At 33.4% G+C, this 115042-nt stretch overlaps 6 protein-coding genes and 3 long non-coding RNA genes across 17 annotated transcripts; 4 read left to right on the plus strand and 5 right to left on the minus strand.

Moving 5' to 3' along the window:
• Window positions 1-713: 713 nt before the first annotated feature.
• On the minus strand, window positions 714-5523 carry LOC148613251 (uncharacterized). Of its 2 annotated transcripts, none has more exons than XM_088586537.1 (4): window positions 5474-5523; window positions 4955-5027; window positions 2358-2535; window positions 714-796 (listed from the first exon to the last, which is right to left on the minus strand). In XM_088586537.1, the coding sequence occupies exons 2-4, from the start codon at window positions 5001-5003 to the stop codon at window positions 772-774; spliced, it is 252 nt and encodes an 83-aa protein (XP_088442663.1). In that variant the 5' UTR covers window positions 5004-5027; window positions 5474-5523; the 3' UTR covers window positions 714-771. The 2 variants fall into 2 exon arrangements, with proteins under 2 accessions (XP_088442663.1, XP_088442662.1); XM_088586536.1 differs by having other exon boundaries at window positions 5439-5483.
• Window positions 5524-5617: 94 nt separating this feature from the next.
• On the plus strand, window positions 5618-7981 carry LOC148613252 (uncharacterized). Its single transcript, XM_088586532.1, has 4 exons — window positions 5618-5771; window positions 6226-6290; window positions 7101-7290; window positions 7871-7981. Exons 2-4 carry the CDS (start codon window positions 6242-6244, stop codon window positions 7899-7901), a joined length of 270 nt encoding a protein of 89 aa, XP_088442658.1. The 5' UTR covers window positions 5618-5771; window positions 6226-6241; the 3' UTR covers window positions 7902-7981.
• A 6048-nt stretch (window positions 7982-14029) lies between these two features.
• LOC148613253 (uncharacterized) lies at window positions 14030-23273 on the minus strand. 3 transcript variants are annotated; one of them, XR_015923302.1, is made up of 5 exons: window positions 21332-23273; window positions 16318-16422; window positions 14952-15029; window positions 14589-14769; window positions 14030-14269 (listed from the first exon to the last, which is right to left on the minus strand). It is a non-coding gene; the product is annotated as an uncharacterized LOC148613253 (long non-coding RNA). The 3 variants fall into 3 exon arrangements; XR_015923303.1 differs by lacking the exon at window positions 16318-16422; XR_015923304.1 differs by lacking the exon at window positions 21332-23273 and having other exon boundaries at window positions 14952-16008; window positions 16318-18478.
• A 152-nt stretch (window positions 23274-23425) lies between these two features.
• Window positions 23426-35711, minus strand: LOC148613254 (uncharacterized). 2 transcript variants are annotated; one of them, XM_088586539.1, is made up of 4 exons: window positions 35627-35711; window positions 27181-27253; window positions 25126-25303; window positions 23426-23808 (listed from the first exon to the last, which is right to left on the minus strand). In XM_088586539.1, the coding sequence occupies exons 2-4, from the start codon at window positions 27227-27229 to the stop codon at window positions 23778-23780; spliced, it is 258 nt and encodes an 85-aa protein (XP_088442665.1). In that variant the 5' UTR covers window positions 27230-27253; window positions 35627-35711; the 3' UTR covers window positions 23426-23777. The 2 variants fall into 2 exon arrangements, with proteins under 2 accessions (XP_088442665.1, XP_088442666.1); XM_088586540.1 differs by lacking the exon at window positions 35627-35711 and adding an exon at window positions 34879-34928.
• Window positions 35712-35789: 78 nt separating this feature from the next.
• Window positions 35790-38088, plus strand: LOC148613255 (uncharacterized). Its single transcript, XM_088586538.1, has 4 exons — window positions 35790-35878; window positions 36254-36318; window positions 36728-36917; window positions 37985-38088. Exons 2-4 carry the CDS (start codon window positions 36270-36272, stop codon window positions 38013-38015), a joined length of 270 nt encoding a protein of 89 aa, XP_088442664.1. The 5' UTR covers window positions 35790-35878; window positions 36254-36269; the 3' UTR covers window positions 38016-38088.
• Window positions 38089-52206: 14118 nt separating this feature from the next.
• Window positions 52207-53410, minus strand: LOC148613256 (uncharacterized). The gene is made up of 3 exons (XM_088586542.1): window positions 53252-53410; window positions 52569-52755; window positions 52207-52294 (listed from the first exon to the last, which is right to left on the minus strand). Exons 1-3 carry the CDS (start codon window positions 53301-53303, stop codon window positions 52264-52266), a joined length of 270 nt encoding a protein of 89 aa, XP_088442668.1. The 5' UTR covers window positions 53304-53410; the 3' UTR covers window positions 52207-52263.
• A 139-nt stretch (window positions 53411-53549) lies between these two features.
• LOC148613257 (uncharacterized) lies at window positions 53550-62493 on the plus strand. 2 transcript variants are annotated; one of them, XR_015923305.1, is made up of 3 exons: window positions 53550-55161; window positions 60671-62003; window positions 62402-62493. It is a non-coding gene; the product is annotated as an uncharacterized LOC148613257 (long non-coding RNA). The 2 variants fall into 2 exon arrangements; XR_015923306.1 differs by having other exon boundaries at window positions 53550-53931; window positions 54330-55161; window positions 60671-62493.
• Window positions 62494-73655: 11162 nt separating this feature from the next.
• Window positions 73656-98679, minus strand: LOC148613258 (uncharacterized). Of its 3 annotated transcripts, none has more exons than XM_088586561.1 (9): window positions 90795-96295; window positions 89016-89069; window positions 88227-88294; window positions 84156-84568; window positions 83267-83435; window positions 82551-82735; window positions 81013-81061; window positions 80146-80181; window positions 73657-78374 (listed from the first exon to the last, which is right to left on the minus strand). In XM_088586561.1, exons 2-9 carry the CDS (start codon window positions 89024-89026, stop codon window positions 76561-76563), a joined length of 2745 nt encoding a protein of 914 aa, XP_088442687.1. In that variant the 5' UTR covers window positions 89027-89069; window positions 90795-96295; the 3' UTR covers window positions 73657-76560. The 3 variants fall into 3 exon arrangements, with proteins under 3 accessions (XP_088442688.1, XP_088442687.1, XP_088442686.1); XM_088586560.1 differs by lacking the exon at window positions 90795-96295 and adding an exon at window positions 98596-98679 and having other exon boundaries at window positions 73658-78374; XM_088586562.1 differs by lacking the exons at window positions 80146-80181; window positions 90795-96295 and adding an exon at window positions 98596-98679 and having other exon boundaries at window positions 73656-78374.
• On the plus strand, window positions 96959-108184 carry LOC148613259 (uncharacterized). 2 transcript variants are annotated; one of them, XR_015923308.1, is made up of 3 exons: window positions 96959-97052; window positions 98795-98900; window positions 107021-108184. It is a non-coding gene; the product is annotated as an uncharacterized LOC148613259 (long non-coding RNA). The 2 variants fall into 2 exon arrangements; XR_015923309.1 differs by lacking the exon at window positions 96959-97052 and adding an exon at window positions 98062-98121.
• The last annotated feature ends 6858 nt before the right edge of the window (window positions 108185-115042 follow it).

Raw genomic sequence — 115042 nt, forward strand, 5'->3', positions numbered from 1 at the left:
TCAATGTTGAGATTTTTGATTCGTGAAAAAAAACATGGTCGTCGTTACTAAAAATAGAACATAGGGATCAGAAGGCAGTTTTTGCAAATAACTCAAACACCGTTGAGTTTAGCAAATATCTGGCGTGGATAAATTTGTTCAGCATCATGAAACGGATTCAAAACCATTCATTGACTGATATAGGAGTTACGGCCCCTGAAACAGTTTCTGTGTGTGTGTGTTGTGATTTTTAATCCGTGAATAGATACGGCTGCCTATACGAAAACTGGAACTTTGGGGTCGGAAGAAAGTGTTTGAAAATAATTTAAAAAATGTTGCCTTTAGCAAAATTCTTGTTCAGGTCATAAAAATGCTATCAAAAGCATTTCTGAATTTGATTTTTGATTCAGTTAATTTTTACTTAGTTCGTCTCATTCCTCATATTTTTCAAATAAGCAAATGGTTAACCAGGTGAGCGATTCGGGCTCCCTTGAGCCTCTAGTTTATGTATGCCTAATTATCATATTGGTTTCTTCCGGTTTCAAAATCTTAGTTGGTAATCAACTCCATTCAAAGTCTTTGGCCACAAACATTTCAAGAATTGTTTGAATTAATTTTTACGTCGTTGAAAAACGAGGTATTACAGTATTATAATTGTGATTCTGAATAACAGGCATACTTTCGGGTTTGGAGTGGGTGGTTGGGCGGTAATAGAAAAACGCAAAACACAAAAGTATCATATTATCATTTAATTTTGAATTTGTTCAAAACACATCTGTTCTTCCTTACAGTCTAGTTGTTTTCAATGCTTGGAATTCTGGAACAAAATAAAAAAAGGTAACCTTAAATACTTCCGGGTTACAGGTTTCAGAAGACCTAACACAACGATTCAAGTGTCAATGTCAGTAGGTCAAGTTAATAGAGTCGGACCCTTCTGTGTTAACTGCGGAGCATTCGATGAAGATATTTTATATGTACTTCCACCAGATGGGGCTTGGACTAGAACAATTTTTCCCCGCGGAAGTGTGCAATGAGCATACTCATCGACATCCCCAAATTAATAGGAAAGAGTTTATACCTATGCATGATTAATACATGAAACTAAAAAACAATGAGCCATGCATGTTCCTGAAAAAAGTGTGTATATACTGTATAAATGAAGAAATGTCTTATATTGCTGTCATGGATATTTTGCAAATTCGAAAGTATATTTGCTTCTTTCATATGAGCACAAGCTGCAAAACTATACATGTAATTCATTCCCTGAATATCAGAATCTAGTCAAAGTGCTTAAATTCAAAGTACACTATACATATTGAAAGACATTGATAAAGACATATGTCATTAGTATACCAATCTCAATGTAGACGTTTTTTTTTTCGTGTGCACCGCGAAGACATGATCGTACTTGTTTACCATGAGAATTTATCTACAGCTAGGAAAGTAGTTTTGTAGTATATTAATATACATGTATCTATATGCATTTTCAGTGACATGAAGTCCACAACTATATATTTCAGTGGCGGCTCCAAGCATAAGGACCCCCCCCATTTTGTTCTGGAAAATTTTGTTAATTGTGTGCAAAATTTTGTACACAAAAATGCAAACAATAGCCTGGACCTTCAGAAATCTCTGGATTTTCCCTTGTGTACACCTGATTCCATTTTAAAACCTGACACTCATATAAAAAATTCGGAGATTCCGATAAACTGACGGGTAAAGGGTTTGGGACTTATTCGAGATCATTGGTAATCAGACAGCAATCTCAATATTGAATTGGTATAGAATTCGAGAAACGTTTCTTTAATTCAAGTCGAATACCTACAGTATGTAGACTTTGAGTTATAAAAACAGGGTCAAATTAAGGACTGAACGATACTAGTGACAATAATTTGATATTTTTATTAGAGGATCTTGAGAGAGTATTCTGGGTATTGGGATCCTTTGTGGGAATTCTTTTATTGACTTTTTGTAAACTATAGGCGAAATATACCATGAAACCCGGCCCCTCTTGTGTAAAGTTCTGGATCGAAATTTCTTGATTCGCACCTAATTTATTTGGTCCTAATACAAAAATCTTTCAGTGAAGTCAAAACATACCTGTAAAAACAATGAAAATTCTAAATGTGAGATCTAGTGCTCCCTCCCCTTAGATATCAACTAGCTGCCCTTTAACCTTATAGGCTAGTAGAATATACAATTCGTAGACGTATACGAAGTGTCAGTGGCGGACGCAGTGCACGGGTACCGGTGGATCAATAATCTTGAGTGTCAATCCAACTTTTGTACCGGACCGCTCCTTTTCATATACATGTATTTCCGGAACCGCCACTAGATGTTAAACTTTCTGAAATGGATTGGTTTTTACTGATACTCACTCTCGCATTTCTTCAACGGATGGTCTAGAAACCCGTCCTATGTTGAAATAGGAGTCTGCGGCACACTTGAAGCAGCAACAGTAATAGGAAGGGAAACGGTGGACACACAAGTAGTAGCCACATCCTTTAATAGTACAGTAGGCTTTACACCGATCACAGGCGGTCTGAGCATCGCTCACTACAATGAAAGGAAACTAAGGTTTTTCAGTACGTATACAGTAAGAGTCACACCACACGGGCACAGGCGGTCAGGGCTTCGCTCACTACAATGAAAGGCAATTGAGGTTTTCAGTACAGTAAGAGTCACACCACACGGGCACAGGAGGTCAGGGCATTGCTCACTTCAATGAAAGGCAACTAAGGTTTTCGGTACAGTAAGAGTCACACCGCGCGGTCACAGGCGGTCTGGGCATCGCTCACTACAATGAAAGGCAACTAAGGTTTTTCAGTACAGTAAGAGTCACACCGCGCTGTCACATGCGGTCTGGGTATCGCTCACTACAATGAAAGGCAACTAAGGTTTTTCAGTACAGTAAGAGTCACACCGCACGGTCACATGCGGTCTGGGCATCGCTCACTACAATGAAAGGAAACTAAGGTTTTTCAGTACGTATACAGTAAGAGTCACACCACACGGGCACAGGCGGTCAGGGCATCGCTCACTTCAATGAAAGGCAACTAAGGTTTTCGGTACAGTAAGAGTCACACCGCGCGGTCACAGGCGGTCTGGGCATCGCTCACTACAATGAAAGGCAACTAAGGTTTTTCAGTACAGTAAGAGTCACACCGCACGGTCACATGCGGTCTGGGCATCGCTCACTACAATGAAAGGAAACTAAGGTTTTTCAGTACGTATACAGTAAGAGTCACACCGCGGTCACAGGCGGTCAGGGAATCACTTAGTGTACCGTAAGATTAACACCGCATGGCAGGAAGTAGGACGACATTAAATAGAGTTAATTAAGATTATGTTTAAACTTCGAGCTTTACTTATGACATTTATAAAAAAAATCAGGATGTGGAGTCCCATTTTTGATTAAGTTACAAGTACAACCAAACTTCAGCATCAATTGGTTCGTCATACAATATTAGGTGTGATTTTAGCAAATAATAATAATAAAGTACACATTTTCGCGAAGTAGCTACTTCCTCTCATCATATTTAGCAAACTTTAACTACTATAATAATTATACTGTCTCGTGATGAACTTACAGATCCTTCAATATCTGCTCTGGGACGATTACAAGATTTCTCCACTCAAATGGAGAAATCTTTTAATCCTCGTGAGCATTGGAGAACTTTTATCTCCCATGAATTCAATCAAACTATCTTTTGTCCCATTCTACAACGACAACTAAAACTGCGTATGACTTTTTAAGCACTGTGCGGTGATTAAATTTCTGCAAGAGTTTTCCCGCCATTTTTACACTTCCGATTTTTCTATAGATTTCATTAAAGAAACATACTCTCCTCCAATCCTCTGGAGGATAACAATATTTCTCTTTAGATTTAACAATCTCGAGTAGAGAAATTTTTAAGAAGCTGTCTTTGTAAGAATCATGCAAAATCTGAAAAAAAGTTATACACCCCAAAAAAGGCTACATATTTTTATTTTTGTAATTAAGTTGTTTTATGGGTCTATACTATGGAATGTGTAATTATTCATTCAAATCTGCCTGCTCTAAGGAGATAATCCACATTAAAAATCCAGTAGATTCTATTGTATTTGAGTGACATTTACAGAGTTATCTCCCTTAATTTTGAAATCTACAGTGTATTCTATATAATTTTTATCTCCTAAGAGCACGGGTTATATGAAAAACCGCATGTTAATTTCTGTTTACAATGATCTTTCAAACAAAATATCAAAAATAAAAATATGTAGGCTTTTTACCCATGAATCACATTTTGCATGATCCTTAGCTGGAGTCCTAGTTAAATCTCTTTGAGACTGAAGGAGAATCTATATAGCTGTATTCTTGTACATTGAAGAAAAATAATAGATATAGTTATAGACAAAGGGAAAGCATGACCAATTTGACCAAACAATGAAACAAGGGAACCTGACGGACAGAACAGCCAAGTAAGAAAAAAATATATGCTTCTTTTGACGCGAGTGATTTAAATTTGAAAATAAAAAGATGGTTTTATCACTAGTGGCCATTAATGTCGTTATCTAACCCATCACTTTAGCTCGGAGTAAAACAATGCGACATAAATGGCCACCCCGTGGTAAAACAATGATAAAATGGAGTTTCCGTGATTTATTTCGATTCTAATAGGACTAGTTTATTGAATAGACCAGACTATGTGTTGTACGAAATGTTAGTTATGCGTTTATCACTTTTATACCATGGATGTGCTCTAAAGAGCTTTGAAACATGTCATATCGGAATAGGTTAGGTTTAATCAGATATATTCAGTCTTTCTCGTTACACAAAAGCGTAAGTGCACGAGTGATTCCAATGGCGAGTAGGTTGTGTCATATAACAATCAAAATTTGATGAGGTAAACCGTCCGCATAAGACTCGAAAGGGTAGCCAACTATGTTAAAACTCTCTTACTCAGAATTAGATTTAAAAAATTGCGAAACTAACCTGCGAAAAAAGCAACCAAAACAGCGAGTAAGAGGACTGAAGTCTTCATCTTGATTATTCGAATTCTCCAAAACTGCAAAAACAATAAAAAAAATTTCACACAAAACATAGGAAAAATTGCAACATTTGTTATTACGCACGAAATTATGTATTTTCCCCATACACTTTTCATATCTGAAGCCCTATTGAAAACATATAAACACCATATGATTTTAATTTATTTTTTTCCATGAACAAATTCACTAGTCAGAAACATGTTTTTTTTTCATGTTTTCATGGTGGTTCTAAGCATATGAAAAACAAATGATAAACATAATTATGCTTTTTCAGGTGTTTCAAAACATATGAAAAAGCATATGTTACCTTTTTTTTCCCATGTACAGCATACATCGTTTGACTGATGAACTAGACTTTCGAGGTTGACGATATAAAAGTATACAAAATAAATGCAAAAAAAAAACAAACAAAAAAAAACAAAACATACCAAACGTTTGAAAGTTGATGTTAAGTTACACTCACCTTGAATATTCAGGATACATTTGCAACGACGAAATTATGTTATATACACAGAGCTTAGGAAACCGGATACCCGTACAGAAGTTTACAGGGTCAGTTGTCGTATTTCGAACTTATTTTTTCCTCTCTTTTTGGATCACCAGGGTTCATAAACTTTCTATTTTACTACGCATCACTTATTCGTATTACGATTTCAATGCCAACTTGTGGTCATGTAGTTTATTTCCTGGTATCCTGACATCCAGTATAAATGTTGCTGAATTCATAACTTAGATGTTCGGTGGCTTCCGTCGATAACAAGGTATGCATGTTTTGTTTCGCTTTTGTGTCATTTTAAAGATTAAGTATATATTATTTCAAGACAACTGGTTGTTTTACACATAAATTACATTTTTCAAATGTCCCCGTTGTTCAATTATGCTGCGATTCTGCTTTTGCTTTTTTTAACTTGAGTTAACAATTGAAAAGTAAGTGGATACAACAGAAACAAAAAAAACCTTCCAAATAGTGGAAAAAAAAACAACGAAAAAGTCGAATTAAGGCGGTATATTGAATTTAAATGCACGATGAGCGATTGTCGGAGGCTGCTTTAATTTGCAACTGAAACGGTACATATACCGGTTCACTAAAATGACTACACTTGTATTTTTTTCTTTTTCACTTTACTCTCATTTTACCAACTACTATAAAAAGCAACTTCCCGAAGAAAGAAAGTATCATACGAATTAAATGGCGGAAAAACTCTCTACTTTCAGAAATCTACAAACCACAATGAAAGCTGTTTTTTCTCTTGTCGTCGTCGTCGTCGTTATTCTTGGAGGTAAGTTCTTGAAATAAAACATTTGTTCTGTGGCAACATCCCTTCAGCACCTCCGTATGGAGTCTTCATATCACAACTTGTACGTTATGCCAGAGCTTGACGAAGCTTCGCAGACTTTTTGTATCTCTAACAAATAGGCTTCTGGAACAGGGTTATGTTGCTACAAGATTGAAGCTATCACTACAGAAGTTTTATGGTCGTCATCATGAACTTGTGGATTGTTATGGTGTATCTATCTGCACCATGAAAACTGATTTATTCAACGGGTCATAGTTTTCCTCTCCTCGTTTGTCTACCCCGGACTTGACTTTTTTTGAGCAACTCGGCGAGTGTTTCTAGAAAAGCATAGGACGCTTACCTTACCGGTGCACCTGATCCATGCTCTCAGTTTTTAGTGGAGTCCAAGTTGCTCATTTGCTTTTGTTACTTTGTATGTATGATTTTAGTTACTTTATGTTCTTTGTTGTGTATGTCTCTTTTCCATGTCTGGTCTTTGTCCCTGGATTACATTCTTTTGATTACCGCTATAATCTTGGTTCCCTTGATTACTCTTTCAACGAATCTCATTCATTAAAACCTATTTGACATGCACAATTTCTTCATACAAAGTCTTTTGTGTGTTTGTTTTAGCGGATATTCACTATTCGGTCTGTTATCAAATGAGAATTCTCCCCGTATCTCTATTATACTCAAATTGCAAATTTCATGAAATTATATATCTTTAGATAATTCCTTTTACCATGCATTTTTTATTATTTTCTGAGTTTGATTTTAGCTAATTAATTATATAATTCTTGTACACTTTTTCAGTGGCTGAGGTCAATGCTAGCTGTGCAACCTCGTGCTCCACTAGATGTTATAACAAAGGCTGCAAATACTATGCAGCTGCCATTAGAAGTGGAACCTGCTATTGCTGTTGTTTCAAGTGCGGATCTGACAGCTTCTTCAACATCGGTCATGTCAATGAGATGACCCCAAGGGAGGATTTCAATGAAGATACGTAAGTTCTATTAAAAATGTATTCGTTCCGTTATAAAGTTATCTTTTAAAACTAAAGAGTAACACTGCATTTGCTTTAAACGTTTTGCAATTTTAATCCACGTAAATAAAATGGTTGAATACATTCAAACATTTATTTTTAAAAGCTGCCTTACCTCAGATGTGGGCATTGTCAGAATTACTCTTTACTACAAACTACTGCATTTGAATAATGTCACAAAGTCATACCGTTTTTTTTTCCGTCACTTCACAAGAATAATGCAGTACGTCCAATCGTTCTATTCATAGAATGCGAAATAGTAGTCTTTCGTCCTATTTGAGTGTTTTAACGAGAAAGGATATAATGAATATATCAAAGAGATAACCCCACCGGTATGGAAAAATGTCATCTCAAGACCACTCATGGGGCTTAATTAACAACAAAGAAACCTTCACACCACTGGACAGGCTGCAGCTTGACCAAAAACATTATACACATGTTCAGCGAAATAGTTGTCAACCAAAAAATCTGATTGACATAAAGAAATGATATCATTCAATTTAAACAGAAAAATATCAACTTATTTCTATTTTATTTTCAGGTTGATGGAAATCCAAAATCACAAAAACTAAGAAATAAGACCGAGAGTGAGATGAACCCTTAAAAGATATTTCATTTTTTTAAAATAAAAACATTGAAAACAAAACGAAAAGCTAACATCATTATAGCTGAATAACATTTTTTTCTCCAGGAAAGATAGATGAAGATAAATGATCATATCTATGGTACATAAAAGTTCAAGAACTATGTATTGGTGCTTGTAATCAGGCTGGGTTAGAAAAAAAAAATCGAATGTCATTGACGACATTAATTCATTGTTTATTCCATTAGAATTTTAAAAGACTGAATGAAGTCCAACCTTGCCATAATACTTTTAGAATAAGCTTCAACTATAATCAAATTCACTGTAAATAGGAAATAAAATACATGCAGGGGTTAAGTCATTTTACCAAAAGCCAAATGTGTTTAAAAAATCTATTGAAAAATGTCCACATTTCAAAATTAGATAGAAACAGAAAAAAAAAACAATCATTGTTACCATTGGTCCTGGGAATCATTAAAGTTAAAAATCCGGTAATAAAAATTTTTCTTTTCTGGTTCTTATAAAGACTGTATTTTAGTACAATATATCTTAACTGTGTGGATTTTCGATTTTGCGGTGTACCTGAGAGTGTGATTTTCCGATTTTGTTGTTTACCTTTGTGATTCTTCGATCTACTGTTTACCTGTGTTGATCTTGGATTCAATTAAAACAGTGCATAGTTAAGCTTGAAACAAAATAAGTATTTAAAATGGGAAGATGGGAAATAGGGGACACTGTAAACGGGTCAAATTTCGCGATAATTACTACTAATATTTGCTGATTCTGCTATGTAAACATATTCCTTGGGTATCGGTCCTTGCAAATTTAAACATGATGATGATCAGTTTTGCGGGTACTGTTTTTCCGCGCTTTTTTTGTCGACCACGAAAGTAGTGTTAATTAGTACACTACGAAAATTCCAAAATGGACAGTATGTCTAATCTCTAAAAGAGGGATTAAACCGGTAAAATATCACGGAAAAAATTATAAAAAGAAAAATTTTCTTTTGAAAAATCATTAAACAGAACCTATATAACCAAAAAAGGTAAAGCATCAGAAACTGGTAAGAGAGCGTGTCACGTGATAAAAACAGGATGCAACATATGAAAACGCAAAGGAAAACACGAAAGCAAAAAAAAACCTGTTGCTTACTTTTGAAACAAGTCTTGATGACAGAAAAAGGACATTATAACACTACCAAGTACATAGAAAAATAAATATGCATACAGATTTATATAAAGTTTCATATTACAAAAATAAGAAAATTCATCGCTAAAACACAATAGATATCTCCAGCTGGAATGGAATTACGACTCTAAGCAACACAACTTTGATGGCTATTCGATGAAACACTGGAAAATTTGATTGTAGTTGTATCTGTGGATCAATCTCCTGCATAATGGTATTTTTGGGGTATTCCAAATGCAGCACCCTGTTTAACAGAGCATATCAGCTAAAGATGCATAGTAAATCAGGCTGCTGAGAAGATTGATTGATTTAATGAGTAGTTCTTAACTTAGCGCCATCGACAACAGAGCTAATTTGCTAGCGTATTATCTACACTCACTTAAGCATATCATGACAACACCACCCCAATATCAAAACAATCAAGATATACATGTAAGTGCCTCTTACGCTCTCAAAATAACAATGTCTATGTTATTGTATGAATAAGGGATTAGTTTATATCACATCAATTATTGGACAAAAAGCTACAGTTAGGAAAATAGTCACACCGTTACCATCAAATTCTTTAATCATGCTACTAAATAATTTTATAAGAACCAGACTAGTGTTTCGTAATCGAGATTGCATATTCACAACTCAAATACAAAAGTACAAACAAAAAAACGAAAAGGTTTATTTATACATGACAATGTACCTCTTTCCGAAGTGAAATATACTTTTTTTAAAAATACGATCGAAGCAGATAGTTTGGCTGAAATAGATAGTTCATTTAGTAAGAGATACATTTGATGAAAATCTTCTGTCAAAAATTTGAAAAATGAAGAAAACTTTTGGAAAAGACGAGTCCACATACCTTTCATTTTTGGTGACCTTTTTTTTGCACTTTAAGTCCATAACTTTTTTCTTTGTGGTAATACTTTTTCACTGTGTGGTTATATTTTATTGTAATGTGGATATTCACTTTGTAATTCAAAAAGTATCACCGTAAAGTTAAAAGTATGATCAGTTATAATAACAAAGCTACGTACAGCGATCCATATATTGTAATAGGCATTTCCTCGACTTGGTCATGACTTTAAAAAGACAAAATTAAAATCTGATATGAGGTTGCAAGTAACAGGTACCAACTCACCAAACTATAACATACCATTCACCGAAGGAATTGCAATTCTAATAGTGGAAAGTTAAGACTTTACCATCGCTCTGTATTTAAGTTTCACTCCATTTGAAAACATGTCGTATCCCCTTTTATTAAGTTTTTACAGCTATAATGTAAGATTTAAACAAAAAAATACCGTTAAAATCACCCTTAAGCATGTTTATTCTTACCTACAAGATAAATTTGTAAATAACCCACTGGAAAAAGGAAAACAAAAACAAAAATAAAAATAAAAACCGGTAAGAAAATAAAACACTTTGAAGAAATGCCGAACATTAAATTTACGAACATCTTTAATACATCCAAATATTTATATATATTACATGTGGTGTAGCAGTCTTCTTTGTTCATTGGTTATCATAATCATGTAATGCGAAGAATGTTCCACGTGCATGAAGGCTTGTTTCTATTTTTAAGTAGCAGTCTTTCTAAAAATCATATAGGAGGTGATTCATGCATAGTCAAAAACCCACCAAATTCTGTTTTATAGGCGGTGTCTGAACTTCATACGGACTTGTACTTAAATATATTGACGCTATGTTTCTATTTATATGTGTATTGATGCTACACTTCTAAATTTAGATCCGGATACTAACCGTTCCGTGCCGTAGTTACTCTCGGTCAATCATGGCGGAAGCGCCGAAGACAAAGCAGACAAAAAGAAAACACATTATCGACATATGTAATATATAGGTTAAGGACTTTCACTCAGTCAATACTTCATATATGGACCTGTTCGATTATATTGACCGAGTCCATAATTGATAAATATTAAGCATCTAAACTAAAATTAGTGAACATAGTTAGTCTTAAATGTACCCAACAATTTGTTTAACAATGACAGCACACAAATAATCATTTGTAAAACGCAAAAAAATTAATTGTTTCAGTTTATAGCTAATATCTGCAATCAAATTATTTACATATATGACGAACTTCAATATTAATGTTGCGTAGATGTTCATAGTCATACGTTTAAGTTATGATATAGTTATTTATACTTTGTTTGCTGTAAACTTTTGCACATAAAGTATTTTTAAGTTAATATGATACCAGATCTGTTTTTGTAGATGGCTCATCTGTAAATCCAAATGCATTCAAAGAATTTCATGTTGCTCTATTGTTTCCGTTGAACTTTAAAAGCGGTCACGTGAATTATTTGTTTCCCATGATTTTGTTCTAAGTTATAACAGTGAGCATCATATTTGATCAGATTATGGCAATAAGATCATATTTCTATTTTATATATAATTTTTTAATTTATTTTTCTTTTATATCACTCAAAATATGCACATTTTTGTATATATTACTTGAGTGAATAAAGTAATGAAAGGAACTTGGATTCTAACCTAAATTAAAAGAACGTAATCCAGACACAAAGACAAACCAGGAATACAGACACAGAACAAACAACATAAAATAACCAATATAATACGTACAAAGAAACAAAAGCAGATGAGCTACTCGGACTCCACTAAAAACTGGGAGCATGGAAAAGGTGCAGTAAACGTAGCGTTTTATGCGCGATATGAAAATGAATACATGCATAGATATTAAATCGGACAGATCTCTTTGTTTGCGCATTCTGCATTCAGGTTCCCCCGTTGAACGATACGTAAAAAAAGAATATACATGTTATGAGTTGAAGTCAACATTTTCTTCGTTTTTGAAAAATATTAAAACATTTATTTTAAAATGCAAGTCTTTGTTAATACACAATATTATACTTTAAAGATCTGCTGGTCCATATAGTATTATATGAACCGGTAGGAAATTAATTGGACCTACTTGCTTTCAAATTAGCTACGCTTCAGTCCATATATTTTTAGGGCAACCAACCGGTTCATATTTTGTTGTATGACTGTCAGATCATGAACTCAAAATTACTAAATATACGCTGATAGAATTCGCCCGCATGTCCAGTCTTTATGCCGAATTGTCTTACGCCATTTTCCCCATAGCTCGCAAATTTGGAGCATTTTCAAAGAAAAAAGATTGTTTTGTATAATTTAAATTGATCTTGAATTGAAGACTGATGTAAGCTTGCTGTTTTTGCATTGCACTGTATGAGTTAAAGTTTGTTTTTGATAAGACATTTAGATATTTTGGATTGCCATTTTAAATGTAACTCGCCATCATGAACTCGTGGATCGTTACGGTGTATCCATCTGCACCATGGAAACTGATTTATTCAACGGGTCATAGTTTTCCTCTCCTCGTTTGTCTACCCTGGACTTGACTTTTTATGAGCAACTCGGCGGGTGTTTCCAGAAAAGCAGAGGACGCTTACTCTACCGGTGCACCTGGTCCATGCTCCCAGTTTTTAGTGGAGTCCGAGTTGCTCATGTGCTTTTGTTACTTTGTATGTATGATTTTAGTTACTTTATGTTCTTTGTTGTATATGTCTGTTTTCCATGTCTGGTCTTTGTCCCTGGATTACATTCTTTTGATTACCGCTATAATCTTGGTTCCCTTGATTACTCACGAATTCATGATGACGACATAAAACTTCTGTAGTGATGTAGTAAAGAAAACTCGACCGAACTAATGATAGTTTACCGGTCTACATAAGCTATATTTTATGAAACGACAGTCCTTTCTGTAAATAGAGCTGTATGTTTGAGAAAATTCATCTCCCACTAAAATCAACCGAATTAAACCAAATCAAGAACAACAACTCTTGCAAAGTAAGGTATCACTAACCACTTCCAGTCTAATGGCCACCCCCCCCTTTTGTAGTACAAAAACACACTGAACCTAGAAATATGCATTGTAAGTGCTTTATTCGTGTGTATTCTGATCAAAAGTAGTCAAAATAAAGCTGAGAATGTGTACTTAAAAATTGTAATTTACTACAAAAGTGTATGAATATTTTTTGCATGTATGAGTAATTTGTCTCCATGCTGTCATTTAGCAGAACAGGTGAAAACGTTGATTTTCAGTATTTTTTATTCAAGTAAATTTTTACGAAGAATTTCTATGGTCATTGTACCATTAGAATAATGATTTTGAAAGTCTTATTTTCCAAGCTTTGCAATGGCATGCAACTTTAAGGAGTCATTTGTCCTGGGAATCCACAGTGAAACATTTAAAGTTACTTGTTTAACATGTAAAGTAATGGAAACGTTTGAAGTGGTTAGTGGGACCTAAGCAACATTTTCGTACACGATCAAAATATCTGAAATGCTTCGTAGTAAATGTATCATTTAAAAGTCCATGGCTCTAATTCAATAAAGTTTTTGTCCCATTGGCTTTTGCAATGTCATTTGACCTAACGCCTGTTGACACCAGTTGACCTTGATATAATTGACGAACCTTTCCGGAAAGAAATGAATGTGAAAGCCGTCTCTGTCGTTATCGTTTAAAAAAACTTATAAAACGTTAAATAAGAGAAGCTGAGAAATCCGTTACGAAAAATTCCAAAACGTACCACCTTAAAAAGTCAATCGGTATATAGGAAGTGAATGAGCATGGAATCTGAAAAGGGGAGACACGATACAAGTCATCTGCAAAAGCAATATACTTAATGTCTAAGCATTCTCTCCAACAGGAGCTGTAACGAAAAAGTGTCTTACGGAATGACTAAATGTCGATATGACGGACACAGGAAACCGTATAAAAATTGCAGAGGAAATGTGCAATATAACCATAGGTATGATCTAAAAGCTAGTTTTCGGAACTTCAGCACAATTTAAGGTCCACCCACGATCCGAACTATAACAAAATTGAAGTCAGTCAGTTCTGTAATTGAAGCCATTTGATGACGCCTGTAAAACTCCATATTTATTCGAAAATAAAGTGACAAAGCAATGTAAAATGATTTGCAGGCACAACAAAGACAAATACAATAGTTTTATAAAATTAGGATTTCAGAAAACTATCAAATTTTTGGAGTGTAAAACTGAATAGAACAATAAGAATATCTAAATACTTTGATTATTTCTTGATTAAGTCTTATAACAAGCTATTCTTCCTTAGATTTGTTCTAATAGTTGTCAATCCTGGTCACTCTGAAAGGAAACGGAAAATAGTTATATGATTAGTCTAAAACCGGGTTCAAATTTTGAACCTAAAAAAACAGTCTAAATCGAACCTGCCTTAAGTCAAAGGGGTTTGTATAAGACAGGTTACATTGCACGTTAACATTTGCAATAGTGTCGAGAATCTTTGTCATTTGAAATTGAACAGACCAATAATTTTTAACTTATTGTCAGCGTTGTTTGAATTTTCCAGGTTAGTCATTTCTTTTACAACTTTGTTCAAGATTCTTGCAAAGACTTCCAAACGAAAGATGATTGACCTTGTATTTTTATCATTCATTATACTCACTCTCGCATTTCTTCAACTTGTGGTCTAGAAACTCGTGCAATATTGAAGTAGGAATATCCAGCACAGTTGAAGCAGCAACAGTAGTCCTTGGTCTTATAAGTGACGCACATGTACTGACTACAATTCTTAGTATACCCACAGTAGTATTTACATATTTGACAGTTGGTAATGGCATCACTCACTACAAAGATAAAACAAGTATATTTCTAAACCTAGATTTGGTCCCAATTAGGCAGGATTGTAATAGTAATAGTAAATTGCTTTTTAATTTATCAAAGAAATTATAACATATGTTTTAAGTTTCCACTTCATAACATTTCATACTGTTAAAACATATCACATTATGTAATGAAATTTACTGACCTGCGAAAAATGCGACGAGGACAAGAAGAAAGAAGTCTGCAGTCTTCACAATAATTTATCGAACTATCCACACCTGTACTGTAAAATATTATGTTAAATGAAACAGAAATAAACAATTTATAATGTGTTTGATATTAACAATAATTAACTTGTGATGGATGTGAAGTATGCAATACTATTTGGAAAAAAAAAGAAATAATGAGAGAGCGTATCTTTAAAATGATTGCAAGAAATGCCATTGTAAAAATAAGTTTTGCAGTTAAATTTCAACACGCTATACAAGTTACAGAACCCATGCTCTGACAGACAGGGTTGTAAGTCTTCCTAACAATAATGATTAAGATAGTATAGCATTATTTATACTTTTGAAAAAAAATATGAGATCAGCACACGCATGTATTTAATTGAACGTCTCAAATTTAGAATCAAGACAAAATGAAGTTATTTTTTTCTATAACGGTAAAAATTATTATGTTTTTGCAATAGCAACAATGAAATTTTAAATCGTATAAGACGTGTTTATAAACTTGCCTTTATTATTCAGAATGATTCCCGGAATAACGAAGTTTCTATAATTATATAATCTTTGTAGAGGAAATCGGATGAACTAACAAGTTTAAAGTCCTAAATAGACGCCTTGATATTGGCGTATCAACAGTTTACACTTTACGATAGAAATTTATAACGCACAAAAATGAGTTTAATTCTGTCTCAATGCCGCTTTGTTGTTTTGTTTCATATCCATTACTATAAATTTTGCTGGATCTATAGCATAGATGTTCATTGGCTGCTATCGACAACATGGTCTGTCTTAACTTAGATTTTTTATTTTGTTTTCTTTTGTTTTAAATTGTCAAGTAAATTGTTGAAAAATTATGCGGATTTTGTGCAAAATTTGGGCAAAAAAAAAGAGTAAATATCAGTTTGAAACCCAACGTTTCAACATTTCCGGATCCGTCTTTGCCGAGTTATCTCCATGGCCATTTCCCATGCTTTTCTTTCACAGGTAAACTAACTATTTTACTCATTAACTGTTGGGAAAAATCAACCAATATATCTGCAATATTCAAAATCCAAATAAATTACATTACATTTATAAATACATGTACCAACGCTAAAAACACTATATATTATAATGATCGCTTGTTAAGTCACAGAAACCCTGGTCAAAACAAATTTACTTTAAATGTAACTAATCACTGTTACGTTTAGAATTGTACAAAGCAAGATGAAGATTGCTTTTCTCTCAGCAATGCTCGTTATAGTGATATTTGCAGGTGGGTACTTCACTTGTTTGTCCTAATATGTAAATATAAGGTACATTTGTATAAGTCAATTTATCCAGAGCTTTACTCAGGTAACTTACAGCTCTTCCTCAGTGTGCTAACCTTTCCCATGAACAAAAGAATCAAAATGATATATCAATAACTACATTTGGGTACCTGTGCCTGAATATTTAAATCGTAATAATCTGAGAAAAAACAAAAATAGATGGTTGTTACACTTCCAAGATACACATTATGTTTATTCTGTATGATATTGGCACTTTCCATGAGTTATCGTTCTTGATTTCGTTGTTTTAAGTGGGATATGAATATAAATACAGATCTGAATACAGAAAGGACTATGTACGGTAAAAATGTACAATATGTAGAACAAAAAAAAACATCATGAATCACTACAATAGGCAGTGTCCGCATTTTATATGGACTGTTACAAAAATAACATGAACATAGAATTTTTTCTAAACCAGAACGCTTTCGGTGATTTCGTGCTTGTATGCCGCAAGATAATGCAATCGTTCGAAAAAAGTAGGTGTAAAACCTAATACTTCTTTGTACTATTGTTAAATGCATACAACTCTCAAGGATTTTAACAAATTCTTATTCAATACTATTTGCTTATGATATTGTTTTATAAAGTAAATTTTGAGCTGATATATTTCCGTGCCGTAAAAGTGCTACAAAAATCAAGTAATGTGACAAATCAAATTTTAAAGTGGAAACACACATAAAAAAAACAACACGACAATTTATTCTACAGGTCATCCAAAAACGTATATACTATTCGTTAAATAAGCTTTAACTTTTAGTTGCAGAAAGTAACACTGACTGCGATAAATACTGCAACCGCACGTGTTACTATAGAGGATGTAAAGCTTATGCAACTACTGTCAACAATGGAACTTGCCTTTGTTGTGTCGATTGTGGTTCTGACAGCTTCTTCATTATCGGCCACGTTAATAGGAATACTCACAGACATTTAACTGATGAAATGTAAGAAACAAAAACGGACCGTTTTACGTGCAGATTTAGAAACATGCTCGCATAAGTAATAGGCAAATAAAAGGAATTTATGATAAGTTGCAAAATCTTTTTAACTTTCTAAACAATTTTAAAACTTTTAGAAAGTAAAACAATATTAAAAATACCAATTAGTCTTGTGCTTAAGGTTAGGAAAGTAATTTTTTGTTCCACTCAACATCGGTATATAACTTTTCCATCATTCTTCATAACTTTTTGGATCTTAAATCACTAGTGGGACGTAATGGATATACTTTTTAACGATTATGATAATTGATGAAAAATACAGACTTATCACCTTCTGCCTGATTCTGAGGTAAGTCTTTTCTCAGTGTTAGATGGAAAGATTCCTAATATTGACATTATGTAAAAGTACAATAAAACTTGTCTATATAGAAAACTTGATAATCAATTAATCTAGACATATTTTAAGTCACTAAATATGAATTCAAATGTTTTCTTTAACCTTGGTTAACCAAAAACGCTCTAAAGTCTTGAAGGAATTTGACTTATAAACTTAAATATCGCTATTTGACATTAAATAACATCGCTTAAAATCACTTTTCCCAACAAATTCATATTTTGAAGATCAATCATTTTTTTTGTGTAAGCAAAACAAAATAATGGTTTTTTTTTCTTTCTTAATTCTCCGTTTATACCGATTTTTATAACTTAATCGAACTTTTGAAAAATTGATTATACCATTTTTGTTAACTTTTTAGAATAAATAAATCTGTGCGTTTGATTTTTTGTTTGCAATTTATAAAGGAACACAAATATGTATCAAATATTAACATTCTTTAATTAAATTTTATATTTTTAAATTTTTTAATATTTTGACTGTTTTTAAAAGTAAATGTAATATATTTCTTCATATCAATTACTCACCAACCCAGTAGTCAGACTTGTCTGACCCCGAATTATATCATATTTTATCTACCTTATTTATGAAATATTGCAGTATTCCAAATTTAAAAATATGTTGAACAATGAGGTTTCATTCCTTGCATTGCATATAGTAGAACCTCTCGGTGATGGATTTGGCTTCCTCTTTCGATAGATTTGGTTATGAGTACTTCTTGTATACAACTAATATTTTGATGATGATCTTCCCACATATTTGATTATAATGCTGCTGATGAGAGGGTACTCCTTGAAACGCGTGTACAGGATATCGAAATTTACAATGTATTTAACTGGTATTTTTTGTATTTTAGAACTAATATCCCCATCCACCCCATTCAAAATCCCCATCCCCCATACACCATCATCATCATTGATCCCCTATTCCTCATTCCCCACCCCCCATATACCATCGAAGGAGAAAATTTCCCCATACAAGTACTGTACATTTTCTGTCTGTATCATGGCAGGAATGGACAAAATTCAACTTCCATTTTCATAAAGTTGCGCCTCGGCGGCATACTTGTAAAATACATCTTGCCTAGTAAGGGGCGACATGAAGAATAGCAATTCAAGAATTTCATACAACTCTTCTGAATCGGTCCATTCAATTTTGACAAAAAGTGATCCTATTATTCACTTCATTTTCAGGTTGATGGAAATAAAGAACTACAGAAAATGATGACGTGTAAAATGAGTCTTACAATCGTATTATAATATCTGAATCCAATATATAAGAATGATAAATACATATTTGACAACCGGATAACGGCACGTAATATCATTCACTTTTTTCCGGTTTTGCAAGATCCTTGCAATTTCGCAGAGAAATATCTGCAGGGTCTAGAGTTCAGATAGAACGTCAGAAGCTATTTCACAGTTAGATAGTATATTATTCCATATGGTAACAAGGACAAATTTTAAAAAATTGTATCTTAAATAGGTGTTGTCATGTCTAAAATTTATCGCCCGGAATGTGTGTGCTTATATCCACCGTAAACGTTTCAGTCGTAATGTCTATCCATCTCCACCATGAAGGTGTCAGTGATTATGTTGGTCCATTTCCAGTATGAAAATGTCAGTCATTATGTCTATCCATCTCCATTATGAGCGGATCAGTCATTATATCTGCCCATCTCAACCATGAGCGTGTCAATCGTTATGTCTTCCAATTTCCAATATGAACATGTCAATCATAATATCTATCCAATCCGCTATGAGCGTGTCAGTTGTCTTTATATTTGTCCATCTCCACCATATGTCTTCCAATTTCGACCATGAGCGTATCAATCGTTATGTCTGTCCATCTTTAAAAAATACCTTTATCGCCGATTTCTCTTAAACATGAGGACCAGATTGTTCGATTCGTCACAGTGATTACATTGAAATGTGTCTGTCGTGTTTAAAACAAAAACATCTAATTGCATAAATCAAAAGATATGACAATGAACACGCTTAAGATGACCTGTTTTTCTTATTCAATATATCGGCAAACAGTTACAATTGTCCCCACCGTTGAATCTTCAAATACGTCCTTTCTTATATTTAGGCATATCACATGACATTTGGTCTGAACATATCATCTAAAGCTGCTTAATATATTCTTTGTATCTTGATCTCGTGTAAATTAAACGGGTTGTTTACTATATATTATCTTCTGGTAAATTTACATAATTTATATATAAGGACAATGGATATGGTGAATATGTCAAAGAGACAACTCGACCGGGATGAAAAATATCAGCCACCCACAGGTCTTCGATAAACGATGAGGAAATCCCCAAAGCAATGGGCAGACTGTAGCTGCCCCCCTCCCCCCCAAAAAATATACACAGATACAGCGAAATAGTTTCTATTATATAGTCCAGCAATATACAGTAAATTGAAAGTGAAACAAACAAGACATACAGAGGCCAGTTATTCCCGACATGAGAAGGTGCAAACAATGCGGAAGGTTACAGTACTTAGTCTAGATCACAGATCACAGTACTCCCCATTTGTGAATTTAGCCACTGTGGATAACATATTACACAATTAAATTGAAAATTGTCTCTTAATCCTAATCATAATGTAAGATAGTATATTGACTAAATTACTAAGAAAAGTGATATTTTAAATGAGAAACCCAAAGTAATATGTACTTTTGTCAAAAATAATGTAATAACACGGTTTATTTTCGTTTGAATAAATAAAATGAAAAAGAAAATGACTCATAGTTTATGTAATATAATTTACATGGCCATTTCACGTAACATATTGTCTAGTATTTATGCAAATCAACCACCATTTTAATACTGGTAAACCTTGCTTACAATGAATATAATAGCTTTCTGTATGAGGTGTGCTATACTTTTAGTTTCTGTTATCCATACTGCATTACCATGTTAAGTACCATTCTGTGTAAGAATCAGACAACGGGTGGCACATCATATTTCTCAATTTGGTCTTTTTTTGCCTCGAAAACATTTAACACATCTAGAAATCAGCGGAACAGCTATTTACGTTTTTCCTGAAGCATTGGTGATGTAGATATTTTTTGACTGCTTATATAATGAAAAAGTTCGGGAAAATTTTCCCGCCATTTTTTCATGTGCCACACTTTATACACATTTTGCCTGATTCTTAGACGGAGGAGTACTTAAATGCTATTGATCATTTTCCACATTATACATGCAAACCAACATTACATTAAGGACAAAACCAAATCATTTTGACAAACACGCCAGAGTTACATTTGTATGAATGGAATGCAATTAATATCATAATAATGTATCTTTATACACATAAAATACTATTATGGAAACAATGGCTGGATATTCTCTGGTGTCAGCTTACTGCAAATGTATATTCTAATGTATACATATCTTCTTCATTTCACTATTCATAATGTGGAAAATTCTTAAAATCCATTTTATACACCCACAGCAGAGAACTTGACAAATCACCAATACATGTTTTACATGTTTAGATATTTTTAAAAGTATTTATTTGCTTGGTTTTTGAGGTATATCTACCGGTCCATAAATTGTATGGACCAACTGGCCTTCAAATTAAAAATTTGACTACATTTACAAGTTACATATAACGAATAATTTAAGAAGAATTGGGTCAAATTGTAATATATGAAACTGTTGGTCGCCCTAAATAGTCAATATACCTTAGATACGCACATACCTTTGGGATACCAATCCGTCTGTATATAATTAGACGACCCTCAAAATCATAAATTTTTAGGTTATGTTCACTGCATTGCATCCATGATTGACATTCTACAATAAAATAAATATACTCGGTTTTTGCAAGTATATTTTAAATTCAGAAATTTTTCCTAAGTTTATTTTTTAGAAAAAAAAATTACCGACTTAAAAATTATGATTGCTGTCAGGTCAGTATAATTGGCAACAATTTGAAAAAAAAACTTCTGTAAAATATGCAATCTGAGTTCAAACATCATTACAAAAATCCGTTATTCAAGGACTTCCATTTTCAAATGACCACTCACTGATCTTCTAATTGCATAATTTATAGGGACATTGTTTTTATTCATTGCAAACAAAATCACCCACTTCTTGCCAAGCGATAGTTGAGTGTAATAGGGTGTGTAAGTCTCGTCATGTGACCCCGTGATTTCGTCTACCATTCAAAAGCATAGTGATTTTTCATTAGAGAGCGTTGAGTTCAGCTTTAAGGGCAAAAAACTTTCTATATAAAATTACCAATAAAAATGACAAATAACTATTTCTACATGATAAATGAAGTAAGATAATACATAAACTAGAAAATTTTGCATTGTTATACAGCGTCTCGAGTACCCGGAAGTAAACAATAAAATACAGATCGGTCTCCGGTTTTCAATACGTTCTACATCGGAAATTCCGGTAAAGAAAATGAAACTAGAACGAGACTTACATACCCTATACTGCATAAGAAAAAAAAGTTTGACGAAATGAAAAGGTAAGATGTTCTATTAAATTCGGATTAATAAAAAAAAACACTTTCTAGAGAGAAAAGCGAAACGTCATAACTTCCCGGTTAGAGTTAGTATTAACATTTTTTTCATTTTTAACCTTCTATTTTTTTGCTTCTACAACCAGTTAGCTGATTTCATTTTTAAAAGAAATACATCTCTCGTTTTCATATGAGACGAAATCAATTTTACGTGAACTAACAAAAATGAAACACATTATAGGCGATTATCAAACAAATAACTTGGTATTTGAACCCTTCTTTTCGATATTCCACCCTAATTACATACCTACGAAAAACTCTACGTAATGTTTGGGTACTAAACAACAAAATATCTCGCCTATGTAGCTTGACGTTGCTACTCCAAACTCAGTCCACCGAAGTTGTGGTAACCGATTATTTCAAATACTTGTAGTTATGATAGTATTGTCATTCAGTAATATGGTCAGATCTAGATTGCAGTAAATACGGGCGTTCTATAAGTTGATATCTCATTTTGTTTATATGGTGTATAAAGCGGTATTCCATGGAGAGGAGTTGATGTGTTATTGGGTGAATGTCATGGTGTGTTTCTTGATTGTTTCAGTTTTTGACCTTATATCAAAATTGATGGTTAGGGTTTTACAAGGACGTATAAAGCCCTAACACGGACGCCGTGTGCCTCTTACTAGTCGAAATATATAGGTCATAGGTACGCCTTTTTTGTGTCGTTGTTTTGTTCTGTTTTGAAGAACAGTTAACTGTTTTGTTTACGTGGAGATTGTTACTTTTGTTGTCGAGGCCTTTCGGAGCTTTATAAACGTCGTTTTTAGACTTGTTGAAGACCTTTTGTTGTTGCCGTGGAGTTTGTTACCTTTATTGTCAAGGCCTTTCAGAGCTTTATAAATGTTGTTTTTACATTGTTGAAGACCTTTTAGTGATCTCTGAAAACATTACTATTTTGTATCTTGGTTTTATGCTGGGGCAAATGTTGAGTTTCAACCTATCTTCTCCATTTTATATTACATAAAAATCAACATGTATTGACAATCACATGGACAATTAAATGCAAAGGTAGGTCGAATTGTCTTTGGTTTGCAAGTGTTTGATTTTTGTTTCATTTGAATAGTCCCAAATGATGTTTACTAATGACGACTGTTTGCTTTCGTGTTTATAGTATTTGTTGCTTTTTATATCTGTTTGTTTGTCATTGCTTGGTTTTTAGAGGCAATGTTATGTTGACATCTTAATTGAGCATGGCTGCAACATTACTCAAGAACGTGGGGCACAACACACCAGCTGTACATATTTATAAGATACCCATTAGAAACACTTGCCCTTGCTTTATTGTACAATTAGATAATTAATTATTACGAGATAAACATCTGTTTGTGGGGATTTAATTTGTTTACACTGAAGAATGTACTGTATTTTCTACATTGTTTACAAATCTGCATCAAGCCATTTTTGCTTACAATTCAAGTGCACCGCTTTCGTAACGCTGTTGCCTAGCAATATTGAGAAATACAAACACTAACAGAAAAAATTAAGATATCAGAAAATTACAAGTTTTTGTAGTGCAGGATATACAAGAACATAAAGAACATTTATTTTTTTTTATCGATTCATCATATCAATCATGATTAAGTCCGAGAACAAACTATTCGTCCTTAGATTAGTTCTCAAAGTTGTAAATGCTAGGTATTCTGAAATATAACAAAAATAGTTTGTTAGCATTAAAATCCGTCTGGGTTAAAATATTTTTGAAAAACGAGGTTGAGTTTATTTTAATTGATTTATTGTAATTAAATCTACTTTCTTTTAAAAATACTTTATATAACTTGTTCCAGGTCAATGTTTACTTTTATTTTAGTTTTTTGTTTACATGTCAAGTGCTCATTTATCATTTTTACAATATTTTTTATATATGATATATAAAATCTAAATGTTCCGGACTATCATGGGGGAATTCATGTCGAAATGATTAGTTAGTTCTAAATTGAAAATTTCAGAAGTCAAATGTGCTTAAAAACAAAAATATCACCAGATAATAGACGTGGAGCATGCTCAATATACAGTTCCGGGAGGAAAATATTTTCGTCCTACACAAGCTCTACCTCACAAAAGTATGTCACTCAAGCTTATTGATGTAACACGAAAAAGTCTATTTGCATCATACATGGAGAATAAAGATTTTCCTGTATTGTGGTTCTTGATGATTATTGAGTTTTGTTGCACTATATTTTTACCAATACACACTAAATCTGTTGAAAACCTAACTACTTTTGGTTAAGACAGATAGTCGAATTAACATGTCGAGGTTCAACATGCATTTACATTTATAAAACTTTAAAAAGATGTCTGGTATAGACAGAATTTCAGATTGTTCTGGGTCTACAAAGGTTTAACAGTATTTACGATATTTTCGTAAGATGCTATTAAGTACCGTTCTGTGTAATAATCAGGCAATGGGTGGCACTTAATATTTCTCAATTTGGTCTTTTTTGCCTCAAATATATTCAATACACCTAGAAAACAACTGGAAAGCTATTAAAATTTATCCTCAAGCATCTGTGACGTAGATATTTTTTGACTGCTTATAGAAGTAGTGAGATAAAATTTTCCCGCCATTTTTCCTAAGTGAATTTCAACTAAATTTGACCTATTAATATCTTAAAATGGCAAATTTTACTAACACTTTGATGGTTTTTTTCTGGAGGTAATCAAGTATTAATACTTGATTAATCCAATAAAATATCTGCGTTTTTTTCTTCATGTGCCACACCTAATGAAAATTTTGCGTATTCAAGAGTAGTACCTCACCTTAAGGAATATGTGCAATATTGTTGAGTTCATATCTTCGTCATTTAAAATATAAACTACCATTTAAGTTTTAATACATTGCCAGCTCTGCATGAATTTCCAAAAGATGCAAAATATTTTACGAATTTTGTCAAGATTCTTTCAAAGGCTTACAAACGTAAGACGATTGGCTATGTATTTTTATCATTCATTATACTCACTCTCTCATTTCTTCAACTTGTGGTCTAGAAACTCGTGCAATATTGAAGTAGGAATATCCAGCACAGTTGAAGCAGCAACAGTAGTCGTTGGCATTATGCCGAACGCACATGTACTGACTACAATTCTTATAACTACAGTAGTATTTGCATTTTTCACAGTTGGTTAGGGCCTGGCTCACTACAATAAAACAAATCAAATTCTACACATATATTTGTTTTTTTCAAATGGGCCGTAAATTTTGTGAAATTGCTCTCTCCTTTCCTCTAAAACAATAAAGTAAGATGCTTAAAATATATTATCAATAAAGAAGAAAAAATGGATTTATTAAAGATATCCACCTGCATGTTTTAGTTATCCACGTCAAAACTTTGCATATCGTAAATATATGAATGGCACAGGGTGAACATCAATTTGTCTTTTTTCCAGTGTCACGTTTCTATCAAGTGTATGTCAAATAGTACAAAGATTTTTAAAATAAACAATGCTTATAAAGTTTAACACTTTTTCCAATGAATTTCCATGCATCCTGTTTCTCCTAAATCGTGATTGTTCATAAGAAAACAACATTCAACTTTGAGAGAAAAAGTACATTTGAGATGTAAAATAGAGAAAAGGATAAACTTTTTTTTGAAAAGTGGATGCTTTCAACATGATTTTTTTAATATAATTTTAATAAGTTTAATATATGTATTTGTGGATAAGAAGGTATTTTGTACCATACATTTACTAATTGAAAAAAACTCACTTGTTTTCATATGAAATACTTAATTCTACTCAATAACAAGGTCATATATAAGGCCTTTTCCATACTAAGATAAAATGCATTTCTTGAGCGCAGCAAGACAAAAACAGTTCGGCAGCGGGTTGGGGCCTTTAAAGACCTCAGAAGCTATCGGAAAAGTTGTGCAAAATCAGTGGTGCATGCAAGCCATTTCCTTGTAAGGTTCAATTTTGAAAGGCTGGTATTTTTTTTTTTTTTTTTTTGCATGATTTTGTTTTTAATGAAAACTTATTTCCTTATTTCATTGACTTGGTAATACAATGAAATAATAGTTCCCTTTTACATTGTGGTCCGCTGTCTTAAGTCAAATCAGCAGCGAACGAAGGACTACATGTGATTAGTTGTAACTTGAACTGAATGCCTAGGGTAGCAGGGCAAGAAATAGTTTCTTTTTGGGTGAATTTGTTTGAACAATCAAGATTTCATGCAAAAATGTTTTCCCAAATCAACGGGGATATGTACACCGGGCCCGACCCCTGAGCGCAAAGAACTATAAGAAAGAATAAGAAAAAATCCAAAATATTAAAAAGTATATTGTCTAGGTTTGTACTAATTTGTTGATGAGTTAGTTGCATTTTTAATGCCTACATTATTTTTCATTCATATCTTAATCATCTTTTTTTCCGTGTACATTTTTTTAAGCAAGGGGGGTGGGGGCGAATGTGGTGGAAATCCATTTGGTTAAACATCTATTGCATTGTTCCAATTACGTCTTTAAAACAGATTAAAACTCAAAAAGTATAGTTCTATTCTTTGTACTGAATCAATATTATTCTTATGAAAAATGAAAACATTTATTTGCCTATATGGGTGCTTAGCCCCTGTAATTACCATAGATTTCAGTTCCACAATTATCAACGCACACGTATTAAGCAGTCATTTTGTGAAATTTCAGACACTTCATGATGGAGGGCTAATTTATCAGGTAACTGCGTAATGTATCCACCCATGACTGTATTACTCACTTCCGGTAGATTATTATCGGTATATATCAGTACTATAGAAAACGAAACATTAATATTATAGATGCCTGATTTGAAATGTAAAATGAAACTGCACAAAAATGTAGCATTTAAAAAAGGAGGCATTTAAATTAAATATTGAAAAAAAAATTGAATTCTCAATTCAATAAAGGGAAAAAGGACTGCTTCAAAAAAGCAAGGACAATAAGGGCCAGTTGAAAGTCAACAAAATGTGACGCCAACTGCCTGGATTTTAGATGGACACCCTTTTAATTCTATTATTTATAATAGTATCCATGGAATTAACTTACCTACGAAAAGGGTAACCAGGACAGCAAGGATGATGACTACAGCCTTCATGTTGGTTTATCGAAATATCCACACCTGTAAAATGTAATCGAATAGTAATTATCATAAATAACAAATTCACATTTTTTTTGTTAGTGCCGTTAATATAAGAGTAATCGATGGAACCAAAGTTCTAGCGGTAATCCAAAAGAATGCAATCCAGGGACAAAGACCAGACATGAAAAACAGACACACACAACAAAGAATGTAAAATAACCAACGTAATATTTACAAAGCAACAAACGTAAATGAGCAATCGGACTCCACTAAAAACTGGGAGCATGGACCAGGTGCACTGGTAGGGTAAGTATTGAATGCTTAGTTATGAGACAAAAAGAGAAACAATGAGAATCGTATTTTTATAAAGGTATCAATAATGCCATTGAAAAAGTGAATTGTTAACACGGAATAATTTTAAATGCCTTTGTAAGGATACGTTTTGCAGTTAAAATTTCAATATGGAATATATGTTAAACAAAAAAAAATGCATATATGCTCTTACAGACAGGGTTGTAAGTCTTCCAAACAATAAATGCTTTACAACATACATTTATACTTTTGAATAAAATCACTAAAGTACATAGATGTTTTTAATTGAAACACTCATATTTTGAATCAGTATACAGGAACCTTTTTTGTTCTTGTAATGGTAAGAATCATAATTTTTCAATTGCAATTATAACAATAAAAGCTCAAATTTTCAAAGTAAATGACATACATAAATACTTGCCTTGAATATTCAGGATGAAATAAAGAATAACGAAGTTTCTATATTTATATGATATTGGCAGTCTTTAATGTCGGTCTTGATATTGTCAAATCAGCAGTTTTTTTATGTGTTTAAGGATTATATTGCGCAAATAAATTGCAATTCGGTCTCAATGCCGCTTCGTGGTTTTGTTTCCTGAACATTGCTATATATTCAGGTGGATTTCCTGCCTACTTAATCATTGACTGCCTTCAACGACAAGGTCTGTTTTAATTAAGATGTTTTTTCTCTTGATTCTATTTTTGTAATATTTGTTAACGGTAAATTAAGTTACTCATTAAATGCGGAGCTTCTCTATTGAAATTTTCATTATAATTAAATGAAACTAAACGATATATTCTTTCAGAATTGTGTAAAGCAAGATGAAGACTGTTTCACTTTCAATAATTCTCGTTGTAGCGATTTTCGCAGGTAGGTTCTAAACTTGTTATTTATATTCTTTATAGAGATTCATAGCTATTTAAGGCCCTGGTTCAAGAAAAGTACACTGTAACAGTATACGTATTAATATTCGATGTACTATACTCGATTTTTTGTTGTTGTTGTTGTTTTGCGGTGAAAAGAAAGGTGTAGAACACTTGATTAAAAGATGTTCGCTGGTCATGTTCTGCCATTTGGTCACATTATCGGATTCCTCAGGTTTTATCTTTTTCATAGCATTAATATGTTTTCGTCCAGTGACCCCAACTTTTTCCTTTCACAATCATTAAGCACACGTTAATATGTTATTTGTGAAGTTTTTTTCATGAAATCCTTGTTATTTCTTCGGTGGTTTTAATAGATTAAATCTACAACGACAAAACCTAGTGTAAATCTAGAGTAATCCTTTTCCCGCAAAAATGTCAAAGGCATATATCTCAAAAACGAGCGCACTATATTTTATCTTCTTATATTGTTAGAACATTTCACAACCCTTTGAAATTTACATTCTTCATTTTCATTATGTCTATTAAAATAATCTTTGAGAGCTAAATACTTGTTATTTAAAAAATAGATCAGCAAAAATACAGAACAGTTTAACACAACCTTTAATAGTCTTTTAAATATGATATTTCAAACAACCGTTTGGTAAAAATAGCGAGGTAAAAAAATCTTACAAACGCAAAGTATTATGTTGTTTCTGACGATACAATATAAAATCTGATTGTGAATACAAAAATCACACCTAAAATTGGAAAAAAAATACGAATAGACCTGATGTATGTATGCCATCTCCAAACGTTTGTATAAATAATTTTCGTAAGACAAGACTCTTTATTTTAGTTGCAGAAATCAACGCTGACTGCAAAAGTAACTGCAACATTTATTGCTACTATCGGTCATGCAAAGCTTATGCATCAGCTGTCAAAGATGGAAAATGCTATTGTTGTTGTATCGACTGTCAACATGACAGCTTCTTCACAATCGGCCATGTTAATCAGAATACTCGTAAACAGCATTTAACTGATGAAATGTAAATAACAAAAGCGGACTCTGAATAGTGCAGATTTGAATAGAGTCTCGTATAAGAATAATGCAAATAAAAGGAAATGATAATATGTCGAAAAACTGAGGTGAGCCCGTTATCAGTGTTAAGATGTACAGATGTTAAGAATGTCTCCCAGCAGTGGTATTTTGTACAAGTACAGTACAACCTGTCTCAAGAAAATATCAAACATTTCTATATCAGACACTTTTCTACCCCTTTTTCTACCCTTGGTATACGAACATCTGTCTAAACCAAACATTTATATAAAGTTCAAAGGAGTTCACATTAGACAGCATTTACTATAAAAGATAATAGCCTTGTTTCAGTATTGTAATTATGCGTTTAGACGGATCTTTCGATTGTTTCAAATGCTGTTTTTGAGGTTCATTTGTAGTACACTGTTTCAACTTAATATAACACAAATGTATTAAAATATGAATAGGCTTATTTTGCGCACGCTCTAAAAGCAAAATGGTTGAGACAGTGATGTGTAACCAAAAATTTGTCGAAATAAAAGAGGGAGAAACTGGATTAAGCAATTTTCATTATGTCTGTTAAAATTATCTTTGAGAGCTAAATATCAAACGTCTTTAATTTGACAATCGAATAACGCCGCTTAAAATCGTTACTTTTACCCCAACATTGCAAACTTCCTGCTTTTTCTGCTACGACAGAGTTTAGAATGAACTTGGAACATCACGAACTGTTTATTATGGTCGAAGAACTCTTCCAATCCACTTTAAGGCCATGGTTTGAACAATCTTCATATTATTCATGAATTAACAAAAAAACAAATACAAAAACAAAACAAAAACAAAAACAAAAAAAGAACAAAATAAAATAAATAAAAACAAAAATAAGAACAAAAAAAACAACAAATTAAGTAATTTTTTCCACATATATTTCGATTTTATATACATTGAAAACGACATTTTCTCACTTGATTATACTTATATTGATTGTAAAAATTTCCAATTATTCAATCTGCATGTTTTATTTTCCGTTGTTTCCTATTTATATGGTACTTAAATACATATTATCTGTCTGAATTAAGGCTTGATTTCTGAATTTTCGAATGATGATCCTACTATTCTTTTCATTTACAGGTTGATGGAAATAAAAAACTACAGGAACTGATGACTTGTAAAATGAGCATTGCAATGGTATTATAAAATCTAAATCTAATATGTAGGAACAATAAATACATTTAACCATTGAATTTTTTAAAATGACATAATTTTCTCCGATTTTGTTTTACTGTTCGGTGAATAGGCAAGCTACAGTGGACTGCCTGCCGCGTCTAGTGTGAAACAAGAACGTCAGACGATATTTCAGAGCTTGAAAGTATAATATTCAATAAGGTAACAAACAAACGTTTAAAGGTATTGTACCCTAATAAGGAGTTGTCATGCCTGAAATTACATAAATGACATAATTTGTCAGGAATGTGTGGTCATCTCCACAATGAGCGCTTCAGTCGTTATGTCTGACCGTTTCAACTATGAACGTATCAGTTACTGTCTTTTTTTCAAAATAAGCTTGTGCGTGTCAGTCATTATGTCTTCCAACCTCCACCCATGGACGTATCAGTCAATATATTTGTCCATCTTCATAATACGCGTATCCGTGTCAGTGTCTGACGATCTCGACTATGAATGTGTCAGTCGTAATGTCTGCTCATCTCCACTCTGAACGTGCCAACCGTTATGTCTGTCCATCTCCACAATGACCTCTATCGCCTGTCTATCTTAACATGAAGATCATAATGCTTGATTCGTCACATTGTTCACATTGAAAGGTGTCTCTCGCATTTAAAACAAAAACACCACATTACATTTAATAAAATATAATACTTAAGATGATTATTTCTCTTATATAATGCATCGGTGATCAGTTGCAATTGCTTCCACCCCATTGATGTATCTTCAAATGCAGTGTATGCCCTTTCTTATGTCAAGTATATCACATTATATTTGTTTAGAAAATATCATCTAAAGCTGCATAATACATTCTTTGTATCTCGATCTCCATGTAAATTCAACAGGTTGTTTACTTCATTTTCTATTGGTAACTCTACATACTTTATATATAAAGAGAATGGATATGGTGAATATGTTAGAGACAACAACCCCACTGGGAAGAAAAATGTCAACTAAAGACCACCAATGGGTTTTCAGTGAACGATGAGGAGACCCTCAAAATCCTAGACAGGCTGCAATTGGCCCAAAACAAAATTATACCCAAGTACAGCTAAATAGTTGCCAAAGGATACTACAGACACTGTGAAGTCAGTCTCATATCTTGACCTACACTTAGAAATCGATGGTAAAGGAAAACTATTGACCAAACTTTATGACAAACGTGATGACTTTTCATTCAAAATTGTCAACTTTCCTTTCATCTGTGGCAGCATCCCTTCAGCACCTGCGTATGGAGTGTTTATATCACAACTCATAGGTTATGCCAGAGCTTGCCGAGACTACGCAGACTTTTTGTATCGCGCTAGAATTCTAACAAATAGGCTTCTGCAGCAGGGTAATGATGCTACAAGATTGAAGTAATCACTACAAAAGTTTTATGGCCGTCATCATGAACTCGTGGATCATTACGGTGTATCCATCTGCGCCATGAAAACTGATTTATTCAAAGTGTCGTAGTTTTCCTTTCCTCTTTCGAGGACGCTTACCCCACCGGTACACCTGTTCCATGCTCCCAGTTTTTAGTGGAGTCCGAGTTGCTCATTTGCTTTTGTTACCTTGTATGTATGATTTTAGTTATTCTATGTTCTTTGTTGTGTGTGTCTGTTTTCCATGTCTGGTCTTATATTCTTTTGATTACCGCTATAACTTTGGTTCCCTTGATTACTCTTTGCTATCATATACTAAAGCAACATAACATAAACAGAAATTGAAAAGAAACAAGACGTACAGATGCCAGAAATTCCTGACATGGGGCAGGCGCAAAAAAATCAGGAGAATAGAATTCTTTGACTTGATTTCAAATCACAGCCCTTTCATTTTCACTATAGAAAACAAATTATGCAATCGAACTAAGAAAATTACATTTTTATCCTCATTATACTGTAAGGTAGTATGTTTGCCTAATTACTCAGAAAAGTGATATATGAAATAAGGAACAGAAAGTAATGAGTTTCTTTGTCAAAAATAATTCAATAACACGGTTTATTTTCATTTGATTGAATACAATGAAAAAAATGTCACATAATTTATTACATGACCATGTCAATAATCCACGCTACATATTGTCTAGTATTCATACAAATTAACAATTTTCATACTAGCAAACATTTCTTACCATGAAAAGAATTACTTTCTGTATTAGGTTTGCTATACTTTCTATTGTCAACACTTCTTGACCATATTAAATGCCTTTTAACCATTTACAACAGCATGCTTACAAAACTAATCAATACCAAATCATAAAATGTTGACAAACTGATTTGTTCAACATGTCATAGTTTTCCTTTCCTCTTTCGTCTACTCCGGACTTGACTTTTTATGAATAACTCGGCGGGTGTTTCTAGACAAGCAGAAGACGCTTACCCTTCCGGTGCATCGGTCTATGCCCCCAGTTTTTAGTGGAGTCCGAGTTGCTCATTTGCTTTTGTTACTTTGTATGTATGATTTTAGTTACTTTATGTTCTTTGTTGTATATGTCTGTTTTCCATGTCTAGTCTTTGTCCCTGGGTTACATTCTTTTGATTACCGCTATAACCTTGGTTCTCTTAAATACTCTTTGATATGCCAGAGCTAGCTTACAACAACTACAGGCATTCTATAAGTTGATATCTCATTTTGTTTATATTGTGTATGTTGTGGTTTTCCTTGGAGAGAAGTTGATGTGTTATTGTGTGAATTTTATTGTGTGCTTGTTTATATTGTGTATGTTGTGGTTTTCCTTGGAGAGAAGTTGATGTGTTATTGGGTGAATTTTATTGTGTGCTTGTTTATATTGTGTATGTTGTGGTTTTCCTTGGGGAGAAGTTGATGTGTTATTGGGTGAATTTTATTGTGTGCTTGTTTATATTGTGTATGTTGTGGTTTTCCTTGGGGAGAAGTTGGTGTGTTATTGGGTGAATTTTATTGTGTGCTTGTTTATATTGTGTATGTTGTGGTTTTCCTTGGAGAGAAGTTGATGTGTTATTGGGTGAATTTTATTGTGTGCTTGTTTATATTGTGTATGTTGTGGTTTTCCTTGGAGAGAAGTTGATGTGTTATTGGGTGAATTTTATTGTTTATTTTTTCAGTTCATATTTGATCGAGGTCATTGACTTTTTTGTCGTCGTTTAGTTTTGAAGAAGTGCTGTCGTTTTGCTGCCATTTAATTTGTCTGCTTTGTTGTCGAGGACTTTCAGACCTTTACAAAATTTGTTTTTACATTTTTTAAAACCTTTTTGGATCTATGAAAATTTAACTATTCTGTTTTTAGGTGTTACTTTGGTTAAATTGTTGAGTTTCACCATATATATTCCCCCTTTTTGCATATAAATGTATGCGCATTGGCAATCATATGGTCAAAATATTGAAATGTTAAGGAAGGTCGTAATGTCTTTTGTTTACAAGTGTTTAATTTCAGTTTCATTTTGAATAGACCCAAATGCTGTTTATTAATGACATGATTACAGTATTTGTTTTTGTTTTTGTTTTTTTGTTTGTTTGTTTTCATGTTTGTTTTTTTTTCATGTTTTTTTTTCATGTTTGTTTGTTTTTCATTGCTTGTGTTTTAAAGGCAATGTTATGTTGACATTTTCATTTAACATAGCTGAAACTTTAATCAAGAATGTTGGGTAAAATATACAGTTGTACCAGCATTCATTTTGAGTGAGATACACATAGTATTTTCGGTGTATATATTTGTCTATATTCGTCTACGTTGAAGGTTATACGGTATTTGCTATATTTGTTGTCAAATGTGCCTCTCGACCATTCTGATTTACTTTTTGAGACACAAGTTTATTGTTTGCATAGCGCTCTCGCTAGATACTTAAGAATCATGAAATATCTAGATAATAGACCTTTTCGGTCGTGTTTATTGTGGCATAATTAATCAACATGCGTAGTAAAAATTGTTTTGTTGTGCACAAGCCCGAAAGTACATGTCACGCATGCTCATCGACTTAACACGAAACTGTCAATTTGCATCATACATGAATAATAAAAAAAAATATAATGTGGTTCATGATAATCATGAAGTTTTCTTATACTATTATTTTTAACCAATATACCGTAGAGATTTTTGTAAACGTATAACAATAAACAATAAAGTTAGATGCCTTAAATATATATTATCAATAAAGAAAGAATGGTTGATTTATCAAAGAAATTAGATCGTTTGTTACACAATTACAATTACAATTGCAGCACAATTGAAGCAGCAACACTAGTTCATGGTATTATGACGGACCTACATGTACTGCTGAATTGTTCACTCCTTACCTACATGTACTGCTGAATTGTTCACTCCTTACCTACTAAACATATTTCATGATTTATAGCAGATCTATGGAAATGAACATTTAAGAGTTGTTTTAGGACATAAATGTATTTGAAAATTTCACTGATACGATGAATCACGTCCTGTCTGGTTTTTAGACATAACCATGCTTAACTATTAACTTAAAACATTGCATAATAATAAAATTTAACAGAATTAACTAACGTGCAAAAAATGCAAACAGTACAACAAGGACGATGATTAAATACTGTTAAATATCCACACCTGTAAAAAGTTTTTTTATTTTATTTTATTTTTTTTTAAGTAACTTTAATCTTACTATTGTTTGGATGTTTAGTTTTTAATACTACTCTGAAAAAGCAGACACAATGAGAAAGGGTATCTTTATATTGATATCAAGAAATGCCAGTAAGAACAAGTTTCACCGTTGAATTTCAAGGAATACATGTGTACAAGAAACATGCCTATATGCCGTGACAGATACGTAAGATAGTCTTTCTAACAAAAATGCTTAGGACAATATTCAGCATAAATTTTACTATTAAATGAATACAATTCAGTTCATGTATATAATTAATTGAACGTCTAACATTTTAATCTAGACACGAGAAAGTTGTTTTTTTTCTGCAATGGAAAGAATAGCAATTATAAATATTTAAATTTAAAGAGTAAGACATATTAAAGTATATGCACTTGCCTTGAATATCCAGGGAAGTACTAGTAAAAACGAGTTTTTTATATTTATATAATGTTTGCAAAGGAACCCGGATGATGGTGAAGTTATTAAGTTAAGTTAAGCAATATTGTCACAGTTATAAACATTTATATCGCGCAAATATATTTTGTAATTCGGTCTCAATGCCACTTTGTGGTTTTTGTTTCCTGGCCATTGCTATAAATTTAGAAGAATCATTTGCGTAGTTGATCATAGGCCGCCATCGACAACAAGGTCTGTTTATTTTTTTCTTGTTTTAAGAGTTACCCATTATGCACGGGGCTTTCTCTACTTTAATTTTCCTTTTTTGTTTTCTTCTCCGTAAAGTGCAGGACTTGGTAACAACCATGCAAATTTGAGTTAAAATGATACAAGAAGGTTTGAAATTCTCCAGGTTGAAATTTTTTTTTTTTTTTCATTTTTGTGAGTCAACTATCAGAAAAAAAAATAATGTGTCTGAAATATTAAAGGAATATGCAATAAATATGTTTTAGATTTCATATGTACCAACGCTTATTATGATAACACAAGCGACTATGGAGCCAGCTGACGACTTTAATTTTGCTTAATTTCATAATTTAAATGAGGTTAAACTTAATATACTTCCAGAATTGTACAAAGCAAAATGAAGACTGCTTCCCTTTCAGTAATTCTCGTTGTAGTAATTTTTGCAGGTAGGTAGTAAACTTGTTATTCATTTTCTGTTATAGAGGTTCAAAAGTCCTTGGTGCAAGAAAGGTACACTGATACAGTACACGTATTAATATTCAAAATATGCTATTATTTTTGTTGTGAACAGAAAAGCGCACAATTAGTGTTTATAGACACAACTTTATAAAGTCTTTTTTAGCTGATATTTTAATCAACCGTATAGTAAAATTAACGAGGTAAAATGCTTTTGCAATGAGGGCAAAGTACTGTGTCGTTTATTACGAGAAAATATCAAATCTGAATGTGAAAACAAGCAGGTTATTTAACACCCAAAACTGAAAATTAAATTGTTCTACGAATGGATCTGATTAATCATCGCCTTCTCCAAACATTTGTTATGAGTATTTTTCGTAAAATAAGCCCACCCTTTAGTTGCAGAAATTTACGCTGACTGCGATAGCAACTGCAACCACAGGTGTTACTATAGAGGATGTAAAGCTTATGCCTCTGCACTCAACAATGGAACTTGCTATTGTTGTTGTGTCGATTGTGGTTCTGACAGCTTCTTCAAAATTGGTCACGTAAATGAGAATACTCACAGACAGCAATTTACTGATGAATTGTAAGTATAAAAATGCGGTGTCATTTATATTTTAAGAACAATTTATCTAACCTATAAAATATTGGAAAGTAAAATACTGATTAAAATAATGGTACCAACAAGTGGTGTATTGTAGATTGGAAAGTAACTTACATTTGTTTCTCCCAATTTTGTTCTTTTTTCAGCTTTCTTTAGTTTTTAATTGGGTTCTAACGAAATGAACATATCGGATAAACGATTAAGTTATTTGCTAACATATACAGACATATTCTACTTTGAAATGATCTATACTAAATGTTAAGATCCATTTTTGTAATTAAGCTATGTAGGTCTGAACTCTGCGCAATGTAAAATGTTAATTTCCATTCTTACTAACCCCTGCAGACATGTCTGTCGAAATTTTTGGAGAATAGACGCTTACCCTACCGTGCACATGGTCGATGCACCAAGTTTTTTAGTAGTGTAAGAGTTGCTAATTTACTTTTGTTATATGTATGTATTATTTTAGTTATTTTATGTTCTTTGTTTTGTTTTTCTGTATTCCAAGTCTGGTTTTCGTTCCTGGATTACATACTTTTGATTTCCGCTAGAATCTTGGTGCCCTGGATTACTCTTCCAAATAAATGAATTTTGACAACCGGAAAAAGTCGCGTAAGATCATTCACTCTCAAATTGTAAGGTTCTTGCATTTTCGTCTAGGGCTCTAGGATCGTCTATATAAAGAATGAACTTCGAACGTTAAAAACTGTTCGGAATTTATACAATTACATATATATCAAGTCCCTTTAATTTGCTTCAGGACAAGCAAATTATCAATGAAATCCTTCATTTTTCATACTATATCAGTTTATAGAGGACAAAGAAAAATACAGCAACTCTAGAATAGTGTTTATTTATATTTAAATGATATTGTTAAAATTTCATATTAATTCTAAAATTGTTATGCTTTTGTTTGTTAATATTTCAAATATTTCATTTGCCGTTTTATGTTTTTTTTTTATAAGGGACACATCAAGTTCCTGTGCCTGAAATTAGGGATGGTGTTTTATTTTATCTTATGTTAATGCTATCATTCTCTTCATTCTCAGGTTGATGGAAATAAAGAATTACAGACGCTAGTCGAAAAAGCCAGCAACGGTTTCATAAATCTATATCATATCTTGTTGAATGATAAATGAATTTAACTTTTAAATTGTTTTTCTTATCTTTTCGAAAAATAACACGCCTTGATCTGACTTTGTGTCAGTGCTCGGATGTTCACCAGTCGAATGGTAACAAGAAAACAATTAACTATATTTTACTTTTATTGTGGTGGCGTCACTTCTGGTATTCTATTGCTTCTATTGGATAACGTCAGTCCATTTCCACTATGAGCATGTCGATCGCAATGTCTGTTAATCACCACCATGAACTTGTCGACCTCTAATGTTCATTTCCATCATAAGCATGTTGGCCGACCTACCGGTAAATTTCCACCATTAGTTTTGAGTTACTAGCAAGTCGGGCAATAATGTCTCTATTTCCACCAGAACTTTGTCTTCCGATGATGTCTGTCCACCTTCACAAAGAGGTTGTGGGCCGATTACGTGTGCTAATATTTACAATAGGGACTGTTTGTTCAATATGTCATTATCTCCATTCATAGGTTTCTGGTCATAAAATGGAGTCATGATGCGAGTTTTTAGAAAAGCAGTTGGTGCTCATGAACATAGTCCATTCTGCCAGTTTTCGCTGAATTCTGGTGCTCATATACTTTTAATTTTCCACACGATTACCTCCTTTGCCCTTTAAAATATATCATATCTTATATTTCTAGTGGATAAATGTTCCTAGTTTTTCTCAAAGATTGCCTTGAATGAACTTTAATATAATGAACATGGGTCACCGAACTTGATTTTGATATAATTGAGCCTTATCAAAACCAATATGGTATTACATTTTTATGGATTCTGTAGGGAATTTTAAATATTTTGCAAACTTCTTATAGACTGCCAGATCATAATGTAAATAAAATATTTTCAGGAAATTTTGAAAATCATCCGAAATAGACAAATGAGAATGAAGAAGGAGGTATGGTTCATGGGAATTTTGTAGGAGGGATGGGGATCAAATTCGTTAATATAAAGAAAATTATTTCGAATTTAACAAATCATGTTATATATTTCTTAAATGATGCTCATTTACTTTTGTTACTTTGTATGTATGATTTTAGTTACTTTATGTTCTTTGTTGTGAATGTCTATTTTCCATGTCTGGTCTTTGTCCCTGGATTACATTCTTTTGATTACCGCTATAACCTCGGTTCCCTTGATTACTCTTTAAATGTAAAAAAGTTTCTCTGTTAGAGGTGTTATTCATATATCAGGTGTGATTGAAAACAAAACTCTTTTAATATTCTCGCCATTTTATCTTTTTCAAGATATGTATATATAGTACAACTACATACATGAAAAAGAAAATATATTTAACAGAGCTTTACATACATACATATACCACATAAAAGCACAATGGTAGCATACCACACATTTAAAATTAAAACTAAAAAATATATATCAATGTGAAGATATACTGAACAATGACAAACAAAAAATATAAGTATTTGACAATAAGAAGGTTATTCACAGGCAATATAATGTAAGACAATTAAAAGTTACATAGATGATAAATAACAATGATTGAATAGCAAAATCTATGTCACATGCTGTTTCATCCCAAAATGGAAGTTGATACGGCACGTGTGACAGATTATACCGGTAATATTTGCAGGTTATTTTATATTTAAAGATGTGACTATTACAATGTAATGTTTGTCTGAGAGACCTAGCAACAAGAGTTTAGAGAATTCCAATAAGGTTGTGATAAAAAAAAGTTCAGCAATGTGATACAGAGATGGGGTAAATGGTGTAACGACACAATGGTTAATATTTGTCAAACATTTTAGATTTCTGATTTTCAGCACTGCTGTATTTACTAATAAATACTTTATGAACAATCAAACAAAAACAAAAAACAGTTTTATTTACATATAATGACACCTAACCAATAACGTTTGCAAGGTCTTCCGTAAATAAGTGTATGTAATTGTAAGAATCAGGCAAAATGGAAAAATAATGCATGTCAAAACCTCACCGATCTGACAATGTAATATCACTCAAGGATATTCTCATTACTTGAAAAGATCATTATTTAGTCTCTGTTTCACTGGCTTTTCCCAGTACTTTTTCTGTAGAATGTGAGAAAAAATGCGGTTTTTGACAGAGTTGTCTGCCCTTGAAATTTTCATTTTCGGTGCATTTCAATGAACTTATAACCATATGCACCAACATGATATGGAAAATATTTTCCTTGATTCTGATGGTGCAAATTAAACTACACTATCAAAATAATAGGTTTTTCTACACCATGTATCACCCACTGCCTGATTCTTACAGTCACTGACACTTAAAGTCTAGTTCGCATTTTTTTTTTACAAATCTTGATTTCTTGCCAGAAATGATTTTGTGTTGCACAGTAAATGGCCGTTTCACGTTTACAATGTCAATGTTAGTTCTGAATCTGATAATATAACAACTTTATATCTCGTCTGTAAAAAGTGTAATATAAAACCATAATGTTTTGTAATGATTGCAATTTCCGTATCGATATATTTAGTAAAATGCGCTTTAATTTGATTTGTAAGGGGTGAAAAAAAAACAGTAAATTAATATGTATGTTGTTTGAAATTCAAAATAATAATACCAAATGAGGTTTGACTGATGGCCTCATTCTTACCTATAGACAAAAAAGGTTGGTAAAAAAATCTGTCAAAAGACTTTCCGAAGATGTATGATCAATTTAGAAATAGCAAACGCTGATTTCTTAATATTTTCGATCTTGAGGTAAATGAAATTCAACCGACTAAAGGTTAGATCTTCCACAAAACATAGTCAGAAGTTGATTACGACAAGCAAACAATTAACAGATTTGCTAAAAGCTAGCAATCTCTTCGCTTAATCTAATTTTTATGCAATTTATTTTTGATCACGAAAACATATTTATATGGCAAATTTATCAGGACCATTGTAGTATATATAAATTTACATTTTTGGTAGTTAGTCAAACATTGTTCTCAAAAGACCTCAGATAATGGTTCCCAATTATTTTAGATTGTAATGCAGCAATTGATCAATAACGTTAAAAATAAGGGAAAGTTTGTTATAACCTTTAGATATTGTGATCATTTGCATACAATGGTAAATATTCGTACATAAAAGACAAGAAACTAGGAAATAACGAGTCTTGAAAATCCCATCGATGTTAGAACTGTTCAATTTGCGAAGCAAATCTTTGGTGGTTGCCTCGGCGGGACTCGAACTCGTACCGCTGTGATATCTATGGCAACACCACATGCACAAAGTGCAGCGCCCTACACCACTCGGTTAGCTAAGCTACATAAAAATATAGCTTTCGCTGGACGGGTCATTCCTCCTCGTAGGATTAATCTTAAGCTGTAATTTAGTACACGACGTATGGTAGTACTGGACAGCTCGTCTGGGTGTTGTTATGTAGGATAGAAGATCAAATTAAATATACATTTCAAAACATATCAATATTATACAAACGTCTCAGAATGTGACGACTCTATTCGCTACACTGACAAGTCGGATCAAATTGATACACTTGATTTCATCATCTATCTTTCATAACAACACTTAGACCAGCTGTCCTGTATTACCATACAATATGTACTAAGTTACAGCCCTAGATTAATCCTACGAGGGGGGAATGACAAGGCCAGCGATAGCTATATTTTTATTTAACCTTGCTGGCGGAGTGCTCTGGGGCGTTGTTGTTTTTTAGACGGTATTGCCATAGATGTCAGTGGTACGAGTCCGAGTCCCGCAGAGGGAAGGACCAAACATTGACAGTTCTAACATCATTGGGATTTTTCTGACCCTTATATGCTTACTTTATCTTCCTTGTATCAATTTGATCCGATGGAGCAGTGTAGTAAACATTCTGAGACATTTATATATATATTTCATAAAGTTTACGGCCAATTGTTAATTCTGACAGTCATACACAGAATGTTTGGTTTTCTGATTAAAATCAGCAGCTTGTAATAAGGAACTGTATTGGTATATCGGGATGACAGCATTAGCCTTCCCCTTACCCGTTATCTATGTAACTATTTGCTTGTGACATTTGTAAAAATGGACGTTTGTCCTTGTCGTGCACCTGTCCATACTATTTTAAGTTTATGTGTTTATTGTTTTCTCTATTTTTTTGTATTTAAAGTGATGTTCTGTCAGCAATTAGCCATATTTGTTTTATGTATTGGTATTTTTTCCACAATATGAATGTTCATGATCTTTATAGGCATATGGTTAAAAAAAACTCTCGTGGCTTTGCCATAATCATATTTTTTTCTGTTATTCAACTCGGGAAGTGGAAAGGAAATTTTATTTTTTTTTTTGTTAGCTTTGGTTGACCTTTTGACGGCAGCTAGTTCAATTAGCATGCGTTTATATCGTATACTAGGATTCCCATGGCATTAAGTACTATGCTTAATGGTCAAGTTACTGTTAAATCGGTCTAAACCTAAACCCTCTTTTACTTCAAAACTAATTCAGTTTAGACAGGTGTCCTGTTTTAAAAAGGTTCAATATACATTTATACTGATATGAAAAAAACTTACAAAGTGTCTGTGTAGACAAGTCTTACTGTATACACCTCCAAGTGCATCACAGCATATCTTTCATTTAAGAATTGCACACGAATAGAAGCGATTCAAAATAATATTAGACCATTTTGATATACATTACTGAAACATAATGTCAACTCTGATTGATACATTTTGGCTCAGATATGTTACAGCTACGGGGCGCCGAATGGGACTGTTGTCGTTTTGTACTCAAAATATTCAATTTTGTACAGACAAAAGTGAATTTTGTTCAAGAAAAAATGAATTCAGATTAACAAAATTTATAGCATACTACAAATTTTCAATTTTCTGTCACAAAAGTCAATTCTGTGTCACAAAATTCAATTTAGTGGGACAAAAGTCTATTGTGTGAGACAAGAGTCAATTTTGTCTCACAAAAGTCAATTTTGTCTCACAAAAGTCAATTTTGTCTCACAGAAGTCAACTTTGTGAGACAGAATTGAATTTTGTAACACAGAATTGACTTTTGTGACACAAAATTAAAAATTTGTAGTATGCTACAAAATTATGCAAATCAGTTTAAAGAATCTTTTGGATTTGCAAATGAATTCTCTCGTCACGAAGGTTTCTCTTTGGATATAGTGACCGCAGGTCTCGCAGATGCAGGTTTCCGATTATTTCGAGCATCCCAGGACGGTTACGGTCATTTTAAGTGAAATTTAAAAAAAAGTCTTTTAAGTTGCATTCTACAGTAAAACTGTTTTGAAATAACTAAAATTGCTATTATACGTTTTTTACGAGATTTGTTTGATAAAACATGTTTTAAAATACGCAATATTTCTACTTTCGATTTATTGGGATTTTCCCTGGTGAATCACGTGATCATTTCCTGACATCTTTCGACTCAACAATAAAATGCTTTTGCCCGACCTGTTAATCGCAACCAAATTTGTTTAAATTTGACAAGATAATTTGTATTAATATATTTGTCCCAAACTTTGCTGGAAAAAGAAATGAATCGTCAGATTAGCCAAGAAAATCATATTAGAAATATGTGCGGTGAAATTTGTTAATCTATCAAAGTCGGCGAAATATTATTTTGTTCCACTATCCCTCACGATTTTTTGCCAGATACGAATTGATTCCTTATTTCAATCCGATTCTATTGATGTATGACACAAGAAATTCAGTTAAGTGGAACAGGTCGGGCGAGATGAAAAACCGACTTAGTTTTATCATATAGTACAGTAGTGTGTATACCGTTTTCATGATTGTACCTCATCTACTTTTTGTTCACTGAATACTTAGAAAGCAGGCGATACATCTTCCCTTGAAGACTTCATCTAGTTATGTATATATGTACATATGTGTTTCCTACAGATAATTAACGCTTAAATACTTAATTTTGTAGTTTTAAATTCCTCAAATAAAAGGATAATTAATTATAATGCAATATATTTAACAAGAATACAATAAATATAAAAATAAAGGATATGAAGAAATGTAGCAAAAGCGACAAAATCGCAGAAACTACAACGAAAATTCAATTAATGGTTTACACTAGGTGAAGATGTGAAACAACCTCTGTTACAAACAAATGACAATTTCACAGTCACTTCTTTCTAATTGCTATATACATAGGTATCCTTTGTAGGCTGGCCTACATTGTCCCAAAATTGAAATCACAAGACCTATTTCGCGAAGTGAAATGGTTTTTAAGTTACATGTATGTAAAATGTAATGCTATAGGAGCAATATAACACGTGACTAGATTTCTTAGATAATAGGTGCGCTGCCATCGTCTGGAATAACTATCAAACGAAAAAGTACATTTGACCTACATATCAAGCATTATTTACCATTGATAAAAACATCCAATATGCAATCCTGCAGATATGTGGTTGCAGTTAAAAAAAAAGAATGTTTTACACTTGTTACTCATATATTACAGGTTCTTTTTACTGTTAAGTATATGTGCGATCACTTCAAACCTCTCTTCGATTCTGTCAGGGTTCGCTGTCATAGAACAGTTCTAAACTGTCATAAACTGTTCTGATCCACGACTCACCTAGTCAGGATCTGTCTGGGCGTTAGACAAGCTGTGTTGTAATCGGTCTTGTGTATTGACACTCTCCTGTCAGGAACTGTTCTTGTAGGTGGACGTGGATTTTAAACATTTTACACAAAACATTTAGACCTTACTGAACTTAAAAGTATTCATACTCATACATTTAGCAAGAATATAACACTTTTAAAGAATTTTGACTCAAATTTAGGTGTGACAGCTATGTGATAGTTATATTGAAAAATGTAGCATTTTAGTCATTAGTTTTAGACCCTTATGGAAAATAAAAGTTCTCACACCCGTACATTTGCAGAAATGTGTCTTTTTAGAATTTGAATGAAATATAGGCGTCATATTCACTAATGTAAAACTAGTGCTTACACTTAACATTTTGTGGTAAAAATGGCATTTTAAGGAATTTTGATTGAAATATATAGATAGCAGTCACATAATTGATGCTAAAAATGTCAATTATATCATTTTATAGACCCTTATGTAAATTAAAAGTATTTTCACTCATAAAATACTTTATCAATCTTGAACTTTGTAAACGTTATCAAACATCTGAAAGTTATTGGTTACCGTTTTTACATTTAGAACAGAATTTATCAAAGTCCTGTGATTAAATATATAAAATTTAATTCTTGGTCTGTGACAGAATGTATAAAAATTATACATGTACATGTAAACAATTATAATTTTCTAACAATGAGTGACTGGAATGTTGAAAAATGAACCACGATCGAGTGATTGTTGGATGATGATTACGATGAGCTCTATTCCCTCCATGAAAATTTTGAAATCAAGATTTTTTTTTCTAATCGGATTTGTTATTTTACATTACATTGTACATCACATAATTTTCTTTATAATTCGCGGACTTCCAGTTCTAAATTACGTCACGCAGAAAGAAAAAAAGTCAAGTCCAGTGTAGACGAAAGAGGAAAGGAAAAGTATGACACGTTAAACTGATCAGTTTTCATGGTGCAGATGGATCCACGAGTAACGATACACGAGTTCAAGATGACGACCATAAAACTTCCGTTGTGGTGACTTTAATCTTGCAGCAACATAACCCTGTTCCAGAAGACTAATTGTAAGAAGTCTAGCGCGATACAAAAAGTCTGCGTAGTAACGGGAAGTTCTGACATAACGTATGAGTTGTGGTATGAAAACTCCATAGGCAGGTGCTGAAGAGATGTATAGTTTGGTCAATAGTTTTCTTTTACCATCAATCTCTAGGTTAAAATACCAATTATCAAAGAATATTCTCGCATTCATTTTTCAGTATATTAAGCCTATATATGTACCCGACTGGATCAAGACGCCAAGATTTTTGTGACTCAATTGTTCGAGCGTCTAAATCTTCCTGGGACAGCATGTGTAAAGGAACTAAATACATGCATAGAAATAATCATGTAGCCCAATGTACCAGCCTTACAATTATATATTGTACCAAGAAAATTGCAGTAATACTTAGGGTCATGAGGTAAAATGAAAAAATATAACCCTACCCCGCCGAAAAATCGTTTAAATTGACATATTTTTCAATGTCAAAACCCCTAGAGTATTTTAGCTTCAGTAAAAAATGGATTATTTGGAATTTTCTGTTTTGTATTATTCTTCTGGGGTTCCTTTGATGACTTGTAGAAATCATGTAGAGGGTACCAAAGATTTTCGTAAACATGATTGATCAAAAATGCGAAAAACAGATTTTCGATTTTTCCGAAGCCTTTGAAGTCTTTCAATAAGGAACCATTCAATTTCATTCAATGCTGGACTGGTACAATTTTTCGTCTCTTTTCCAAATGATATTTGCAAGTTGGAGAAAAATCTCATTGTGATTCATAAGTCAGTGGCAATAATAAAAACATGGCAATAATTTCTTAATTTACGTGACTGTAAATTGCACAATCCTTGTTAGTGTTCTCCGTACACAAAACTGTGAGAAATCATGTAGAGGGTACCAAACATGTCACTATTACTTTCATATTTCCCGATTAATGCGTTGGAACTTTTTAATTCCTTGTTGACATTTCTCACTTTCAACTTAGAACTGAGAAATGTCAACTTAGAAGTATGACTGAAATATGTCGCATATAGATCGGGAAATGTGAAAGAAATCATGACACTACTGGTCTTCCATAAGAGGTTGCCCATGTTGGAACTGTGACCCTTTATATACATGTACTTAGTAAATAACTCACCACAGTGTTCGTTTTCCTGGGAATGTTTAAATATGACGAGATAACTTTTTACTGTTCGTTGTGCAAAGATATATCCAAAGAATAGCCGGAAACCACATTTACCTGTATATATTAAGTAGCACTCCAGCTAAGGATCATGCAAAATGTGATTCATGGGTAAAAAGCCTACATATTTTAATTTTTGATATTTTGTTTGAAATTTCATGGTAAACAGAAAATAACATGTGGTTTTTCATACTACCCGTGCTCTGAGGAGATAAAAATTATATAGAATGCACTGTAGATTTGAAAATTAAGGGAGATAACTCTGTAAATAACGCTCAAATACAATAGAATCTACTGGATTTTCAATGTTGATTAGATCCTAAGAGCAGGCAGATTTGAATGAATAATTACTAATTTCATAGTATAGACCCATAAAACAACTTAATTAAAAAAAATAAAAATATGTAGCCTTTTTTTGGGGTGTATCACATTTTTCAGATTTTACATGATTCTTACAAAGACAGCTACTTAAAAGCTACTTAAGTTTTAAAGAACGCTGAAAATGTTCAGAAGAGTATAGTTTCCAATGACTTACTAGTTACTATGATATTCACATTTTTTTTCTTATACGCGGAACAGAACTTTTAAAAGAATGCGTAGTAATTGTCATTTAATTGTCCGACCGTCTGTATTTCAGATTTGCAAATAAATGACGACTTCCGTATACAAATGGCTACATGGTTGATATATAAGATGCTCCCCGTTACAATTTTCTTACCGACCCTTTCATTTTGAATCATATGCCCTTTCTTGAACGGAGTACCATGGAGTAAAATAAACGGTTGATCTTTTGAATGGAATGCACCCCTAATGTCCTTGTTGTCTATGCCGACTTAGTCGTACAAAGCAAATATTTTGCACTACCTACGACCCTGGCCTTGAACTTGCGCACTCTAAATACATATATTATTGGATTTATTAATGCAGATAATCCAGATAACAGGGCTGTCGTCCTACCAATAATTGCATCAGGCCAACCATGTGTGGACCCATACAGTAGAAAAATTGCATACGGCAACCCAGCAATCGTTGTTACAATAGCAATGATGCACACCAAAATAATTGTGCGAACGTTAATTTTGTTTCTCTGAGTCACTCTAATGTCTTTCATGCTTAATTGGTGCTTCTTAAGATATATAATAAGCACTAAAATGTTCGTAGAAATACCGAACTGTAGAACAACTAGCATTGTGCCAAATGCAGGAAAGCCGATTGGGAGAATCCGCTTTAGATTACAGTTTTTTTCTTCGCTGTCTTCTCCTCTCAGTAATTGCAGACACCCCACTAAAATTGCAGAAATGGCCCATGCAATGAAAATCAGAAGTCCCGATATCTTCTTCCTATGTGTTGTAAAGACGACCATTTTAAGACAAATACAGCATATTCTATCTAATGATATGCTAAACACATGTGCCAATGACGCAAGCATTGTGACGCTCAGCATAATATACCCCGTCAGGCACTCAGTATAACTAATGTTGTGTTTGTTCAACACTAAATTTCCCATGATAACCAAAGATAATCCCCATAATGTATCCGAAAAGCTAAAACTCAGTAACACGACTGAATTTTGTGACTTATTCTTTTTGCAAAATGAAACTAGGACAACCAAAGCTGCTGGTAAATTCATTAAAATTGTCAATATGCCTGTACTGTATAACACTCCCATTATGAAGATATTGTCGTTATTTTCTTGTAGTGTATAATTTGTCGAGTTTTCCATGACTCAAGAGGTAGCTGTTATACATATTTTTCTTTCCAAAGTCGGCTTTTATTGTTCTTGAGACATTTAATAGGTTTATTGTCTATAAAGAAACACAACACAGATTAATATCAATAGAAGAAATTAAGACACATGAAATTGTCAACAACCAAGAAATAAGAGATAACGTCAAATCATCGTTAATTAGATAAACCGGAAGTCGGACTGTACATATGATATTCCTTTGTGTAACTTAATCAGGTTTGATTAGAATAAATACAACAATATAATATTCAAATGAAAAGTCTAAAGGACTATTTGGTTACATAGACAGATAATTTAGATCTTCAGTTTGTCTACATTTTTTGATCCTACAATATTCAATTAGAGGTCATATTGAAAGTTAAAAAATAATGACAAATTAACGAATGAAAAAAAAAAGAAAAAGAAAGAAAGAAAGAAAGAAAAAAGAACAGAAGTTAACCATATTAAGAAAAGAAAAGTGAATGAACACAAAGAATTGGCCATGTATAGCAGTGACATAATCTCCTACTTTTCATGATGAACCCACTGATTCGCCTATGTGTTCTTTGTTGCATTGCCGTTCCTGGTGTTCCGGTGATGTAATATTTATTTTGTCAGGTTTATTTTGGACGATGACTTGATAATGGGTCGGATCAGTGTTCCGTAATTTTGTTGTTACTCTTACTTATATTCTGTAGTATATGAACTGTCCCCCTTGTGGGACTGAGATGGACGCGGGATCGTGATTAGTGTGACTGAGATGAACACACCATCGTGATCCAAAGACGCACGATGGTGGTTGTCATATTATACTCTTGACTACGGAAGCCCATAAGTGTCATTTGAAAAAAAAAACAAAATATGTCGAAATTACGACATATTATGTCAAAATAACAACATCGCTATGTCGAAATTACGACACTTGACATTAAAAAAAGATAGCCGATGCGGCAAAATTTTATTCTTTCTACTTCTAATTATAATGCTCATTCATGTTTTTGTTATACTTGTATGTATGATTTTAGTTACTTTATGTTCTTTGTTGTGTATGTCTGTTCCACGTGTGGTCTTTGTCCCTGGATAACATTCTCTTGATTACCGCTATAACCTTAGTTCCCTTGATTATTCTTTCTGCACTTCATTAAGGAAACAACGCATGACGCGCACTTTTTTTCGAACGCCACAATGTTATCAGTATTTGGCCAATCGGGAAACAGAATTGCGATCAGGTGTCTTGCGTTTCCATGGAAGAGCGTCTTTAAGGTCAAAGGGTAAAAAGCGAAACTATAACGACTGTGTCGGAAAAAGCTCTAATGAAATACCTTGTAGACTAGTGGGACAAAATCAGGGGAAGTGACCTACCCCTTTAAAAGGCTATTTGTTTAGCGTCAGACAGTGGTTGAACAATATGAACGTAGAATACTACATTGTATTAATTTTTATCAGCATTTTACTCTCGAATTCGAATTCAAATTTACAAATCAAAAGCGCGAGACGAGGGGCGCATTTATATTTTGAAATATAACTATTGACAGAGTAAAGATGTATTTGATACGAAGTGTGTAAATATTCTTTTTTTACTAATAGCATTACACATACACCTTCATATACAGTTCATACTTGACAACTTCCATAAAACAGGGAATTTTGAATAAGAAAAATTCAGTTTTAACAGTATTTAATTTTAACTATATACTTAATAGGTCTTAAAAAAATTAATATGTTGAAAGTTTGATAAAATACAAAAAAATGGTCTTCAAATTGCTGGTGTCATATGGCCAAATATTGTAAATTTAACAAATGTTATAGTCTTGATGATTTCGAAAATTTTGATGTTTTCAAAAAGAGAAATATTTTGTCATGAGTTTATTAGTTTATGCGTTGGTTTTTTTCTTTAATTTCAACAATTTTCCCCCAAAATAAACCCCTGTGGCCAAGGCATGGTACCGCCTTTTCATATCCCCGTTGGTTAAGATATCATTCGTAGCAACTTGGGAGAGCATCATAACCTTACCGTGACAGTACTGCAAATGTACATGACTGAGTAGCATATCTAACAAAACACCTGGCGGATTCAGGAATGGGACTCCGGGTTTGGAAACGATATTCTGATGGAAAACTTTGTAAATTTCCAGCAAAGTTTGCACAAAAAGATGATCTAATGATATGCTGGAACTCCCTTTCAATAAATTCTTGTTTGGAACCCAAGCGTTTTTTTTTTTTTTTTTTTTTTTTTTTGTTTTGCACAAATGTCTGGATCGGCGACTGTAAATGAGATGTGTCACTTTTATTCATCATGAATGCTTTGAGCCCTTCCAATTAAAGTACATGTATTTGAACATCTATATACATGTACACGTATTTCCACTGAGGACGCCCGCTTTTCAATGTGTGAACCTCTCACTGCTTATATTTTTTTGTATGGGTGTAATTAAGACCGGTTTCACTGCATAAATAGATATAGACATGTCCAATATAAAAATAGGCAAATATGAAAAAGTGGCTCAAGACGGCAACTTGCACTATGTGAACAGTACATGTAGTTAATGCACTTAGTACGATGTTTGTTAATTTGTGACGCACGTCTTGTAAACAAGTATAAAATCCCTTCAATTTCACATATTTTGTTCCAACAAAATATATTAGAGGCGAACCATCCGCATGTATTATATTTTGTAGGGACAAAAGTATGTTGGGAGTAGTCACCAGCCGAATCAATTTACTCAGCAGACATTTAAAACGCTTCCCTGATTGACCATGATCGCTTCTCTAGATTATAAGCTCTGCTATACAAGATGTACAAAGAAATCGGAGGGAATGAGCACACAGGAAATCCGCGAAGGGTTTCCCGATGTATTGTACTAATTTGCATAAAAGGATGGGTATAGTACTGAGAGTAGCAGAGGTTTAAAGCTTTGAAATAAGGAATATGCATGTACCCACATGAAATTGCAGCCGATTATCTCATGTGTCTTAATTTTTTTTTATTTCATTTTCAGACTTGTTTTATTATGTTTTCGAACAATTCGAATAAGGCTTTTAACGGCTCTATTGTGCCTTGGTCATTCTTGATTTAAAAAAAGCAGGACAAATACGACAAAGTACGTTCCATAACCCTATATTATTGACAAATTGAAAAACACCCCATACATTTTAAAAATATGGCGTATTTATATCTGTTCGGTGGTGTTTGTTTGTTTTGTATTGTTTTGTGTGTGTTTTTTTATGTCAGATTATGTTGGACGACCACAGGTTTGTTCGTATCGTTTAACATTTATTTAAAATTTAGACAGAAGGTACATTTGTAAGAGAAACAACTCTCACATGTCATTGGAATGTTTGTATTCAGTATTTTACATCAATCTCGTGTAAGCATCATAGTGACTTGGCTTTATTTTATTCTGTTTCCAATGAAAGCTTGAAAGGCATTGGTGAAATTGGATATGATACAAACATATCACTGATTTCAAGAATTTACACATGTATGTCCCTTAACCTAGGTTTAACTTCTCAAGAGACACTAAATAAAAACAGGGTGGTCATGCGCCTTCAGCCAAATTGTTTCACAAACATGTCGAAGTGAAATTCTATTCTGGACAGAAATAATAACGCAGATAACTAAACACTTTTCGAAGTACTTTACTTAAAGTTTGAATTCAAACTTTTTTTTTCATTTCAATCTAGTTGTTCGTGGTTTCTTCCATCGGAAACCTGTAAGTGAAAAGAAAAGGTGTATTAAAGTCACATGACCTACATTTTTTTATTATTATTTTAGTTAGTTTTACATTACAATTTAATTGTAACTGGATAAGGATAGCATATTTGCGTGATTGATGTTTTAAAAAAAATGCAAAATTCTAAGGAAGGGGTCAAATTAAATGAGATATTTTTTACAACAATTTCCGAAATTCCAAAATAATTTTGTTTAGCAGGTCCGAAAAGAGGTTGACATCAATTTAAACAAAAACTTTATATAGGTACTTACTCCATCATATCCTCTCTTGATTGGTCAGTTATTCCAGTTTCGCCAGTCTTGGAGTAGGTGTCGCTGCCACATCTATAACAGCCACAGTAGACTCTGTAATACCTGATGACACAGAGGTAATAACGACACCCACGTGCAGCGCAGCGACGTTTACACGTGTAACAACTGGCTGCTTCGGTATCTTGCACTGTAAAATTAAGAAATAAATAATATGATGAAACCTGTCTAAACTGAACCCCTTCTGGTCTTTATTATGTGTTCGGTTTAGACAGGTGTATGTTTTTCCAAGGTTCAAATACACTGAAATTGATACAAAGGGTCTTTCAAAAAGCCTCCGGTTTAGACAGGCTTTCGAATAATTGAGGTTTGGTTTAGACAGGATTTCGGGATAACTGAGAGCTTGGTTTAGACAGAATTTTGGGATCAGGCAGAGTTTGGTTCAGACAGGATTTTTTGATGACTCAGGGTTTGGTATACGTAGGTTTCACTGTAAATTAACTTTGCATCCATGCTTTCGAAAAAGATTCAGGCTTGTGGTTTAAGTCTACGACTGTAACAGTTGATGGAATTTGGATTTCTGTTTAAGTCGAATATAACGAAACTTGCTAAATGTTTGTTGTAAACCTGTAGATTAATGTATTGTGGTCTGGCTTGACATTAATTTCGTTTTATGCCGAACTTACCCATGAAACTGGCAACCAATACAAGGAGACAGAGAAGTACAGCAGTCTTCATGATGGTTTTTCCAACGGTTTTCAAATGAACCTGTTAAATATTGAAATGTTATTATGTTACATTGTCGAGTGAGTGAGGGTTTTTTTTTAACGTTCTGGACTTCCCTGTCAGGTTTCGACGGTCACTACACTGTCGGCTTAGAATTGACTATTTATCATACTTTGTTAAAGAGATGCTCCTCTTTCAAAACAGTTCTAGAAGAAATATTATTGTCTAATTCAACAAGTGAATTGAACTAAAGACTAGTGAATGTCACCGTATAGATTGTAAAGGGGGGATGTATTTGATATAGTTATTATGTAGATCGTATGCATATATGATCCGTACTTGAATTTGATAGATTATTAGTTGTTTATAATCTAGAAGGGGGATGTTTTGTTTATATGTTATCAATCACTCATCATATCATTCGTCATTCATTCATATTCATCATGACGTACATGTATTTGTAATCATCATGACGTACATTTAATCAATACGACATGAACTATATTTTGACTTTATACAGTATCGACATTCCCGCGCCACGGGCACTGCATGTCTTACTAACAAAATATTATAAAATCAATAACAATTGAAAATTTGCTCACTCCACAATAGTCGACGGAGGACGCAAGTCGCCGTTCAGGTACGAATATTTATTGATTAAGAAATTTATTTCATTTCTAAAATATTTTATTTGGAAACTTTATTATTCAATGAGATAAAGTTTAATAAGATTGATAGTAAGTAAATTGGATAAACGTTTTAGCTATTTGGAATTCATATAGTTTCAATTTGACAATAATCATTATTCTTTAGTTTAATAATATTTCATTTCAATTTCCGTAATTCATTTTCACAAATTTATGAAAAGTTAAAATTCGTATAGTTCATTCATTTCATGTTAGTTTATCATTCAATATCGGCAAATGATAGTTTTTGTGCATCGATACTCCGTAAATACACATTTATGGAATGTGTAGATCTTGTGCATTATTTTCAGGTTACGCTGTATTTGGCAAACATGTATATGTTTATTTTCAGACGAATAAAGTTAAATTACCAGGACGACTTTTTATGCAGCCATAATACAAATATTTTGCCGATGTCCCGGCCCTTGTATTTTGACCTGCGACAAATGGAGGTTCCACCGAGATCTGCTATAGTCCATGGTAATAATGGTACAACTTTATTAATGGTACTACTTTATAATGGTACAACTTTATTAATGGTACTACTTTAATGGTACAACTTTATTAATGGTACTACTTTAATGGTACAACTTTATTGGTACAACTTAAAATTACCAAATTTCAACTTTAACCACATATGTTCCGGAACCACGACAAACGGTATTGGTAAAATGGTTGGGATCCATACAAGAATTCCAGCAAATTAGCCGTCCGTATAATTATGAGAAGACATGGTTAAAGTATTAAAATTAGATTAATTGTGGGAAAGTCAACATAATTACAAACCATTTATGTATTTGCGCAGACTTTATTTCAACAAAACATAATTTCGTAACATTGAAATAAATTACAAACAGTATGCAACTGGAGTCAGTCCGATACCGTAATAGGAGTCGAACGATGTGCAGTTCCTTTTAATTTGCCGATAAGCAATTTGCGTTACATGATATGATGTATAGACGCCAGCGACAGGTCAACTGAGGACATTTTGCCGAAACATAAATATTTACAATTTTATTCATTTATATTGTGTACATGTGTTTATGTATTGATGTTTTATGAATATTGATATTTTAATTATATTTATCAGATTTATGAATTAATCTGCACACTGAGCACTGTAGATGTAATCACTCTCAAGCATGTCTGCCGCGACAGTTTCGACTGACATTGACTGATTATTGGTAAGTATCATCATTGTTCATTTCATTTTCATTGATCATTTTGCATGTTGAATTTATATTTGAGTTTAGTAACTCTATTAGTTATTATGGCATCGGGTGGCAAAGAGACACACAAGGAAGAGCAAAAGAGTAGTATTGAAAGTATTAGTGAAGAGAAAATAGCTCTTATGATCGATATTATTAATCGACATTCAGATTACAAAGTTGTTACATCTGAAGAGTTCGATAGAATGAAACATATTCCTTCTGCATTTGTAACTAGTACCCCAGCAGTAAGGAGCAGGCAAACGCCTACACATACCCCACCCCCTATTCATGATTTTCATGCCACAATGGCACATGATAATCCTGGTGTGTCTCAAGCTAAACCTAGAATACCAATATTTTCTGGGGAAGAGAAAAGCGAAGTGAATTTTGACGTATGGAAATACGAAGTCAGATGTATTATTAGAGAAGGGAATTATAGCGATATTATTTTGCGACAGAGTATACGTGGGTCTTTGAAGGGGAAAGCAAGAAGTTTGCTACTTTCATTGTCCGATGACGCTACACCGTCCCAGATTATAGATAAACTTGAAAGGGTCTATGGGAATGTGTTTAGTAGTGAAGCATTACTGCAGAGATTTTATAGTGAAAATCAACAACCAAATCAATCAGTTGCTGAATATGGTATGCAATTAGAGGGTTTGATACAATTGGCTGTTGAAAAGGGTCAAATAAATCCTGCAGCTAAGAATGAGATGCTTCGGTCAAAATTTTGGTCTGGTTTGAGAGATCCATCATTGAAAAATGCTAGTAGATATAAGTATGATACTGTAATGGATTTTGATCAGTTAAGAAAAGAAATAAGATCAATAGAACTTGACTTATCTAATTATCAAAGGTCTAAAAGTACTGAGAAAAAGATACAACAACAAGCTTCGATTACTCAATCAGATAAACTAGATGAAGTATCGAAATCGTTGAAATCTCTGAACAAGAAAATAGAATCTATTGAAGATGAACTTAAAAAGTTGAAAGAGTCGAATAGAAATGAAAAACAAAATCAAAATGGAAAAGGGTCAGGACAAGGTTATAGAAGTTATAGAGGTTATAATAGTAGAGGTACGAATAGAGGTCAGAGAGGTAGTTTCGGAGGTAGAGGAAACTATAATAATAGTTACAACAACCAAGGTCAGAATAAATCCGATAATTTAAACGGATAAAGGTCTCGGTTGAAGGACGAACACGTGACTTTACACAAAAGGTTTCAGAAACCTTTAGTCCTAAAGAAAGTTATGATAAAGATCAACAAAGTCTGTTAGATAGAATGGTTGGAAAAGCTAATGAGGCAAATATCATTGTCAATAATGTTAAATGTAGGGCATTGATCGATAGTGGTTCAATGATTTCAACAATTTCAAGCTCAATGTTGAATAAATTGAAACCAGTACCTGAATTACGGGATCTGAGTGAATTATGTCTAACTGTCAATGTAGCAGGTGGCGCTGTTTTGCCATACCAAGGTTATATCGAGGCCAAAGTTAAGGTCAGTTTTATGTCACAAGATGAGGTTTATGTACCTCTATTAGTTGTTTCTCCGACTGAATACAATCAGAATGTTCCCATTGTAGTAGGGACAAATATAATCAAGCTTTTCCATATGTGTATGTCTGAGGATAATACTCAAGGTATTCCGAAAGAATGGAATTTAGCATTTAGTACTCTGACCGAATCAATTGTAGGTAAAGTTAAATCTACAAACAGAAAGCCCTTAAGGCTAAAACCCATGTCAGTCATGACGATTAATGGATTAGCTAAATCCAAGGTTTCATGTGATACAACTGTTGTAACAGAGAATTTAGAGGGCGATAACTCTGATTCTTTAGCAGTTTGCCCCAGAGTTGTTAATCTGAAGGGTAAAACTTGTAGAGTTCCAGTCAGAATATTTAATATGACAGCGAGAACAGTTGCCATTAAACCTAAAACAACTATATGTAGTCTGAACGAGGTCAAGGTCATGCGTCACATAGACTTAGATTCGAATGAGAAAAATGTGACGAAAGATATGCCTTTAGAGGAACTTGGTATTAAAATATCTGATAGTTTAGATTATGAGGTAAAGGATAGATTGCGAGGTTTGCTTGGAAAATGGAAGTCAGTATTTTCCAAAGGTTCTTCTGATATAGGGTATACAAAACTGTTAGAACACGAAATTAAATTGACCGACGATAAACCATTTAAAGAGCCGTATAGACGTATACCACCGGCGTTGTTCGATGAAGTTCGCGAACATGTTCGGGAAATGCTAGAAGCGGGTTGTATTCGCGAATCGAATAGTCCGTTCTCGAGTAACGTTGTACTTGTACGAAAGAAAGACGGTAGTCTTCGTTTCTGTATCGATTTTAGAAAGTTAAACAAACGTACCGTGAAAGACGCGTACGCTCTACCGCGGATAGACGAGACGATTGATTGTCTGTCGGGTTCTAAGTTCTTTTCCCGCCTAGATCTCCGTTCGGCGTATTGGAATTGTGGAATCAAGGAATCTGATAAATTTATGACCGCTTTCAATTTAGGCCCTTTGGGATTTTACGAGTGGAATCGTCTCCCTTTTGGATTGACAAATTCCGGTGCGACGTTTCAAAGGTTAATGGAACGATGCATGGGCGAGGCTCATTTAAGACAATGTCTAGTTTTTCTAGATGATATAGTCGTGTTCTCGAGTACGATCGAACAACATTTCGAACGTTTGGAATCTGTGTTTAAGCGTCTTGAAGAGAATGGTTTAAAACTTCGCGGCGATAAATGTGAGTTTTTCAAGAGTGAGATTAAGTACCTTGGGGTTATTGTATCTGCCGACGGTATTAAGACCGATCCCGATAAAGTATCCGCCGTAAAAAGCTGGCCTAAAGTAAGTGGTGTCAAAGATCTTAGAAAATTTCTTGGTTTTACATCATACTACAGAAAGTTTATCAAGGACTATGCTAAGATTGCAAAGCCATTAAATGATTTGTTAATTGGTCACCACACTAACAAAAAAAAGGCTAAGCCTAAGAAGAAAGCAAAGCCAACTCCCTGGCAGTGGGGTACCAATGAGCAAAATGCGATGGATGCAATCATTAGCAAGCTTATAAATCCACCTGTTCTTGCTTTTGCAGACTTCTCGTTGCCTTTTATTCTTAATATAGACGCATCTGGAACTGGTCTTGGTGCTATATTGTATCAGAGAAGAGAAGGTAAAGAGAGGGTCATTGCATACGCTAGTCGTAGTTTACGTGGTCCAGAACGGTTATATCCGGCCCACAAGAGGGAATTTTTGGCACTTAAATGGGCAGTAACCGACAAATTTCATGATTATCTGTCAGGTAGTAAGTTTGAGGTCAGAACTGACAATAACCCATTAACCTACGTCTTAGATAAAGCTAAGCTTGATGCTACAGGACATAGGTGGGTGGCTGCATTGTCAAACTATGATTTCAATCTGAGCTATCGGACCGGTAAATCGAATATTGATGCCGATATTTTGTCCAGAAATCATACTAATCTAAACCACATAGACTGTGACGTCATTAAGGCAGTATGTAGTTCAGCAACTATTGCTCAGTCAGAACAACCGATAGTAGAAAGTTTACTGTTATCGCAAGATGCAGAAATTGTCGACAATATGGATTATCAGTCAAATTTATCCGATATTGACTGGTCCAAAGAACAGAAATGTGACGTTGCAATCAGTAGAATTATCGAATTAATTAGTACTGGACATAAACCGACGAAACGGCAGATCTCGAAGGAAAGCGATGACGTCAAGAAATATATAAGAGAATGGGATAAATTATATATGCAACAGGAGGTTTTATATAGAAAGAGTTTTATCAACAACGAGTCAGTTTCTCAGCTAGTGTTGCCCGATATCTACCGTGAGATCGCTCTTGTAGGTCTTCACGACGATGTTGGTCATCAGGGCCGAGATAGGACTTTGTCGTTGGTAAAATCCAGGTATTATTGGCCAGGTGTAGATAAAGACGTTGAACGTAAGGTGTCGTCATGTGCAAAATGCATTCTAAGAAAAACCAGATCAACGAAATCCGCAGAATTGATTAATATATCTTCGTCTCAGCCTTTGGAGATTCTATGTATAGATTATCTAACACTGGAACGATCCAAAGGGGGTTATGAAAATATATTAGTCATAACTGATCATTTCACAAGGTATGCTCAGGCAATTCCAACAAGGAATCAGTCAGCTAAAACTACAGCCAAAAGTTTATGGGAACATTTCATTCAACATTATTCGTTTCCATCTCGTATACATAGCGACCAAGGTCGAAACTTTGAGTCGAAAGTTATCAGAGAGCTATGCAATTTGGCAGGCGTTAAGAAATCACGCACCACCCCTTACCACCCACAAGGTAATGGCCAATGCGAACGATTTAATCAAACTCTGTTAAATATGCTAGGCACTCTCGAAGATGATAAAAAGGCGAATTGGAAGAGTTATGTAGCACCGCTAGTACATGCTTATAATGCTACTAAGCATGAAAGTACTGGTTATAGTCCACATTTTCTAATGTTTGGTTGGCATCCACGTCTTGCTATTGATGCATTTTTAGGTAGTGACGTCAACTCTTCTTCGACAGCCGATCGAAATTCGTATGTCTATGGTTTGAAGAAAAGATTGCAGTTCGCATATAAAACGGCAGCGAAAACAGCAGAAAGGGTTAATAGACGTCATAAATCTCGATACGACCTCAAGGTACGTCAATCAACACTTGAACCGGGTGATCGAGTATTATTGAAGAATGTAGCATTCAAAGGAAAACATAAATTGGCAAATAAATGGGGTAAAGAACCTTACATCGTAATGTCTCGACCCGATTCTGAAATTCCAGTTTATGTGATCCGACAAGAACACGGACGAATCCGAAAAACGGTACATAGAAATATGTTATTACCGATTACATCTGTCCAATTTCTGGATTCTGGGGAAACGAGTCGGAACCGCCCAGAAAGAAAGGAGACGGAAGTTTGTGTCGACGTTACAGAATCGAATGAGAATGATTATTCAGTTGGTATTGACGATGTGGAGTATGAACCGGAGTCTAATTCCGAGGATGAACTCGTTTTTGTAAGACATGACGGGTCACAGAAACAGGTTAGTCCTTTGAATCCATTGGCAGTTCCGTTTGATCCACAAGTAATCGTTAGGCGTGACAATTATTCGTCCGATTCAAGTTCGAGCAGTTATAATAAACTGTCGAGTTTAACTGATACCCGATCGAGTGCGACATTAGAGAATTCGATTTCCGATGTACGAGAAAGTAGCGAGTCCGTCGTTGAACCAAATGTTAGTGAACCGGATGTTACACCAGAAATCCCAGTTCGTAGGTCTACTAGACAAGTCAGACTACCTATCAGATTTAGAGATTATGTTACATAGTTTTATTAATTCATTAATTATATATATTTCATTTTGCGATTTTGTTTATATTAACGGAAATTTCCATATAGAATATATATTCATTTCTTTTAGATTGAAATGAACCCGCGGACCTATACATACACCTCCAGTAGAGGAAGAACACTGGAAGGCAAATTGTTTTGCCAACATTTATACGTAAAACCGGGTGCAAACTTGAGACAATTATGTGACAAAGCGTACGATGATTTAAAAGATATAGATGGTAACAAAATCGTTTATTTTATAGCGGGTATACCGGACATATGCTCCGTTCGCAGAGCAAACCGTTATCAAGAATCTTGCTTAGAGATCAGAGATTCAAAAGGAGAAAAGATCAATCATATGCAGATTTTTAAAACTAATATCCGTATGATAGAAGAGAAGTTAAGTTCCATAGATTGCAAAATAGTAATGGCAACTATTACTACTATGAGTTTCGTGGTATGGAACAATATAAGACTTCAACAAGGAAAAACTTCTTATCTTCTATTGGATACGCATTATAATAATATGCAAGAGATGCTGAACGAAATCTTAAACAAAATAAATAGTTATATTACAGAATATAACACCGGCAACGGATTTGTCACACGGTTTTTGCACACACCAGTTCATAAATATAATAAAGGCAGAATTCGATACGTTTATTCGAAATTGATTGATGGTGTACATCCGGGAATCGAATTACGTGATGTATGGATTCGACGTTTGAATTCTGTATTTGGATGTAATGAGTCCAAGTTGAATAATTGAGAAACAAAATGGGTTCACAAACATGATGTAAATCTGTCTGATATTTTGATAAATTGTATTGTTTGCAATATTTTACATGTGTATAAATAAATACTTGTTTTCATATGAGTTTTGGACATTTGTAATCGCATAGAGGCGCTTGCCACATGTTTGACTTGGGAATGGCCAAATTTCATTTTGAATATTTGACTATGCATTTTCGATTGTATTATAGGTTTATTGTTTTGTCATTGGTTTCGGGGACGAATCCCATTTTTCTTATGGAGGGGGTGTATGTCACCGTATAGATTGTAAAGGGGGGATGTATTTGATATAGTTATTATGTAGATCGTATGCATATATGATCCGTACTTGAATTTGATAGATTATTAGTTGTTTATAATCTAGAAGGGGGATGTTTTGTTTATATGTTATCAATCACTCATCATATCATTCGTCATTCATTCATATTCATCATGACGTACATGTATTTGTAATCATCATGACGTACATTTAATCAATACGACATGAACTATATTTTGACTTTATACAGTATCGACATTCCCGCGCCACGGGCACTGCATGTCTTACTAACAAAATATTATAAAATCAATAACAATTGAAAATTTGCTCACTCCACAATAGTCGACGGAGGACGCAAGTCGCCGTTCAGGTACGAATATTTATTGATTAAGAAATTTATTTCATTTCTAAAATATTTTATTTGGAAACTTTATTATTCAATGAGATAAAGTTTAATAAGATTGATAGTAAGTAAATTGGATAAACGTTTTAGCTATTTGGAATTCATATAGTTTCAATTTGACAATAATCATTATTCTTTAGTTTAATAATATTTCATTTCAATTTCCGTAATTCATTTTCACAAATTTATGAAAAGTTAAAATTCGTATAGTTCATTCATTTCATGTTAGTTTATCATTCAATATCGGCAAATGATAGTTTTTGTGCATCGATACTCCGTAAATACACATTTATGGAATGTGTAGATCTTGTGCATTATTTTCAGGTTACGCTGTATTTGGCAAACATGTATATGTTTATTTTCAGACGAATAAAGTTAAATTACCAGGACGACTTTTTATGCAGCCATAATACAAATATTTTGCCGATGTCCCGGCCCTTGTATTTTGACCTGCGACATGAAATTGTTCGAATTGCAGAAATGTATTCTTACGGACGCTTTCAGCAACACAAGCAACTTTTTTATATTAATAAAAACATAAATTCAAAATGTTTGATGTTTACAAACAAAACCATAAGCCTTGAATATGGACAAAAGTTCGGTGTTTTAAATCAAATAGCAGTCGAAGATTAAGACACGCAATTAGTGTTTATATCCGTTTCTGGTTTTGTTGTTTTACTATCTCATGTACAGTTTTCTGTGTTTAGCCTTTTTCTATTGACGCTCAACTTCCTGATTGGTTTGTACCGTGGTTTTTCTTTAACTACTCAACCATTTTCTTTCACATTATACATGCTTCGTTTTAAATTATTTGTTGATTTTTCAGTGGCGGATTCACGGAGAGGGGTTATCTATCCTTTATCTTCACAAAATTAACGCAATTTTTCAACAAAATGAGGTTCCATTCCCCAAAGCCCTCACGGGATCCAACGGTGGTAACTTTTAAATATTTTTCGTTTATTTAATGACGTAAATGTACTGGCAAAGTGAACGAACTATGAAAATTTCTGGTAAAACTACATTTGGTAGAAGATGAAAGGAGATGGAGAAGAACGATTTATAACACATGCACTGATAAATTGATACTTGAGTATAATTCACTTACCTTGAATATCCAGATTATGACAAGGAAGAAAAGTCAGTGTTTTTATATGTTATGTTGGAGGGAAGAGCTGACCGACAAAAAAAATGTTTATGTTTTTGCGTACCAACAATTAATATTATGTGCGTAGTTCGTTCAGAATCTAAAACGTCGCCTTATTTTACCGAGGTTGTATGTAAATGCGTTTTTGTCTAAATAGCAAAATTCAGTCTTTTGATCGTTTGCTATTTTATTTTTTGGTTCAAACTCTTTCAATTACAAAAAAGAGGCTCCCAGGAGCCTGAATCGCTCACCTGTTTGAATTTTGCCTTTCAAGGTCAATAAATTAAACAAGAAGTTGTCCAACAATTTTGACTCAAGAAAACTTTGATAGGACTTGTCATAAGGATCATTTCAGTGAAAGAAAGTCTATATCTGTCATAGTTTTCAAGACATTGGCTGAAAACTGTAAAAATAAAACTGTCATTTTCCCCTGTCAAGGGCAATAACTATTATAAGAAAGCGTCTGACAAATTTTATGCCTGAAGACTTTTGTAGTCTTAAAAATAAGGATCATTTCAGTTATTGAAAGAACTTGGCTAAACCTAACGGTTTTGGAGATATATGCGAAAAACTACTGTCTGACCCCTATGGTCTATTTTTAGTAAGAGTAATCAAGAGAACCAAGGTTATAGCGGTAATCAAAAGACCAGAAATTGACATTGTAAATCATTTTTGAAAGAGAACATATAGGTAAGTATTTACGTTGTAGCTACATGTACATGTTTACAGACAATCTCAGTGTTGTTTCGTGGTTTCCGAACAGGGTTGTCGTCTGCTTAAAGCTTGTAGAGCCTATTACGTAGTTGTCTTTTGTCTTCCGACGTAACCGGGGTACGTATAAATATACATTTCCGTCTTCATGTTCAAAAAGCCAATGTCACAATGTTGCCACAGGAATACATAAATTAAGGGCGTAATTAAGCACAATGAAAATCACCAATTAACTTTGGGTTCCATTATCGTTCATTTACTTTACCTACGACTAAATTTTGAAGATCCTAACTGCTGACTAATTATTAACTAATGTCAGAAATCGTAAATATGCCCCCCAAAAATAATAATTAAAAAGAGAATACTATAAACGAACTCTCTTGTCCAACCAGGGTGATATACATGTATTGTGGTTATTCTGCACAACACGGGGTGACCCTCTGAGCTGAGCTCATACATTGCAATATACCACTTTGATTGTTCAATAACTATAACTCATTGATTAATAAGAAAATCACAAAAGTTAAAACTAAACTTTCCGCCATTTATTTCATGCTTTCCTTTATATCATGATTTCATGTTTTAGGCATCCCTCCCCTTGTTTGGCTGACAATCGTACACAGTTTGTTCATCTTCCAACTGTTTGGCAGAAAAAAAATGGATCTTCCCTTAAAACATCTTCATAACCACAGTTATACTTCATGTAATCCTTATCTATGGTCACTGTCACGTTTTTTTTATTCAATGGATCTTCCCTTAAAACTTACATCATGCTTTTTGTAATGGCAATACACTTGTGTATCCAATGCGCACTGCCACTACCGCTCGGATTTATAGTTCTAACAAACGATGTCATGGCTACCCACTGATTTCCAAATGCAATGCTACATATATGAAATGACTAACCTGCCCTCGTATGATTTTTTGAAAGTAAGGTTAAATCAACCGTTAACGGAAGAACTTCAAAATTTTCACATACTTTTAGAAGTGACACTTCATGAAAGCCAAAACCATCTAGTCTATTTCATAGTTTGAATCTAATTGCGGTATCCAGTACGTAGATCAGACCAGTCAGTTTCTCCAAAAAATGATTTTCAAAACATCTTTATTGTTTGTCCATGTAAAAATCAGGCAGATTCTATGATATATAAATTTTATCCAACTGTATTTTATGTTTCAATGTACTGTATATATCATATGTATGTCAAATAATTTAAAGTTTGTTTTAAATCGACAATGGATGGCTCAGAAATTGACTTCAAAATTTACTAATGCAACAACGTTTTGCTGAAAGAGTTGTCTCCCCCTTTTCAATTAATTTCAGTGCTTCCTATGCAATTTTTATAAATCGTTGAAATTAATCAAATACGAACTTTCAGCTTTGACAATAGATGCATTTGTGATATGAAATGAGTTATTTTATAAAAACAATATGTGTCATGTGCCACTCACTGCCTGGTTTTTGCATGGACTATCTCGTACATGTAAATAAACATGCATATTGAAATTCAACCACTTGACGTTATTCATAAACAAGATGGCCAGTATCACAATAGCATTAAAGTCCAGGGAAATTTGCGATTTTTCATGGATAAAAAAACTTTTTTACTTTTTATGAGCAATTCGGTGGGTGTTTCTAGAAAAGCAGAGGACACTTACCCTACAGGTACACCTGGTCCATGCTCCCAGTTTTTATGGAGTCCGAGCGGCTAATTTACTTTTGTTGTTGTTTTTACGTATTGTTTTATTTTATTTATTTTGTTGTGTGTGTCTGTTTTCCCCGTCTGGTCTTTGCCCCTGTATTACATTCTTTTGATTTCCGCTAGAATCTTTGCTCCCTTGAATATTCTTTCAATGAAACTGCTTATCCTCTCAGTCTAAATGATACTATCGGGGGCACAGGAAACGTGTCAAAATCTTGAGGAATAAATGGTATGATACTTTTTACCAAAAATACTAGGAACAAACGATCTCATAACAAACGCATTAATCGCAACAAATAAAAAAAATCACCGTCAATCAGCTTCTTACTATGTAAAAATAACAGACGACATACTCCTTCTATTCCAGTTATAAAACTTCATGCATTATTGTATTTCACCTTATAGCCCTCGATATGAAGTAGCATCCGATGTTGCGCCAGTGCTACATTTCTATAAACACTCTGTCGCCCTATTATTACCGGAGATCTTAACTTCGTGGAAGACCAAGAACTCATTAAGTTTTTTAAAAAAGAACCGTGATAACATCGCCCACCAGGTAAAATTGACTTGGAGGAGAAATGCAACGCAATCAAAGATTTATTGAATATTTATTGCAAACAATGGATTAGAAGAGATAACACAGATAAAAGATCTATGGACAATTTCATCAATAAAGTCATGACCATGGTAGATATAAGAATTGAATATTGCGAAAAGAACCATGTATTATTCGACGCTCATCTTCCAATTTCTAGAATTAGAAAAACGTTAAAAGAACTAAGAAAGAAATTTGTTTTTGCACAGGCGGGTAAACGGTAAACAATGTAGTTACATGAATCATATGACGTTGATATTATACAGAGATACTTCGTAATGAAATAACTATAACTCGAGTACTTTCCAATGTCACGAATATATATATATATATAACGTCTCAGAATGTGACGACTCTATTCACTACACTGCTCCATCGGATCAAATTGATACAGGGAAGATATGTAAACGTATAGAAAGGTCGGAAAAATTCCCAACGATGTTAGAAGTGTCTAATTTGATCCTCTATCCTACATAATAACATCTAAATGAACTGTCCCGTACTACCATACATCGTGTACTAAGTTACAGCCCTAGATTAATCCTACGAGGAGGAATGACCCGGCCAGCGAAAGCTATATTTTTATATAGCCCAGCTGGCCGAGTGGTCTAGGGCGCTGGACTTTGTGCAGGCGGTGTTGCCGTAGATGTCACAGCGGTACGAGTTCGAGTCCCGCGGAGGGAATGACCAAAAATTTGCATCGCAAATTTGACAATTCTAACATCGTTGGGAATTTTTCAGACATTTCTATATATATATATTACAATCACGTTTTAATTTCATGGATAACATGTATAAAACACAATCTCGTTGGTCATTCAAATTGAGCTAATTAGGCTTATACAGCTTAAGGTGACGTGATTTTATTGCTGACATAACGACCACTTTCGGTAAGCAATGACAAGATCTTGTGTAATAAAGCACAACTAGATATTACTGTCGATTTTGTAATTGCAGTTTAAACAGAGTAGTCCAAACTGAAAAATAATGTAATGTTTGATTTTCATGAATTAAGGAGGTAGACCTAGGGTTAGGGACATAACTCATGAAATCGGTGATATGTTTGTATTATATTCAATTTCACCAAAACCCCTCAAGCTTTCGTTTAAAGCAGAATAAAATAGTGACATATCAAAACAATATCGCTACATTGTTGAATAAAGGTGAATTGTAAATATGGCACGCCGTTCTCGTCAAAGAGAAATCACGGGAACCAAGGTTATATCGGTAATCAAAAGAATGTAATCCAGGGACAAAGACCAGACATGGAAAACAGACATACACAACAAAGAACATAAAGCAACTAAAATCATACATACAAAGTAACAAAAGCAAATGAGCAACTCGGACTCCACTAAAAACTGGGAGCAAGGACCAGGTGCACCGGTAGGGTAAGCGTCCTCTGCTTTTCTAGAAACACCCGCCGAGTTGCTCATAAAAAGTCAAGTCCGGGGTAGACAAACGAGGGAAGGAAAACTATGACCCGTTGAATAAATCAGTTTTCATGGTGCTGATGGATACACCATAACGATCCACAAGCCCATGACGACGACCATACAACTTCTGTAGTGATGACTTCAATCTAGTAGCATCATAACCCTGTTCCAGAAGCCTATTTGTTAGAGTTCTAGCGCGATACAAAAAGTCTGCGTAGTTTTGGCAAGCTCTGGCATAACGTATGAGTTGTGATATGAACACTCCATACACAGGAGCCGAAGGGATGTTGCCACAGATGAAAGGAAAGTTAACAATTCTGAATGAAAAGTCATCACGTTTGTCGTAAAGTTTGGTCAATAGTTTTCCTTTACCATCGATTTCTAAGTGTGGGTCAAGATAGGAGGCTGACTTCACAGTGTCTGTAGTATCCTTTATCTCAAGTTCTTTTGGGTAGATGCGATGTATCAAATCCCCGAAATTAGGATTGTTTAAAGATAACACGTCATCTATATAGCGGAAACTGAGATTGAAGGATCTAGCCAAACAATATTCTTTCTTTCTGATCAGATCAGCTATAAAGTCAGCCTCATAAGAGTGAAGGAATAGGTCAGCAAGTAAAGGAGCGCAATTTGTTCCCATTGGAATGCCGACCGTTTTTTGAAAAACACGTCCACCACACTGGACAAATATTTTGTCGATTAAAAATTCCAGCATTTTGTAAACATCTTCCTCTGTATTTTTGGAAGATGATTTGGAATTATTTCTTACAAAGTATGAGGAATCCCTACCAAGAACTATATATTTGTATCTAGGTGTACCATCTTTTTTGGAAAAACAATGATGTATAATGTTTTTAAGTCGGGATTTTAACTGAGTATGGGGAATAGAAGTATACAGTGTTGAAAAATCATAGGCTTTAATGCTATTATATTCAGATAATAGTCTTGAACTGATTGTCTCCAAAAGATCTTTTTTAATTTTTCAGGATCCACATTGAATTAATACCACTACGGGAGTAACAAGTGTTGTGTTAGGACTGCAGACCCTCTTTGACAGTTGTGAGTATAGAATTTAAAAGTTTTGAAAGAGGTTTGGTGGTACATTTTGCAGATCCAGCTATGAAACGTTGTTTGTATGGATTCTTGTGAAGTTTAGGAATCCAGTACATAGATGGTAAATCACAATCATCGTACTTGGTAGAGAGACCAAAAGAGGATAGCACAGACTTATGGTTTTCCACAATCTTTTCTTTGGAGAGAGTGGTAGCAGTGTAGGTCTGATCACTGCTATTATTTTCTACGTCTACCTCTGATAATAAACATTGGATATAAAACGTTTTGCAGACAAAAATAATGTTATTTTGGGCTTTGTCTGCTGGTACGACAACATATTTGTCATGTATAGAAGACAATGTTTTTGCTACATCGGGGTCTTTGAAAACTGATGTAGCCTTGGCAATCATTGACCTACTTAAAACTTTCATTCGTTTCAAAATTAAAGACCTCACAGCCTTCAACCACTCTGACAGAGAATCAATGTCTTCTTGTTCTCGTTTTATCCATTTTCTTGCATAGTCCTCGACGGCATCCATAAGAACTTTGAAGTTATAATTCCAATTTATGGAGCGTGGTTCACGGTACTTGGGACCATTAGAAAGGATATTACGCAGAGATTCGTTTTCGATAAATCTCCCGTAACGACGTGACCAGAAGGACCATATTTGAATGGAAAGGTTTTGCAAGAACAGTCAGGTGGTTTAGCCTTAAAGTCCTCAATCTCGAGGTTCTGCAATAGCCTTTTATAATTGAAAATTCTGGATGCGATGGGTGAAGTATAGGAATATGAAATAATTGGTATGAATTTGTCTCTGAAATATGCGGGAATTTTGTTGGTAACGTTTTTGTGATGGAGGATGTTAGCCAAACGGTAGTGGAAGAAATGATCGTTTTTCTTCATCTTGACTTTTCACACAAACTGGTTTAAAGAGTCTGTGGAGACCAATATCCAAAATGATGGCAACAAGTCTGTATAATGATGAGGTGGGGTCAGAAACAGGAGTGTCAAGACTTGTTTTATAAAGGGAGTGTAGTAGAGTGAGAAGTATACAATAAAGTTGGGTTCTAATGTGATGAAGTCCAAGAGGTTTTTATATGAAAGGAAGGAGACCATCTAAGGAGACATCATGTAACTTAGGTGACGTATAGTGGCGATGGCCATGACTCCTTTCCCGTCTTGGATTTTTGTCAAATAAATTCATCACATTTATGTTATTGTTATATTGGCTTGAAAGGTTTCCTATACTTTTGATGTTGTCATTGCATCCGTAAGGTATTGCAGTACCTAGTCTGCGTATCTGTATATGAATACACATCATTCATATAGTCATTGCTACATGTAGTTGGAAAGCTCTGTGTGATGTTATAATAGCTTGTCTTCGGGCGTTCCTTTCCAATCACCTGATATGGTGGTAGTATCAAGGCAATGATAAAGATATAAAGGATCAAAATATCGAATAATTAAAAGAAACGATAAAATGATACGTCCCTTCAATATCCGGGTACTTCTGAAGAAACCACAACGCATCCTATTTACCGATCGACTTAGTCGTTGAGTATTCTAAAATTTCGCATTCACTTTCGTTCTTAGTTTATTATAAAATCGTTCTTTGAAATTTTGTTTTCAGTATATTCGGTAGACATCAACTTTTTCTTCTGACTTGTGCGTTTTCTTTTTTTTTTTTTTTACATTTTGTTATAATACATAGCTTGAGTTGAATTCAAATGCAAAATCTAGTGATTGTGTATATATCCTCTTGAATATAAGCAACTGTTGCCAAAAATGTATTAGCGGCGTCAAAAGTATGGATATAAAAAAAAACAATATTTGTGAAACAATTGAAGAATAATAATCATTAAAATACTAGATTTTCCAAGTGCATCGTTTGTCGATTTTGATCGGAACAGTAGAAAACTAAAACTATCAACAGTTAAAAAAACAACAACAACAACATAACAAAAACAAAACAAAACAAAACAAACAAACAAACAAAAAACAAAAACAAACAAACAAAAACCCATGATAAACCCAGTTTAATGCACACATTTACACACAATAACGCTATTCATCTTTGCAAATTGGTAAGGGGTGGGTACCCCAACACATCCCCTAGGATCTGCCTGTGCACAAATCAAAGTGTAAAATATAACCTTTCTTCAATTATTCCCCATGTAAAGAGAGATAACCCTATATCATTTGGAGCACAAAAGTAAAATTATTGGTTACAATAACGCATTTATGTCGCCTCGGTATTCAGCCAGATCTTTACCCCAACATGCAGCCCAGTGAAAAATACATAATAATACTTTATTTGCAAATTACACTCATATGGGTCAAGCAAATACAATACAAAGAACAAACATAAAATACAAATTGGATATCAGAAATCAATGTATATATACAAATGTATGCAATTGTGCAACTTTTGACCGTCATGAACCTGCAGCAGCGCTAAGCTTGTCGTAAAAAGCGACTAAATAGTGCGCAGAACCCTCTGCCCACAGAGCAACTGGGATGTGTGCCCCAGGTGGTGGAATGGGGTACCCCTGGCGTGTTACATGCTGGGGTTGTCAGGCTATAATACGGAAAACCTGACCGCAAACCATAGTGGTGCACCGTGTTGGGAAGGATGCCACGTTCCTCGCACGTTAAAAAACGCTACTGTGGTATTCTCCCGGAGTAGGAACCATAGGGCTCCGCCACAGGAGGCTAAATTGCCCGACCCTACCCACCTCTCCCTATTTCCAGGGGCAATCAAAATTCTCGACCCCATTGTCCTTGTGTCCCATCCCTTTTTCATTTCATCATCATTTCATGTTCATTTTATCACCAGTTTCATGTTCATCGTCTGAATATAGCTGAAATATTGCTGCTCGGACGTTAAACCCCAACAAACAAACAAACCGTCATGAATCTCAATTTCGCAATTCTAATGATTGCTTTAAAAAGAATTACATACTGCTGGCAAAAGTTCAGCTTTTGGAGATAGCATATTTTTTAGTTTATCTAGTGGTTGATATTGGCTAAAATTAGGGCTTAGTTTAACAATTTCTGCAAATAGCTTATTTCTACATTCGAATTCTGTTTACAGTTAAGAAAAAAATGGTACTCATCATCAACATCATCTTTACATATTTTACAAAATCTGTTTTCCCTTGAAATATTTTATACCTGCCTGTTTCAACTTCTAGTGTATGGCTGGAAATCATTTGTCTGTTTTTAAAATTCGGCTCTTTTATCAGATATTCTTCTATTTCTATTTCTGATTTAAGTTTACTGTATAGAAATAGTTTTGAGCTATCATTGATAGATGAAAGTTTATTTACAATTTTGTTTGTACATATTGCTTATTTGTTTTTTCAACTTTATCTTTAAATTATATTTCATTTTACTATAATGTTTATCAGCAGATTCAAAACCTTTAATATCTAATCCCACATCTTCAAAAATATTATTTACAAAACTATACCATGTGTATAACCCGCCACCATCAAGATTTTTATTGAGCTGATATGCTTCCTTCAATAGGGGTTTAATATTTCCCATGTCTAATTTACATGAAAGGAAGGTGGGTATTGACTGAAAATTAGAGAATCTCCCTTTCAAAGCAAATAAAACTTAAAGGCCTTTCTTTGTTAACAGCCTTTTTGAAATTACCTCTGCAGGTTATAACATTTCCTAGAAAATTGTATTATTTTGCCTTTACAATTGCACACTCTCAGTAAATTGTCCTAATGTACAGTTTAGTTACCATAAAGAAACAAAAGCATATTAAAGAACCTCTTCAGTTCTACTTTTTTGAAATAAAACAAAGCCTGGTGATAAGTAAATTTTTATAGAGATCAATACCCAAATTCTCAAGTCGAATAAATAAATGTCTTCGGGCGAAAAATTATTATCGAGTTCATTTTTGCTGTAACTAAAAGACATCTAAACTCAGCACATTGTCATATGTCTTTTTTTAAGCATGGACAGTTGTGAAATATAAAACACACATCAAAGCAGATTTTGTATGGTGTAACCTAGCTTACTTTGATTGGGGTTATCTAGATATTTTAAAAGAGTTTGTAAAGGAAGAGTTCAAGAGAAATATGAGATCCTGTCTTCTTTTATTTTGATCATTTTTGCTTAAGTTTTTTTCCACGAAATTTAATTTTTTTCCAACAAATGGGAGATTCCCGACTCCAAGGGCCTGGGTCCGCCACTGCATTGAGTGTACAATAATTACAGAAAAAGTGACAGTATCGCAGAAGCGACAAATGTGACTGTCTCGGTGATTTCTGCATGGTCGTAATTGGTGTTTATCTGATCGCTCTCCTATGCGTATAACAATATCAGAAGACGTTTAACACAAGTAACCGTAATCCCTTAGTGATGTGAGAGAGGTAAATAAAGCTCATTATCAACCTAAGATTAAATAAAATGCTACGCAAAGTGCAGCTTGATACGAACACAGAGGTCGAAACTTGAACAGTTGGGACACGTAAGGCGACTCCAAGCCAGCTTGCTACACGGCTCCGAATTATTATTACTATTAAATATTTAACACAAGAAAAAAAAGCAGATATGGAGAAACGCAACTAATATGCATGTAATATCGCGTAACCGTTATGAAAATAGTAAAATCTTACAGAGATCACCAAAAGGTCTTCAATAAGTTCAAAACGAAGACACTTCTTAAAATCAACTAAAAGTCAAATAACGACATCAAACATATTTCAGACACCATTGACAGTAGGGCGGAATAATTAAAATCTAACCAAGTACGTGTATATACCATGCTGCAAGCGCTTCAGAGATAAGAATTTTACTAGAAATAGAGTGGACTTTCTTGCTCGTTCCAGTCCAAGACAAGACAAGATTTGACAAGACAAGATTTTATTTATAAACCTCAGACAAACAGGTGTACAAGAGGACACAACAAATACCTATATAAACAACACAAATATATATACAAGATATTACATATTATAATAACAGGATCATTGTTTTTAGAAAGTTTGACAAGTTTTTGTAAAACTCAATATGACAGAACATTAACATTCCTTTCAGTTTGTATTCTGTTGGGTTTAAAGTATAATACTTAGGTATGAACTTTTGACGAATGGTTTTCACTTCTTCCTTTTGACATATAAACAGGTAATGGATAATGCTCGTTCCAGTCCATGAAAATCCCCGGAATGAATCCTGTCCTTCCGGGTGGGGTGGTAATGACACTTGTGATATATTCACAAATAGCCAAGTTTTTATCCAGAAAAAAATGAACATGTTTATTTCTGGTCCCTTATTCCTTAATAGCTCTGGTTACAAACCCCTAAATCACCTTGTTCACCTTGTACTATTTCACCCAGTTATTTTCCGTCATGAGCATGCTTGTTTCTGGCCTTAATTCCTGAACGTTTCAAGTCACAATCTCCAAACTCAATCTCAGTCTCACTTGTGTGGGACATGTGTATGCATCTTTTGGTACAATGTCCACGTTCTTATACCAATACTTAAGTTATATACTAGTATACAAATGTAAAGTCCGGACTGGAAATGACAACTGATGACCACATGCAGCATTTGTTTTTTCATATAAAAACGTTACATGGTTGGTTTGATTACCTCTATGGCACTCATGCACTATGTAAGGAGGTATACCTAAGGCAAGGGATATAACTCATGAAATCAGTAATATGTTTGTATTATATTCAATTTCATCAAAGCCTCTCAAGCTTTTGTTTGAAGCAGAATAAAATGAATCCTAGTTAATGAGATGCTTACATAGGATCGATGTAAAATGCTAAATACAAACGTTTGAATGATTTTTAAGAGTTGTGTCCCTTACCCTAGGTCTACCGCTTTAAAAGAATAACAAGGTCACTCTTGTGATTATGATTCGCTAAATGTGTGACAGACAGACTGATTCATTTGGTTTTAGTTCCTGTTATTAATACACATCCCTAGGATTGCAGTGAGTTTGACTGTTAGAAAGACTGACCGACTGACATACAATTTTTACGTCTTTGAATCTAGGACTACCAACTTCAATCTTTGATTTTTTTAGCAGTGGCTTTCAATTTTGACATCTTCAAACTAGTGACTTTATTTTGACCTCTACAAACCATTGCCTAAGAGTAGTGATATTTTTTGCCTCTAATGGCACCTACCAATTTTTTTTTTTTTTTTTGGGGGGGGGCTGAGTTGTTCATGAAGACATGACATAATTTAACCCCTATACTGGCCAGATATTTTTTTTCCATTTTATTAATACATTTAGTTTCACTGTTGCATTTTTACGAAAACAAGCTTGATGTCGTATGTCCCATGCTGACGCAAAAACAAGTTGAAGTGCAAAAGTCCCACAACTCCAGTAAAATTTGTCAAATCTAAATGGCAGCTGAACTTGATCAACTACAAATAGTAACAAACAATCCTACAAAATTTGGTCAAGCGGTTTCCAAGAACATGCATCCAGAAGTGCAACCAGATGAACGTAAGCATACAAGTGATGATAGATGCAGACACCAGTATTTCTATTACAAAGAAATTAAGCCCTTGCGCCAAAAAAATCAAATAGTTCATGATAAATAGCAACAACTTCATTGAGTTTTATTTTTAGGATAAAATCACTATAATTCATACATTCTTTATTTTCTTCAGGATAAAACCAACATTTACAACAAATTTACATAGTTATAAACTACGTTATGATGTACAAAGGACTTTCTAGTTTTATTTACAGTTCAATTAATTGGGTTTTTTTATACACCTCAACAGACAAAAATATAAAAACATATAGAAAATTTTTTTCCCAAATTGAATGAAACAAGGCTCCATTATAAATGTAAAAAATCTAAATTTTTTTTTTTTAAATTATATATCAGATTACAAAACTTATCAAGAAGAAAATTCCATAAAAAATTTTTTTCACAAATTATAAAAACTCTGACATTTCCTAATTTGGTATCGCGACTTGAAAAAAAAAAGACTTGTGATGTTAAATATTGAAAAAAATATACACTGTGATGAATGATGTCTTGTGATTTTTGAGGTAGAGAAAAATCTGAAAACAAACTTTTTTCCACAAATCTAGAAAATATTTCTTTAATTTGATGCAAAATTATGAGTTGAATAAAACAAGACCCCACAACAGGGGTCAAAAACTTAAAATATAAAAATAAATCACTAACATCAACTCAAAATTTAAAACATCCACTGTACAGAACTTTTCAGAAAATTTTGAAAAACAGCTTTTTTCAACAAATCATAAAAATAATTATCTTTTCTGATTCAGCACAAAAAGACGATTAAAACAAGACCCCACAAGTCATGTCAAATATTTAAAACAAACGCAGTAAAGGGTCATTATAAATAAGTCATGTGTAGTTGAAAATTTAGAAAAACAACTTTTTTCCAAAAATCATAAAAATAATTATATTTTCTGATTAAGCGTAAAAAGACGATTAAAACAAGACCCCACAAGTCATGTCAAATATTGAATATAAAAAATAAACACCATCATGAAAAAATGTCTGCTTCATTTTTGTGATTACTGAAGGACAGAAAAAGTTGAAAAACAACTTTTTTCATCAAATCTAAAAAATGTTACTTTTATCTGATGCAGAATGTTGAGCTGAGTAAAACAAGACCCCACAACAGGGGTCAAAAACTTAAAATATAAAAATAAATCACTAAAATCAACTCAAAATATAAAACATCCACTGTACAGAACATTCCAGAAAATTTAGAAAAACAACTTTTTTTCACAAATCATAAAAATAATTATATTTTCTGATTCAGCATAAAAAGACGATTAAAACAAGACCCCACAAGTCATGTCAAATATTTAAAATGAACGCAGTAAAGGGTCATTATAAATAAATCATGTGTAGTTTATTGAGACATGAAGAATGAATAGCAATCTTTTATGTAACTCATTAGAAGGTTTTTAATTGTTTCATTTTCTGCTACATGTAAAGGTGTGAGACCCCCCAAACCCCAGGGACTCTGCCTGGGGTCTGCATTACTCTGTAGTAACAATCTGACAATATCAGTATGACCCTTCACACATGCAGTATACAGTGGAGTCCATCCCCACTCACCACCAGACTGTGACACATCAACATTTCTCTCTAGACACATTCTCACTATATTAATATTACCCCACAAACATGCATCACACAAAGCATCTTGAATGTTTACACCATTTGTTATTAACAGTTCTACAACATTTACAGGACCATTCATACAATACCACAAAGGTGAAAATTCAAAACTATCTGTTTTGTTTACATTACATTTTATAGAAATGAGATATTTAACTAATTCATAAAAACCAATCCCTGAGGCTTCAATCATTGGTGTACTAGTGTTATAATGTCCTCTGATAGGTCTATTTTCATCTATAAGACCTTTATCATCCAACTCCAGGAATACTTGTTTACATGAATCTGTGTGTTCCTTTATATATCCCATCACTTTGTCTTTATATCTTTTTTCTTTCAACTGTTGATTATGAAAGAAGGACGTTCCATCTTGTTCTTTGAGATCTCTGAATATTCTGTCAAAATAAACATTCTCAATATCATCAGATAAATACAGGAAGGAATCATCTTGTTCTAAATTTTGACCTGACAAAAGTCTGAATCTTTCTGCTATGAATGATGAAGGTGAATATTCAATGAAAAGTTCTACAAGTTTTTGACCACAAGTTACAGCAACCATATCATACAGTTTATCATGGGCTATACTGTAGACTGATCCTGTTTTCTTGATATATGTTCCATCAAGTCTATTGAAGGTGTCAACAAGTCGTTTTCTTTCTAGTTCTATTTTTAGATCAATTTTAAAATTAGCAACTATTTCTGTTACTTTCACTTTAACATCTTGTGGTGTTTTTCTATGATTTATGTATGTTTCATCTAATTCATTGGGAAACAATACACATAACACCAAGGCACAGAACTCAAAATGTTTATATTCTATCATGTCTTTGATATCATTCTTTATACTGTTAACAGGAGATGTGAAAAGTTCAGTCAACTGCTTTACTTTTTTTCCTTTTGACATCTTACACAGCAATGGAAAAAATGAACACTTGTCCATCACTTTATCCAATTTCTGCAAATTATAATCTGATAGAGTTGTGTACTTGCTGATCATGATATGTCTTTCTTTAGGCAGTAAGCAATAATCTTTGGATTGTAAGTCTACTGATTGTTTGTTGAATATCTCTATTGACTTAAATTTTTTGTCCTTAAATATGTGTAAACGACATGAAACAAGGATTTTACATAGCCCAAAGTTTCCTTTCTTATCTACTTTTTTTTTAATTGCATAATTCTTATTTTCTGGAAGCAAACATTTCTCTATTTTGTCTGCATTTTCTTTCCATGTTTGCAAATCTTGTTCATTAAGGAAATTCTTCCCACAAATATCATCGATGACAAAAACTTGATTCTTTTGTAAATCTCTGTATTGTAAAATATCATCAGGAGAGATTACAAATGAAATGATATCATATTTCTCCTTTGATTGTAATTCTAGTGCCACATGGTGTATTATCGATGATTTGCCTGAACCAGAGCTACCAGTAACTACAACAACATTGTTCTCTCCAATTAATTTGGTGACATATCTTGATGCCCTGGTAACTGTAAATGTTCCCTCTTCTTTCAACCACTCTTCAAGGTGAATTTTATGCTGATCTATAATTCAAAAAAAAGTTCAATGGATATGTATGCAAATAAAATGAATCTAAATCTATGGATTGCAATATAACACATGTAACAAAAACATGTAATTACATCACCTTATTGAATTAGTTGTCACTTCAGTGAGTCAGAACAGTGAATCAGTGATCCCCCAAAAAATACAGTACAGAGAATCACTTATCACCACAGTCACTACAATGAACCAGTAAATCTCACATTGAGTCAGAAAAGTGAATCAGTGATCACCACTGTGAGTCAGAACAGTGAATCAGAGATCACCCAGTGAGTCAGTATAGTGAATCAGTGATCACCAAAGTCACTACAGTGAACCAGTGATTCCAACAATGGGTCAGAATAGTGAACCAGTGAGTACCAAAGTGAATCAGTGATCTCCAGTCACTATAGTAGTACAGCAAACCAGTGATCATCACTGTTAGTCAGTACAGTGAATCAGTGATCTTCACAGTCACTATAGTAGTACAGCAAACCAATGATCATCACTGTTAGTCAGTACAGTAAATCAGTGATTACTACAGCCAATCAGTGATTCACACAGTGAATCAGTGTTAACCACAGAAAGTCAAAACAGTGAATCAGTGACCACAACAGTGAATTGGCATGATAAATTAGTGATAACCAAAATGTGGAAATATATATTAAAGAATTTCTTGCTTAAGTAATAACTGTTAGAAAGTTAAGTTGAATAATGTTTTATTTTTTTTTAAATATAACAGCAAGGTGCATATGTTTCTAATATACAAATGTACCTGAAATGTGAAAAAAAGTTCTGTTTTCAATATTTTCTGTGTTACTTTTATATAATTGTTGTCTGGTTTTCAGAGCACTTTGACTATTGCTTTCTTCATTATCTCAAAAAAGAAACGGTTTGGTTTGGTCCTTTTTTTGGTCCTACACTGGTCTGAATTTTAAAATCTGTTAAAACATGTAGACTTCTTCCCTTGTAATATTTTAGCATTGGCTCAGTGTATAGCTAGGCCACAATATGTTTCCTAATAGTGTGTCAATTGTAACTTTGACTGCAGCCATCTGAGCCACATAATAAGTGAACAAATATTTAATCCAGTATGGACAGTTGAGCAAATAAATAACAAAACTTCACTTATTTATTGTAAATAAATATTGCAAAAATGTAGGAAAAAACTACACTTTGATCAAAATAGGACATCTTACTGGACATTAAATGATACCCCGCCACATTGCGAAAAATTGTGCGGGGGGGGGGGGTGGAGGGGAGGGGGACAACTACTCAAAATGGCCATCACTTTTGTGTATATAATTTTATCAAAATGAAATTCATACAATTTGTATTTAAAGATACTAAATAACTATAAATAGTTTGAAAATACCTTTCAATTTCTTCTAAATTTATCATCTAGAACCAATTGAGGGTCGATCAACCGGAAACACATCTTTTCTGATGGTATCACATAATACCTCGTCACTTTTCACAGGGTATAAAAATGGATCCCTTTACAAACTTTTGAACACCTGACCCAACTTAGCCTTGCCAAATTATAATGTTAAGATAAACAAAAATGCTGCAGAATATAATTTGATTAAAACTGGTCTTCATTGGTGAAGGTTCTTATTTTATGATCAATGAATAGTTAACACATAATTCTGCAATTATCTGAAATACTTTATTCATTACCAATAGTCATTCTGACTCAATTGTCAATAGATTATACTGACAACTAATTAATAAAGGCAATTAAACCTTAGCCCAGAAAGTCATATATCCTACCTTTGATATGGCTAGGAACACTTTCTCTACATTCATCTAAATAAAAACATTTAAGTAATCAGATATTTGAAGTATATTTATGGAGGTCCATGCACATATACTTAAGTTACTGCCTGAAATTTGGTCCTTTCTGAACATGAAATTACAAGGTTATTGACCTTTATTGTATGAAATCTTTTGGTACAATAAACTGAGTTATATAGCTGAAGGTGTATGTTCAGAGAAATTAACGGAACTAAGATTCGAGCAGAAATCAAAAGAATATAATACAAGGATTAAGACTATTAGATACAAGACACATAAATAGACACATATAACAAGAACATGAAGTAACAGAAATAATATGTAACTCTGGTGGCCTTCTTGCTTAATCAAGTAGAACCCAAACTTTATCAGATGTTAAAGTTGTCCCTGTTAAGATTTCTGTCAAGTTCATCACTGGTTGAGTAAAAACAAAGATATAGGCCTAATTGTAGTTACCCACAGGGTTTCAATGACAAATTTGAGTGGCCCCAGCCACCTGTTGAGCCGCCTGAACTACACAAAAAGTGAATCACTTGTAGAAGGCATTTACCCCCATCAAGTTTCAAAACATCAGCACCTGTTACGTTTCAGAGAAGTTGGCTCATCAGAAGCTTAAATGGTCTCTGTTGGTCATCTTGTTAAATTAAGCATAACAAAAAGGAAGATCTTTTGTAAAGGCTATTATGTACATCATTTCTGCCAAGTTTATTTAATATTTGTGAAAGAGTTTTCATTAATTGAGAAAAATGTGAAAAGTTTACGGAAGACAGACGCAAAGTGATGGCAAAAGCTCACTGGAATCTTAGGTAAAAGTGAGCTAAATACGATAGTCAATAACCTTACCAATCTTCTTTTCTAAATTTCCTACTGATCCCTCTATCTTCTGAACATTCTACAGATAAAATTTCATTTAGAAATCTTTATCATTTATAATTAATATTTTCTTTCATTTTTTTTATAAACAGTAAAGTTTTCACCTCCCTTGTTGAGTCACAGGAAGAAAACTTTTAACTTCATTTAAAAAAAAAAACAACTATATAATTGAAATGTAACTTTTTTCCTATTCGAATGAATTAACAACGATAGACATATTGAATGCAGACCAGTTTCCTTGCATGATTCATTTTTTGATAAATTCTGACTATGAAAATCACAACAAGACATCAAAAGAACATCAGAAATATTAATTAAGATAAAACTAAACGAAAAAATATCAAATAAGCTATTCTTTACTGAAGCATAGATACTCTAAGAGTTTGCACATTGAAAAATATGTCAATTTAAGTCCTTTTTGGTAGGGTAAGGGTACATTTTTTCATTTTACTCCAAAACCCTAAATGTTACTGCAACTTTCTACATCGTAACCATTTTAAAGCTGAGACATTGAACTAAATGTTGATACCTGTATATGTCAATTTATTTTGTTTTGTAGAAAGAATTTGAAGAATCAAAAAACGTGAAAAATGGATTTTTTCCTCAACAAGGTGTAAAAAGTAGCCAAAAATTACAAAAATGCTGTAATTTATTTTTTGGTGACAAAACAAAAAGATTCATAAATGGGAGGTATAAGGGTAGCTGAAAACCATCATTTGGTTGATGATGAGGGGGGTGCACGGTGGGTTATCTTACTACAACAATGGTTTAAGATATTTTGGATATTGTTGTTTTGGGTTCTAATTCCTAAACAGCAAGAATAACCCCATAAATCAATTACAAAATTTCTTTTATTGTTTGAAACCTTGTGGTAAAATTTTGTAAAAATATTTAAGTAATCACACAAAAAGAGTAATACCAAAATACCACAATTTAAAAAAAAAAATAAAAACAGTTTCTTGTTAAAATGTATTTTTATTGAATTTCACTACAAATTAAATGTTTAATGGTGAAGGTTTAAACTGTTAAGTAGCACTCCAAATAAGAATCATGCAAAATGTGATTCGTGGTTTTAATTTATTTTCGATGTTTTGTTTAAAATGTTATAGTAAACAGAAATTAACATGTGGCTTTTCATATAACCCTAATTCATAGGAGATAAAAATTATATAAAACGCAAGAATTCAAAATTAAGGGAGATAACTCTGCAAATGACTTTGGGATACAATAGAAACTTATGAATTTTCATTGTGAATCATCTCCTAAGAGCAGACAGATTGAAACGAATGATAATACATTTCATCATATAAGCCCACACAACAACTTAATATAACAAAAAAAAAAGTGTTGCCTTTTTGGGAGTGTATCACATAGTACAGAATGTGCATGATTATTACAAAAACTGCTACTTAAAAGTTTAATAGGAATGTTTTTGTAGTATGTTTATCCACTTCATGTGTCTGATATGTACACAGACCAATACTATGTTATGTTTCATGTTATCTTACCTGTTCCACGTCTTGTATTCTCTCCCTTAGATTGGTGTTCACCTCAGTTAACTTCCTTTTCAGATTTTGGATATCCTTTGGAAGATCAGCAATCACGTCAACATGTTTCATTAATACTTGTACTTGTGTTTGTAAATCTGCTATTGAAACATCTTCTGGACTGGTTCCTTCAATAAACTTCCTGCCTGAAATGGTTATAAATGAAACTGTATACTGTGTAATTTTACGGCAGTTTTATTTCACTATTCTCTTGGTATTATCTATAATGCTACCGTAATTTTAAACTGTCACAAATATATTTTCAATGAACATTATAATACAAATGATGAATGATCGTGAATTAAAAAAGACAAATTGAGTGAAAATGATCACGCTTTGGTTTCCAGTGTATAATTGTTATGTATTGTTAATTACCATATCTCCACACATTAATGAGGATACAATTACACAGAGGTTCCACTGTGTCATTGCAGGGAAAAAACATGAAAAAGTACAAAAATTAAGTCATATTGTGCCAGGTTGTCATAGAGCCTTATGCATGTACTAATTTTCTTAAATAAGCTATTCATGGTTAAATATAATAAGCCTTTTAGTCTATTTCCCAACTCATTTAATGTCACTATAACTTCAGGTATCCATCCTACAAATGATTTTAACATATGTAAGTTATCACATGTACTTTTTGTATTTCCATTAAATTTGTAATACTGTTTTACCGTTCTCATTTTCTATATTTATACGGGTGAATACTTCTGTCTCTTCTTTGGTCAACACACCAAGATCCTTGATAAACTGCTTCATCAGATCTAAGCTCTCCTGGTATTTAGTTTCAGTCCACTGTCTGAAGTCACAGTGTGCCCAGCTGTTCCGTACCTCTGATTTGATCTACAATATATAATATATTATAATATGACAAGTAACTTATTTGAGTGTGGTAAACAAATTTGACTTGAAACATACATAAACTCTGTGGACCTTTTAAGCTGACATCTTAGTAGGATAAATATATTTCACATAAATGTAATGTTCTACAGAACTACTGTATGGATCAAATTTTGAGCAGTTGAAAACAATTTTTTAATAAATTTAAAATCACTTTGCGATTTGTTCAAGCATTTCTTCAACTTTGCCGCAGCATGTTTGTGACTTAGTCTAGTGCAAAGCTGAACACTTGTGCATTAGTATGGACTAGACACATTCATGCTTGATGCATCTCTGACTTAAATATAATAAAAGTTATAACACAAAATATATCAGTATCTCATGCACACAAAAAAAGTTTCAGTTGATCAAATTTGCATCTGGTGTCCGATTCAAATACTTTCTTAATTAAAACTGACACAACTCATTTTGAAGACCTTATGGACTTGAATTGCTCACCTGAAACTCATTTCATTACTAACAAATATTTGCTGGCAAGAAAAAAAAAGAATTTTCTAATAACTGAATCCTTTTCTCTACTTTTAAAAAGCAGATCTTGTAATAAAAGCCAAAAATGTAAAAATGGCTATTTTTTCAAACTTTCGAGGACAATTTAACCTTTCAAAGAGTCTTTACTTACTTTGTAAGACTGAACAAAAATTAATGAAAAATAACTGAACCAACCCTATCACTACTGGCCTTTGCTCTTGGACATATACCACTGATAATTTTAAGCAAGGCAGATGCATCACAACTATCATCAAATCCTGCGTGCTTGATCATGTTTGTCTCATGAATGAACAGCTTTGACAGATCAACTGAGTTCTTAACATTGTAGTCAAATTGCTTCTGCCGATTCCATCCACGTATTTTATTATTATTATTTATAGCTTCATAATTAAGGTATTTTGACTGATAGCTTGGTAATTGATTTGGATGCTGCTGTACATCAATATTGTGTTTTGTCTTCAGATCATCCCAAAGTTCATCCAGCCTTTTCTTAACATATGTCCTTAAGAAAGGAACTATAATTGTATGTAGCTGTAAACCAATAAGAAGCCATCTTTTCTCGTTATTGTCTAGGTAACACAGACATCCTGTAAAGTGTAAAAAATACAAGTCCATGTAATTCTAAGGCTGAAGCTATCCATGAAAATACATTTATTACTGAAAAAAATATGTACACAGGAAAACTTGTAACATATGTTTAGGACCTATATATAATTACATCAGTTTTTGCCTGTTAAAATGCATGAGCTGCATATTTGCCCCAATTCAAATAAAAACATATGCCTTTAATGATTGAAATCATTAGGAAAACACATGTTATCTATTAATATTTAAATGAGAGAGTATCATACATATATGTTTTGATTTAATTAAAAACATGTGATAAACAGGTTGCAATATTTCCATTGTATATGTATTGGGTGTGCTCCCATTTCGCCTTGGTTGTGAATTACAGATGAAAAAGGTAAAAAAAAAGTACTAAGGCAAAATGGGAATTTAAATATTTTTTTTTATTGTAAAAACAAAGAGAGGTGTTGTTCCATGCTCCCAGTTTTTAGTGGAGACCCTGAGTTGCTCATTTGCTTTTGTTACTTTGTATGTAGGATTTTAGTTACTTTATGTTCTTTGTTGTGTATGTCTGTTTTCCATGTCTGGTCTTCGTCCCTGGATTACATTCTTTTGATTACCGCTATAACCTTGGTTCCCTTGATTATTCTTTGTTACAATGCTTTTTTTTCTTCTTGTTCAGCAATAAATTTAAAGTCTTTGAATACGTTTCAAAATTGAAAAGAAGTAATATTAAAATATATGTAATTTTATTTTTCACATATGAGTACACATACAATTCAGGGGCCAATAAAGAAAAAATAAACAAAAAACAAATATTGAGATAAAAAATGAAATATGATATTTTAAAATAAATTTAATGAATGTATATGCATAGGATTGGATTAAACTAATGAAGTTATATCTAAGTACCTACTGTATTACGAACATGTAATCTTCATATTGTTAGTTTATTAGCAAAAATCAACAATAAATTGACATTATTTATTTGGGAGCATAAATACTTGATAATTAAATGAAATAAGCTAAACGTCATTTAACTGTAAGTTAACTTGCTTATACTTAAGACTGTAACTTGTTGCAATTTTGTTCTTAAAAATCCTATAACAATTTTAACCACTGAGGTACATGTATACTAATGTCACAGTTGGATATTTTTGCCTTCTCCAGTCTAACTACTGCATTAAGAAGAACTGTATCTTTCTGGAGCCTCACCATCTTGAAGCTTCATTGATTATTATATATGTACCTTCACAATTGTGCTGCTGTGCTCAGCCTGAAACTGTTTTCCACTGTTGCTTTTAATTTGGTACTGCTGGAATCATTTTTAATTACTATTTTGCTCAATTTTGTGTATGTTAATAAGATTTTAATTTGCCTTTTCATTTCTGTGTGCTTATAAAAATTGGGATGTGTCTAGCTATTATGAAAGTGTTCAGTCAGATCATATTATCATATTTAATTTGAATTTTGTTTTTCACAGTTATTATTAGAATCTATCAAATAAAAAAGAAACAGTTGATTATAATCATGGGAAAAAGGTCATTCTTAAAACAAGAGGCTCCCAGAAGCTTGAGTCGCTCACCTTGTTGAATTTTGCCTTTCAAAGGCAATAAATTAAACAAGAAGTTGTCCAACAATTTTGACTCAAGAAGTCTTTGGTAGGACTTATCACAAGACCTTTTCAACAATTGAAAGTTTCTTTTAATCTATCATAGTTTTCAAAATATTGACTGAAAACTACATTTGTATTAAAAAAAAGTCATTTTTCCCCTTACAAGGAGTCTGAAGACTTTTGTAGTTCTAATAATATGGATCACTTCAGCCACTGAAAGAATTTGGATAAACCTAACAGTTTAGGAGATATATGTGAAAAACTACTGTCTGACCCCTATGTTCTATTTTTAGTAATGGCGGCCATGTTTTTTGATGAATCAAAAATCCCCACATCAGTTCTATGCAGGATACCTCAAGGAACATTCATACCAAGATTGGTTCTAATTAGTCAAGTAGTTTCAGAGAAAAAGTTTTGTATAATTGTTAACAATGACGTAGGACGCCATGTGATGGGAATAGCTCACATGGCCTTTGGCCAGGTGAGCTAAAAATGACAAAAACGCAACAAATTGGACTTAATCATTCACAGAATAAAAAATAAATGAAATAACCAAATATACCAACAAACAATATAAAGATCTACATTCCTGTTCTTGTAATATGTGAACATAAGGTTAAATTGCTATAAAAACACAAAGTAGCACTTAATTTCTTGTTTACACAAGTTCCCATTTTGCCTTAGTTCACTCCAAATTTTACTAAGGCAAAATGGGAAAAAATTATGTACCAAATTTGACAGCTAAGCCAAAATGGGAACAAGTCTATGAATTGTACAGTGGATTAATGTTAACCCCATACCATATAGGTCTGAAAAAATATGCAATGAAGAGAAGTTGTCATTTCAAGGGAAAATACCTCATGTTTTCAATGTTAAAGTGGCCGGGGTATATTCTTGTTTCATGTTTAAATAGAGTCCTGCTTTAGTGTGTAGTCAAAAGAAAGAGAAAATATTGTTTTAAAAACAATTTCTTAAGAAAACTGAGGTATGTGCTGTTGTTTTACCTATTCAGGTACATTTTGTAGTAAATTTTGAAGAAAAAAAATGCAATTAAGAGGAATTTTCTCATTTTTGGCCTTGTGCTATGCAAATAAAAGGATTTTTTTACATGAAGAAAATGGGAAATGTTTTTGTACTATGAGTTTTTTTGCAATTAGGGCCTTTAATAAGTTGGTCTACGGATCCATCAACCCAGTTTTTGTCGTAAGTAAGAATAAAAAATAAAAATTTCAAAATTGTATTATTTTTTACCTGAATTACATTCTTTTAATTTCCTCATGGAACATTCATACCAAGTTGGGTTCCAATTTATCTAATTGCTTGATAACCTTGCCATTATCTATGTTTAGATAACAGTCTGGGTTACTGGGTGTTGGGGAGCCAGAATTTGATTTGTCTGTATGAACAGTACCATCAGCATGTTATTGTTTCAAATTAAGAAAATGACACCCAGCAAAGAGGCTGAATCCACATCTTACTTATAGATGATTGATTCATAATTCATCACTGTTCAGTGTATATTATAATTAGCTGTTGAAGACTAATGCCGTAATTGGTACTAAGAATTACTGCTCTCAACAAAACTTTTAATATTTATCAACTACACAAAAGGTTTTTTGAAACCAGCACATTTACTGTTGTGAACAAATGTGTATGGTAATTAAAGTTCAGTAACTCTAAATTGTTAAGGAGCTTACATCAATATAAATGAGAATTCTGTGAGCAATACCCCCACTTTCTATCAGGATATTAGGAATATTTAAATAAAGGGAGACACTGCTTATTCTTGCATTTGTGTATAGGAATTTTCTTCATGATGTCATCAGTTACCTGTGATTTGGTTGTGATTAACAAATAAACCATCAAGTGGCATACAGGGCATTAACTTTAAATCTGCATAACTTTTTCTCAATTTTTAAGTAATTTGACCAGCTATTTAGGATGGCACATTTTATTCCTATATTTGTTTGGAAATTATCTTTAATCTTTCTTTACTGTACCAGGCATGCACAGTAGTAAGCAGAGGGGAACACTGTTTATTCTTACATTTTTTTTTAAGTTACCTTTATTCTTTCTGTAAATCCACCACATAGAAGAAACAAAAACAACCAGTGCAGTAATAATAAATAACCTGAAACAAAGATATGAAATTTAGGTGGTAATGCTGAAAGTACTCAAGTTAAAAGTAGTCCAAACTTCCTCTCACTCAAGTCAAGAATGCATTTAGATTTAACTCATGTGCATTACAAGAGTAATCAAGGGAACCAAGGTTATAGCAGTAATCAAAAGAATGTAATCCAGGGACAAAGACCAGACATGGAAAACAGACATACACAACAAAGAACATAAAGTAACTAAAATCATACATACAAAATAACTAAAGTAAATGAGCAACTCGGACTCCACTAAAAACTGGGAGCATGGACCAGGTGCACCGGTAGGGTAAGCGTCCTCTGCTTTTCTAGAAACACCCGCCGAGTTGCTCATAAAAAATCAAGCCCGGGGTAGTTATGCACAAGTTAAACTTAGACAATTTCAGGCAGTCATGATCATATATTGATAATTCACTATTTCCAATTTATCATATTTCATCATAACCCTTGCTAAAAAATTGTGTAAGTGCCCAAGACAACAGAGTTCTTATCAAGTGCTTATCATGAATACTAAAAATCTTCCTTTTACACATAATATGCAAACTGGAGATATTGAAGAATAGACCCGTAACTATGACAGAATAAAATAGCCTACAAATAAAATTATTATAATACTTGTAGCTTTTAACAGATACAATAAAGCCTTCTCTAACATTTGCACAAACTTGTTTCTATTGTATAACGTTTTAGAATACTTACACGAGTTCCATATCTTTACCTCAGATCTGCAAGTTTTCATGCATCACACATAACCTTAAACAGAAACAAGATAGCTACATGTAGCCATATGTTCTACCACAGAGGTGGATTAAGTTAATGAAATGGAACTAAAGGAAGAATGTGGCAAGAGTAAAATACTGATTTATAAATTCAGAAGTAATGGATAAATGAAATATTGTTTAGATTCAGATATTATATATGTAGTATGCATTCCACAACACCTTCCTGACCTCATTCCTCAAACAAAATCTGCCTGATAAATATGAAATTGTAATATGCAAATCACAGACCATTAAAGACAGAACATCCTCCATAGGAACTACCACACATTACTTAGAGGGTGAGGCTCTGCCTGAAAATGGGGCCCATAATTTTGTTACAATACAAACATACAATGTACTAAATTTTTTAAAAAAAATCCATCAAGAGCTATTAGAGAATTTATGTCTTCTACTTTTGAGTAAAAATTCAGAAGTAATGCCTCCACAATGCATTGTTTCAATTAAGACATTATAAAGTATTTTTTAAAGGTGATCCCATATAACATGGAAAAAATTAGATGTATTATTGGGTGTACTCTATGTTGTGTTTATTGTATGTCCTTCCATGCATAATTTTTGCATTTTTTTAAATTTGACAAAACTTTGGATGTACATGTAATCTTAAAGAGTGATCCAGAGACAAAGACCAGACATGTAGACACACTAACACAACAAAGAACATAAAGTAACTAAAATAATACATACAAAGTAACAAAATCAAATGAGCAACTCAGACTCCACTAAAAACTGGGAGTACTGTCCAGGTGCACCAGGGTTGGGTAGGAATAACTATATGTACATATACAATGTACATTTTTGTACTTATGTACATTTCACAAAGTTAAACCCTCAAAAACTGATCTTATGATGCAACTATAATTTTAGGATAGGTCATTAGTAACCAATCAGATTCGAATCAGTCACTGATCCCTCAAACCCAATCTAATTAAAAACCGGGAGCTGCGAGATCGGTTTTTAATTAGATTGCATTAAACCAGTCCTATGGTTTCAGTAGCAGACACACGTTTTTCAACCGAAATTATGAAATACTCCATTCAATTCCACTTGTGTGCTCTGTTTTCTTTTGCGAAAGTGACAAGATCCACCCACTTTTGTTTCATGCGACTTCACATGTATCATGATTCAAAATGTAAACCAAAAAGGTCTCTCATTTACATGTAAAATGATCATAATTTCAATAAATAAAATGCTTCGCAGAGTGCAGCCAGAACAGTTTCGACAAATACGGACATGACATTCAAGCTGAATACAGTTCAGAGTTTAGATTGTAACTAAATGGTTGACTTTGTAAACTTGAAGTAGATAAACAAGGAACCTGAAAAGGGGAGACATGGTACAAGTCATCAGGCAAAAGTAATGTACCAAATATCAAAGCTGATTTATCGAAGCGTCTTTCACCAAATGTTTTTGTTCTCACTCTCAGTTGTTTGATAAGCATTTCATTCTCAAAACGTAATTGTATAGATGGAAGATATAAAGGGAGCAATAGACACTGAGAAATCTGTTACAAAATGTGTAAAAACGGACAAACGGACAGACAAGGTGATGGCAATATTAGCTCAAAACAAGTAAAATAATACCCTTTATAGTTTCATTCATGTAAGACCACATGGGATTAAACTTCAATATTATAATCACACCAGTGAACACACTACAGTGTAAATTAAATAACCAAAATGTATTGTTCTATTTATACCTTTTCGGAGTATTTACTTCGGAAAATTTTTAATTTCATAACTTGCAGGTTAGTGCCACCTACTCCTAAGGCCTTTTCCTGGATGCATCAATGAAAATATACCTCGTAATAGAAAAAGAACAAGCATTTTGAGAGTATTGCAAATAATTCATAGTCCCAAACTGGCTGTTTATTTCACTGACCCAAATACTACCTTGGACTATCAAGCATAAATGACAAATTGACGAAATGACCTTGATTTTGAATAGAAGAAAGGATATGGAAAAGACAAGAAAGATCATATCCATTTAACAGATGCAGATTTGCAAAGTTATATGCACGGACAATTGGACAAATAAAGTTTCAACTTCCATACCAATCTACATGAATAACTACCCGATCTTTTGTTATATAAACATATTGTCACATTAATATAATGCTACCATGTTTTCTTTAGAAAAAAATGTGTAAAATTGTACTATTAGTATAGCATGTAACACTGAAAGTAAATAACTTTAAAAAAAAATCACAAAGCAAAAAGAAATGTAACCTTGATCTGAAACTCATTAAAGTAGACTCACATACCAAATATCAGCTCACTACCTGCAAGCCTTTAAAAAAAAGTGCAGAAAACTTAAATTTTGGTAATTCTTTTGAAGTACAAGGGTCATAACTCGTATAAAAATCAGAGAAGGAGAATGAAACCTAAACTTGAACTGTAACTCATCAGGGTAGACTCAAATACCAAAAAATCATCTCAATATCTGCAATTGTTTGGGTAAATTCAAGGGCCATAACTCAATCAAAAATTGGCGAAGCATAACGAAACCTACACTTGATCTGTAACTCATCAAGGTAGACTCACATACCAAAAAAGTTTTCATCAAATTTCAAGGGCCATAATTCTGACAAAAATCAGAGAGGCAAAACATAACGTAAACTTGATTTATAACTCATCAAGGTTGACCCACAAACTAAAAATCAGCTCAATATCTGCAAGTGTTTAAAGAAAAAATGGCAGAAAACTTTAATTTTTTCTGGACTGACAGACGGACAGAGTGCAAATCTTATATCCCCTTTGGCTAAAGCCAGTAGGGGACTAATGATAAATGTAAATCCCCAAAAACTATTACATTGAACCTTTCTTATTTATATAAATTTGTATGTTACTCAGCTAGTTGTAGAAAAAATCACAAAATTTCTCACGACATAGTATACAATAATTATAATAGTACATTGTATAATACATTAAGAAACCTATTTAACATGTTACAATATTCTTATCTCACCTAAAAACAAAAGAATTTGTGTGTTGTACAATTCCATCCAAGTACTGTATAATTATAATATAACTAACACACACTATTGATACAGATTTAAACACATGTTTCAATTTAAGAACAAAAGACACAACATTCACACCTAATTATGTTAATTGATACAGCTCTGAATTTGGATTGAGATTAACTATTTAAATTATATATTTATTTGCGCAGAAATGATGTGACCCTTTCTTGGCCCCTAATCAATACCAATAACATATCCCAAAATTAATCCTTGTCATTGCTAATAAACTTAAAACAATGTTTGGTTTCTGGTCCATTTTAGGACCCTCATTCTTCAACACTTTAAGTTAGAACCCACAGATTCTATTTGCAAATCTGGCCACTGTCGAAAAAAACATTACACATTTACATGTATACACACCTAAATATTAAGTTAAAAAATGTCTGAGTCCCTTAATTGTACAAATGTACAAACTAAGAACTACTAGCAGTTAACTGACATGCCTGGACTCAAGTCTAGTTTCAATGTACACATACAAAAAGTTATGTCCCCATGGTATACATGCATTCTGAAATCAATCCCAATTCTTCCCATGTGGAGTTGAGAACCACGGTATTTCTCTGTAATGCAGGTTTGATAACCATGGTACATTATAAGGCATACAATAAGGACACAACCCATGTCATGCCAAAAACTGCTTTAAAATATAGGACCTCCTGCAGTAGTACTTCAAACCTTCACAATGCATGTACAATTGTATACAAGTCTAAACAAGTTTTTCTATATATTTTGACCATGTAATTTGTTCTCACGCAAAAGTGACTAAAGCTTTCAAAATCCTGGAAAAAACCTTGCTATATACCTTATAAATGAGCCTATTCAACAGTTTAGTTAAGGCAGTGGGTTCTACATGTAGTCCACATATTCATGGATGGGAAGCCCCTTCTTGCTTAAATCATCGACACAACCGATTTGAGTCAATAACGCATGGAATCGTGACGGGACTGAAACACTTCATTTACGTAAATAATGTGGAAATAGTGAGACATTCATTTTATACAAATATTTACAAAATGATACATAAACAACAAAAGTTACCAATCATATCTTATGTGACATATATCAATTAAAAATCATTCAGAATTAAGACAAAATACACATTTAACAAATTGAAAGACTACACATATATTTTAAACAAATATAACTAGAATAGGTATGGTGTACATGTACATGTATATGTCAAAGAGACAACAACCCCATTGGAATGAAAAAGTTTTGGCACACGATTCAGTCCGACACATTCAGAATCATAATGCTGCCATTACAGACAGCAATCACAAGCTAGTGAGTCTTGGACAGGCAATTTCTCCTTACATGTGAAACATTTCCATTCACACTGGTCCTTCTTTGTAGAATATAAAATCTTAAGTGTAAGTGTTAGTAAGAATCAGGCAAAATAGGAAAAATCAGAAACATGCATGTCAAAAACCCAACGATTTGACAATGTAATATCACTCTATTATACTTCTCTATTGGAAAATAACACTTTTTAATCTCTGCATCACTGACTTTATTTATCAATTTTTCAATAGAACCTTCTAAAAATGAGATTTTTCACAGAGTTAACTGCCCTTGAAATGTTCATTTTCAGTGCATAAATTAAATGTAACTCAAAGCTCCACCAAGATATGGAAAATCTTGACTGTTTTCTTGATTAGAAGGGTTTTTTCATATCATGTTTCACCTGCATGATGCTTACAGGGACTGACACTTAAGAACATCCATGCGTTAGCACTGAAGTACTTTTTAACACGTGGGATATTTATATTTGCGTTCAAAATTTTATTACTGGGGTTAAATCCCTGCAACTCTTTATTCACATGATCGTCATTGACAGGCAACAATTCAAAATTCATACCTTGATTACAAACTTTTTGGTAAAATTTCCTAAAAATATTACCAAGTTCTGTCTGAATAAAATAAAACTTGTCCATTTTAAGCACAGGGACGTGTGCCACTATGAAATATGCAGCCCGACTAGTATATAACACGAATAGAAAACTGTCCAGTTTTATCAAATGTGATCAAAGTTTGCAATGCCATTGTTAGTCGTACATTAACGGATAAGCTAGTAATATTTCCGTAATAAATTGGGCATTTCCACACGTTATTGACATAACCTTGATGTGTGGACGATTAGTATAATGAGGCTCCCTGTCCACTAATGCGTGAACGAGGAGCTACTGCCTCTAGTTAACTTAATAGGTGAGTTTTAATCTTCCCATGCTTTGTGTTACTAAAAAATAATTGCTGTCAAATGAAGAGTGATGGATACCCACACATATCAGTGTTCTATGATTCCCATTACCCTTTACCCGTGGTAAGTGAGTTTTCAGGTTGGGAAAATCCTTTGGGAGCCTTTGGTTACCTGTGGGAAAGTCAATTTTAAAGTTTGGGTATGTTGAAAACGAGTCCTTACTTTCCCGACCTGTGGCAATAATTTCTGAATTTATTTCATCAGAATTTAAGTTTTATTCTTTAGAAAACGTGATTGTTTTGTTTGCTTTTTTATTCATCACAATCCTATCAGCGCTTGTAATTAGTTCTCTTCCACTGAAGTCAAACACGATTGTGATGCGAAACCAATAATTTTCTATCCGAAAATGGTGAAATAAGAAAATCCAGATGGATAGTTTCTTTCATCATTATATAGTTTGCAAATAAATATGAAATGTATTGAGAAGAGAGGGGGCACTGTAGTCTGATAAAGGTGATTAAAGGGTAAAAAGCCACAGACATGTAAAAATTCCCATACAAGTTTTTATCATAGTTATGCCCAGCAATGTTGTTTAAATACAATACTAAATGTTTCATGTTTAATTGGAGGGAAATTCAAGATAAAAATGGATCTTTATAATTTTGGGTTCACGTCCTCAAAAGAGGTAGAGCCCCTATATAAGAAACCAAAAGTTGATAAAAAGGAAAGGGATAAAATTTATGATGAAGAAAACAGAAATCGTTCATTTGTACCAACATGGAAGGAAGAGTTTCCCTGGGTAGAATATATTAAATCAAAGCACCATTTGCTCTAAATATATTGTAAAGAATATCCTATCATAGCTAATCATAGCAAATTTGTTACTGGGTCAACAACATGGCATAGAAACAACCTTTGATCCCATAATGATAGTCTGCCACACAAGAACTGTGTGTCAAGATGAAAATTGTTATTGCCTTGTTATCTAAGTGTATTCATTTATTAGAATCAGACAGTAAAAATACATCACATTCTTTGCTTCTTAGAAATGATTGCACTTGTTACCAAATCATATGACACATATTTTGTCTTTGAAATGTTACTTCCAATGTGGGTAAGTTCATTTATAGTCTGGGTAAGTCATTTTTTTAAGGCCACTTACCCGTGGTAAGTCAAGTTGACCAAAAAATCCTAGAACACTGCATATGTACATGTACATCCAAGAATTAGTTCTTTGTATAGTGGTTTAACCTACACAACATACAGCAACATTTGTTTCTCCAACCTGAGTGAAACTCGGTGTTACACCCACATATTGAGTCTTTACCACCTAGATTCAACCTATCCAACACCGACCGTTTGTATATTGCAATAGTCGTAAAATTCAATGAGGCACAATGGGGAATTCATTGTAAGATACAATGCAATGTTGTGCTCCTATTCTCGTGTAATTGGGAGCACTCCAGTTAAGATAAAAAAAAATTAGTCACATCATTAAAAATTCAGCATCATCTTTTTTATCATATTTTGTACATGTTTATCATTCATTAATGTGTTGTTTTTTTATTTACAACTACATCAAATGAGTGGGCGATACAGTGTATAATGTAGAAATATTCAATAATAATGCGATCTTTTGATATTTTAATTTTGCACTTGTAAATTGATTATTACTATTTATAAATATAAATAATACGTTTTGAAAGTATTGATTTTTGTAATTTGATTCGAGTGACGGACTTGTAAAAACTTTCTGGTGACGATTTTAGTTTCTGATAGTTTTAATAGTTGAACAGCTTTTCCAGAAATAAAAGAAACTAATTACAGGTCCTAAGATAATGTGTACATATGAACTTTAAAGTAAAAGCCCTTAATCAGGACTGGGAACATTGTCAGTAATAATCACTTGACAAAACTCGCTTAAATACAATTGTCTATTTTAAGAAATTTAAATGAACACATTGTTTACAATGTCTTCAGTGTGTGTCTGGTCATCACATGGACTGCAATTAATTATAACTCAGTACAGGACAGTTGTGAAGTATGTTTCAACAATAAATGTCTTTTTACGATTTTCACGTTATATTTGTCAATACCACGTGCTAATCGTCTCAACAGCTGTTTTGTTGTTCCGAAGTCTTGGATTAAAGCTGGACAAATCAACTAGTATTGATTTTGGCGATAGGATTAAGAATTTTCACATGTTCTCCCGACTCCCTTGTGATTTTCTGGGGTCCCAAATGAATTTTAGAGGTCAACGAGCTCTGGTACCAATGTCCATATTGTTGGTGGAGATCAACGAGATTAACTTCACCGTGCTGGGTTATTTCACACCCAGGTCAGTCATTCTCAATACACAATTAACAACCGGAATATATGATGTTCCAGATGGGTGGGTGTAACACCCACATTTCACCATGAAAAAATCTGACTGGCAATGTGTTTCACTAACTAACATGGATTTAAAACTCAAGACTTGAGTGTCAGAGAAACACAAGTCACTGAGTGTTGTGTATTCCAATAAGACCTATTTCCGGTGCAATTACAAATTCAGATTTTTTTTTGTATACTGCTATATCCTCTTTCCGATGTATACCTAGTTCCGATGTATTATTAATATTCCTTTTTGTATGGAACTGATTGCACGTGCTTGGGTCAGAGGTCAGAGGTTGCCAATACTGAAACAGGCCTGTTTCATGAAGACAACAAGAAAGATCAGATTGCCGGTATTCCAGGTAATTTACAAGTTTTAAGCTCAACATAGAGTATTTCCAACTTTTCCAAAACCTCTGTATGCCATTTTAATTAATCCCTTTTAGAAATGTAGAAAATAGGCATGAAACCAATCAATCGATATTGATTTATTGTCTGCCATTTACAAAGCTTCCAAAACAACAATCACGTGACCAAAATACATCATGTGTCACAAGAATTAACTATGGAAAGCCAGATTCACAAAAAATGAACACTTTCTGATGATTTGACAAATTAAAATATCATAATATTTTCCCTCGTCCTAAAAAACATTTTGCTTAGAAAAATTCAATGGAAATTAATAGTTAAGCAGTATTTAACACTAGAAAATTTTCACAATTAACAAATTTAAGCTATTTTGAGATATTTTTTTTATTTATAGTTATATAAAAAAATGGACAAAAAACAGTTTCATCCTGATGCTTAGAAATCTGCCTTCAATGCAGCACAGAATGGATATTTTTTGTTATAGTTTTTTTAGCGGCTGATGATTTTATTAAAGTTGTTCAAATGTATAAATGATTCATTTTCTAAGTTAGAATTATCAAATGAAAAATAAGTTGCACAAAAATGGTATATGAAATACTTATATAAGAATATTTAAATATTTATCAATTAAAAATTAACAAGTTTCAATAATCTAATGATTTAGATCACCTAGTATATCAATTTTAAGTAATGTAAAATATTCTAAATGATTTCAATTCTTAATCAATTTCAATCAAATGATTATTTGAATAGGAATTGAAATAAGATAAACATCATTTTGAAATAATTTGCCTTAAATAATGAAGTGTTTAAATTCTGACATATAAATATTTCTCTTTAAATAGACTAAAAATTATATTCTATAAAGTTACATGTATTTTTGTCCAGTACTAATTTTTTTTTAATAAATCCAATACCAGCATATTTCTATTTATTTTATAGTGGAAATGTATTGTATCCCATATGGCTCCTCATACTTGTTTAATCTCTGAAATGGAAATACACGAATTTGGGGTACAACAACAATGGTGGATGACTGACACTCGACTTTCAGTCACTGGTGTAATAATTAAATAAAGACATGCACATAACATAATTTACAGAAGTAGAATGTCTGAATTTTATTTTTATGAATAATATCAGCGTCTTCTGGTCAAATCAGTAACTCGATCGGAAGAATATTATTTTGACCAACGGAATGGGGGTACCCCAATATAACTAAGAACAAGGGCCTGCGGGTTTGGATAATACGTCAGGTCAACTCAAAGAGTGTTTATTAACATACTCAAATTAGATCAACAATCCATATATGTGGTTTTTGTGTAAAATTTCACTCTAAACCTGATTAAAATATTTTGTACTTTCGGTTTCGTTCAACAACAGTCAGGCCAAGGCCGGCCAGGGACAGGGGTTAAACATTCCGAGAATATAGTTACTATGTGTTTTATTTATCCCAGGTTGAACCAAACTTGGTTGATGCCGGATTACCATCAATTATGCTTATAAATATAATTAAGTTTATGGTTTACAATGTACCTGAGGATCTTTAATTTAGGCAGCACCAGTATCGTATTGATATTCTTAAGCGGGTGTACGTCAAAACATGGAGGCTAATAAAATAGAGTTTCTTTTTTTCTTATTTCTTTTTAAAGAGCTGCATTTAATTTTGAACTTGAATTTTGGCCATATTTACAGATGTATCCAAGTAGAAAAAATGTGCGATTTTTATTTACAGATTCAAAGACAGGAAAGAGGAAGGATATCCAGTTGATAGGGAGTACTGCAGCACAACAACAATGCCAGCACTCCACAGTTTAGTTTAGTTTCGCACTTTTGGCTAGGTATGAAAAATGACATAAATGGAAACCGGTGGTTGCTATAGTGATTAAAAATGAAGAATCTATTGTTGATAAAACATTTTCTGAAAAAAGGGGACTTTTAAAAGTATTTTGCAATGTTTTATATATTTTCAATGTTGAAGGGGCTTTAGACGTTGACCATGGTTACAATTACGTTAATGTCCCGCAATATTCACGACATATGTAGATCAATGGGGCGGGGTCGGAGCTCCCTTTTTTGCCGAAGAATTTTGTTAACTCCGTGCAAAATATTTTGACAAAAAGGGGCAAATAGCCTGGACCCCCATTTTTTCGGGAAACCATCTAGAACCCCCTTTTTCAAAATTTCTTGACCCGATCCTACCCTTGATAGTACTACTGAAGACAAAAAATATTTAGAAAAATCTACTTATTTCATTCCTATTAACGTTTTTATTATACAAATAACTTCATTCAAATTTTGAACGCACCGTTCATGGTTATTATTGACGGCTAAGTTAGTGACGGCTGGCTCCCATGCCTGGTATTGGCAGCTAGATTCACTTTAATCTTAGCACCCCACTTTCTACCAAATTAAGTTTTATTCGTTCAGCTGTTTATAACACATTCGTTAAAAAAATCATACATTGTTTTTAATTTTCATAACATTCAGATGAATTGTATAGTGTTTTTCAATGAGGGCACCTTAATTTGGAAGGCGGCCCTTTCAAAACAGAAGCTGTTTTTGGTAATCCAAAATAAGCGTTCAATCATGCTAAAAAGTCTAGATATCTGCTATTTTTAGAGTCAACTATAGGATGCCCGCGAAATCGCCGTCGATTGAGCGAAGTGTGGACACAGTAATAATTTGACGAATCTATACAAAATGAGTAATCGTTGTAAAGGATTTACGATCATCTACCATAAATCAATGGTGTACAGTTTTGTTCGAATTGCTTTGGTGGTTTAAGAGGAGATGATCATTAACCTTTCAGGGGAATTGGTTTTCTTTTTTGACTCAGAATTGGTTTTTTTTTTTGCGCACGCGCAACATGTACTTTTCTAACGCATGGAAGCGAATATTTTTTTCTTCTTTTTTATTAACATTACGTATTCTTTAACCTTCCTTACCATATTATCTTTTCTTTTTGTGTTATTTGCTGGTTATCCTGAGGTTTCGCCCAAGTTTTCACTCCATGGCCAGTGGGCAGCAAGAGAGTAACCTTGATTTTTATGTTATCAAGAATTTTGATTATGTGCACGCTATAGGAAGTCTTCTTGGTCTGGTTTGAGGGTCCAGAATTTGGCCTTATCTTTGGGTGCAGGTGTTTTAACACATAAAAGGGGGAAGGTTCACTTCGACACATTCTAAATGTGTCAAAATGTTTGTTTGTGATTGATGATCCAGTCGTTTTATTTTTGTTTTTTTTTTTGTTTTTTTCCTGTATTTTTTATTTTATTTTTTGGGGGGAGGGATGGGGTGGCAGGGAAGGAAGAGCTGTGCTGAACACCCTTTTATATTCTGAAAGTTCTGCTCCACCCAGTTAAAAGGTGCATAATATACTCTTAAATTACTCAAAACAATGGGTAGGGGGTTTACCAGTCATGCCGTTTTACACATAAAGAGGGGTAAGGGTCCGGACTTAGGGCGCAGATGTTTACACATAGAAGGGGGAAGATTTAATTCGGCACGTTCTACGCTTTTCCGGGTCTGGACAGTTTTGCACCCCAGAAAAATGGTGGATGTCGTTTAATTAAGCAAAATAATGAATAAACAATACTCGTGTAACGCATGTACACATGATCCAAGCAGTACGTCGATTGAGCGTATTATACATGTAACACACGGACCAAAGACGGTCTTCGCATTTGGATATTTTCCCAAAAAATCGCATTTTCCGTAGAAAAAAAACATTGCTTCAAAGACAAATTTAGGAAGTACACAACATTACATTTATACCTCATATCACAAATATATTCGCCCTTGTATGGTTTCAGTGGAATTGCGGCTCAAAGAAATCGGTCTCTTCCTTTAGTAGTATAGATATTAAAAGGTTTTCCGATATTTGTAGGAAATCGGCTAATATTTTCGGGTTTTTTTTTTTTGCTACCATGACAACCCTAAAATTATCGATTCACTTTTTACAAATATTTAAACGCTCATCAAACTTTACCAATATACATGTATTGACTTTCAGGTTCATGGCTAACTAATTTCCCGAATGCCGCTATGTCCTATATTATGATGTACCTCCTTTTTGGCCAAAGCGCCCCACCTTTGAATTTTTTTGGCAGGATCACATCTATGTGATGATGCTTAACTTCTGAGAAAGTTTCGTTTTAACCCCCCACCCCCTAAAATATTTCCAAGAATAAGTACGGACAAGTTCAGTGCATAGGAAACAAAAAAAAAAAATAGTAATTAAAATTTACATTTCCACGAAACATTTCTCGATCTATTTTGTGAGATACATAATGTTAATGGAACTGCATATTATTAATTGGGACGCCGTAAAGAACCTGCATATCAAATTTTATTGAAATCGGACAATTTTCAGTTTTTGGCCGCAGTGAAAATTGGAAAATGGCAGTGGAAAGGAAATTCAAATTATTATTTGAGTGGCAGATTCTTAATCGGGGGACTTTAAAACACCTACATATCAATTGCAATCAAATTGGACAACCTTGAATTTCCGACTGCGTTGGCAGAGACGCACGCAATTTGTTTTCCAGAGTGTGTTTGTACCACTGAGCTTAATATCTGTACCTGCATCTGTATCTGTTTCGTCAATTTCTGATCAGCAGTTTCCTAGATATTTTAATTCAAACGTTTTGATGTAAAAAATGGGTAATCTCAATTTTGGCAGCCATTTCGAAAAAATGGCGGCCACTAGAAATATTTTGTCGGAGTTCTACATCCTTTGAAGGGTAGGGTTCCACTATATAGATATGTCACTGCAGATAATTTAAAGACATTTTGTTGAAAAAAAGCTTTATGGATACACACAAATAAGCAAATAAAAAATGTCCTGTAAAATAGATATTTATCAAATCCTTGCATTATGGGGATCCATGAAAATGATTTATACTCTCTTATATTTTGTCATAAAAATCTGTATATATGGTAACATAATGGGAAAAAAACATCAGTTTTAATGACAAAATATTGGGTGCCTTCCCAAAATTAACTGTCAAAAGACAGGTTTTTTTTTTAAATATAAGGCACTTTAAAACTGCTAGGAAAAGTAACATGTGTACCCCTTTCTTCTCATTTGTTCATGATTTTAATTCTTTAAGTTCGTACGAAAATTTCAATTTTTGAAAAACAGCCGTCTGATACAAAGGGGAGAACCCACTGCGGCAAAGACCTGAATATTTCCGGATAGCTTAAAACATGCATTTTACACCTTTTTATCTTCACAAGTATTGCATTCATTATTATACGATTGCTCTACTACCCGTAATAAATATTTCCAACAAGTTTCACCAAGTTTCATCAAGTTTCACCAAGTTTCACCTTTTATTTGTAAGTTCTACTAACTTAGACCAGGTCAACTTTGAGTACGAAACAGTGCAACGCAAGCGCATGTGTATAAAGTGCAACCTTACTTTCTGTGAAGCTCCATCTCAATCAGATGAGCCCATTCCGATAAAACGAGCCAACCCTTCGAAGAATCTTTTATCAGGAGAAGTAAAATAATAACAGTTTAATAGTTTATATTAAGAATAATAGTTTATAGTTGTGCTTGCAAGCCAGTTACAAAGTCCCCTCACGTTCCCCCAAATTTTCACAGATTAAAAATCTTGAATTTAGCGCACCATTTAAAGCCGAAATACCAAGTTTCATAATTTTGTTATGTTTTTTAAGACCATTTTCAATCAGGATACCTAAATTTTGATGACAGCCATTTTGAAATGGATATTCCAGAACAAATGTCTTATCACACTTGGAGGGTTTTATATATCTGCTTAGTTAAGTAAGGAAATTCCAATTCCATTTCCTTAAACTAAGGAAAATCTTTACCAAAACAAAACAAAAAACAAAAAAAACGCTAAAATATTTCAAAATTTCATGTTTTTTCGTTACCATTGTAACACAAAATACCGCTTCACCTTTTTTTGCATAATAAGTTTTATGACAGGAGAATAAAAACAATATTAAGTTTTGCTTGCAAGCAAGTCACATAAGTACCGCAACGTTCCCCCCAAATGGTCACAGAATCCAAAATTTTCAGTTCGCCTATTTAAGCTTAAATTCAAAGTTTCATGAAATTCTGATGTTTTTTTTTAAGCTATTTTCAATCAGGTTACATATATTTGGATGGCGGCTATCTTGGATATTCCAAAACAGGTGTTTAATCATATTCTATATGTCTGCTAAATTAAGTAAAGATGTTCCCAGTCCTTAAACTTAACCTTAACTATAGAAAATATGCAAAAATCGGTCAAATTTTCTTGTTTTTCGTTACTATGGTAACACGTTAAATATCGATTGACTTTTTGCATGATATTATAGAGCTTACTAAACTCTACCAACATACCAATTTTCGAGTTCCTAGCTACCTAGATTTTTTAGATAACGCAATTTCCTTTATTATGACCTATCCCCATTTTCGGTCGAATCGCCCCTCCTGTAATTTTTTTAAGGGGAAGACATTTACATGTATGTGATGAGATCCAACCTCCGTGAAAGTTTCGTTTAAATCTCCCAAGCACTTGCAAGAAAACGTGCGGACAACTTCGTTGATAAAAATAATGATAATTGAAATTTACGTTTCCAAGAAACGGGTAAAAGTCGCCTTCCGCTTCCGGATCTAATTTTGAGAAATATATCGTATAATAATTTAAGGCTAGAAACCACTAATTCCACTTCCCATAGGCTTCTATACTAATTTCACAATATTCAATGGCTTCTCTGGACTTTACCTTAACTTTAACCTGCAGAGGACTATATATCAGCATGATTCTACATATGTCAGCTCACAATCCTCAGAATGGCATGTGGGGTTAGCAGACTTGCAGTGCAGTACTGGTCACCGGAAGTGAAGGGTCTATAAATAGCATGGGAAATCCCAGTGTTTTCACAATATAGGGGTATATATAGAAATCATTATGGAGATTAGGCTTCACATCACAAGAAGCAAAATGCACCTATAAATTGTACAGAAATGTTTTTCCTTTCAGAAACTGTTTAATTTTTTTAAATAAGATGAGAACTTTTTTCAAAGTACTATGAGGAACAGGGGTAATTTCTGCGTAGGACTATTTTTGCGTACGTTCCAAATGCTCATTGGTTGAATTGGTGGTCTGTAACCTATAACTGTATAACTGCATGTTATTAATCGGGACAGCGTAAAGCACTTGAATACCAAATTTCATCAAAATCGAACAACTTTGAAGTTTTTACCGCGATGGTGGCCATTTAAAAAAATGCGGCCGATAATTGATTCAAATTATCAATTGGGCTGTAGATTCTTAATCGGGGCGGCTAAAATAACTTAACTTTCAATTATCATCAAAATCGGACAACTTTGAAATTTGACCGCGGTGGCGACCATTTTGAAAATGGCGACTGATACGGAACTCAAATTGACAATTGGGCCGCAGATTATTAATCAAGACTGCTTAAAGAACGTAGTCTTTAATTTTTATCTAAATCGGGCAATTTTGAATTTTTGACAGCGTTGGTGGCCATTTTGAAAATGGCGGCTGAGACGCACGCAATTTTTTTCGGGATTTTGTTTCGATCATTAAGCTTAGGGTGCACTATACAGTTACATTATGCCGCACCGTTTCGCACACCAAGTTACCCCGGTCAAATTTTGTATAACTTAAAATTAAAAGTTGAAATTTGGTGGATATATTGTTTAAATGTAGTTAAGCATTTATACATAGACAGATGTAATATATGTACTGGTAAACAGGTGTAATTTAAAGGAAGAATGGTATCCGAAATGTTTCAGTCCCCAGTCGTATTAGGTTCTCTCCTCAGCATCAGATGGCTGATTTTCAAAATACCTTATTTCGCACGAACTTTTGGAACTAAAATTGTGAGAGAATGAATCGAAAGGGGTCTTATTATTTTTACCCTTTTTCCAACTACTCCATGCATGCTTTCATCCTGTGGTAATGACTAAGTGCCTGATATTTTATAAAACATAGTAAATGGCTGTTAGTTTTTGGAAAGGCACCCCTGAGTTGTACTAAAAGTCAGTAATATTTTTTCAGTGTTACCATGGCTACTGGATTTTATAACAATAAGCACTAACTTACTCTTAAATGACTTGAACCTTCACACACCAAGGATTTCTAAAACATGCACTTTTTTATGACAAAACACCAGAAATTTCTTTGCGGACTGCCTCAAAACAGCTTTATTTCAACAAAATGAGACCAAATATTCAGAAATGACCTAACTGTATTCTACTACCTTAATAAATATACCACGTTTGGTCGAATTCTGACCAGCTGTTTTCAATATAAGAGTTCAAAATTTCCAGTAAAATTGTAACTTTCAGTCCGGCGGCCATTTTGAAAAAATGGCGGCGACTGCACATTTCTGTTAAAGTTCAGCATCTTTCGAAGAGTAGTTCTAACTTCCTGAAAAGTTCCATCCCAATTGAATGAATAACTTTTGAGAAAAAAGGCGGACATTTTCAGGAAGTTTTATGACAGAAGAATTAAAATAATGATTAAAATTTACGTTTCCACGAAAGGTATAGAAGGCGCTTCCCGTTTCCGGATCTATTTTTGAGACGCAGATTTTCAATTGGTTAATATTACACGGATTGGCCTAAAGAACCTAGCAATCAATTTTCTTCGAAATCAGACAACTTTGATTTTCTTGCCGAGATGTCAGACATTTTGATAATGGAGGCCCAGGTGTAGCTTAAATTGTCAATCGGGCCACATATTAATAATCGGGACGACTCAAAGAACCTAAAATTCTCTATGTATTCTCTACAACGCTATACTTCATGACATCCTGGCACTATTTCAAATAAGGCCCTTAAAATTGGGTCCAAGTGAGGTCCTCCTTGTTTTTATAGTTGGAAAATGTTCCGTCGACTGGCACTTCACTAAATTGAACTTGACCCCAACTTTTTCCGACGCGGAATGGTGGGTACGGGTCTCCACTACAATGCTATACCCCATGACACCCTGGCAGTATTTCAAATAAGGCCCTTAAAATTGGGTCCAAGTGAGGTCCCCCTGTTTTATAGTTGGAAAATGTTCCGTCGACTGGCATTTCACTATATTGAACTTAACCGCTACTTTTTCTGACGCGGAATGGTGTGTACGGGTCTCCTCTACAACACTATATCCCATGACCCCCTGACACTATTTCAAATAAAGCCCTTAAAATTGGGTCCAAGTGAGGTTCCCCCTCTTTTATAGTTGGAAAACTTTCGATCGACTGGCTTTTCATTAAATTTTGCGTAAAATCGTTGATTTTTTAGATAGATAACCTTTCCATATTGAATTGAAATATATTTATTATAGGTTTTAAAAGAATTACAATTTGATGGTACTATTATAGTGTGTTTTCTCTTAATTTTGTAAATAAAAAAATTAATATATTTAGATTCTACAATTTGAAGAAATTGTAGATAAAATTGTTTCATAATTTAACTGTGTTTTACTTAAGAAGTTATTTCTTTATTTTGTACATAATTTGTTACAAGTATGTCATTATTTCAATTATCTAAAGAACTTGGCTTTTGGCAAATCATCTATAAATTGTTTATCACATTTTGGTCAAACTTATGTAAAGAGGATTAAAGAATAAAGTCTTTTCTATTGTTCCGAGTTCTTGAGAAATCGGAACAAACATTTTAGCTGAGATAAGATTATGTAATAAAGAATATGTATTAATTTGCCTTTTAGATTATATAAGTAATTATGTTTGACACTTAATGCTGAATCGGCCCTAGAAACATTTTATTAATTTTATTTTCATTGGTCAAGAAATTGATTGATACCTGACCAATTTAGCAATTTTTTAATTTCATTGGTCAAACCTTTTAAAACGCTAATCTGGTATAAAAAGCGATGTTCCTGTGATGCCGCATCTTACATGCGTGCATCAAGGAACTGAATGAAATAATAAAACTTATTCCAAGTTTTAATTATATATATTTCAGCCAACAACCAAAGACCCAAGTGTCATTTCTGTTGTCTGGCCAAAACAACAACTACCATGTAAAACCTTCACTGTTATCTCTACCGAGCTATTCCCCAGAGCAAATATTATACTGTTATAAGCCAACATACACCAAATTACAGTATAAAAGTACGTTATGGTTGACTTTGATTTGTTGGTTATCAGATATGAACATATAATTGTTCGCTAGCAATTGTTCGCGAGCTTCAGTCTAGCGATTTTGGTTACGTTCTTCTGCAGAAAAAGTACAGGAAAACGTCCCTCTAGAATGTTTACACTGTAACCAGTCAAAAAATATTCCCCGATAAGCAGCAGATCCAAGGACATAAACATAGGAAGAGTTATTTTAGGACCTAACAAATGTATTGATACAGTTTTATTGGTTATCTGAAGATGTAATGAATCACCCCTGCCTGGTTTTTAGGCCGAACCAAAGAAAAAATTCTAAACAAGATGACAAATCGATGTCTGGACATGCGTCGCACGTCAGCTGTGATTTATAGTTGCTGAGGAAAATGCGACGCCTGAATCCGCCACTGAAATTAGAGAATCAAAATATTCTGATAAAATGCAAAACAACATATTATGGTGTTCTTGCTACTTACAAAGTTTTATGAAATTTGTTTTGTAGTTTAGAGGAATTGCAATGACAAGCTGATACATATGACTTATGGTTAATTTTTTAGTTCTAAGGGGCACAACTCCAATAAAAAATGGACAATCGAAATTTCCTAATAGTGTAATGTTCATACTACAGACCGAGTTTTGTGAAATTCAATTAAGCAGTAAATATGAGAACTGGCGATGACAATGCGACACATGATGATTTTCGGTAAATGTCTAAGTGAAAAGGGTCATAACTCCCATACAAATGAAGGCATTTACAGTTAATACAGACTTATAAGTTTGTATTATCATAGACCTGTACATGGCCAGGAGATCCAAGGAAAGGTGTATGCCCCCAAAATAAATAAATAAATTAATTGGGGGATTTTTTTTTCTTTTTTTTTTTTTGCATGATGTATTGATTTTTCAGCACCTGCGCATGGAGTGTTCATATCACAACTCATACGTTATGCCAGAGCTTGCCAAAACTACGCAGCCTTTTTGTATCGCGCTAGAACTTTAACAAATAGGCTTCTGGAACAGGGTTATGTTGCTACAAGATTGAAGTCATCACTACAGAAGTTTTATGGTCGTCATCATGAACTACCCGTGGATCGTTACGGTGTATCCATCTGCACCATGAAAACTGATTTATTCAACGGGTCATAGTTTTCCTTTCCTCGTTTGTCTACCCCGGATTTGACTTTTTATGAGCAACTCGGCAGGTGTTTCTAGAAAAGCAGAGGACGCTTACCCTACCGGTGCACCTGGTCCATGCTCCCATTTTTTAGTGGAGTCTGAGTTGCTCATTTGTTTTTGTTACTTTGTATGTATGATTTTAGTTATTTTATGTTCTTTGTTGTATATGTCTGTTTTCCATGTCTGGTCTTTGTCCCTGGATTGCATTCTTTTGATTACCGCTATAACCTTGGTTCCCTTGATTATTTTATCAAATATGCCTTTCCTCACTAAGCTTGAGCTTAATTTCAATTCCCCTTAACTAACCTGAAATTCTGGATTTAAACCCGGCATGAGGTCTATGGTGTTGTGATTTTTTAAAACGAAAAACAAAACAATTAAGAGACAATTTTTTTTTAAATATGTAAAATAAATTTGGGAGTGTACGTATGTATGCGAGGAAGCCCCTGGATAAATTAAAACGCGCACACACACACACACACACACACACACACACACACACACACACACACACACACACACACACTACGTCATATTAAACTTTTAAATAAACGAAAACGTGTAGATATGTAATAACATGAAATAATAACCACAATGTAAAGAGAAATAACTTTAAGCTCAAAAGAATAATTGCTCAGCGACATTATTGACCCGGAACGAGCCCAACTATTTTACAGTAGCGCACTCTCAGTACATCATTGGTACATAAGCAAAAACAGTACAAGGTACAGTTTTAGTCACCAAGAAGAAACAAAAGTTAATTCAAAGCTCCACAGAAGCAGCCTAATGAGGTCAAACCGCGAAATATTAGGGCAAAATATGGACACAAAATTCGATGCAGATATGAATTTGGTATATGACCTAAAAAACATGTATTTTATATCAATATCTAAATTCACGATTCCATTCAGCATATCAAAGAACCTCTTCAGTTCTACTTTGACTGTTGAAATTAAACAAAGCCTTGTGATAGGTACAAAATTATGGAGATCAATACACAAGTTCTCAAGTCGAATAAATAAATGACTTCCGGTGAGAAATTAAAATCAACTTCATCTTTTGCTGTGAAAAGACACCTAAACTCGCACTTTGCCATATGTTTTCCTTTAATGGGCAGTTGCGAAATATAAAACACACATCAAAGCAGTTTCTGTATATGTAACTTCGTTTTCTTTGCATTTTGTTTATCTAGATATTTTGAAAGAAACTATTTAGGAGGAGTTCCAGAGAAAAGTGAGATCCACACTGTTTATTGGCTCATTTTGCCTAATTTTGCCTAATTTTGCACGAAAATTACAATTTTTTTCCAAAAAGGGGGATTTCCGACTCCCAAAACCTGGGTCTGCCACTGCATTGAGTGTAAATTTATTACAGAAAAAGTGACAGTATCGCAGGAGTTACAAACATGAATGTTTCTCGATGATTTCTGGTCGTTCTTGGTGTTTATCTGATAGTGATCGCACATGCGTATTACAATATCAAAAGTGACCTTGGAGAGGACGATAACGCTTATTGTCAACCAAAGGTTAAATAAAATGCTCCTAAAAGTGCAGCTTGATACAACCACAGAGGTCGAAACTTAAACAGTTAGGACATGCATGCATCTCACCAAGAAAATCAAATAGTTCATGCCATATACCAACAACTTCATCAAGTATTATTTTTAGGATTAAATCAGTATAATTTACAGATTCTTTATTTTTATCTCGGTAAAGCAGACATTTACAACAAATGATAAAAATTTACATAGTTATATACTACACGTTATGATTTACAAGTGACTTTCTAATTTCATTTCAATGTATCTTTATTTTATATACGTCAAAAGATATAAAAATAAGTGACCAAAAATATGAAGACATATACAAAAAATTTTATTCCCAAATTGAATGAAACAAGACTCCTTTATAAAAGTAAAAAGATATATTCAGGTTTTGAAACCTACATATATATACATATCGATAAGAAAATTCCAGAAAAAAACTTTTTCACAAATCTTAAAATTCAGCATTATAACTTAAAAAAACTTGTGATATCAAATATTGAAAATGAAAATATACACTATGATGTATGATATCTTGTGCATAGTAGGGGGCAAAAACATAAAATGTAAAAATAAAACACTAAAATTAACTAAAAATATAAAACCTCCACTGTACAGAACATTCCAGAAAATTAAGAAAAAACGATTTTTTTTTCTACAAATAATGAAAATAGTTATATTTTCTGATTCAGCATAAGAAGACGATTAAAACAAGACCCCACAAGTCATGTCAAATATTGAATATAAAAAAAAACACCACCATAAAGACGTCTGCTCCATTTTTGTGATTTTGAAGCAAAGAAAAAGTGAAAAACAACTTTTTTCATGAAATCTAAAAAATAGTTCTTTTATCTAATGCAGAATGATGGGATGAGTACAACAAGGCCCCACATTAGGGTTCAAACACTTAAATTAAAATTATGAAAAATAAACCATTAAAATCAACTCAAAATATAAAACATCCACTGTACAGAACATTCCAGAATATTAAGAAAAACAGTATTTTTTTCATGAATCATAAAAATAATTATATTTTCTGATTCAGAACAAAAATTTGATTAAAACAAGACCCCACAAATCATGTCAAATATTTAAAACAAACGCAGCAAAGGGTCATTATAAATAAATCATGTGTAGTTTATTGAGACATGAAGAATGAATATCAATCTTTCATGTAACTCTTTAGAAGGTTTTTAATTGTTTCACTGTCTGCTACATCATGTGCACCAAAGGTGTGAGTCCCCTCACTCTCTGTTTGGGGTTAGTATTTTTCTCTAGTAACAATCTTACAATATCAGTTCGACCCATCAGACATGCACCAAACAATGGATTCTCTCCCCACCAACCACCACACTGTGACACATCAACATTTCTCTCTAGTAACAACCTTACAATATCAGTATGAGCCCACAGACATGCACCATACAGTGGAGTCTGTCCCGACTCACCACCAGACTGTGACACATCAGCATTTTTTTCTAAAGCCATTCATATTATATTAATATCACCATACCAAAAAGCATTGCACAAAACAAGTTGAAAAGTCTGCGATAGAAGAAAAAAAAGCCATGCAAGATATTTTTCTATCTTAGATGGAAAACAGACGTACACAAAAAAGAACGTAAAATAACTAAAATCATACATACAAAGTAACAAAAGCAAATGAGCAGCTCGGACTCCACTAAAAACTGGGAGCATGGACCAGGTGCACCGGTAGGGTAAGCGTCCTCTTCTTTTCTAGAAACACCCGCCGAGTTGCTCACAAAAAGTAAAGTCCGAAGTAGACGAAAGAGGAAAGGAAAACTATGACCCGTTGAATAAATCAGTTTTCATGGTGCAGATGGATACACTATAACGATCCATGATGATGACCATAAAACTTCTGTAGTGATGACTTCAATCTTGTAGCAACATAACCCTGTTCCAGAAGCCTATTTGTTAGATTTCTAACGATACAAAAAGTCTTCGTAGTTTCGGCAAGCTCTGGCATAACGTATAAGTTGAGATATGAACACTCCATGCGCAGGTGCTGAAGGGATGTTGACACAGATGAAAGGAAAGTTGACAATTTTGAATGAAAAGTCATGACTTTTGTCGTAAAGTTTGGTCAATACTTTTCCTTTACCATCGGTCAAGATATGAGGCTGACTTCACAGTGTCTGTAGTATCATTTATCTCAAGTTCTTTGGGGGTAGATGCGATGTATCAAATCCCAGAAATTAGGATTGTTTAAAGATATTACGTCATCTATATAGCGGAAACTGAGATTGAAGGATCTAGCCAAACGATATTCTTTCTTTTGGACCAGATCAGCTATAAAGTCAGCCTCATAAGCGTGAAGGAATAGGTCAGCAAGTAAAGGAGCACAATTTGTTCCCATTGGAATGCCGACCGTTTGTTGAAAAACACGTCCACCAGACTGGACAAATATGTTCCGATTAAAAATTCCAGCATTTTGTAAACATCTTTCTCTGTATATTTGGAAGATGATTTGGAATTATTTCTTACGAAGTATGAGGAATCTCTACCATTAACTATATATTTGTATCTAGGTGTACCATCTTTTTTGGAAAAAACAACGATGTATAATGTTTTTAAGTCGGGATTTTAACTGAGTATGGAGAATAGAAGTATACAGTGTTGAAAAATCATAGGTTTTAATGCTGTTATATTCAGATAATAGTCTTGAACTGATTGTCTCCAAAATGAATGAATGAAGGAATGAACGTGGTCACATGCCAACTATAATTTCTCCGAATACATCATGACCCACATTCACGGGTATGGGAATGCCCAGTTACGGTGTAAACGCTTCGATGCTTTACACCATCCGTAGGAGACCCCAAATGATAGCCAAGGGCGTTAAGAAACCCCTCAGTCCGTCATGAATTACAAATCCCACATATGAGTGCAAACCGGGTCTAACAGTATTGATGTATTTATGTTACCACTAAAACAAAAATTAAACCAAGAATAGGAAAAGTCAGCTAACGGTCAGTGTCTCTAATATCGTCCAAATCAATGGCTAAAACTGTAATGTGTAAAGATAGATTTTTGGGAATTTTGGTGGTTTAAATCCACAAAGACAGTCGAATTATCAACTCAATTATCTGCTAGACGCAACGACTTCCTAGCTTTATAATGAACGAAACGAAGGGTGTAACGGATACACGGAAAGTGCTATTGTTTTCAAATTTATTGTTATAGTGTTATTTAATAAATGAATGCATGCACATTTATCTCTCTGTTAGTAAATCTACAAATTATTGCTCGAAAGAGGCGTTTTCAAAGAGATTAATATAAAATGTATATTTTTTTCAGTGTCATTTATGAAGAGGGACTAATAGCCTCTATCACAACAGTTAGTAAAAGCGTTATCAGAGAGGTTAAATACACAGTTTTTTTTCTACGTCATATACACGTATATAATAATGTGGGGCTTTTAGCAAGTCCTTGAGCATTTGTATATTTTTTTTTATTAATCTACACTTGAAATGATGCAAGTAAATTTACCTATATTGGCTATTTTTTGTGAGGTATTTTTAACATTATCCATGATTGGGTAACTAAACACAGTGGATATTGATACGTGTTTATTTAAGGAACAACAGATAACTATGGATACATGCATGTATAAGGAAATGATTTTTAGGTTGCAGGTACTATTATGTGGACCTTGAATGAAGCGGGAAATTCACCTACAAACGTTGCATGTTAAATGCATACTGTAACATACAACTAAGGTGCTCTAGTATTTATATTCGTACTATAAGCAATGCTTCAGATGCAGTATTCACATATTAACATTTTAGGCAACCATTATCCTGTCTTATAAAGTAGAGTTTTTGGGGTCGGGGTAAAACATTCGGATCCCCAAACAAAAAAGTTTGCCGTTTTCGTGCTAAATAATAGCAAAAATGAATAAACACTGGTATGCAACTACATGTACCTAATCACCCCCTTCTCAAAATCTATTGATCCATCCCTGGTATATATCACCCTTTCTAATTTGCCTATAACATCCTATTCAAAAGTAAATATTGCTTGCATATTTCAAATTAATTCCCACGATTTTTACACGAATTTCACATAATTTTCACCCGAATTGAGCAACTTTACTTTGTGACTGAGTTTACCTGAAATTCAGTTGAATCGAGCCTTCCAATGAAATTCATGTTAAGTGGATTTCACGCGAAAATCGCCTTAATTTTATGTGTAGTTAACAATAATTTCTTTTGAAACAAATTTTAATTTTGTGTAAATCTGTGTAATAGGCTCACAAATTCACATGAACAAATTAGGTGACGAAGAGGGGGCGTTAAAAAATATGAAAAATTCAGAAAAATATACATACATAAATAAAGATAAATTTCTTTAAAATTTCTATGTCATGAGCTTTATTAGCTTATTTTCTCCTAAATTCGGACCTTACAAATCACGCGAGACTAACCAGAAATTGACAATGTAAATCATTTTTCAAAGAGAACATATAGGCAAGGATTTGCGTTGTAGCTACATGTACGGTTTACAGACAATCTCAGTGTTATTTCATGGTTTCCGGACAGGGTGGTCGTCTGCTTAAAGCTTGTAGAGCCCATTGACTATTGTCTATCGACGTAACCGGGGTACGTATAAATATACATTTCCTTCTTCATAAAAAAAATATTCAAAAAGCCAATGTCTCAATGTTGCCTCAGGAATACATAAATTAAGGGCGTAATTATGCACAATGAAAAACAACAATTATCAATTGGCTTCCATTATCGTTCATAGACTACCTTCAAGTAAATTTTGAAGATCCTAACCACTTAAAAAGCAATTTAACGTATGCCCGGACGTAATAGTGATATTTATATATACTAATATATATAATTGTCATACTCTAGTGCAACTCAAAAATATATGAACGTGTAGTCAAGCTTGACTCACATTACACTATTTGTTTAGCACAAAATGTTTACAACAGCTAATGTCAGAAATCGTTAATATGAAAAAAAGAGAATAATATTATAAATGAAATTTTATGTCCGACCAGGATGGTTTACATGTATTACGCTTAATCTGCACAGCACTGGGTGACCCTCTGAGCTCATGCATTGCAATATACCATTCTGATTGTTCAATAACTATCATTGATTAATAACAAAATCACAA

This window comes from Perna viridis, chromosome 6 (assembly GCF_037379345.1).
Source record: "Perna viridis isolate PV_CMFRI_1.1 ecotype Kerala chromosome 6, ASM3737934v1, whole genome shotgun sequence".
Classification (NCBI taxonomy): Eukaryota; Metazoa; Mollusca; class Bivalvia; order Mytilida; family Mytilidae; genus Perna; species Perna viridis.

Coding starts and splice junctions, on each gene's coding strand:
- LOC148613251 (XM_088586537.1), bottom strand. CDS start 5,003: ATGAAGACTTCAGTCCTCTTACTCGCTGTTTTGGTTGCTTTTTTCGCA. Junction 2,536..4,954: donor TTTGGTTGCTTTTTTCGCAG/GTTAGTTTCGCA, acceptor CTTTCATTGTAG/TGAGCGATGCTCAGACCGCC. Junction 797..2,357: donor TCCGTTGAAGAAATGCGAGA/GTGAGTATCAGT, acceptor ATTTTGTTCCAG/AATTCCAAGCATTGAAAACA.
- LOC148613252 (XM_088586532.1), top strand. CDS start 6,242: ATGAAAGCTGTTTTTTCTCTTGTCGTCGTCGTCGTCGTTATTCTTGGA. Junction 6,291..7,100: donor CGTCGTCGTTATTCTTGGAG/GTAAGTTCTTGA, acceptor ACACTTTTTCAG/TGGCTGAGGTCAATGCTAGC. Junction 7,291..7,870: donor GAGGATTTCAATGAAGATAC/GTAAGTTCTATT, acceptor TTTTATTTTCAG/GTTGATGGAAATCCAAAATC.
- LOC148613254 (XM_088586539.1), bottom strand. CDS start 27,229: ATGAAGGCTGTAGTCATCATCCTTGCTGTCCTGGTTACCCTTTTCGTA. Junction 25,304..27,180: donor CCTGGTTACCCTTTTCGTAG/GTAAGTTAATTC, acceptor GTTTTATTGTAG/TGAGCCAGGCCCTAACCAAC. Junction 23,809..25,125: donor CAAGTTGAAGAAATGAGAGA/GTGAGTATAATG, acceptor GTTATATTTCAG/AATACCTAGCATTTACAACT.
- LOC148613255 (XM_088586538.1), top strand. CDS start 36,270: ATGAAGACTGCTTCCCTTTCAGTAATTCTCGTTGTAGTAATTTTTGCA. Junction 36,319..36,727: donor CGTTGTAGTAATTTTTGCAG/GTAGGTAGTAAA, acceptor CCCACCCTTTAG/TTGCAGAAATTTACGCTGAC. Junction 36,918..37,984: donor CAGCAATTTACTGATGAATT/GTAAGTATAAAA, acceptor CTTCATTCTCAG/GTTGATGGAAATAAAGAATT.
- LOC148613256 (XM_088586542.1), bottom strand. CDS start 53,303: ATGAAGACTGCTGTACTTCTCTGTCTCCTTGTATTGGTTGCCAGTTTC. Junction 52,756..53,251: donor ATTGGTTGCCAGTTTCATGG/GTAAGTTCGGCA, acceptor TTAATTTTACAG/TGCAAGATACCGAAGCAGCC. Junction 52,295..52,568: donor TCAAGAGAGGATATGATGGA/GTAAGTACCTAT, acceptor TTTCACTTACAG/GTTTCCGATGGAAGAAACCA.
- LOC148613258 (XM_088586561.1), bottom strand. Junction 83,436..84,155: donor CAAAGGCCAGTAGTGATAGG/GTTGGTTCAGTT, acceptor TATATATTGTAG/ATCAAATCAGAGGTACGGAA. Junction 81,062..82,550: donor GAATACAAGACGTGGAACAG/GTAAGATAACAT, acceptor TTTTATCTGTAG/AATGTTCAGAAGATAGAGGG.